We start from the raw sequence: 138,941 nt of genomic DNA, 5'->3' as shown, positions 1-138,941 counted from the left end.
TAAATATAAATATAAATAATAACTAATTGTATAGTTTGTCTGTAATTTGTGAGACGAATCTTTTGAGCCTAGTGAGCCCATAATTAGATAATATTTGCCAAATATAAACGAAAGTGTTACAATGTCCATTTTGTAAAAAAAAATGAAACTAAACAAGGCTTGTGAAAGCTCCCTGCCTCTCTGTCTCCCCCTTTCTTGACACCCTTAGAGCCTAGTTGGCTCAGTTAAAGTTTAACTCCGTCATATAGAATGTTTGGAGACATGTATGAAATATTAAATATAGACTATTTATGAAATTTAAAATACAGTTAGAGAGTAATTTGTGAGATAAATCTTTTAAGCCTAATTAGTTCATAATTAAATAATAAACATTAATTGTTAAATAGAACAAAAATGTTACAATAGCTGTTAAACTTTAATACCCCTAACAAAACACCTCCATAGCATCTCCAACAGTTATGCAATTGGACTTTGCATTCTTGAAATTTGTCAAAAACCTTAAAAATTGCTCTCCAACAGTTTTGCATTTGACTTATGTATTTTGGCAAACTTGGCATTTGATGGACCAAACTTGGCATTTTTGCATAGACACAATGGCTTGGCAATTTTGATATCCCGAGAATCTTGGACTCCTTGTCGTGCCCGTACTCCCCACGTCGTGGTAGATTCCCGCGATACGGGTCCTCGCACACAACTATTCATCGCCGCCTCCTTTTGTTGCAGCGACGCGAGGCTAGGAGATCCATCACCGCCTTCTCTCCTTCCTTCATGCGACGCTACGCCAGCTAGGAGATCCATCACCGCGTCATTTTGTTGCAGCGGCGTGAGGCTAGGAGATCGATCGCAGCGACAAGATCGGATCTCGACGACCTGGACCAAGCGGCGACGTGGACTTGCGGGACGACACGGCCGCGCGACGCGCGAGACAATTGGCGGCGATGGGCGAAGGAATTGCGCGCGACGGGCACCCGCGCGACGGGCGAGAAAATTTTCCGCGAAGATGAAAGATTCCCGAACAAAAATAGTTTGGTCCACTATTTTGGAAAATGCCAAGTTAAAAATGCCAAACACTTGGAGATGAACTTATTTTTTTTTTGGCAAAACGTTTAGGGACTTGGCAAACTCCAACAAATGGCAAATTCCAATTACATAACTGTTGGAGATGTACTATGAAAAGCCAAAGGCAGAGCAGAAGTACCGTTCGGCAGTTTCATCTCAGTACGCATACTCCTGTACCTCTGGCTCGGCGGCTTCTCCTTCGACCATGAAGAAACACTCCGGCTCCTCCAAAGCCGTGTTTAGTTTTTAAATGGAAAATTTCACGACACTATAGCACTTTTATTTGTTTGTGGTAATTATTGTCCAATTATAAACTAACTAGGTTTAAAAGATTCGTCTTGAAAATTTCGACTAAATTGTGCAATTAATTTTTGTTTTTATTTATATTTAATACTTTATTCATGTGTCTAAAGATTAGTGTGATAGAAAATCTTAAAAAATTGTGTTGTTGGGTGGAAGTAAACAAGGTCCAAGCCGACACCAAATATACGTTGTACATCCGGCACGAGAATGTGTTGGAGTGGCACCGGTGACCCGGTGACGACCACACTAATTCACGAACGTTCATTTGGAATGAATCCAGCGAACGATTTCCGATCAATCAAAATATCCTTTTTAGAAAAGCACTCAATCCCGCATAATACCAATTTTGGACGCATCTAGAGACACGCAACTTCTAGGCTCCTTCCAGGCGGACGTTGCGTGCGCTTTTTTTTCTTTTCGTATGCAACCACACGAGCGACGGTAGTTTTACTTTCATATTTTTTTAAAACCACACGCATAACTTAGAAAACTGAGTTACATAGTATAACTTTTAAGATTAACTTAGTATTTCTAAGTTATACAACATTACCTTTTTATTTTTGTGCGAAATTTATATTATTAAAACAGTTGCGAGAATAGCATTCTCTTTACGTTTTATCGGTTTTTTTTTCAAAAATTAATCATTCGGAAACGTAGAAAAAAGTATTTTAAAAAGGGTGGAAGAGTAAAATAAAAATAACTTTTACACCTTATATTACACAACAACTTCTATATAGATAATGCGAAGCTACATAACAAATTACATAATAGATTTGCATAACTTATACAGTTAAGGTACTCAGCATATATGTGTTTTTAATTGGAAGATATGCAAAATATATAATGTGTAAAATAATAAATTCAAATAACAAAGTTGACTAGAGAAACACTTTAGTTAATAGCAAAATACTAACATAGTTATCTAATATAATGTGATAACACATGAAACTAAATGAAGTAAGTTTATCAAATAAGTTAAGATGGCATACACATGAAAATACAAATTTGATATATAACTATGTACAATAAGTTAATGAAATAAGTTATTTAGCATTCTTTTGTGGATGGAGGTAGTAATTTAGAATAGAGGGAGTATATAGGTTACACAATACAACTTATGTACATAAGTTATCGAAATAATATATTAGTGTATATACAAAGTTGTGCTTTTATAAAAGTTATTCTACACAAACATAAGTTACACAGTGCAACTTAGCAGAATAGGTTAGCAAAATAACTTAGCAGAATAAGTTAATAGCATAATTACATGTTATAAGTTAATATACATAAATTGCTACTAAAAAATAAAATTCTTCGAAATATATGGAATTGGGGTCTAGTTTTGTTCATCTTGTCACGTTGAACACACTGATGCAGACGGAATTAAAAATAGACACGCCGTTCACAAATTATAGCAATTTGAAATAAATGTTTTGTTTTTTTGCATAATGACGTAAGGAACAAGGAAAAGAGAAGCGGGGGAGGAGGTGGACGGTCAGCCTGTATTAACTGTTGGATCGTTCGCTATATCTGAAATGAATGAACGTCCGTAGAAATGAATTTGGGACCCGGCGAGGCGGTGAGCAAAATCCTAGCCGTTAATTCGGTTGGCGTCGGCGTCAGCACCCACGAGGGAAGTGGTTGGGTGCAGCAAGTAGCTCTGTAGAGTAGATAGAGAAAAGGATCTCTGCCTGCTGCTTTTGCTCCCCCCATCGTGATGCAAAATTGCATGCCAAGAGAAAAACGTACGGGAGTGGGATGAGGACCTGATTCGGATAAGTCTATCATAATCGCAAATCTCCTCTAGAAGCCGGCCGTGGTGCCTGATCTACTTTACACTCACAATTAACCGTTGCCATCTTCGAAAAGAAGCTTCTTTAACACGGTCGTAAAGGGGAACAGGAGGACGGATAATGGCTAGTGTCAAGCCATAGCTAGTGGAGCTGGCTCAGCAGCTCCGTGAGCTGAGACCGGACTGACTCACTCACTCACCGACTGACCGGGATGGATCATGAATTGTAAAAAGGGCAAGGAGCCGCACCAGCAGATAAAGATGTGACGCGAGGCGCACTCGGGTTTCAGGGTTTGCAAAATTCAGGTGCGCCTGACGTGGCCTACCTTGTCTTATCTCCTCCTCAACAGTCATCACCCTCCGTTTGGCCTCCTGTCAATGGTGAAATATCTAGCGACGTTCGTTATTAATTTTATTCTCTGCTTTTGTTTTCGTTGCTGTGAATATCTTGTAGCAGGCCTGCGTAAGCTGCAACGAACATCGTCGGCACGTGGACTGGCACCGTCCATTTTGTCCGCCGTCGCTGCCGCAGCGTGTGCGGAGCGTGTCCCAACTCCAAATCGATCTGCACCTGCATCAGCAGCCGAAACCCACCACGTTGGGTTCGTCCGAACTCCAAATCGATCTGCACCTTCACCTCACTCAGATTCCATGCCCAATTTCCGAACGCGGAATGGAATCACAAGAACGAGGAAGAAGATAACACGTAATTTCTGGTCTACAGCCTTGTACTCGCAGCGTAGTTTCGAACTCTGGTGTGCGTACAGACTACAGACAGGGCCTTCTTATGTTCCCGAATGTGAATCAGCTCCACACCACCCAATATTCTGAATGGACGACTGGGGGAAAAAATAGGGAAACTGAGCAACAGGGAACTGTATGAATTCACGATTCAGATCACTAGAGCAATCGTCTCATCGATTTTTCCCCCTTTTTTTTAGAAAAAAAACAATAGTCTCATCGATGGAAATTTCCTACGCGGTCGGTCATGAGGGGAAACATCTTGGCTATTCGATCATCAGGAGTTGTGGATAAACAGGAAAGTTCAACTCGATCCACGCAGATGTTTGTCAAACAAGTAACAGATCAGCGTGGCGTCGTCATCAAGATTCTCATGATTCACTTAATAATAATTCAATTAGTTATTGTACCCAGCTGAACTTTATTATAATCCTGCCAATAGACACACACATTCCCCGAGAAATCCATGGTTACGTGCTCATTCACGCATTTCCTTCAGCCCTGAAACGGAGCACTCTTACGATTTCGGCAGAATCGAATGACTCTGACTTTTCAGCAGAAAACATGTACGCGCGTGCGCGTGATAAACTGCTCGTGCAGTCGTGCTCGAGAAGACGACCCAGAGTCCTGAACACCCGTGATTGAACCGTGACGTTTCCGAGCCTTCGCAAGTGCACCTGCCCAGGCCACAAGCCGCCGCCGGCCGCCGGGTCGTCAAGATTCTCGTCAGGGTCCAAGCCAAAGCCAAGGGCGGCTGAACCTGAACCCCGGGCATTTTCGAAAATCGTTGGCGGCCATGGGCGGCTGAGACCAACCAACCAAACGCTCCACGGTGTGAGTGCGATGCGAGCAGGGCAGCCATGGGCGACCGGAGTTCCCTTTCCATTCCCGCCGGTAAAAACTGTCCCAGGCTCCAGCGACGCGTTCCGATGATTCGCAGCCGCAGCCGACCCGCACCACGGGAAAGAAAAAGGGCGCCCCCGGGGCCCGGCCGTTAACGGTTGCCGCGCGCGTGCCGCGGCCGGCGGCTCCACATGGCGGCCTCGCGGGAGACCGCAGATCGCGGCATGTGGGCAGCCCAAGTGGCGCCTGCTCGCCGGCCATGAATGAATCTGGCGACCCAGCTAGCTGCATGCAATGCGTTCTGGCAGTGGTCCGGGGCCTGAGCCGGTGCCGGGGCCGGCCATGTGGTTTGTATCTGGGACCCTACCCTGGGTCTCTGGGAGGATGGGTGGATGTCGCTCGCGCCACATGGCTAACATGTGTTTTTCCCTTGCCAAGGCACGGGTTTCTTTCGTTTTCTGCCGACTACTCTACTCCTACGGTCGTTGAATTGAATCTGATGTGAATCGCCGCAGAGTCAGAGTAGAACGTTCGGAGGCGAAGCGACAGGTGGAAGGAGGAGTAGTACGTCGGACTACTGTGCGGACAAATGAGCTTCTAGAATTAGCAGGTGAGTGCCCATGCGTTGCAACGGGGTACTTATATGATATTTAGATGATGTTGTTACCAATAATCTCAACAAAAACACTTCATTAAATTTTGTGGTGGTCCTTATGGTGGCGTATTCTACTAATGCCCTTCCTTAAAAGTATCTTTTATCTTTACATCAAACAGATTAATTTATTTATTATTTGTATAAAGACAAGAAATGCACTATCCTTATGAATTCACAGCATATTTTGTTATCTGATACAAAGATACCCCAATATGACTGTACATGTATATAGAAAAGTTTTTGTATGTAAATTTGGTCATGATAACCATATACAAAGCTAATATGATGTGATTAAGTAATAAGGTGACAAAATAAATAGCTCTTTGCAATTACTTTCTCATGTTCAGCTTGTTCACATTGGGCAGGTCCGTGAGTTAGCTTGTAGTTGCTGAAGAAAATTGCCTTCAGGTCCGTTCATTCATGACCTTCATTGGTTCAGCATAGCAACGATCTAGCTCTGTATGAGAGAGCAAAAAATCCATATGCAGTGAGCTTCTTATGTAAATGCAAAAATCATTTAATTGAGATATGCAAGAACATATACTGATCCCACTTATATAGAACTTTGAATCCCAGCTTGAATTACATAGAACTTCCAATCCCAGCGTCCTTCATCCAAATTTAGGTTACCTAAAAGAGAGAACCGAGAGAAACTAAGTAGACAAGAGATAAAATGCTTTATCCTTGTAACAAATGAGAAATAACCAACAAATATTAAATTATTATTTAAGTAGGCAAACTATAAAAAATGTCTCTGAATCTGCATCAAAATGCCATACTATGCAGCAAACTTTACATGCAAGGATCACGACCGAAATGTACACCTCACTGAAGGATAAATTAGTAAAATCAATAACTTATATACAGAGCTCACATTATATGCAGTTCCTAAGTGTCCTGTGGCTTGGACATGCTTAGATCATGCATTGTGGCATCAAATTTTTCTGAAGAGGATCCAACTTCTGGCACAGAACATCAGTTTTTTAAACTAACCAATAAAACAAACAAATTCTCTGAAACTAATATCAAAGAGTGTGCAAGTGAAATAACAAGTTTCTAGAGTTCCTGCTCCAGTTGTGCAGGTTTTAGATTACTGCTCTCCGGCTGCTGCACATATGCCTTCACCAAAGATGAGAAGTAAATTGTGATGGCTAATTTGATATATGGAGAACAGACGTGCATCTTGTTGCTTGAAACTAATTTTGACATGGATAGCTCAAGGTTGCAGGTGAGCCTCAACCACGATGCTCTTTTGATTTGAGAACTATAAAGACGAAGCTAAACATTAATCTGTTAGCGTGTAGTTGGAGGAAAGCAAGATCATCTTATCTGAACTAATCATACACAGCAGTAGCAGATATATATTTTTATAAGAACAAAAAATATTGAATGATCAAGATTGGCTAAAAAACACAAAATTCAAGAAGCAGCTGGTGCAACTCAGAGTCACCAGGGAAAAGTGGCTGGTCAGTGACCAAGTCATCTGCAATTTACACCAGGTTAGAATATTTATATGTGTCGGCATGTGTTATGAAGCAGTTCACTTGAAAAGTGATGTCTAAGTTCATCGAAATCTTACCCAAATTAAGCCAATAGACCATATGTCAACCAACCAGCGTGGAGTAGTGTGTGGAACCAAAGAGAATCCCCGAGGGCCTTGTACCACAGGGTAAGGATCTGCAGAAACAAAATCAGATTAATGCTATTGTTAATTAATCAGATCCAATAATAGGGGCCAAGAGGAAACACCATGGGTGTCTTTTTGATTGTCACGGTGATGGCATGGTCTGTACACATAAACATTTCATCTAGTTGATTCTTAGAATCTTTTCTCACAATAGAAATAGATGTGCAAATAATTAACGGTTCCCATCAACCTATAACCTTTTCCCCCCTTCCTTTCTATTTTCTTCCCCCCAACTTTATCTTTTGCTATTTCACTTGTTTGCCTTGCTGACCATAGTGATCCATGAGATATACAACACCCAGCAGCTTCACATAGCAGCAAGGAAAATTGTTTCATCCTCCAACCTACTAACAATATATATGTCGCTTGCTGGCATGGGAAATCGTTTGTCTCTAGAATGTCAGAATTTTCTAAACTCTAAGTTAAACACATTCATAATACAGTAAATAACCATTTGAATTCACACTCCATATGTTGTTCCAATCGGTCCTCATGTCCCCGCCTCTTGTTGCCGCTGGCCATGCCAAGCATGTCAGCAGCCTGCCACTGGCCTTGGCCTCCAGAAGGCCGACACTGGAACCGTGTTCGCCGTGATTCTCCCCATGCGGCTGCTGGTCCATCACCAGCCGCAGCCTCATGCTAACACGCTGACACGCCATCATGGCTTCGCCGGAGTCCGTAGCCCAGCAGTCGCCTAGGCGCCCATCGCTATGGATCAAATTTGCCGATTTGGGGAAAACAGAGATTTAGAGACAAATAGATGAGAATATCTGAGCTAACCATAGGAGATGCAGGTGCAAGTGTAGAATGCAAAGAGAGGAAGTTACATATCTGGTGGTGCTGCTGTTGTCGTCGATGTTGGAGCGCGGAGTTCTTGCCCCTGCCCCGCCCTGCCCGTCCTCCCACCCTTGCCTTCCTCCCCCTATCGACGGGGGCAGTCCTGCCAGGCCCAAGAACACCAGCGCGATGTGAATCGAGGACGGGGAGAGGAACACACGGCGGCGGCGAGCGGGCGGCATCGCAGTCGTGGGCGCAGGGGTCGGCACACGGCGACGGCTTGGTCGATCCCCAGTAGCAACACGCGCAGAGAGCGGTCTGACCTGAGCGCTTGGCGTGCGTCCGACGGCGAGCAGGCGGCAACGAGCGAGCGGCGGTTTGCCTATTCGCGTGGGGGGATACGGTGGAAGGGACCTGCGATGGAAGGGAACGTGCGTGGAGGAGTTGCATGGAACCATGGAAGGGAGCTGCGGCGGTTGTTCGTAGCTAGGCGAGATGGGCGAGAGGAAGGGCGCAACGGGGAGGCAGGCCGATTGGTAGTGTATGACGATACCATTTGACTCTTTTTAGTTGTAGAGATTTGGTTCCCGCGCGCGGCGTTTCTTTTCTTACGCGGAGGTCATCAATCGTGACTCCCACAGTCGTACTCCATTAGCATTCTTGTCTCTAGAGGCCCGGTTGGGGACAACGGCGGTTCTTGTACGAGTTCTCCCTTCTAGGCTTCTAGCGTAAACGTCCCGTGCTGTGCGTCAGTTGGAAGACCATGCTTGTTATTAGTGCAAAAGATTCTGTAACAATGAATGGTTATGGCCTCGACTAAAAATTCTTTCTTCAAAATCACCATGCTCTCTCGCGAGTCGTAAGCGAACGGAAACCGTACCGAACCCGTGACCACTCAAGCCGCGGGTACACGAACGCGAGCCGTCCGCTTGCTTCCCGTCGTGGCGTCCCACGAGTCCACGACCGCCCGCTTCCCCCACCCCCAGCCGCAAGCGCAGCCGGGGGCCCGGACGAGCGGAAGCTTCTCAACCCCCTCCCACGCAGCCGCTGACGCAGCTCCGCAGCGGCGGCGTCGTGGCGCACGGCACGCCCCCGCCACCCCCACCTCGCGGCCCGTTGCGCTGCCGTGGCCGTGGGGCCACCAGACCGGTCAAATTCCTCCCAAACCATCATGTCTGACCTGAGAGAGCGAGACCACCTCAGCGCACAAAAACCTCCCGTTCCATCCCAACTCCCCCCACCTCGCTTAAAAAGCTCGCCTCGCCTCGCCTCCGCCCCTGACCGAATCCACCCTTCCCCCTCCTCCTCCAACCCAACCCGCAGCCGCCGCCAAACCACTCCGCGGTGCTCTGCAGCGCCGGCCGGACTCGCTCGCCCTCACTCTCTCGTCCCGCGACTTGCGGACTCATCTGACGCGAACGCGGCGTTGATCGGCGGTCCTTAGCCCGCGATGGAGAAGACGAAGCTGCAGCTGCCACTGCCGCTGGTGCACAGCGAGCGGCTGTGGGCGCGGCCGTGGCGGTGGGCGAAGACGGCCTTCTTCATCGTGGCGATGCTGGCGTCGCTGCTGCTCGTGTGCGCGCCGCCGCTGCTGGTCGTGCTGCTGGACCTCCTCCTCCCGCCCGCGCTGCTCTCCAACTTCCTTCGCGCCCAGGCGCACGCCCCTCCTGTTTCCTCCGCCTCCGCCGCCGGCGTCTCCTTCGCCGCCGCGCTCTCCGGCCAGGCCAGGGCGTTCCGCTTCGGCTCGTCGCTCGTCGACCTCCCCGCGGTCTCCGCCGCGCGCTCCCTCCTCATCCTCTGCGCCTACACCGCTGGCGGCGGCGGAGGCGCCGCCTACAGGTGGGTCGCCGTCGCATGCAGCGCCGCCTCCCTCGGCTACGTCCTCGCCAAGGCCGTCGCCGTGTTCGGCGTCGCCGGCGCCGGGCTCGAGTGGCAGGGGAAGGGCCAGCTCGTCGCCGTCGAGGCCATGTTCCTCATGTCGCTCGCGCTCGCCGTCGCACACCTCGCCATGGCGTACCGCGCATCCTGCCGCGAGCGCCGACGCATGCTCGTCTACAGAATCGACGTCGAAGCGGTGAGTCCTCTCTATAACACTGCAATTCTTCACTATAACACTGCAATTCTTCTCGCCTTAAAATCCAGAGGAAATCCTTGCAAGATTGCACTGAGAATACATACGCACACGCACCATGGTCGAGCTTTGCAATTCGTGCTTTGGGGAGTTTCAAAAAGGCAAGATTCTGCTGAATAGTCCAGGAAATTTCTGGGGTTGGGTTAACCACCAGCTTTCGGCCAAAAGACGGGGTAAACGCGCAGGACAATCCGAGTTCCGCCATGGAATCTGCTTTTGCCGCCCATGCCCATGCCAGGCCGTTCCAACTGTCAGCACAACACAGCTCCTGCTGTTTCTATCCAGGACGAACTGAACCCATCTGTCTGTAGACTCGTTCGTATTGTTCAGATACCGAAACAGACCATGGTTACATCTGCCCACCTAGAAACCGCAGACAACAGCCCACCTAGAATCCGCAGACGAATTTCATGAAGAAATAGTCCGCTCGCCTGACTTGAACACGCTTTCCACGCCTTGGACGCCTCAGTAGCAGACTAGCAGGTAGCAGCATGCCGATCAGGACAGGTCTCTAGGAGCAAGATCCCCAGGCCTGGCCGCCTTCTAGAAATATCTACTTAGAAAACACTAGCAGCCAGACATCGATTGACATCACAACTCGGTTGCATATATTTTGGCCTATCACTGTCGAGCTAGTGCCTTGATAGTTCGTTTGGCGTGATCGTCGAGGCTGCTAGGGACTTCGTCAGATTCTAGCTGTCATGAAAGTTAACTGAAAACTCGTCAGATTCTAGCTGTCATGAAAGTTAACTGAAAACTCGTCCGTTTTCACAATTTCTAACACATGCTTTTGGACAAAATAACTCAACTTTCGCCATCACCACCAAGAAGAAACTGTCGTTTACTAAACCCTGATTCAAACTTATGCAGGTAAGACTAAAGGGAGGCCAAACGCCCAAATCACTGAAGCAATGCATGGTATGACAGTACGACACTCATCTGCTCCTCGTATCGCCGGCACCACTGGGTGGAAGGATGGAATCTGAAGATGCACGGCGCGGCAGGCTTCAGTGCAGACAGAAAGGCAGGGCTCATCCGCCCGGCCGGTGCCCCCAAATTTTTGGTTCGAGAAGTTGTGCATACCGATCGCTACGTCCGTCTGCTCCCTTACTTTGCATCTGTCTGTGGTTCTGTGGCAAGTGAACGTAGTATGAACTGTAAATATTATGGAACATTTGTGCTTCGGCCTCCTGCAGCCAATGCAATGCAGGACGAGCCGTGTGGCAGATGCTTTTGTTGCCTTGTTGACCCGGAATTGTGGATACCTGTCACGTGCGGGCAGAGGTGACAATGGGCATCTTTAAATTTAGTTTTTATAATATCCAGCTTTCAAGGGGATTTGGAAGCTTTTCATGTTAGCTAAAACATAAGATCGTCCTTTTGGCTTCTGTTAAGAACTTTACAGAACAAAAGCAAAATGTGGAACTGCCATGCTTCACCTGCATACTCTGCCCTGATGGTTGTGAGCAAATTGTTGAGCATCTCCTCCTGCACAAAGAGTGCTGGAGTTCTTTATTTACAGGTTTCAGATAGTAATCTATAGCCTTTTCAACTGCATGAATATTCCCAAATGTAGTTATCAGTGCCTTCGCTTATGGATCGTCGGAGAATTTAGAGCACATGCAATCATTTCATCTTCAAGGACAAAAGGATCTCGACTGAAGACTGCGATTTTGCTTTCTAACACAACCATGCCTATTCATAGAGGGGACAAAAGTACTTCCCTACCATTGTTGAATACCTCCGGTTCTATAAAAAAACATTCATGGTTTTCATGATTGGTCTGCAACATCGAATCTGATTGGAAACACTCCGGCATCCGCATCTGGGTACTTGTCAAACTCAAACTTCGTTTGGGGTTCAAAGGATAAGGCGTTGTCATGTAAGGACAGTTTTAGCGAAGGTTTTGTGTCCCAATTTTTAAGATTTACATGTGTTGCACATATGTTGTAAATAGTGTGGACTAGTTTTATCCCATGAGACTCTGATCATTTCTCTATTCATTAAATCACTAATTCATTAGTATAGTATCATGTCAACATATTTACTAAGTCGATATCTTATTCAATGCATACAAAACTTTTAGGACACTCCTAATACAGAAATCATCATAGTTTCTATAGACATTATTTATACTATCAACTAAGCGTTTTGATGATGTGACAAAGTAGTTATTGAAGTGAGAGCAAAAATCGTAGAAACTGAGTCTAAATTAGAAACCATGTCTACACGAGAACCAAGACTTGAAGTAATGTGATTGATTGAGAATATATATATATAGAGAGAGAATGTGATTAGATAAAATTTTTTACTGTAGAAACGATTCATTGGAACTATAATTTTTATATGTAGTGTCTATGGTAATTAATATGTCTATGTAGTTTTTAGCATTTGGACTATCCCTTATGAACCCCATTAAAAAGGGTCTAACTAGTTTCTGAAATTGAGTACGTTCGGACACTAACACAATACTCTCCTCTTAGAAAAAAAATGCATGCACAGTCTTTCAATCAACCACGAAGCTGGGAGGCGTATGAGTTAGAGAATAATGGGTTGTGTACGACTCCTTGTACAGTATCTCTTCTTAGTCGGATGAGCCTTTTTCTTTTGAGAATTATTTGTACCGCCAATTGGAGTCGTCATACTTCTCTCATACTTTGCAAAAAAAAAAAAAAACTTACGCAACGTAGATTTCCTGCATTTCTATACAGCGATAGCTAGTCATAATGTTGAGGAATCGAGCAAAATCTAACAAAAACAAACAGACACCTAAAGTCTAAAAAAGGGTCTCAACTCTTTATGGACGCCTCCAAAGAGGTTAAGATTAACGAAATCACTATGGATATCAGTGTCAAATTATTAATAGAATGCTTAATAGTTAATGCTAAGAGCAACTCCAACAGATATGCTATTCATGTTGTCTAGGCTATTTTTACATTTTTAAAGCAAAAGTTAAACTCCAACAGATGTGCTATCTGGTTTGCTAAAATAGCAATTTTGCTATTCCTAAACTTTCGCTTGTCATATATAGCATGTCGTCCTCACTAGCTATCTTATACAAAGGCTGTTGTGGAACTCTATGCTTTGAGTGAGTTTTTTATTTTACACAATGGCTAAATCTTGTAATTTAGAATATAATTTTAGCTAGTCTCTTGGAGATGCTCTAAGAGAGTAAGTAGCAGAAAATACAAGCATACATTTTGAGCCGGAAATGGAAAAGCCAAAATCATATTTGACCGAAAATTGAACAGGATGATATTCAGTAGTCGATCAATGCAAAGAATGACTTGTTTGGGTTGTCAAAAAGATTAAGAGGAACACTAATGCAGCCCATAACTCCACATGTCGAAACCTGCCTACTTTCAAGTTCTAAGGCTAGGCACATGTCCTCAATTTTTTCTAGTAAGAAATGACACTATTCATTCAACGATAATCAACATGTCCATCAATAATAAGGAATTTATGGTGACTTTGTTAATCTCAAGAGATGTTAGCACAGTTTCATAGAGGAGCATGACTACGTGCATTGCTAGAAATTGTTTATATGTATGTATGTGTATATATATATATATATATATATATATATATATATATATATATATATATATATATATATATATATATATATATATATATATATATATAACTCACTGATGTGGATAGTGAAAGAGCTCAAAACTGTGGTGGTTAAGTCCTCGCAAACCTTTTTGGTCTTTAAAACAAAACTGGTAGACGTCATGTGTATTCTCCAATTTTCTTATGGAATCAATCAGCAACGGCATTGCCTTGTGAAAGCAAAACATGGGACTTTCAAAGTTGTGCTGCTGTCTAAGATTGTTGCTGAAAACTTGTTCCATGTTTTACACTTTGTTTAAAGGGGTATCGTGGTTTTACCTAACAGCTGTACTACTTTTTGCCTCCTTGGAAATTTCAGTTCATCAGTGGGTCAATGACGCACCTGATGTGATGATTAAAAGGAAAAACAAATAAAACAAGTCTTTCCAATGGGTCAACACTCAACAGGAGGGAACATGTTTTCCGGACGCCTAGTAATCTTGATGATGATCCAGCGTATTGACCAAAGAGAAAAGATGACTTTGACCTGTTCCTTCTAGAAAACTGGAATTTATGGCCTTCTGCATAGTCGAAGTCAGAGGCGCATGCTAGTCACTAGTGACACCGTGTTTCGTCAGCAATTCAGAAAGACCCTTCTCCCGGCCCGGCCCAAGCACTTCAGAATCAGAAGCCTACATTTCAGGGCCAGTTCTTGTTGGGCCTAATTGGCCCAATAAGATTAGTGCGGTACTTATCTATTTTTTTTCTCTTTTTTGGGGACAATTAGTTAATCATCAGTGTCTAAGGAAAAAAAATAGAGTTAGCTGCAAGGGAGTCAGGAGTAAAACTGTATATATATATAAAGAAAAAAGGTACAATTTGATTGGTACAGAAAACTTGACAGTGGAAATGCTGGACGACTGAAGTACTGAAAGCAGCAGCGACTCAACATCAATATGCACATGGATGTTTTCAGTCCACCTTGAAAGATACACACCGGTTGCATTGGCCGTCCAAAAATCCTATCACCTATTTCGTCCAATCGTCCCTTTTTTCCGATCCCTACCCTACGAGCCGTCGTCGATCAGTCATCTCACACACAGACACACGCTCCGTACCGTCGTCGTCGTTATCCTGTCTTATTTAGGCAAGCTAGGACATCGTCGATCAGAATTCACAATGAGCTGACCGATGTGAAACCGATGAAAGCAATGCAAAAAAGGTTCTCTCAAAATAGTGGTTGACTTGCATGCGTGTAATCCGCTCATCGATCAAGTCGCACATGCATGTATGTGTCAATCCGTCAAAAAGCAGCGGCACCAATAATCGAGCGAAATCATATGGTTTGGATGAAGAATTGACGGTACGTGTGTGATGATGAGCTAGCCAGGGCGCCAGGCTACCTTCGAATAATGTCCGTGTCTGATTAGCAGTAGCGCTTGGACAAGATGCTGGACACAGCTAGCTAGCTTCAGCGTCCGTCGGCAGGCCTATAGCACGCACGCAGCCATGCTGCCGAGCGTCGCGCGCACGTCGTCGTAGTAAGCGAATGGCATCACACGGCCGGTCGCGGCGCGCCAACAGCCGCTAGCTAGTAGCTAGTACTGGATTGATATGATGGTGGCTCGTGGCCATGCATGAGGCGTGTCGTCGTCGTCTCGACGTCGATCAATATATGGTTGTTGGAGCTATAGCTGAGGATTAATTTATCGGCAAATGTATGCTGCTGCCATGCATGTCGTCGATCGCGCGCGTCGGCGTCGGCGTCGCCGCGCCCAGCGAGAGCGGGGTGGTGTAGCGCGAAAGGCGCGGTGCCGGCGAGTGTCCCCCCGGGGATCGCACATACATGATGGCCGCGTGAACCGGGGCATGTGAGGCCGCTGTCTGTCGAGCTGGGTGTCGCTGCCGGCACTGTGCGTGCGTCGTCTCCGCGCCCCGCCGATGGCGACGCCGCCCGCGCGCCTGGCCTCTCAGTCTCAGCTTGCATTGCTTGCAGTTGCAGGTTACAACTCACACGCACATTATTCATTCATACTCATACTCTGGTACGGTGGTGCCATCAATGTTCCTTTCTTCGTTTCCTCGCTCGTCGTAGTACTACTAATTTTATCCCTACTCAGTTCGTCTCATCGTAGCGAACTGTATACGTACGTTCGTGTGCTGTCGAGACATCATCTCAGCTGCCTAGGGCGGCAGAGCGAGTGTGCACGGCTGGTAGCCTCTAGTAAAGCCCTGGCCGGGGCTGGATGGGATCAACCTAGCTCGGTGGTCCGTGCTCGATGATCCATCCGGTGCCGTCGGTGCCTGCCCGTGGATCGATATAGTCAATAAGTCACCTACATGTTGGCTTGAGCTTTACAAAAGGAGATGGATGTACATTTGTGGTGCTCCTGCCTCCCGGCGGGGCGGGGCCAACCAGCCGCGCGCTACATGCATGCTGAGGGTGATCGTGATCCCAAGAGACGACGACAGAGAGAAGAGAAGAAATTAAACACTGGAGGATCCGAAGGACAAGGATCTCTGCTGCATACTACCCCTGCTTGCATTGCATATCCGTCCGCCGGTACGTGGCTCTCTGCTCGCCCGGGCGGGCCGGTGGGAATCGCTCGCTCGATCGGCTCGGATCCTGCTGCCGGGCCGGGGAGTCAACAGGCCTGTGCGTATGCGCGCGGCCGGACGCCTGTCGCCGTCGCGCGCGGGTCCTCACCTGGATCGCCCACGTCTGGATCCAGCGCGCGATTAGCTACTGACCGACCCGGCCAGCTGCTCTCGCTCGCTCCCATCTTGTTGGGGACGGGGACGAGGACGGTCGTCGCGTGGAAAAATCTGCGGCGCGGCGGGCGCGACGTATGAGTCCGATCCGTCGTCAGTGATATAATTCTGGGAGGGAGGATAGAGCAATGATCAAAGGGGTGCTAAACAAGCTTTCGTGATTAATTGTGGAAGCAGCTGTGTGTAGATTAGATCAGAGCGACCTGTTCTACGCTCGTTTTCCCCCGTGCTGTTCCATATCATCGATTCACCGTACATCGAAAATTTTATGCTGAGATGCATGGTTACTTGATAATCGTCGTACATACATATATATGGCCCGGCCGGTTTGCGAGGACCCACAAGGGCAGAGAGACGACAGTACATACAGGGACCTATACCATCGACAACGTTCTCTCCTCTCCATATATATGGGAAGTATGAGGCACGTGATGCAAAATACATGCGCTGCCGAACGGATCAGAATGCGACTAGTAATACTGTGAAGCGCCCGTTGCATCAGCGCATACGAGCAAAACATTAGTGACCATCCTCATAGGGTCAGTCTAAGCAGACACGCCGCCGCGATGACAGTTCAAAGCAAACAAGATTCCACAACGGTATGCTAGCTGCCAGTTATCTTTTTTTTTTTTAAAAAAAAGAAAGCATTTTGTTATAGCTCAACATAATTTCATCAGGTCAATACAACCCATCTTAAAACTATTTTCAACATGTGCACAAAGGTAGTATTACCGTGTACATACTACAAATGTCCCTTTTTTCTAACAGTAGGTACAGACACACATTAGTGACCATCCATCCAAAAACTAGTAGACATATATGTATGTATTATGCACATGTATTTTGCGAAAGGATGTATGTACATGTATTGACTTATATATATTTGGCTCACGAATCTCCGTCATCGTAAACTAAAGTCGTCGATCGTGGCGTGACTGTTGTTTCTCCTCCAGGACTTTGTTGCATGTTGCATGTTTGTGTCATGGTCGACTCAAGCATGACGACGTTCATTTCATTTTGATATGATGGAAGAATTAGCTAGCTAGCTGCCTAGCTCACGTGAGTGTAGCGTCTTTTGTTTAATTTTCTCCGATCGGAACGAACTGCGCTGGATCGTTTGGATTATTATGCGGTCACTGATTAGCATTTGATGACACACCAAACGGGCGAAAAGTTTCGGAGAAAGTGACGGGGGAATTGGAACAGCAGGGGGGATTAAACTGGAGATTGAAAAGACTAGCTAGCTTATTAGCAAGAAACTGTACTAAAAAAGCTTGTAATTAATTAATAACACACACTTGTCATTCCTCACCGATAATTTCGACGGTCAATACTACTACTGACTGACATGTATTATCTCACCCATGATAAATTGCATGCGTTGAGACATGTTGTATGTAGTGTTGTCATCGTCACTTCGTCAGATCAGATGAATTCAAGGATACTTCATCGCCATCTTAGCTTTTTTGAGAACTTATCGGTGCTTACAATGTAACAACTCGTAGCTTCACCCACCAGACACCGTCTGGAATCTGTGGTAATATAATCAGGTGAGAACTCATCGTTCCAGTTGTGTCCTTGCTCAAAAAAAAAAAAAAACTCGTAGCTTTCATTGGTATATATATATAGACCCTAAGCTAGTTCAAGTCCTGTGATTGATGTGCATTTTTATATATAGTAAAATACAGAATCAGGCTTGTATTTCTAAATTCTAACTGAACTTACCCATCAGCTCGCATGCATCTTTATTAAATTGCCGTGCAACGTAAAAGCTGACTTCATGCAAACAATTTCAACCTAGTACCTACTGGTAATAATTAAGCGATCCATGTAAAATTTTGGTTTAGTGATAGGTAATGTTGGACACTCGAGGAAATAACCCAGCACAAACGTAGCGGAGGAAGAGTGAAAAAGGAGAAAAAGAAAGAAAAAAATAAAAGGAGATGTTGATGGCCCCCACAAATAGGCGTGGTCCCACCGGTCTTTTTCATATGTTGTTTTAATTGCAATTAGTTGGAAACGGTGGACCACTCTTGCCCAGTTGGTGCCAGGCCCTACTTCCGGAATATTTTGTGTGTGTGTGGGGGGTGGGTGGGGGGGGGGGGGCAAACAAACTATTGGTGCACACATATATGCCTTTTAAAGTTTGTTTTCTTTTTGTACCAAATTCTTCGGTTCCGTGTTTTGGAAAAAAAAAGATGCCCCAAATATATTTCTATACTCCCTCTGTTCTAGAACCACCTCTAATTCAAATACCAAGAACACATTTAATTCTCTATCTCAGCACTAAGTAATACTCTTACATTAATGTTTGTGAGAGAACACGCCTTATATTATAGAACATGAACAAAAAGTGGTTACACCTTAGAACAGAAGGAGTAATAGTTATGCATGTGTTCCAATTTTGCCTTATCTTTATCATCTTTTCAGCTAAAAACTACTCCATTCATCCTAAAATATAAAGTATTTAAGCATCAAAAAATCAAGGTATTCTAAATGAATTAACTTCCCATCACCCATCATATGGTAGATTGGTAGTACTTGTCATTAGTGTCTACCACCAGGTTTAAATATATGATAAGCATGAGATATCTTTATAGTTAAGTAAATAGCATCTGCATCATTTGTGTTATCCTATAATTTGTTCTAAAATTATGATGATAATATTATATTCCAGGATGAGAGGAGTACTGATAACTTAGCTTATGAAACTTCTTTTTTTTTCTAAAAATATCAGACTTTACGCCGAATTCTCTTACTAATGTTATATTCGTGGATTTAATATGATGTAATCCTTGTTTTGAACTAGCTACAGTGTCTTGACATATGTATAGCATAAACTTTACATCCGCATATAAGTATTGGACCAAAATAATAAAAAAAGTCTAGGGGATTTTGAATATTGAACTACCACAAAACATCTACCACGAGGCAATACAATGGAAAAAAATACTAGATATGTGGCAGAAGATGAAACCAAATCCAATTTTTGTACATATGGATTGCACATAGAATAATTCGTATTTATGTGGACCATAAACTACATCTTGAATATTAATAGTGCAAATATTTGATATTGAAGTTGTTAATGCATTTTTTATAAACTTGGTTAAAATTAGAAAATTTTGACTTGGATAATGTCATAATGATCTACATTTTAGAAAGGAGGATTACTTGCACCGCTATATAGAAACAACTTTTAGAGTCAACTAGTTTTTTTCTAGCTATCATAAAATTATTTCTATGGTCCTGACTCCTAAGATGATATGTCCCAAGAAATCGATTTCTAGAGAAATACCGTCCATTTTATGGGACACTTGGAAACACCTACCATACCTATGGTTTTATAGGTCACCTCAAAATAGAGGTATTTCTAGGTGCGGTTAGAAACACCAACCGCACCTAGAAATTGATCTTTTATTGCTGTTGGTAACGTGATGTGCTTCTAGAAATATATGCAAAACAAAAAGATTCATAAATTTATCAAATTAAGTCAAATGAAGATGAGCTTTACATCAAAGTTGTAGTGCTTGATGAGATTTACAAATTTGTAGTTGGTAACCTTTTCACTTAAAAGCATTTTGGGTCACAAAATATATTTTTTAAGTTTCTAGATTTTGAGATTCATTTTTATTGCAAACAACCTCCGAAGATACCAAAGCTGTATCTGCAATGAGATCCAAAATTTTTGAGTTATTTTTTTTGTTGAGATTGTTTAGGTCACAAGTGGATACAATTCTATATTTGGTTACAATTGAGTGTTTGGTGTGGTGGTAAGGATGGATCACATGGGACATGGCGTCATGGGTCCAAATCCTAAGAAGCACTACACAAAGATCGTGTGACTTGCACGCTTGTCTTGATATTAGATACTTCCTCCATCCCAAATTATAAGTCATTTCAAGAATCTTGGTGAGTCAAAGTATCTCAAGTTTGGCTAAAATTATAGAAAAAATTACAAAATTTTATGGCATCAAATAGATATAATATAAAAATATAATTAATGAAGAACCTAATGGTATTTAGTTGATATCATAAAAGTTATTATCCTACCATATAAATTTATTCAAACTTGAGATGTTTTGACTCTCCAAGATTCTTGGAATAACTTATAATTTGGGATGGAGGGAGTATCTTTTAGAATTTTTGAAAATAATCTTTAGAGGCACATCGTGTTGCTATCATCCGCCTCTAGAAATTGATTTTTATAGGCAGTTGCATACCTGGCCCTTACAACTGACTATTTAGGTAATTAAGGAAACAAATGCGATAGAAGTTGTCCAACTAAAGACCCTCATCATTTAGAATTGACTCCTATTTGGGCTCAAATTTCTCGTATTGTGTAGCATTTTATCCTCTTGAAATCTTTTCTTAGTTAAACTATCTAAAGTTATAAAAAAACTATTATTATTTATGACACAAAAAATACATTATGAAAAATACATCACATAATAAATTCAGTAACAGTTTTTTATACAAAAAATAATTAAAATATTGACATTTTTGTAAAAGCTTTGACAAACAAGTCACCTTTGTACAAAATAGAGCGTCTCCAAGCAATCTCGTTATTCGAATGAATGTAGCCATTAAGTTCGATCATGCACCCTCCCTTTCTAGGCTCTTCGCCAAGAAGGTACACATAGCAAACTAAGTACTCCCTTCAATTATAAGTCATTTCAAGAATCTTGGAAAGTCAAAGCATTTTCAAGTTTGACTAAAAATATAGAAAGAAATATAAAGGTTTATGTCATAAAATAGGTACACTATGAAAATATAACTAACAAAGAATCTAATGATACTTGGTTGACACCAAAAATATTATTATTTTGATATATAAATTTGGTCAAACTTAAAAAACTTTGAATCTCTAAGATTCTTGGAATGACTTATAATTTGGGACGGAGGGAGTAGTTTTCTCTATAATAGTGGATACTCCAGCTTCAAAACATAAGGATCATTTCCATTTTCCTCTAACTTCGACTACATTTATCTAACTTTAAGTCTGTTCACTTGGTTAATAAGCCATAACTGAAAGTACTGTTTACTGATTTATTCTGATAGAAAAATTGTTGAGTGATTGACAGATTCGACAGCTCAGACGAACACAATGTTAAGCTTATAGAAAAAAATACAAACATTCGAGAGTTAGAAAATTACGGATAGATGCACTTTATTTGACTTATATTAGGATAACGACTTACCAAGGAAGTATATATATATATATATATAGAGAGAGAGAAAATAAAAAGGAGACTAATAGTAACCATCAGATTAACTAATTAATAATATATTAAATAGCCGGGCCGGGGTGACGCAATTACCCCCTCCAGATACATACAAATACTGGTGCTAGCCAATACCACTCGTGAGTCCGTCCAGCACGCAGATATTTGGACTGGACTCATCTCGCGCGGCGAAGTAGAAGTACTCCTAGTAGCCAAGCAGGAGAAGAAGTAGGAGCGGCACAGGCAGGCCAGGCGCCGCGAGAGCTTGACGCGGCAACCACCGCTGCTGCACTGCAGCTGCAGGGCCTCCCTCCCCCCTCCTCCGAGGTCCAGACCAGGGAGCTGAGAGCTCAGCTCAGCAGCAGCTCATCACCTCGTTCGCCATGTATGCTAGCTTTTGCCGCCATCCGTCGCCCCCACCCTTTTCCCGTTTTCTGCTCTCCCCGCTTGCTTGCTTTTTTTTTCCCCTGCGATGAGATCTTTGGTTTGGTTGGTTTCTTTAAGACCTGAGCGTCCAAATCACCCTGCCTTTTGATCCCAATTTCCTCCTTTTCCCTTGCCCTCCCAACACAAAGCAAGATTCTTGCTTGGCCGAGGTAAAGGGGGCCTAGCTATCATCTGCTACCCTGCTGCTAGTGCTACTATTCTTGCCCGCCCGATTGCTACTTGCAACGCATCTTATTTGACTTAATTAGCTTGCTTCTGTTTTCTTCCTTTCTTTCTCATTATATACAATATATATTTTCTCTGGAATATCAGTGTCTCCGTGTGTATGTGTTCCTCTCGATGATGATGCTTGTCGTCTGGGCTGCTGGTCGATGAGCTAGCTAGTATCAGTAGCTAGCTAGCGCCATGGATCACTGCTGTCCGGCCGGTGGTCTCTGCTGCTGCTGCTGAGCACTAACTACCTCTCCCACTTCTTGTAGCTATGTCAGGAAAGATTTATCTGGTCGGCCGAGCGCTCCTTCTCTGAAACACTGAAGAAGCTCCAGCTAGCTGCCTGACAACAGCCACTTTGCACGACAACACAAAAGTGAGTTCTCCCTTTCCTTGCGTTCCGATCCTATTCCTTCCACTCTCTTTGTTTCCCTGCGCTTTGCTGATTGCTGCTCTCTTTGTGTTGTGTGTGCTTTAAGCCAAGAGAAGCTAGAGGCCGATCGACCGAGACGATGGCGCACGATCCCAGTCTGGGCTTCGCGGACTACTTCTCGGCAGCGGCGGCGGCTGGCGCCACGGCGATGGACGACGACGACGTCGGGGCGCCGGAGCTCTATGGCTTGCACGCCGACATGGAGTTCCTCGGCATGCGTGGCCTGGCCGCCATGCCCGCCGCGGCCCACCACCACCACCACCACGGCCACGGCCACAGCAAGGCCGGTGTGCTCGTCGACGACGACGCGGGGCCAGACGGCAGCGGCTCCAACACGGACGACGCCACCATGCGATTCCTGAGCGAGCAGCAGCATCATCCGAGTCACCAGCAGGCGCCGCTGTCGCTATCGCTGTGCCGGCCGGACGGTGGTGGCGTGGGCGTGACGACGTCGTTGCACGAGCAACAACAACAACTCGGCGGCGGCTCGTCCCGGCACCATCAGCAGCAGCATCCGGCGCCGCCCGCGGCGTGGATGCAGCAGCACGACTACTCGCCGCAGCCGCAGCACGCGTGGCACCTGCGCGGCTCCAGGTTCCTCGTCCCCGCGCAGCAGGTCCTGCAGGAGTTCTGCAGCCTCCCCGTGGACAGCAGCAGCGCCGCCGCTTCCAGCAAGCGCGCCTCCAAGCCGTCCTCGCACCAGCAGCAAGAAGACGGCGGAGAGGGGTCGTCGTCGTCGGCCTCCTGGGCGCCGTCGCTGCAGATCCAGGCCATGGACGCGCTGGAGCTGCAGCGGCTCAAGGACAAGCTCTACATCATGCTGGAAGAGGTGAGCTCTAGCTCGCAGGTCTCAACCGACCGATCGCCCAAGGCACACAGCTCGGGTCTCGCTAGCTAGCACTAGCTAGCTAGCTAATCCATGATTAGGCACTGGTCCAAGACGAATCTGAGGGGGGGACGGAGAACAAAAAAAAAAGCTAACAGGAAAGAAAGTACTAGGAGTTCAATTATGGTTGCCGGAAGGGTGCACCTGCGACTAGGGCAGCGAAGGGGCGCCATTCTGGGGCCTCGCCCTTCGCTTTTGGAAACCTCTATTCTCCCTCGCCCTGACGCCCACCTTAGGTATCTTCCATCGACGATGGGGGCAGCGGGGTCCCCTCCCTAGTAGCCGGCCGGCCGGACGGCCGGTCATACATGCCATGCAGCTGTGCTGTGCAGGCAGCCTGCGGCAGACTCGCGCGCACAGTGTCTGCACAGCGCCATGACTCTGGGAGTGCAAGGACCTGCTGCCTTTCGCTTCTGCATGCTGCTGCCTACACTGCCCTTCTTTGCACGCCCATGCCTTGCCATTCAATGCCTCAGCTCGATCGCACAGTAATCACGCAGACACAGGCAGTTTTTACTGGTACTGTGCTCCTCAGCTGTTGCACCAGGCAGCGGCAGCTCGATCGGCTAGCTCTTGCATGTGAATTGGACCTCGCATCGCATGCAGTCGCAGTTGCAGAGTTCTAGTTCTAGGGGGTGGGTCACCAGAAGGGCAGCAGAGGCAGCAGTGGCCAGTGGCTCTGGTGGACGAGGAGAGGACGACCTCTGCAAGTTTACTGCACCGGCAGTTCGTTGTTACCGTTTCACTGTTACATTGGCCGGCCGGCCATCACCTTGTTACTGTTACTGCGCAAGTCGCGTCGGTCTACGTGTGTCCATCTGTGTCCTGCACCTGTGGTGGTAGTGTACTTGTTGCGTACTAGTAGTAGTACACTACGAATCTAGCTAGTGGTGGAAAAGTATATATGCATGGAATGCGTCTGTAAAAATGTCGATTCGATTGTTTTTTTTTTCTTTTTGTACATGTAGCCATCGATCGTCATGTACTCGTACATACGGTGGTGCTGACAAGGTTTTTGCTGCATTGCATGGTTCGCGTGCACAACAACATTTGCAGGTGGACCGGAGATACCGGCGGTACTGCGAGCAGATGCGTGCGCTGGCGGGCGGGTTCGAGGCGGTGGCCGGGGAGCGCGCGGCGGCGGCGTACACGGCGCTGGCGTCGCGCACCATCTCGCGGCACTTCCGGAGCCTCCGTGACGGCGTGGTGGCGCAGCTGCAGGCGGCGCGGAGGGCGCTCGGGGAGAAGGACGTGGCGGTGCCCGGGATGACGCGCGGGGACACGCCACGGCTGAGGGTGCTGGACCAGTGCATCCGCCAGCAGAAGGCGCTCACCCAGGCCGGCATGGTGGAGGCCCACCCGTGGCGACCCCAGCGCGGACTCCCTGAGCGCGCAGTCACCATCCTCCGGGCATGGCTCTTCGAGCACTTCCTGCACCCGTAAGCATGCACGCATGCATGATCGATCCACTTTTCCCTTCTTCCATGTTAATTTTATTTCTACTCCGACCTGATGAAAATTCTGAATGTTAGTTTGATCTTGTTAGTACTAGCTTGTTAGGGCTTACTATTACAAGGGTAGGTTTTCTCAATTGGTTTTATATATTTTATAAGCTGTTTAATTTATTACAGTTTTTTTATATATGAACAAAAGTGCAAGCAAGGGATAGTGATAAGCAGCTAGCTAGTAGTTAGCAATCGAGCTATACCAAGCAAGTAATCTCACGTCACTAAGCTATTGTCAGTGGTATGGTAGCGTAATTAGTTAGCGCGTGACCATTAGATAGTTGCTTGTGATGCATGGTATCTTCCAGTCGGCTTAGTTTTGTTGGAACGATTTATTCCACAGGCCACAGCATTGTTCTTTCCGGACCACAGTTTTGTCTTTGGCCGGTACTGCGCATCAAATGCTTGCTCAAATGGCCATGAGCCAAATTTGTCCACCAGATGCTACTTAAGCATAGACGTAATGTCATGCGTCCTTACTAATTCAGTGATGCATGCCACCAGCTACTGAGCTAGCTGCTACCTGCCTTCCTCACCTCATGGTTTTCTAGCTTCATGCATGTGTAGTACTACGTACTAGATTTTAATTAATTTGTGTTTGAGCTCCATCACAAGCAGCATATATATAAATCATTCACACAAATTGAATACGTACTGGTACTATTACTTCATAGTAATAGTGCATGCAAGAGTTGTTAGTATTTTTTCAGAAAAAAATAAACAACTGTTCGTATCTCATATCATGTCACAGGTATCCAAGCGACGTGGACAAGCATATCCTGGCTCGCCAGACGGGCCTCTCACGGAGCCAGGTACGTGCCAACACACACTGGCTAGCTACTTCAATTCAGCTGAACGAGAAACTATACATATGTATCATCCACGTCACTATAAATAAAATAAATTTAAACTTAAAGTAAATAAACGCAAGAAGGTAATTTCAACATTATATTTATAATTGCCGTGTTGTTTGCATCGATCGGGCATTATACGTTTATTTGAAGAATATGATGATATGCGTGTGTGCCAAACTTATTACACTACTTATACGCGATTGCGTGTTGCATTCTGCTGATGATTCTTTCGATCCGCGTCGCGTAGATGACACATCAATTCATTGGTTGCCGTGTCATGGTCGTGGCATGTCCTTTTGTGCGTTGCAAATGTCTCGAAAAAAGATTCTTTGTTTAAGCGTCCATGATCCGCGTAGCTCTCACTACAACGACACGTACGTACACGATGACAGCATGTCCCATATCATGCCGCAGGTGTCCAACTGGTTCATCAATGCGCGGGTCAGGCTCTGGAAGCCAATGGTGGAGGAGATGTACGTCGAGGAGATGAAGGCTGAAGGCCAGCTGGAAGACGGCGGCGGCGGGGACCAGCAGCAGGGCCAGGGCGTCAGCAACAACCCTAACCCTAGCAACGCCGCCGCCGAGGCGGCTGATGATGGCTGCGGGGACAACGGCGCCGTCGTCGTCGACCGGAAGCCGACGCGGGCGCAGCTCCTGCACGACGCGGGCTCGCTCGCCTCCGTCGTCAACATCGGCAGCGGCTCACGCGCGGGCGCCGCAGCGCGGCCGCTCGAGAACTTCGGCATCGTGGACCACCTCGACTTCGACGCGTACGGCGGCGGCCACCACGCCGGCGGGGGCTTCGGCGGCGGCGTGTCGCTCACGCTGGGCCTGCAGCAGCACGACTCCCACGACGGCGGCGTCAACATCGCGTTCGGCGCGCCGCCGACGCCCGCACACCACCACGGCGGCGCCGCGGGGTACCTGTTCGCTCCGACGACGACGGCCGGCCATCAGATGGGCGGCGGCCTGCACCCGGGGCAGCAACACCACGTCCAGTTCGGCGGCGCCAGCATCGACGGCGAGGCGGCGCACGGGCAGGAGCATTACCGGGGCCTTCAGGGCGCCGGGTTTCACCTCCTGCGTGACCTGGCCGGGTGATCCGATAGATCCACCACCCGTCGGCCGCGAGCTCTAGCTGCGAGTGAGTTGTGACCGATGGGGACGTCGTGCCGGCGCCTAGCTAGCTACGGGTACCGCTGCTGCCGGATGCATGGCATGCACTTGCGCGCGCGCGCGCCCATCGGCCAGCAAACGCTGTGTACGCACCTGATTTGTTTGGCTTGTTGCTTGCCTGGCTCAGCATGCACGCCGCTCTCGGTCTCGAACGCCACCGCCGCTCGTCGTCGCCGCCGGCGTGCAGTTTGGCCGGCGCTAGCTACCTGCCGGAGTTATATACTATATGTATTATGTAGCGTGTGTACAGATCGATCGGATTTTGGATCGCGAGCAGTTTGGACGCGCGCAGGTGCACCTAGAGTAGTAGCCCGCCGGAACTGCGTAGTTGAAACACGCATGCATGCAGCTTAATTGCATTGTTTGTCAAATTGGTGAAGGATTCAACAGCTCAATTTATGCCAGGCGATATGATGTTCCTGGCTGATTTGTCAGCAGGTCATGGCCATGTTTTCATCCAGGTCGTATGTGATTGGCTGGTGTGATTGGCTGGTGTGGCCTCGTTTGGATAGGTTTAACTTTGGAATTTGCTATTTTTCAGGTGCCTTCGGGCAACTATCTTTTCACCGTTGGCTCATGAGCATGTAAAATGCTAAGATTTAGCTGGATGGAGAAAAAATCAAGGCATGAGTGAATACGGTAGCGCCTGGGAACTCAACATCATCTGACCATTAGGGAAAGTGTTTAACTTTTTATAATTAAGCTGACCTAGTTAATTTTTTTTAATATGCAAAAGATTTACACATCATTGTATTAAGTAGAAAATTTTAATCGAACATACAACACTCTTCTATCGAGCGCCGAAGGAGATCGACCTAACACAATCATAGCTGAACCATCCTAGCAACAGACCTCTTATTTTAATATTATATATAATAAAAGAAAATAACCAATATTGATGCAACGGTACGGTGCGACCTAAGAGGTGGCTTTACATCTTCGTGGCTGCCTGGATGAGCCCTTTCCAATGCCGGTAAGAGCAGTCCAGCACTTCGGCGTTGGATGTAGTCCGATTGCTATCGAAGAGCTTGTCAAAGTTCCTTAGCTCTGACGCAAATGACATTGATGGACCCTTGGTGTAGCTCATATGCTGCATGATCAGCACCTCGCCTCACTTGGAAGCAGATACTTAGGAGAGGCTCTAAGCCACCAAACGCGCGCCTACTCCGCCATGGCAGCACTGGCTTGGCAGGAAGCTGCCTAAGAGGCTCACAAATCAGCGGAGAGTCCCTCTTACGTGTCACTTTGTTGATGAAGTTGTCGAGGCGGTGTTTGGCGCAGTCGTCGTAAGCTAAATTGACAGCTAGAGTTTAGATCAGCTATAGTTACATTTTAAGATCATTTTTTATATGAGTATATAAGCTAGACTGTTTAGATCAGCTAGAGTTTTTTAAACAACTATCAACTTAGTTTAGTTAACTAATCCAAACATGACAATAGTTTTAGCTAGAGCATGGCAGAGAAGAAGAGTCTTCCATGGTTCCCGTTCTCTCCTTCACCCTACATACTCCTGCAGCTTGCGAACATGCAATATGCCCAGGATTGAATCCTAGAAGTAAACTTACGACACTACTGTCAAAGCATAAATGAGTAATTAATTGAACTCATCCATGGATGTAGGAGTGAGAAAACCAGTAATAAATACTTTCTCCAAGTATGTTAATATAAGCTCATTGGTTTATCCTAACTCCTAATAAGTTACTTTTTTAACTTTGACCATAAATTTCTAAATTTTATATAGGTTAACCACGCAAGGTAAAGTAGTATATTATCTGATTTCAGTATTAAGAAATTTTCATAAAACATAATTTACTCTCTTCATTTAAGGTAATATGTTTTTGTTAGATGACGTATATATGCTAGTCAACCAATGCTAAAAAAATTTAACTTCGTACAAATGTAGATGACTTATATATATTTGTGGTTGGATGAAGTTGACATTTGAATTAACATATGCAGCAGCGTGAAGAATCAAATATATACACATAGTTAACACACAAATGAGTAAATACCAACGAGTACTTTTTCTAAAGAGAAAATAAAAAATAAAATAAAAGATCGGCAGGTATGTCAAATTACATAAAAGATGTCGATCGCAATCGTAGTTAATCGTCGGGTTGCTTGCACTGCCCAAACACTGCAACCGGCCAGCAATCATTAGGCATACTTAAGCAAAACTTTAATTATTTTTTGCTGAGACCACAATGACGGATTTGTGTAAAGCTTCCAGGATTTGGTCAGGTGATGTCACTATCGTATCTGAAAGTTCTAACGTCACAACAGGGAGAAGAACAAAAAATGTCCATCAAATCATATCGCAAATGCTGTTATCCCAGGAACACCTTCGTCACTAGCACCGTGCTTTACATATTCAAGATTCGTCCTCGTACAGGCGGAAGTAGGGGAAAACACCTTTTTTTAGATAAGTGCTAGTTAACTGTACCCAACAAACGCCCCATCTGTGGATATAATATATTTAGCAATAGTAAATTCATGCCGTCTTGGATCACCACACACTTAGCTCAAAATTTGAATTGAACCCTAAGGTATCTATTTAGTCCCCTCTGTCCAAACCATGTGAGCTTCATCTCGGTCCTCAGTTTTGATTTGTTACCCTTTGGGTTTGTCGAATCCTTGGCGGTTAGATGTCGCTCGTTTAAACCCATTGTTTGTGGAGTATTTTGAGAAGTTTGTATTACCCAGTTCTTTCTAATGTGGAATCATCAAGTGTGATCATTTTGATCACTTGACAAGATGGGGGAGGGGGGAGGGTGAAAGAGACTCAATACCTTTGTTGTCTCCTCAACAATGAGGATGTAGGCACATCTTTGTGGTGTGCCCGAATGTTTTGGATAAATCGTGTACGTGTTCTTGTGTGCTTGCTACTTTGTACTTCACTTTTCTCTCTTGATGTACTTGTTATGAAGCTACAATTGAATTCTATCTTGTGGAGCACGCTCTACTCACTCCCCTACGAGTGTGGTAATTGTAGATCTAAGCTTAGTTGGCTAAATTTGTACATTGAGTACAACCTTTCTTTGCAGGGCTATAAATTGAGGTCTAGAATTTTTTTATCACGGCATGAATTGAATTTCGAGTTGGATCAAGATTTTCGATGCCTAGAGGCTAATCTGCTATTATTTTTAGGATTAGCCTATTTGACACCCCTAGTGTCGGCGTCTGGACTCGGGGTCCAGACACTAACAAGTGATGAATCTGCGTGCCCCTTAACCCGAATGGTGATGCAAGAGAACACAAAGGGTTTATACTGGTTCGGGCCTAGGATGCCTTACGTCCAGTGTGAGAGTCGGAGCCTGTATTGCCTTGCACCCGAGAGTGCTTGTAGTAGGGGAGTACAAGCTAGTTGCGAGAGAGGGATATGTCCCAGGTCTCGGCTTAGGGAGTGAATGGAGGTGTGCTTAGAGTCCTGAGTCCTCTATCTCTATGTGTGTGGATTGGAGTTTGTTTGTGTGTTGTGAGTTGTGTGTTCGTGTCCCCCTATGGGGTGCCCTGCCTCCCCTTTTATAGTCATAAGGGGTGGCAGGGTTTTTACATGTGTAAGTTTGTTATTTATCCTCAGTGTGCAGTGGAGTCATAGTGCCGACCTTGTGGAGATCGGTCGCCTCGTCCTTATGGTGTGGGCAATGGCGTGGTCGTCCCTGTTGGCGGCGTTGCCGAGCCCTGTTTGGATCGTGATGATCGTCGGATCCGAGGCCCGATAGTCTGTCCTGCAGCAGTAGAATAGTAACAGCCAGGATATGGAAACTGTGGCAGGGTTAACTCCTCCCATTCCTCCTACTGTCGCGCAGCGCTCACAGTGATAGAGGTGAGGCGCTACAGTGATGGGAGTTGGTAAAATAGTAGGCGACGTGCCCTGCTGCGGTGTGGGAGGCATGACACACGTCGCGTCAGAGGTACGGCCGCTGTGTGTTAGAAGCCTGGCGCCGAGGCCGAGGCTCGGGCGAGGCGTTGATTGCGCTCGAGGCCGGGGCTCGGGTGAGGCGGAGATTGCGCTCGAGGCCAGGGCTCGGGCGAGGCGTTGATTGCGCTCGAGGCCAGGGGCTCGGTCGTGGCGTTGATTGCGCTCGAGGCCAGGGGCTCGGTCGAGGTGTTGATTGCACTTTGGCTCGGGGCTTGCCCTTGTTCCTTTTTTGCCGCTTTTTTCCTTTTGTTTCGGGTATCCTGGTTTATGGTACCCAACACCTATCCACCTTTGATCTTTTCACATGGAGATGGGGAGGGCCTCCGCCTCCAACTTTGACGAGCAAGGGGTGGGGGACTTGGTAGAGCAGCTTGCCAACAACATGTAGGCACTGATTAGTAAGGGGTTAAGACTTATCCTTCCTAACAATATGTAGGCACCGATTAGTAAGGGGTTAAGACTTATCATGACATGTCAATAGTTTCCATATGCTTTGTCAATAAATTGTTACTTGTGATAATAACAATGTGTGGAGTTCAAACTTTTTCAAATGAGGTCAAACTTAATGTTTTGCAAGAAAATAATAAATAACTATTAAGTAATAGTTTGTGTAAAAAGAAAGTATGTGATGATAATTTTAATTTGGTAGATGATGTAATTTTGAACACTAATTCGTGGCAAGAAGAAAGCCGAATTAAAAAAAAGTTGAAAAGATTGTTATCACATAAAATGGTTAAGAATGTCATAAGCTTTATTCACTTATTTACGATCTGATGAAAATGTAGATTGTTTTGAGTTTTTTCTTTTATTGCTGTGCTCGACAGACTAGTGGATTTAACCTGGTCTCTATGTACTAGGATTAGGTTAAATTGGACGGTTCTATCGCACATCGTCATTTAGTGATGCTTCGGTGAGGTAGGCTCCTTTCTCTATACATCGTCTTCCTCCTCCCTTCTTCTCATCCACATTTTCATATCTCTCCTTTTCTCTATACCTGTTATGGTTAATCATTTGGTGTTTCGCTACCACAAAACTAAATTTTCTTTGAGGTCGAAACCACCAAGGAACTTCCTCCTCCCTTCTTCCCATCCACCTCTTCGTCTATCTCTCCTTTCTATATACTTGTTATGGTTCATCTTCTGGTGTTTCACTACCACAAAACTGAATTTCCTTAGAGGCCGAAAACCAACAAGGAATATAGAAAAGCACCAAGGAAATATTTGTTGGTGGTCAACCGTCAAGCATGAATCATCAAGGCTGAATCACAAGGAAAATAGAATTTACTTAACGACTAACCCTCAAGGACCCTCAAAACCCTATGCCCACCATGTTTTGAACTCACAACCTCAACCTTTACATAGTTATTTCCTTGGCTAGCCCTCAAGGACCCTCAAAACCCTGTGCTCACCAAGTTTTGAACTCACAACCTCAACCTTTACATTACCACTACACCTCAAGATCATCTATGACTAAATTGTTGATGAATTGCTTTTGTATTTAGTCTAGTAAATTTTTGTAATGCATATTTGACACCCTAAACAAATTCAAATGAAAAGGTCTTGAACGAGAAAGCTTTAGATCCTTTCGAGTACTACAACTTTATTTTAGGTCTTTCTGCATCCGAGATCATTTAGAAAATTCATAAAAATATTGATTGTTTAAAAAATGATCTTCTGGGTGGTTTGTAATAGCACTCAAGGAAATGACGTTTTCCTTGATGATTCATAGTAGAACTCAAGAACGCATGTTTCCTTGGAGGCCAAGTGGAACCGCCAAAGATACAAATTAGCTTGGGGGTTTACTACAACCCCCAATGAAGTGATAAATTTCTTTGTGGTTAGTTTTTAGCACTCAAAGAAAATCTAGACCACCAAAGAATTTCTATTTTGTTGTAGTGTTTGGCAAAGGAAAATGGGAGAGGGTGAGAGCGGGAATGGTTGTGTTAGAGAAGGAGACACTAACAGGTCGGTCCCAAAGAGGAGGTTGGGTACTTGGGTGACACCTAACAAATTGCATGTAACAGGGATCGTCCTACTCTGTTAGGATCGTTTGCCAATGATAGGGTTGCTCATGAATTATGCCAGCATATCGGTAAACATCTTACTTTGATGGTGGTGGCTCAAGCAAGTATCAGACTTGGCTGGTATAAGCCTGTTCATCTCTAATATAAAGTTCAACCTCCTCACAAAAATACTTATACACCATGAACCTGATATTAGCAGTTCAATAGGCGACAATCAGCAAAGTTCAGTACCTGCTAAAGATGGATTGATATATACTATAGATTTCCAAACGGGCCAAATCTGGCGGGCTGGCATGGGCACGGCACGAAAAAGCCCGATCCGAAAACGGCCCGACACGGCCTGCCTCGTGCCCGTGCCAAGCACGGCCCGGCACCGTGCTCGTGCTTGGGCCGCGATGGCAGCACGGTGACACGGCCCGGGCACGGCCCGCTTAAACGGTCGGCACGGGGTCGGCACTATATAAGCCGCGCGCCGCGGCCGCCCCTCCCCAACTGAAACCCTAAATCATTTACCCCCCCCCTCGGCTGGCCTCTCGCCCTCTCCTCTTCCACTCGCTCTCGATGCGGCGTCTCCTCCCCGGCTGAAACCCTAAATCCACCTTCTTCTTCCCTTCGTCCGGTGAGAAGCAGAGGGCCACAGCGGCTGATTGACACACGGATCTACATCCCCCACCCCCCTTCTTCCTTGCTCCAAGTCAATGTGAACGTAACCTCGTCCATCTCCTCTTATCCTCTCTCTCTCTCTCTCGTCTCCGTCGTCGACGCCGCCGTTGCCGGACTCCGGCAGGTTCGGTGCTCCGCTTTGATGCGTTGAGGTACCAGGGTGCCGGATCTTGGCAACGACGTCCTCGCCGTTGTTTCTGGTGCTCCGTCAAGCAAGGTGAGTCATAACCCTAGATCTCGTTAGGGTTTGGATGTTCATTAGGGTTTAGATCTCGTCAAGCAACGGTTTTAATTCTCTCTTTTGTTTTGATGTTCATTAGGGTTTGGCGTTGAGGGACCAGAGACGGACGAGATGACAGAAGAGGATGAGATCGTCGAGATGACTGGAGACGATGAGGATGATCTCTTTGGGGATGACGAGGAGCTCTTGGGCCGTCGTGCTGCCGAGGAGCTCTTCGAGGGTTCTGCTGCCCACCCACATCCCGTCGACGACGATGTGGCCCCAATCGAGGTCCATGCTGCTGACGGTGCTGCTAACGGCAACGCCGGTGCTGCTGATGCCTCCAGCATTAGGGGTAAACACCCTTCTACCTCAAAATGCTGGGAGGATTTTGAGAAGCTCTTCAAGAAGGTAGATGGTAAGGAGGTCAGGTATGGCGCTCGTTGTCTTCATTGTCGTAAAGAATACACTGGGTATTCTAGATTTGGGACTGGCCACCTCCTGCGTCATATGGACGTTTGTGAGAAGAAAAAGGAGAAGTCTCGCCTTACTCAGTCCCACATTACTTTCACTAAAGATGGTGTTGCTCGTAACTGGGAGTATTCTTCTGAGGTAGCTCGTGTTCAGCTTGTTCGTTTGCTTGCTAGACTAGACCTTCCTCTTAGACTTGGGGAAACTGAGGCATGGGAAGAATACATACGCATTGCACATAACCCTAGATTTAAAGCTGTTTCTAAGCAAACTAGTGGTAGAGATTTACTTAAGTATTTCAATGGTAAGCGTGATGCTCTGATAGAAACTATGAATAGTAGTGCTATTTCTTCTGTTGCTATTACTTCTGATATCTGGTCTGGAAATGCTAAACAAGATTACTTGTCTATTGTTGCTCATTATATTAATGTTGATTGGCAACTTGAAAAAAGGGTGCTTGGTTTAAGGCTTATTGATGTGTCACATAATGCTGAGAACATTGCTGATCGTATTAATGTTGTGCTTAATGATTATGGCATACAAAACAAAGTTTTTTCTGTAACTTTAGACAATGCTTCTGCTAACACTAAAGCCATTGATGCACTAAAACCTATACTTAAGGAGTACTTGGGTGCTGATTTGTTTTTGCATCAACGCTGTGCTTGTCATATCATAAACCTGATAGTGAAGGAGGCTCTTGTTCTTGTTACTCCTATGCTTGATGCTTTTAGAACTGCAATATCATGGCTTAATGCTTCTAACCAAAGAATTGTTGCATACAAAAGTTACTGCATGGCTTCTTCTGTTAGACCTAGGACTTTTGGATTGGACATGGATGTCAGGTGGAACTCTACATATCTGATGATGAAACATTTGATGCCTCACAAGGAAATTTTCTATACTTTTATTGAGTCTAATTATCCTAGAGCTAGAAATGCTCCCTTTCTTTTGACTCATGATCATTGGGCTATGGCAACTAAAATATTGGCATTCCTTGAACTGTTTTATGACTCAACAGTTGCTTTGTCTGTACTATCCTACTGCTCCACTTATGGTTCATCATATTGTTAAGATTGCTTTACACCTGCATAAGTATCAAAATGATGAACATATTAGATGTGTTGTGCAACCTATGATTGATAAGTACAATAAATACTGGAGAACCATACCTCATTTGTATTGCATTGCATTTATCTTGGATCCTAGAGCTAAAATTAAAGGTTTCAATGCTGTGCTTAGGAAGTTACATTTGCTTACTGATGCTGATTATGGTAATAAGTTGGCTGAAACTAGAACCCTGCTTTTCAAACTATATCATAAATATGATGATCTGTATGGTTCTGTTAGGGAGAAAACGGCTGCCCCTCCAAGCCTATCTGGTAAGAAAAAAACAGCCTGGGCTGATATATATGATGATGATGATGATGATGTACTTCCTCCTAATCTTGATATGTCCAGGAGTATTCCTGCTACTACCTTGCTTCATGCAGCAACTGCTTCTTCATCTACTGGATCTGAACTCACATCCTATCTGGATTGTGACACTGTCAGTCAGTATGATGATGACTTCAACCTCTTGCATTGGTGGCATCAGCATAAACTAACTTATCCTGTTCTTTCTACCCTAGCTAAAGACATTTTTAGTGTGCCTGTTTCTACAATCTCTTCAGAATCTACTTTTAGCACAAGTGGTAGGATCCTTGAAGAACGGCGGCGAAGGTTGAATCCTGAGACTGTGGAGGCACTGGCATGCATCAAGGATTGGGAAGCTGCTGAATCAAGGCTACAACATATGGTGGAGGACAAGGAACTGGAGGCTGCCTTTGAAGAGCTTTATCTTGATTAGTCATTTCATTTATGTAATGGTTCTGTAATGTTAAAACTCTAGATGTGGATGCTTTGGACCTTGGTTGATGTAATGAACAATTAATCTGGGGCTGGCTGCACTCTTTTTCCCTGTCTAGGGTTTCTCACAAGGGTGAGTTTTACCTAGATAGGTTTTTAATGAGGCAGCCATTACACAGCCCCCTTCTTTTGTTATGTTTGTGTCTTTGTGATCTCTGCATGTTTTTCTATTTTCAAATTCTGAGAAGTTCATTGAATTTGCTATTTTTTATGAGTTTTTTGCATGTTTTTATAGTGTTAGTGCCTGGACACGACACTACACTAATGTTCACTGGCGGGCTGCCGTGCCCTTGGGCACGGCACGACACTAATTCTCGCCCTTAGTGTAGTGCCCGTGTCTGGAGCTTGGCACGGCAGCCCTACTCGGCACGGCACGGCTGGCACGCGTGCCTGATAGGGCCGTGCCTGTTAGTGCCGTGCCAGCACCGTGCTAGTGCTGGGTCTGTCTATTCATCTGGCGACAGATTTTTCAAACAGAAATCTGTCAATTTTTTGACTAATCTAAAGCTAACACGTGTAACAACAAAAAGTGACAGTTCTGCAATAAAAAATCTGTCAGATTTTACAAAACCCGTTAGTACTAGCATAAAACATCAAAAACTCAACAACAGTCAACTACAACTACATCTTCGCATAGGCTCCACCTCCACACCGCGTCGCTTTGCACGCCATACCTCCTCCTGGTGCCGCTGGGCCTTCTCGCTCTACTGTTGGCGCTCCCCAACCTCAGCTCCTCCCATGCCCGTTCCCAGAGCCTCGGCGTGCTCTACAGTCGTGTGGGCACTGACGACGGTGGCTGCTACTCCGTCACGTCGGGCATTGACGAGGAGAAGGTCTCCACCGTCGCCAACGCCGAGATCAATTAGCCTGCTCGTGGGCGTGCTGACCATGCCGAGCCGGTAGGAGCGGCTGGACATCGTACAGATGGCCTACGTGTTGCAGCCGGTGCCTGCGGGCGTGGTGCGCGTGGATGTCCGCTTCAGCATGTGACTGACCCGGTGGACGCCACACTGGTGGCGGTGGAGGCTCGACGCAAAGATTATTGTTTTAACTGCAATAACCGGAGAGTAATGGTTATACACATGAGTCATTGAAAGAAAGAGGATGTGTAGAGAACACCAGAGATGAAGTATCTCACAACTCAAAAAGGTTAGCCATATACCTTTCTCAGTGCCTGCAAAGCACATGCTCACCCCTTGCTTCGTTTTCTTTGAAACTTTGGATGCTAGGCGATTACCACAGCTATCACAACATAGTGCTGATTTGCCAAACAACCTGCAAATCATCAAATTAAATTGCAGCTGTATCAAAAGATGTATCAAAGGAAGTAGCTTCACACTGAACACCGCATTCAATTGCCTAGGACTTATGTAGATTGGTAGTGTTGCTCGTTATTGGAAGCAGCATATTCCTGAAAACCATTGGCGTCAGACTGCTTATTTATAGACTTTCGCGGTGATCATACCCCATCCATTTCGAGATAAAAAATAAGCTTAGCAAGGAAAGCCTCCTCAATTGCTACACAAAACTTGCTTGGTCTGTGCTTATACAGAGGCTATCCTTGAAACTTGTCAGAATAGAAGAGCATCACAAGAATCAACACAAAAGAACTACCTATTTCATTCTAAGGTAAAGTTAGTCTCATTTACACAGAACTTCAGAGGCATAAGGGAAATCTATCCTTGAACCCCAGCATAAGAGCTAAATTGTGGCAAGTCCACAAGTACACAAAATAGAGAGAGAGAGAGAGAGAGAAAGCAAACACATACCCACACTCTGCTTTCTAGTAGCAACAACAGGTACTGGAAAGACCCAAAAACACACACAACCAAACACAAACAAAGAGAGAGAGAGAGAGATAAAATAAAAACACAAAGAGCAAGAAATGCACAAACAAAAACACCAAAAATGGAAAAGCACCCGCAGAGACTAAAAGATATACACTTAAAAAATTAGGTATAACAAAAAACAAAACACACAAAATCTCAAATAGAAACAGACACACCTAGACTTACAAACACACACAAAATCACCAACACACACACATACACACTTACACAGACCCACAAACAAACAAACAAACAAAAACACACACACGCACACGCGCACGCGCACACGCACACGCACACATACCTAAAATAGAGAAAAAAACCAAATACACATAGACACAAAAACACAAAAAAACGCACAAAAACAAAAAAAAAATAAAACTAACCTACATAGTATGATCACATCAAAGAACTTGCAAGCAACTGTCAGATATAAAACAAAAATTAACCGAAACAACTCAAATTTCAAGTCAAAAACAACCTAGAGAAAACTAAATAACACACAGAGAGAGAGAGAGACAGAAACCCACACAAACGGCCACACACAGACCCAAGCAAACACACACAATAAAACAAACACAAATAGAGACACACTCACACTCACACAGAATGGTATGCCACATCCAAAAAAAGAGAAGCCTGAAGAAAGGCCCACAAATAGCCTAAAACAAATCCAAAAAAAAGACAAAACCACTGTGCTAAAAAAAGAAAAAGATAAGCCCTTAAATTCAAGAAAAAAAACAAAAGAAAGACCACAGAACAACAAAAAAAAGGCAGCAACAACTACAAAAACTGAAAAAAAAACAGCAGAAATACAGATATGCTAGAAAAAAATGAAAATAAAAAGGAAAATAATAAAAAAACAAAAACCACACATCACCACAATGCACTTAGGCACAAAAACTTGCATTGTATTATCGACATCTGTTCTAACTTCTGTAGTCTTCTCCGACGATCCTGACCAAACCATATTCAGAGCTTGAGAGCTAGCTCGATCACTTCTCCAGCATGAATGTGTGTCAATTTCCAATTACGTGCATACTCTCTTATGATCAATTAAATACTCCTACTCATGAAGGTGTTGTTAATTAGCACAAGAAAAGGATCTCAAATTAATACTAGCCAGTAACCTGCTTCTGTAAGGCACCCAAACGCATTGGTTATCTCACACTGTTAAAAATATGCAGGAGGAAGCGCTGCATCTGCATGTGGAGGAGATCAATCGAACACAATAATCATAGGTTTTCGTTGGAACATGCACACATTACAGACTGCAGAAAATGCTTGTCAACTTACAGCTCCAACACACAATTTTGGTCAAGAACATTCAATCGTTGCCTCCAAATAGCTAGTTGCAAACAAAGGTTGGATTCCATCACAAAAAAGAGAGTGTGTGATAATAAGATCCGTAGGTTGAGTGTATATATCTTGCTTTTTCAGAAAGAGAATAATATCAAGCAATCTAGCTCCAACCTTTTAGTGAATGACTAATTTAATCTCCAATAAAATGAGCCGGGAAAAATCACAGGAACTTGAATATCACGAAAGCACCCAAAGGGATCTGACTCCACACTCCTTTTTTCACAATTTTGAGTACAACAAAATAGGAGAAAAACACATTAGAATACTACTATTGCCTCTACATGAACACAAATCAAACCCTAACACTCATTTTAGTACAAAACAACCTGCATCTAAGCCTATAACTCACACAAAAAATCAAATCACATAGCAGATCTAACGAGTCAAAAATCACATACCGGTAGATTGAAGCTTCCAACATCAATTGGAATCAGTAAATGTGAGCACACGTGGGGTAGTACTATGCCTGTAAAGGGGCAAATGAAGAACGACCCATTCAAATAACATCAAGACACAAGGAAGTGAAACAACCAAAAAAACTGAGTGCCAATCCGACCTCCGCCGCCGGCGATGGCAGCAGGCCGGAACGTCTGCGCCTGCGCCCTCCGCAGTCCGGCGGGCTGCGGCGTAGCCCCGCAGCAGCACAGCCGCCGCGTCAACCAGCACCACGGCGCAGCCTCTCAGTGCCGCCGCCTAGCCTCCGGCCATCTCCCTCGTGGGGCTTCGCCAGTGAGTGAGGCGGGCGGCCTGTGCCTGCGCCTGTGCTATCGATAGTGAGAAATTTCAATATCTATGACTCAATTCGCATGCCTCTCAAGATTTAAAACTCAATTCGTGTGTCTTTCAAAAAATAGGACTAAACATGCGAATTGCTTCAAAATTTAGAATTTCAGGTATTTTTAGTTATTTCTATTTTTTCTGAAATATTTTCACCTCTCCCTGAAACCTAAAATGACCAAATTACCCCTTGCATCTAAAACATAACGATCTCCTCTCTCCCTGTTCCTTCGTACGTTGCTTCTTCGGTTCGTCGCGGCCGCGACTCGCAGTCGCGTGAGCGCGACGCTCCCGTCCGCCGAATCTTCGCCGGTGCTTCACCGCCGGCCACGGCCTCCAGCCCTCCACCGCCGTCTGTCTCCGCTGCCCTCCCCTTCTTCCCCTGCCCTCCAGTCCGTCGCCCTCCCCATCCGGTGCCCTTCCCTGCGCTCAAGCTGTAGCAGGCTAGGGTTTCGACTGGACCCTAAGAGGAGGCTCGGCGCCGCTCTCCAGTGGAGGAGGCCATGATCCCCTCTGAGATCCTCCAATGTAAGGCACAATCCCCAATCCCTCTTTCAATTTGCACTCTATTTTATAGTTCGTAGATTTTGGGGGCACAAGCTTATCATGTGTCTCTTTTATTTGTTTTGTTGGTACACGTAGAATGAATGTAGAAGCTGCGTTTAGGCTGTGTGTTCACTTTTCTGAGTTTACTGCAAAGCTTGATGATGGTTGCTCTGTTGATGTGCCACAAAATTATGACGAATGGACTGTGGATTGTCGATGTTATACTTTAGACATGCTAGAAAAGGATTTGGCGGCTAGGATAAAATGGGGCAGTGCCCAGCAACTAGTAGTATCTGAGTTTGTCATGAGTGGAGTTGGAGAAAGAAAACTGCAGAATGATACATATCTGTCACTTGCTTTCATTGAAAGAAAGAATGAAAGGAAGATGCTTTTGGTTGTCAGTGTTGTCGACAAACCCATAGAAATCGATTGGGACAGTCTGCAGATTACTCCTCTAACAGTTGATCAGATTGGTGCACCTATGCCTGTGATTGATGAGGATACAATTTATGAGTTTCTTGGTCTTAGAGCAGAGGATGAGAGAGTTGAGCAAGCTAGGGCAGTGGCTGCTGAAAAGGGAAAGCAAACTGCTCTTGAACCAGTTGATGAGTTGGTGGTTGATGATCATGTGCCTGGTGAGAACTCAGTGCTTTATGATAGAGAAAATCCTCCTATGAAAGAGGGAACCATTTATGCTAGTATGTCTGAATTCAGGGCTGCATTGAAGCATCATGCTATTGTGGAGAAGTTTGAAATTGGAACTGAGAAATCTTGTAAAAGTGTGTTTAGAGGATACTGCAAAGCGGATGATTGTCCATGGTCTATTGTAGCAAGGTTGATGCATGACAAACAACTGGGTAAAGGATATTAAGGACCTTCCTCCAGCTAGCCTTGCTGACTCCCTTAGGTCCAAGTTTATGGAACTATATGCAAGGAGGAGAAGAATAGGTGAGAAATTCGAAGGCCATATAATGCTTCCAGTCGTGGTTCGCCAACTATATGCGATGAGTAGGGAGTTGGCCCACCTGAAAGTCAAAGAAGGTGGAAGGAAAGAAGCTGAGGTGACAGAGGTTACTGATTCACACAAGATCATAAGACATGTGGTCAATATTAGAAACCACATATGCACCTGCAGGGAGTGGCAAGTCTCAGGAAAACCATGCCCACACGCTATGGCACTCATCACCACATGTAGAAATCCTAAGATGGAAGAGTACTTGCATCCTTACTTTTCAGTTTACCATTTTAGGCTAGCCTATGGGGATGTGATTAGACCACTACCTGATATGTCCCAATGGGCACGTGTGAATCTTGGATTCAAAGTATTACCGCCTCTCGAAAAGAGGGAGCCTGGTAGACAAAGAAAACTCAGAATTCCTAGCTGCATTGAAAATAAGGGCAATAAACCTAGGGGCAAAGGCAAGTGGCAAGTGACATGCAAAAAATGCGGAGGTCTTGGCCATAGGTCGTCATCTCCAAAGTGCCCGATGAATGGAACAAAGAAAAGGTAAAATTGCCACTTGTTTTGCTTCATTAAAATATTACATTTTATTAACAGCTCCACAATTTTAGGAAAAGCCGAGCTAAAAAGGGGAAGGCTGGAAGGCCTCCAAGGCTCTAGCAAAAGGCAGAAAGTTGTTGAGCAAGGAAGTCCAGAGAACAACAGTCCTGTGACAGCAAGGTAAAGAAAATAACATGATTTGTACACTTCTCCTCTATATAACAACATTAACCATTTTCTTTATTTTTAGTCAATTCTCATCGGCCATAGTAGAGCTAGAAGGCACAAGTCAAATCAACACTTCTCCTGGTCCTGTGACAAGAAGGTACCTCTATGAACTGTATGAAAGACTTGAGCTGTACATTTTTAGTTTTTATGAACACTCAACCAGCTAGAAATTTCCTTTTATTTTTAGGCAATCACTTTTAGCAATGGTGGAGGTAGGAGGGTCAAACCAAATCACTACAAGTTTTGGACCTGTAACAACAAGGTAAAAAAGAACTACTCAATTGAGCATGCATATACTCAACTCTGTTCATGTACTGAAGCATCCCTCTCCTATGTTCCCATGTATTCAGCCAAACCGGAGAAGAGGCACTAAATATTGTTACCACTCCCACCAAGTCTCCAGCAAGGCGTCGGATAGAACTTAAGAAAAAGCTCACTCCAAGGAAGGGAAGAAATAGTGCTACCTGATCAACTGAAGAATAATTATATAGCCTCTTTTGTGTTCTAAGTTCAAAGGAAAACTTTATTCACCTGAAGGTTCTTTTGGCTCTGTTGACTGTATGGTTGTATGGTTGTAAGTTTCCAGAAGACGATGGTTCTTTTGTGTTGCCCAGGAAAACTTGTATGCACCAGGATGCTTCTTTTGGCTTTGTGTGGTTTTTAGTTCCCAGAAAACCTGTGTGCCTTTAGTATGGTTTGCTTATAATGACTGCTTTATTTTTATGAATATATAAGCATATGTACATCTCGTTTATATTATGGTGTGCTGGCTTTGCTTTGTGCCAAAATGTACATTTTTTTCTAACAAGGGTTTAGTATAGTTCCCAGGAAACCAAATCACCTGCCTCTATGTGGCTGGGTTCCTGGTAGGCTTCAGTTTTTTTTAATGCTGCAGCAATCAGGAGCCCATCATCCAGCGCACAGAACTGATCTAAATGAGACAGGGGTACTTTGGTCCATTTAGGAGGACAGAGAGACATGCAAACATTTCATGAAAGGGAAAAGATGGAAAAAAGGCCAAAATCCTAAATCTTGAAGCAATTCGCATGTTTAGTCCTATTTTTTGAAAGACACACGAATTGAATCCTAAATCTTGAGAGGCATGCGAATTGAGTCCTAAATATTGAAATTTCTCATCGATAGTAGAGAGAAACTGGAGAGAGAGGGGGAGAGAGATTTGGCAGGGGATTAGTGGAAGCGGGTCGGTGGGTTCAGACTTGACTACTTGAGACCTAATGAAACTCAGAAAGACAATCATACACCACACAAATCCTAAAGCAGAATCAAGGGTCAATAATTTGACAGATTTTTATAACAAAAAACTGTTGACAGATAAATAGCAAAACTCAACTATAATATATACACCATGAACCTGATAACGAGGCTAACTAAAAGCTCACAGGCCGAAACAGGATGCGTAGGAGATCGATCCTACAAAGACAATTTGCCCATTGACCAGGCTATTTATAGTCCAACAAATTCAGGTTATGGTAACCCGACTGCGATCTACACTCGCATACGCTGCCATCGCCGGTCGCCGCGCACCACCTGTCCTCCTCAGACTTTGCCCGGCACGAACACTTGGACTGCGCCGCGAGCTGCTATATTAAACCCATGCCATCATTGGCGGCGATCGCTGCTCGTTTTTGCCACTTCTCGATCCTGGCCATGCACCATCATCGGCTCATCGCAGGCGCCGTCCCTGATCTGGCATGAAAGGAGGAGGCGCCATTGTCATGCACGCCGCCGCCGGCAAGCAGGTGCCCAAGTCCAAGACCTCCTTCTTCCTCTACATCCTCCTCCTCTACGTACTCCTGCCCGTGCTGGTGCTCTACGTCGTCGCGCTCGCCGTGTCCCCGTTCTACTCCCACCCGTGCCCGCAGGACGGCGGTGCCGGTGCCGATGGCAAGTGGCATAATGGTAGCTCGTCGCGGCTTCCGCCGCCCAAGGCGCGGTCGAAACTGAAGCCGAAGCCTTCCGCGGACGACGACGATGCCGCACCCACCGGGCTGCGTCACATTGTGTTCGGCATCGGCGCATCGTCGTCGCTCTGGAAAAGCCGGAAGGAGTACATCCGGGTGTGGTGGCAGCCGGGGAAGATGCGCGGCTTCGTGTGGCTGGACAAGCCGGTGCCGGATCTGTACACCAGGAACCCCTCCTCGGATCTCCCCGGCATCAAGATCAGCGGCAACACGTCCAGGTTCCCCTACACGCACGGCGCCGGCAGCCGGTCGGCGCTGCGGATCACGCGCATCGTCTCGGAGAGCTTCCGGCTGGGCCTCCCGGGCGCGCGGTGGTTCGTGATGGGCGACGACGACACGGTGTTCTTCCCGGACAACCTGGCGGACGTGCTGTCCCGGTACGACCACACGCAGCCGTACTACATCGGGAACCCGTCGGAGAGCCACATCCAGAACCTCATCTTCTCGTACGGCATGGCGTTCGGCGGCGGCGGGTTCGCCATCAGCCGCGCGCTGGCGGCGCAGCTGGCGCGCATGCAGGACGGCTGCATCGAGCGGTACCCCGCGCTGTACGGCAGCGACGACCGTATCCACGCGTGCATGTCGGAGCTGGGGGTGCCGCTGACGCGCCACCTGGGCTTCCACCAGTGCGACCTGTGGGGCGACGTGCTGGGACTCCTGGGCGCGCACCCGGTGACGCCGCTTGTGTCGCTGCACCACTTCGACTTCCTGCAGCCGGTGTTCCCGACGGTGCGGTCGCGGACGCAAGCGCTGCGGCGGCTGTTCGCGGGGCCCGTGGCGCTGGACCCGGCGGCCGTGGCGCAGCAGTCGGTGTGCTACGACGCCGGCAAGGAGTGGACGGTGTCCGTGTCGTGGGGGTTCGCGGTGATGGTGCTCCGCGGGGTGCTGTCGCCGCGGGAGATGGAGACGCCGATGCGGACGTTCCTCAACTGGTACCGCCGCGCCGACTACACGGCGTACGCGTTCAACACGCGGCCCGTGGCGCGGCACCCGTGCCAGAGGCCGCAGGTGTACTACATGCGGCAGGCGCGGCTGGAACGCCGCCGGCGCAAACGCAACGCCACCACCACGGTGACCGAGTACGAGCGGCACCGGGTGCCGCCCACGCCGTGCCGGTGGCGCATCCCGGACCCCGCCGCGCTGCTGGACCGCGTCGTCGTGCGCAAGAAGCCCGACCCCGATCTCTGGAAACGGGTATGTACGGGCGTCGTGCACGTCTCAGTTCTGGTCCTCATCGATTTTACAGTCTACGTGGCAAATGTGGCATCTTGATCTGACTAGACTAGCTATGCATGAACCTTTGCGTGCAGTCCCCGAGGAGGAATTGCTGCCGGGTGGTGTCGTCGCCGACGGTGGGGAAAGACCGGAGGATGACCATCGACGTCGGCGTCTGCAGAGACGGCGAGTTCGCCAGGGTTTAGGCAGGTCGATCTCTTCTTCGTTTTGTTTTTGAAGGAAATCTCTTCTTCTTTTTGACTGACAGTGGCAAACAAAAATTCTCCTTGAAATCGTACATCCGCTCGCCCTGTCTCCATGCAGTTTGCGCAGGGGAAGTATAGGAGCTAGATCAGTGGACGGCGGAATGGGGAGCGATAGAGAAAATGGCTGCTTCAGATCCACGGATCATGGAGCACATGTTTTAATTCAGTGATCATGGAGCAACAAGGCTCAAGGCAGAAGCAAACCCGTTGCGGAAGGGGCTCAGAGGAACTCATCGGTTGGGCCAGCAACGTGCGATGGAGTGTAGCTGTATACTGTAGAGGCGTATAAAGATGACGAAACGGGGCGAGTGCTTTGGTACGTCAAACACTGAAACTAATGGCATCCTGCGCGCGCAGATGAGGCACTCTTTTGTTTGAAGGCGTGGTCGGCTATGGTCCGTTCGGCACTTGTTTGCAATTCGAAGGTCATCAAAACATGATCCTGCTGAAATCTCCATCTCCCCGGCTAAGCACAACGTGCGTGCCAACCGGCCCGGGACGGATTTAATTAGACCCACGTAGATTTTGGGCCATTAAGAGGTGCCGTGTTAGTCTTATGCTACGAAGTTGGGTTGGACTGGGCTTATCTGGACCGTAAATATGTATACACTATGGGATGTCCACGGCCTGCTAATAAGAGTGTGTATTCTAAATCACATCCATTTTTAAGGTCTATAATACAATCGCGTGTAATACCATATCAAGTTTGACCTAATAATTACTCCCTCCATCCCAAATTGTAAGTCATTCCAAGAATCTTGCAGAGTCAAAGCATTTTCACGTTTGACCAAAATTATAGAGTGAAATACTAAGATTTGTAACGTAAAGTGAGTTTACTATGAAAATATAATTAAAGAAGAATCTAATGATATTTAGTTGGTATCATAATAATTATTATTTTATCATATAAATTTGGTCAAACTTTGAAAAGTTTGACTCTCCAAGATTCTTAGAATGACTTACAATTTAGGATGGAGGGAGTACAAAAAATTATAATATCAAATATACCATCAGAATATAATTAATAAACAAGCTAATGATACTTATTTATATCATAAACTAGCACAAAATTTGAGTATCGTTCTATTACTATGGACCTTTACAACTACGTGCCTACATCAAAGAGGTATGTTTTCTTTGGAAACCAATAACTCGAGCGAGACACATGCCATGCCGGTCACTTGTCCAAGTCCAACCGCGAAGTGAGGATGAGGGCCTTGGCCAACATCCTCTACTTTTTCCTGCTGGCTACCTAGCCGAAAGCAGCAATGACATGGCTCCGTTTGGCCATGGCATGTCCTGACGGAGCTGCCCCCACCGAGGGCTTACTATACCTGGACATGCAGCCCGAGCCTGTTAGCACGATCCGAAGCCCGTCATTTTGGCCCGGCCATAGCCCGGCCCGGCCCGAAGGTTATTGGGCCTGGGCTGGCACGGCACGGGGCTACAGGCCGTGCTTGGGCCGCACTTCAGCCCGGCCCGGCCCGCCAAATAACAACATTGTATAAAATAACTCATTTTGATATCTAAATCTATTCTCTACATCTGTCATATGTATTTGAATGTGTTCTTTATACTGATGAAGTGATGAATTGATGAATGTGTTTTAAATATGCTTTTAAATCTGTGTTTATTGATATGTTATTGTTCAACGGGCTATGGGTTGGTCCGGCCTAAGGGCCCACCCGGTACGCAAAAAGGCCCACGGGCCCGTGTCTGGGCTGGAGGTCAGGCCCGCGGGCCGGTAAGGCACGGCCCGTAGGGCACGACGTGCCCCCTCGGCCCGTTAGGCAACGTGCTGGGCCGGCCCGTTGCCCAAGTATAGGGCTTACTAGGAGATGCTCCTGGTGCTAGCCGCATATTGGCGCCACTGGTGCCACTACTGGTTCCGCTGGTAAAAATGCCAACCCCCCACCACCGGAGACCGAGAAGAAAAGTTGGTGCTCAATCTTCTTCTTGGTGATCCCCGGTGATGAGGGTGACAAGTACACAAGGAGCAGGGGCACATGCTCCTACTTAAATTCTGGGATTTTTAATTCTTTGGTCTAGCAACTAAGGTCCAATTTTTGTTGTTCATCACCGAATATTGTCTAAATATGAGGCTAAAATCTTGTTTGTCGTGCTCAATGCTCGCATGTCTTTAGTAGTGTTACTTGATGTTTGACATCTTCAACAATATTATTAAATAGCACATTAAAAGTTAAAAAATCTTCAATATTCTTGTTACATTTTTCCTTTAGAGCCAATATCGCCAGAATTTGTTCCTTTTGGCATCATATAATTAATATAAAAAATGCAATTGTGTTGCAATCTATAAAAGCTTTAATTAGCAATATGTGTGTTGTCTTCATTTATGTATAGACTGGTTTGCAATAGTTTCTTTAGCTATATTGTATATGAATTGAATTTAGTTATTTATTAATTATATTTGACATAGATACTCTCTTTTTTCTCGGCCGTTAGATTATAAAACACAACAACGGTATTTTTTTCTTCTTCCTGATTAATCTCGTAACTTTTATGCTTTGTATTTGACATGCCTTTTTTATTCTCATATGTTGATCATCATAATGGTGCACATTCCTTTATTTTTAATGATTAACCTCGTAATTTCTTGACCTTGTATTTGGATAATCTATTTATTCTCGGTTGTTAGATTATCACAAAATCTAACGTGCATGTTTCCTTTTTTATTAATATCATAATTTATATACCTTGTATTTTGGATATTCTATTTACTCTCGACTGTTAACCATCATGAAAACCAACGTTGTATGTTTTCTCCAAATTAATCTCACAAGTTATAGGTGTTGTATTCTAGATATTCTTAGTTGTTAGATCGTCATGAAATTTAAAGGTACATATTTTATTTTCCACAGTGCTCTATTTATTCCTTGTCACTAGATCATCATAAACCAACAATGCATATTATTTTGTTTTTTCCGCTACTCTATTTATTTTGGACCATTAGATCATCACAAAATTCAATGGTGGATATTATTCTCTTTTTCTAATTAATCTTGTAGTTCCTAGACTCTCTTGGCGACGTAAGGGCTCCTTTTGATTCCGTTGTTGTAATATAATAGATGTTATTATTTTATTAAAAAAATTGATCATATTTGAGATGCTTTAACTCTCTATAAAATCAGAAGGTCTTATAATTTAAGATGAAGGGACTAGCTCTCAGAATATTTAATTAGGAATTAAAAAAAGAGAGATGTAATTTTCTTGAGTAACACTTTCATAACCATAGGCATTTATTATATTTGTAATTTTGTTAAACAGAAGTACACTATCACTACTCTATTTTTTTTAAAAAAAACACTTATATGTTTTAGGTGCTTGACTTTTTATTGTTCTTCAGTTAATATTTAATTTCATTGTTGTTTGGCTAAAAATCATGAATTATATTTTATGAGCTATTTCTTAATTGTACGATTGTTGTCACATGAAACATAAAACTCCTCAATAATAAAAGAAAACTACTGCTGTTGCGCCAGAAGAAAAAAAAACTATAAGATGGTTGGTGTGTGTCGATTCATTGATTGAGGTTTGAAAAATTTATACCGTAGGAGCCTACCTTCTCCCTCCTCCCAAAGAAGAGAACAAAACTCAAGTAAAGCCGCCTTTCCAGCTCGCTAGTCTTCGTCCACTCCACTCTCCAGTCCAGGGCTCGTGTGTCCACCATCCCCGTGTCCGTGTCCTTCCACCACCACCATCCGAGTCCACGTTCCCCGTGCCCGACTCCACACACCACTGACCACTCACCGATCGGTCGTCCTTGCCGCACTCGCTTATCCCCTCCGTCGCCTGCCACACCCTCAGCCGGCACGCCTCCTCTACCATCACTCACAATGGCTGTCCTCGTCCTCGTCCTCGTCCTCCTCGCCACCTTCCTCCCGTCCACCGCCCTGGCCGCCTTCTCCCCGGCCTTCTCCTTCTTCCTCGCCTGCGGCGCCGGCTCCACAGTCACCTTCCCACGCGACAGCCCAGCGCGCAACTTCACCCCGGACGACGGTTACCTGACCACCAAAAGCGTCCCGGCGGTGACGAACGCCAACCCCAACAGCGTCGCCTCCCCGCTCTACGACGCCGCGCGCGCGTCCAGCTCCGCCTTCTCCTACAGGTTCCCTGTCCCCGACTCCGCCGGGCAGCAGGCCGCGTTCTTCGTCCTCCGCCTCCACTTCTTCCCTTTCTCCCCAGCCTCGCCGTCCACCGTCAGCCTCTCCTCCGCGCGCTTCGCGGTCTCTGTTCAGGACGCGTACACCTTGCTGTCCTCCTTCTCGCCGCCGAACGCCGGCGTCGTCAAGGAGTTCTTCGTCCCGGCAGGCGGCTCCGGCGACTTCAGCGTCACCTTCACGCCGGCCTCCGGCTCGGCCGCGTTCATCAACGCCGTCGAGCTGTTCCCGGCCCCAGCGGAGCTGCTGTGGAACGGCAGCGTGACGCCGGTGGGCGTAGGCGCGGCGGCCCTCAACATAGCCGCGTGGCCCAAGGACGCGCTGGAGACGGTGTACCGCCTCAACGTGGGCGGCCCCGAGGTGACCAAGGAGAACGACACCCTCTGGCGGACGTGGCTCCCCGACGACCCCTTCCTCTTCGGTCCTGCGGGGAGCTCCATGTTGCAGAACACGACCACCCAGATCGTCTACGCCACCTACACCAAGGAGTTGGCGCCCGACGTCGTCTACAAGACGCAGCGCGCCGCGAACGTGTCGGCGGCCGGAGCAGGGGCGGTACCTCCGCGTTTCAACGTCACGTGGACCTTCTCGGCGGAACCGGGGTCCAACTACCTCGTCCGTCTCCACTTCTGCGACTACGAGCTGCTGAGCTCCGTCGTCGCAGTCGTCAGCGTGTTCAACGTCTTCGTCGCGCAATCCATGGGCACCCAGGACTTCACGCCCACACAGTTCGAGACGCAGGCGAACACGGCCTTATACATGGACTACGCGGCCACGGCGCCCATCTCCGGGAACCTCACCGTCAGCATCGGCATGTCCGCCAAGAGCGGCACTGGCGAAGGGGGCTTCCTGAACGGGCTGGAGATCATGAAGGTGCGACCTTCGGATTCGAGCTTGGCGGCGGGCTCACATGGTAGCAGGAATAAGAGAGTTTTGATCACCGCTCTGTCGGCCGTGCTCGGCGCCTCGGTTCTCGCGTCCGCCGCGCTCTGCTTGTTCTTCGTCGTGCGGAGAAAAAGGCGGATGGCGCGGGCGGCGCCGTTGGAGAAGGAGAGCAGCAAGCCGCTGCCGTGGTCGCAGGAAAGCTCCGGGTGGGTGCTGGAGCCGTCGAGCCGGTCGGGCGAGGGCACGACCGGGGCGATGCAGAGGGTGAGCACGCAGCTCCACATCCCGCTGGAGGAGCTGAGGTCGGCCACCGACAACTTCCACGAGCGCAACCTCATCGGCGTGGGCGGCTTCGGCAACGTGTACCGCGGCGCGCTCCGCGACGGCACCCGCGTGGCAGTGAAGCGCGCGACGCGCGCGTCCAAGCAGGGCCTGCCGGAGTTCCAGACGGAGATCGTGGTGCTGTCCCGCATCCGGCACCGGCACCTGGTGTCCCTCATCGGCTACTGCAACGAGCAGGCGGAGATGATCCTGGTGTACGAGTACATGGAGAAAGGCACGCTGCGGAGCCACCTGTACGGCCCGGACTCCGACGGGGCGGCGGCGCCGCTGTCGTGGAAGCAGCGGCTGGAGGTGTGCATCGGCGCCGCGAGGGGGCTGCACTACCTGCACACGGGCTACTCCGAGAACATCATCCACCGCGACGTCAAGTCCACCAACATCCTCCTCGGCGACGGGTTCATCGCCAAGGTGGCCGACTTCGGGCTGTCGCGGATCGGCCCGTCGTTCGGGGAGACGCACGTGAGCACGGCGGTGAAGGGCAGCTTCGGGTACCTGGACCCGGAGTACTTCAAGACGCAGCAGCTGACGGACCGCTCCGACGTCTACTCCTTCGGGGTGGTGCTGTTCGAGGTGCTGTGCGCGCGGCCGGTGATCGACCAGGCGCTGGAGCGCGACCAGATCAACCTCGCCGAGTGGGCCGTCGGGTGGCAGAGGCGCGGGCAGCTGGACCGGATCGCCGACCCGCGGATCCTCGGTGAGGTGAACGAGAACTCGCTGCGCAAGTTCGCGGAGACGGCGGAGCGGTGCCTGGCGGACTACGGGCAGGAGCGGCCGTCCATGGCCGACGTGCTGTGGAACCTCGAGTACTGCCTGCAGCTGCAGGAGACGCACGTCCGCCGGGACGCGTTCGAGGACAGCGGCGCAGTGGGCGCGCAGTTCCCCGAGGACGTCGTCGTCCCGCGCTGGGTGCCCTCGTCGACGAGCTTCATGACGACGGGAGATCCGGACGACACGGCCGTCACGGACGTGGGCGTCGTCAACAGCAAGGTGTTCTCTCAGCTCAGCAGCGGCGAGGGCCGCTGATGAGCTGCTGGTGGTGCCGGCGAACCGGCTCCTGCAAACAATCCGAGCCACAGTCACGTACTGGAGTGTACTAATCATGGTTTTGTTATCGTTGCTTAGTTTGACAGTATTATTATAGAGAGGACATCACGTTATCACAGATTCACAGCAGACAAGAAATTCAGAGCTGCTGGTGAATGTGCTCTGAACTCTACGGCAACCCAGAAACTGTTGCGAATGCCAACCAATCCTTTTTTGCTGTCCCTACACTCTGCAGGTCTGCATCACGGTCACGGATAATCCATGTTCGTTGTAAGCGTGCTGTGCGTATGCATGCGGATGCGGCCAAAGCAAATTGACCAGTGGCTGTCTGATTGATTGAGCTACATAATTTAGGCGCCTGTACGACTGCTCGCATGGCAACAAAACTTTTGCGGATATTCTCTTCTTCTCTGGTGGTCACACTCACCAGACCACGCGTATAGCAGATAGTCTAGAGCAGAGCAAGGTGCCAAGGAAAGCTGGCCAGAAGAATTGGCAGTGGGGATATCTCATTCAGTGGTTGCAACGTGTGTTCAACGTCAGTCTGATGCTAGTGTTCGCCGACGGTCACCAAGATCAATTCGGTTAGATATCGATGTTCCCTTAAAGACTGTGAGGAGAAGGTTTCAGACTTTCAGTTTGTGTTTGGTCATAAGACTACTTAAAGGGAACGCACATACTGTAAATGGCTTGGAGCAATAAGCAATTTCTAAGCTGGATTAATGGTTGCCGTGGAGCCCAGGGCCGGGCAAAGTGTGGAAATCGGAACGCGGTTTGGAGTTGGAAGGGAAGAAAAAAAAATCGTGTGATAGTGACACGCACGCTCCATTTAAACAAAGAACTGTCATCATGCTGCAATTAGTGAAGGCTTATCTTCCGAATCTTGTCTCGCTATGCTATGTTCTGTTATGCTTCTTGGTTAGCATCTAGTCGAACAAAGCGACTGACCGGCCGAGCAGGGAATCTATCTTTCCGTTGCATGTTTTGATCCCACAAAACATATCTTATGTTGACTTATACAACAGGAAGACGAAACATATCTTATGTATTTCTGACTTTCGTCCTAAAATAATGAAATTCTCGTTAACCGAGGAGTTAGACAGTTTTAAGTTTGATTAAACTTGTAAAAGGACACTTTCAATGGCTAGCTATAAGCTAACATTAAATAAGTCACAAAAAAGCTAGCATATATATATAGAAGAGAGAAGCCAAAAATCTTTGAGTTAGCACGAAGATAAGAGCTAAACTTTTTTGTGTATCCCAATACATAAGAGATATACCTATCTCTCTGTCTCTTTTGATAGAGCTAAGTTTTTTGTGTGTCCCAATACATAAGAGAGATATCTGTCTCTCTCTTTTGATAGGAGAGAAAATATATAAATAAAGAACACTTCGAATATTTGGCATACTGACTCTTACTACTAGACGTGCTCTAAGTTTAGATTAATCATAGAGTATCTGTTTATAGTACATCTATTGGAACCATAAATGTTAACAATATTTTATATAAATTTAGTTAAATTTTAAAAAGTTTAACTCAATCTAAATCTGTTGACATTGAATGTGATACAAGCCAACACATCAGCAGGGCCTTGGATGCCCAAATAAATTGCAAACCAACTTGCAGGGAACCAAGCATGTAGCGTAATCGATCAAGCCGATCTAGAGACCGATAAAGCTGATGTAGAGCTCGTTTTTTATCGAAAACGCTTCGAACTTCTCATGGGGAGACACGTCAGGGAGGAGCACATGAAGGTTCTCCTCCGACTAGCAAGGCCGCCTAGGATTGATTTCACCGGAAGACGTGTCGAATAGTAGGAGAGGTTGAGAGAGGAGTAAAAGGGCAAAAAAGAGTTGATAGATTGATTTTTTTATGGTTGGGTAGATAGAAACTTAATTGACTGTGTTCCTCTCATATTTTATTGAGCAGGATGGTCTTATTCGAGTAGAAAATATCTCTAAGACACGTTTTCTAAGTTTTCCACTTTAAAAATATACCCAAAACCAACTTTAGAAAGTTTTCTACTTGGTTTTCAAGCCGAGTCGGCTTAGCCGATAGGAGGAGTCAGCTAAGCCGACTATTACGGGGCTGGGCAGCCTGACCGGCTAGAAGGGGGAGTCAGCTAAGGCGACTGGCTGCGGCTCGCTGTCTTCTCCACTCATTTTGTTCACTATATTGTTACGCCCCGTTCGATCTTTGACATGTCCATAATATTTATAACTCGTTCATGATATCCAAAATCTCTTTGGAACATTCCTATAATTGCATATTTTTGGGAAGAAGGTAGCGGTAATCACCAAATGTTTTATTTCTACGATACATAATGATGCAGGCGGTAACATAGTTGAATGATCGGCCGTACATACAAGCACACATCTTGAGTCGAAGATTTAAACTAAGTACCCTGAGTATCTACCCCTTATCTCGGTTTACTCCACTACGTTTGAGGAAAATTAAGGTTTCAATACAAATAAAAAAGTAAATTAACAGATATATCATTGAAGTGTTTGGGCCGAATCTCGTGTATATAGTACTTTCGGTCCAGCCCATCACAAACCTGGACGCCCACGAGTAAAACCATGGCCTAACAGATAATGCGCCCACACACCACACCACACTGACCGACGCGTCCCAGATTGACCAAGCCAAATCAAACCACCGCACCGGCACGGCCACGACGCGTAGGCCCCGCCACGCCACCCGAGCGATGGCGAGTGAGTCGTCTCCCCCAGCTCGACGCGCTGAAAATTGATTCCTCCACTCCGGCCTTGCCCGCCGATCTCCAGGCTGTCCCCCAATTACCTCCAACGCCATTTCGGCGCTCTCCCCCCTCCCACAGCTCAACAAATCGCAACCCAAATCCACCTCCGACCTCCCCGTCCCCACCGTCATGGCTCCCCCACCAACCTCGCGCCGTCTCACCCTCGGCCTCATCCTCATCGGCGCCCTCTGCTCCGCCTCCGTCGCAGCGCGGTTCGCCCCGGCGGACAACCACCTCCTCGCGTGCGGCGCGGCGGCGCCCGCCGTCCTCCCCGACGGCCGCCGCTTCGTGCCGGACTCCGGCTGCGCGTCCACCCGCCTCCGGTCCTCCTCCCCGTCCCTCTCCTCCGCGGCGCCGCCCGGCTCCCCGCCGCCGCCGTCCCCGCTCCACGCCTCCGCGCGGGTCTTCTCCTGCCGCGCGTCCTACGACCTCTCCGTCCGCCGCCGCGGGCACCACATCCTCCGCCTCCACTTCTACCCCTTCGCCCCCGCCCTCGCCGCGTCCCGCTTCCACGTCGGCGCCGCGGGGCTGCTCCTCCTCCACAACTTCACGGCCTCGTCCCCCGTCGTCAAGGAGTTCATCCTCCCCGTGGACTCCGACGTTCTCGTCCTCACCTTCGTCCCCGACTCCGGCTCCACCGCCTTCGTCAACGCCATCGAGCTCGTCTCTGCGCCTGAGGAGCTAGTCGGCGACATCGGCACCTTCGTCACGTCCGGCGGCGCCGCGCAGATCCACGGGCTGTCGTCTCAGGTGTTTGAGACGCTTTACAGGATCAACGTCGCCGGGCGCAAGGTCACGCCATTTAATGGCACACTGTGGCGGACATGGGTTAACGATGAGAAATTCCTCGTCGACACCGACTCGGCCAACTACAGGGTGTGGTCATTCAGCGGCCGGATTGCTTATCCCAAGGGTAGCAGGCAGATGACCAGGGAGGTGGCTCCCGACAATGTCTACAACACTGCGAGATCGGTGAAGCCAGGGGCCAATGTGACTTGGGGTTTCCCTGTGCCTGCTGGCAGCCGGTACCTTGTGCGTATGCACTTCTGTGACATTGCCAGTAAGGCGCTGTATGAGCTCTACTTCAATATCTACGTCAATGGTGATCTTGCAGTCAAGGATTTTGATCTCTCCAGTGTCACCGGATTCTTGGCCTATCCTTATTACATTGACTTTGTTGTCGATGTGAAGGATGAAGGGATACTGAAATTGGCGATTGGTGGCTTGAAGAAGAGTCTATCTGATGAAGTAAGTGGCATCCTTAATGCACTGGAGATAATGAGGATGAACAAGACCAGTGGAGGTATGGATGGAGACTTCCCAATTGATCTAGACATGGAGTATGTGGTGGGTAAGGGGATTGGAGAATTTGCCCGCTCCTTGCTCTGTGGTTTCATCTTTGCTGGGTTGTTTGTGGCTTTGGTCATGCGGGTGCTGAGATTGAGGACTGAGCTGAGGAATAACGGTGCAGCTTGGTCCTGGAGACCGATGGACTCCAGTGAAGGGAAACTGGCCAGAGCATATCAACTTGTGCCTAGTAAGACAGACTATTGAATAGTGCAAGCTGAACATCTTTGAGGAGTGACAAACTGCGGCTGTTGTATGTACCTAATCACATAATACTTTTATGAAGTTGTAAGTATTGTAGTTTTATCACCTCTCTAAAAGTATTGTAGTTTTGCATCATCACTCCTTTCATGCTTGAACTTTGTGATCTCCGTGCTTTGCTCATTATGCTGTAAAAGTACTCTACCCTAGATGTGGCTGTATTGCTGTTACCTCACTTATTCAGTTTGATTTCTGACATACACTTGAATGGATGCTTGTGATATCTATAGTGTTGATTATGATGTTGTGGATTCACATCTGAATTACATTATAATTAGTTTCCATGGAGACATTTAATTATAAAAATAAGTCAAATAGCTGCAGAAGCCATTGCCCATTGGATTTGTAGCATGATTTTGCTCTTGCTGACTTACTGTTTTCTTCTCTATGTGGATTGTGTATCACTTTGCTCTTGAGCCCCTTAAGGACATTCTCTTTTAGTCTTTTTGTAAGTTTGGTATCCCTTATGAAATATCATGAGCGACTCAAACAAGCACAGTATTTGGAATGCACTTGCATGATCTTCTCATGCAAAATTCATCTGATGAACTGTATATGTGGCTGCTTGCTGGAATCCTACCAACTTTACTATATGTAGTTATGTACTATTGTAGGTGGGATCCTGAGGCTCAGGACTAGGGATGAAAACGGATCGGATACGAACGGATATCACTGATATCATATTTGTTTTTACATTTCTGGTCGTATTCGGATTCGAATACGGATAATGTCAACCATGTCGGATAAGATATGATTGGATGTCGACATCACAAATATACGATTTAAGTATTCGGATACGGATACGGTATCGGATGTTGAATATTCGGACTCGGATACGGACAGATCTGAACCTCTCTAAACGAATTCGGTCTCGAATACGGTCGGAAAATATCCGTACCGTTTTCATCCCTACTCAGGACCCTCCTCAAATAAGGCCTACTACTTGGTTGATACTTGATAGATGCTTCATTTGTCATGTTACTCTCTTGATTCGCGACCTGAGCATGCACTTTCTGTCTGAAGATAATTAATGTATATGACACAACTAGATGGAAAATACTTGATACGATTATATGGTGCACTCAGTGCTGATAGGGTGTACACAGGCAGCCTTAACCTTGCATTTTTTTTGGATGGAGGCAGAACAGACCAAAGTTTTCATGAAAAAATTTCAGATTACTCCCAAGTCCCAAGGCCACTAGCTGGTGGCTCGTCCCTAGCTCCCGCCAAACACCATAGGTGCCCTTCCTCCAAAATCTGTCAGAGGACGAGTTGCATGCTAGGGGCAGTCCCATTAAACACATACAGAGTTGCTCTGATATTTTATTTGGTCACCCAAATAAGAACCAAATAAGAATATAGTTAACCTTTAATGCTTCCATGACTATAAATTACCTCTACTTTGATGATCTAGAACTTTTGTAATTGCGGGCTACTCCCTGTCTTCACCTCCTAACTGCGTCTCGTCATCCTGTGCATCCTCTCTTTTTTTTTTAATTGCTGCACAAGCTTTCCTTTTGTGTGTTACAAACTCGAATGATGCTATTTTCATGAGAATCTTTCCATTATATTTATGTTTTCGATGGGTCATTTCTTGTATCATGGTTCCATTTCTTCCAAATGTTGCAATAGCTGAGGAAATTTTATTCTCTCAGTGATACTACTACATCTGATTTATCATTTACTTTACATGCTTTGTTCTACTTCTATCAAGTTCTGGAATGCCCCCAATGCATTCCTGAAGATGTAATAGCATTTGGGTTGGATAAATGAAATGTTTATCTGGCTAATCAATAAAACTAATCTTTTCAACTTCCATGGATATTTAATTTACTGTTTAAACAGTATTAGTTGAACTTTCTATTTCCATTACCATGTGAGTGCACTTATTTATTTATTTATTTATTTTTCATCAGAATCTGTCTATAGTTCGGTGCTGCTCTTGTTTTTTGCTTTTCCGCACTTTTTTTGTCAATATTCTAGACAGCATGTTCATATGGTTCATCTTTTTGGAACTCTTGGAAGTCCCAATACTCAGAAACCATTAGTCATGGAGTACTCGATCATGCAGTTTCATCTTCCTTAGTTCTTACTGATTCAGATCTGGAATTCTGGATTGAGTAGGAATAGACGAGATAGCAGGAAGGCTAGTTGCTGTATCTCTTGAGGCTGACTTCCTTTTAGGGTTTCTTCTTGCTTTTCGATTACAAGGTACAAGCCATACAGGTTAACCTTTAATGGCCACTAGCATCTAACAGATTACAGATAGGTGTAACGAATGGATCTGCACATGAGTAACTAAAAAGAAGGCTAACAAACTAATTGCATAACTCGTGTGCTGCCATGCTGCTTCTCTTGTGCATGCGCTGCTGCCACATGGCCATTCCCTGCCACACAGGCCCAAGCTCGTAATCGTAACAAACTCTCTTGATTATGAGTTTATATTATTGTCTTGTTCACACAGCTATTAACTTTTTTATAAACTCCAAAAAAACGTATCCGATTGGTTGGAGCATTCTCTTGGCTTAATTGTTCTTTCCTCCATATATTATTTTTTTTTCTTGATCAACTTAGGAGGATTGTGTCTTATTTCATTAAGAATGAGAAAGAGACTGTACAAAATATACCGAAATAATGGGGGAGGCGTCAAGAGGTCTCCCCCTACTAAAACCCAGCACACATTGTGCCTTACTAGCCTTTGAACAAGGGAGATGACTGCGACCTTCAGAACCTACCTAGTAGACCCTAAAGGTCAGGGGAGAGCGACCTTATGAGGAACCCCTGGAAGGCCGTAGCACCAGCCATGCACCACGAACTGCCCTCCTCAGCCACATTGTATAAGAGGGTCTGAACATCTGGACGATCTCCCTAAAAAACACAAGCGTTCCTGTGCTTCCATAGCTCCCAAACAGCAAAGATGACCAGGGAATTAAGTCCTTTGCGCATCACCTTTGGAACACTTCTTAAAGTATGACACCACCAGCCATAGATGCGACTAGTAGATTCTGGAGCCCTTACTGTTAAAATTTTAATTTCTGGAAGATCAAGGTCCAGACCTGCCTTGCAAACTCACATGAGGTGAGGAGGATGTGTTGAATATTTTCTTCAGTCTGGTCGCAGAAGGGGCAAGCTGCCAGGGCGATCCAGTTCAGCATAGGTTGTTGAGAGCAAAAAAAAAGCATTTTAGAGGAGCCCAACAGTTCCGAACTTTTCTCCAAGGAGCAAACTTGATGGTCCCCTGAAATAAAAAAAGTGCGGTTTGTGCCTACTTCGCTGCTATAGGAACCTGAAGTGGTCAATTACCACTGATGTTTAATTACATCTTCGAAATATACGCTGGGCATTCTGTTACCGGTTTTTGTATGTTGTCCTCATCACCCATGCCTCGTCCATCATCCATGTAGTAGCAAGCCCAAATACAAATTGGATCAGCCCAAGTAAACATTACTGGCCTGTTGTGTTAACCTGGTTAGGGAAGGGAGTTTTTGTGGCATATGCTGACAGAACATTTTTTAGAATTTGCTCTCTGTATCACAGCTGAGGTGAGCTCATGTTACATGTTTATTTGGAGGGTTCTTCATACCACAGTTAACCTAATTGGAATGTTAGTTTATTGCATGAACAAAATCCTGCCTCTGTATGGTACCAAGATAACCAGATTTGAACAGTATTCTAATGGGATGAAGGAAAAGACTTTTGTAAGTTTTCCTTTTAAAAAAAAAACTGTTCATCATGTGAGATAGTATTGCATGTTATCCTTAGACATGCAACTTTTAATAGTTTAATTGCTATTGACTGCATTTTACAAGCTACTAGGTCAGCCGGGGTTGGACCGGTGTTCCTTATTCCAAATTGGCACTTATGGCATGCTACACTTGCACGATACATAGGAGCGTAGTTGTACCAGTTAACAACCATTAGTTGACAAAACACGCTGATTAGTAATGTCAACTTCAAGCCTGTGTCTTTTGAAAATAGCTGGAAACGGAGCAGGAACTATGTCTTACCATTTTCAAACACATAATATTTAACTAGAAATCCATCAGACGGTCAATACCTTTCAGTTACCTTCTGGTTGCCAGCTAGAGCCAGTTTTCTATTGATTTATGTTCTGGTTTTGACTTGCCCCTCTGGCTTACACAAGGCCTTTATTGGGTGAAAGGTAAGTGACTTGAATTCGATTTCCTATTCTACTGTCATTTGATTTCCTGACACATGTTAATATTTCAGCTTTGTAACTAAATTTTGCCATAACAATCCAATTCCCACTAACAGCTCAGCCACTACACTAAAGTACTTCTTTTTCTGCCTAGTATAAGGTCATCCTCAATGGGAGTTTCATGACACAGTTTCCAACACATCAATATTTTGGAAACAGTGCATAGGAGTTTCATGGGGATGAAACTCTCTCTACTCCCATGAAACTCTTATCATCTCTCTCTTCATTAATATAGCGCCACATCAGCATATTTAATGTGCATGAAACTCTAATGAAACCCCTATTGAGACTGGCCTAAGAGCAAGTATTATGGTGGGCTGTAAGCTGGCTAAATGCTGATGTGGAGGAGAGAAGGGAGGAGAGAGAGGAGAAGCAGGCTGTAAGGTTACAGCCAGCTTAGACACAAAAACCAAGAAACTTTGTGAGAGAGATAAGTGGGCCATGTATTAATAGTGAATAGCTAACTATTGTATGGGTGGGCTGTAAGGAACCTTACAACCAGCAAGTGGACTGTATTATTAAACTTGCTCTAAGAAGCATAATCAGTTTATTAATTGTGATCATAATATGTCTGTAATGATTTAGCGTTTCAATAAAAAGGGATGCCGGCATCAGTTCAATGTATGTGCATTCTTGGGGCCATAAATACTTGTCGACATATTATGATGCCAAGTGCTTTGAGTAAAGAGACGGCATATCACAATTCCTAGAAAGATATAACCTGGTGGGGCAACCTGTACCCCAGTGTTCCACAAAAGGATTACCAGGATGTGCCATATTCAAAGGTATGGTCGGCTCTTACTTATGTGCAGCTACTGTCAAGTGTTGGGAACAAGATCTGTGGTAAAATCCAGTGTAGGGCAGTGGGCACATTTGCTGGCCTCCTTGCTCCACTTATTTTACCACCTGTGCCCACAATACTGGCAAAGCTCTTCGAACTTTGTTTTTTATTTTCCCTCCAAAATAGTGTGGTGTGAGCCTCTCATTTTTTTCGGGCATTCATGTTTTATACAAAAGGCTCTATCATGCTGGAGCACAAGATGGCATCATTGTTGAATCATTGTACACTTTGGCCTTCCTAGATGCCTTTTGCAACAGAATGTGCTACGAAAATTTCTTTGCAAATCTCTTTATTCTGAATAATATAAAGGGAATAAACCTTTTATTTCTCCTTTTTTTCTATTTGTGATCACTATGCCCGACCATTTGTATAAGAGAGTAAAGAGAAAATAGACACCCAAAATTTTTTGAGCGGTTCTTTTTCATTTGCGCGCCACAGCTGAGGTTCTTTTTTGCTCCCTGGCCCATAGAACTTCTCGCTTTCCCTTTTAACAGCTGAGCTGCCAATTCGTCAGGCGGAATAAAATCAGCATGGCAATGGCAATTTGCTTTCCCAAGCATGAAAAGTCAGGCTTGCACGTCAACAGGTTCAAGAGGTAACGTACATGATCGAACTACATCACGTAGGTATACTTTTATGTCTTTTTTGACATTTGGAATACCTTTCATCTGCTTTATTTTTCCCTTTCTCCTCCCATCTGCTGATGTCTTACTTTTGTGAGCATTATAGTGGCCCTTACATCCTAATCTCAATTCATCCTGTTAATTGGATGGCAGCAGCTCTCGCTCCTACCCTCACTCCCAGGTCCCAGCCGCATCTACAGCCCCTCCCATAGGCCATATGCATCTAAATTGCTGCTAAACCTCGTGCCCATGATCAGTGATAGTGCTGTCTAGCTAGAATTTAATTTGTGCCGTTTTCATCGCCAAACATGAAGCATCCAGTGATGTTCCATCTACGGTTACAGGTCGCAACATGCATCTTCACACTACGACAGGGACCGTTTTTATTGTAGTTTTCATGCATTTAAGCACCTCCCGACTCTTTTCTCTCCTGTCCCTTACCGATTTGGTTGTGACTTCTCCAACATTTTCTGCTTAGCAGGTTAACTTAACCCTGCAGTTATTTTCAGTGTGACAGTATCTATGTCCTTTTCCCCTAATGTAATTTTCAGTATTTATCTTCTCTCACAATTCTATACTTAGGCTAGTCTCAATGCATGTTTCATAAGAGTGTCATGCACATTAAATAGAGTGTCATATAAGCAAAATTGCTGACTTGGCAGGATCAAGATCAATAAATGAAGTAGTTTCATCAGATGAGAGAGGAGTTTCATCAGATGAGAGAGGAGTTTCATCACCATGAAACTCATATGGCTCGGTTACCTAGTTTATAGTCTTGGTAACTGTATCATGAAACTATACATTGAGACTGGCCTTACGTTCCTACTCCCACATGCATCTAAAGCTGTAAACTAAGGCCCTGTTTAGGAGCAGCCAAACTGCCAAAACTTTTGGAGAAATGAGCACTTTATGGAAGAATGGATCTAAACAGGGGCTTGTAAAACTTGGCTGTAAAGATTTGGAATTTGGGACCTTGGAGGCCCAAAACTGTGTAAACTTACTTAGGGACCCGTGTCTTGTGTGTTGCAGACAAAAAAATTTGGGAAGCATCTAAAGACCTATTTGAATGTAAAATTTACAGCCAAAAGTTTTAAGATGTAAAGATTTGGGATCTAAACAAGGCCTAAGCCGCATCACTTCACCATGGTCAATACTAAGAGCAAGTATAATAAGGTCCAGTCAGCAGGCTGAATGGTTCTCCACGTCAACAAAGTCTGAGCTGGAGGAAAGAGAAGGAAGCGGGCTGCTGGTGAAGCGCCGGGCTGAACATAGGAACCGAGGAAGAAATCACCGGCTTACAGCCCACAGCGAGCGCAACAATCGGCGTTTTACGTGGGCCTCATTGCTTCTCCTGATCTTTTGCGCCAACTATTCTGCACGCCTCTTCATATCACTGTTGTTTCATTGATGGCCACAAAGATATTACTCACAGCTGATGGAATCAAACATGCAGATATTAAATACTTACAACTTTGTTACAGTCAGCCTCTTAGCCAACTATTATATGTGCGGACTGTTTTTGTTGGCGGTAAATGACATGGCAACTGTATTCAGTCAGCAGCCGGCTAAATTACTAGCCATGCTCTAATGCTATCTAAGTCTAGTCTAGGATTATGTACCATGATTGAATACCAGTAGCAGCCAGCATCGATGCTGACTAAACCTGTCGCCGCGGCTGCAAACCCCAAGCCGAGACAGAACAACCGCACGAGTGGAACCTGAGCCTAGGACGGCGAACCGCTATGTCCGGGTGTCGTCGTTGCTGCGAGATGATGGCTACACACTACACGGACAGACAGTCTCCTTTGTTCAAGGGTCTCTCTAGCTTTTGTGCCCCTGGAGTCCTGGACCATGCGTGCTAGCTCTTGATCCCTGAACCGGATTCTATCACCTTTGCCGCTAATCATGCATAACCCAAGCCTGCCACACACGTCCCATGCTCCATGATCTGAACGCTCCAACCTGATGCCCAAATGCTCTGGCCCCAATCCGAGATTTGACAACGTGACACGATAAGAAAAGCATATATAGTTCTCTCCATAGATTCCTCTCAAAAAATTCCAGCAACTTGTTATTAGGAGATGACCACACACCTGCTGCTGTGCTGCCCATGCGTAGCAGCTGTTCTCTCTCCAAATGTTACAATGATTGGGAAAAAAAGTGTGAACCATGCATCCTCTGCACTAATAGAGATCTGACGGCCGTACCGTATGCTCATGCGTTGCTAAACTTGCTATTCCTGGCGCGTCCGCAGTTATTAGCAGCTGTGAATTTGGACGCAAATCGGTCCCGTCTCGGCATCAGGTCCGAGGGGGACATGACGTCGCCGTGCCGAGGCAACGTTTGTCGCCCGTTTTTGTTAGGATTACCTCAACCACCCGACTGACTGACCCGGCCCCTGGCCTCACGAGCTTTTCTTTTTCTTTTTTTGGATTTTGTTTATAGTCTTCTTCTCGTTGCAACATAAGTTTGTCTTTGATCTTAGGGTGTCGGATTGGATTGGATGGGATGGGATTAGATGCTGCGATGCTTGTCATTTTGCCTAATCCGCTGCGAAATGACTTGCCAACGCTGCCTTGTACTTTTGGCTTGCACGTTGTGCCGTCACACCTGCACATATCTGAGCCTTCTGCAATTTATTATACTGCGTTCACCTTTCGTTTAGACTTAGTATGTATATGTACCAATTTACTGCATTCACCTTTCGCTTGGACCATGTATCTATCTGTTGAGTGCCGACAGGGTTTCCAATCACAAAATCTCTCAGGCTTGTAGACAGGTCTTCATTCATAAAATTTATCAGGCTTGTAGCTATTGGATTGAAACCGGATATTTTGGTTTCTTTGATCTATGATTGTTTTCATCGTGGAGGAGAAATCGTGATAAAATGCATGTGGTTTTTCGAAACATTTTGTTTCGTCGGTCTCTGGTTGTTTGGATCTGTAATGTAGCATAGGGCTAGTTCACGTATGGGGATGTATATATTTTAGGAGTTTAGCGACTTTAGATGATACATTCTGCCAAATTTTAAGGGACAGTTTGGTATCGCTAGTGCCAGCTCGAATTGCCATGTTATAAACTTATGTAGCATGTGCCTAGTTCATATAGATGGATGTGTATTCTGGGAGATTAGCAACCTAAATAATACTCCCTCCGTGCTAAAAAACAAAGTCGTTTTGGATAAAGTTTCGGTCAAACATTAGGAATATAAATCATGGATAACTTTCAAGATGTTGAGTTTGGAAATGTGAAAACCATATGGATAAATTCGTCTGAAAAATACTTCCATAAAAATATACATATATCACTTTTTAATAAATATAAAAATAAGAAGTCAAAGTTGTACTTTGAAGACCGTATCGCTGTCCTAAGTTACTTCCTTTTCTAGTACAGAGGGAATACTCAGTTTAGGAGGCAGGTGCATTTTACTCTTCATTTTTAGCTACAACACTTTTTTTGACTCTATATGCAAACATTTTCTTTGTCTAAATATAACATTTAAGTCATATGCCCTAACTCTTTCACGTACCAGAACATTGCAAATATGACAAATGTTTGCAAAAAATGAAAAACACATGATGTTTTATTTTATGGACGCATGTGTGTGTCAATGTATTACATGAGTATAATATACTACTAGAATCAACTAGTTTCCCTAGAGTGTTCTGTGTTCCCTAGAAAGTTTAGATACGTCCTAAGAGAAGTATCTTTCTCTACAAAATAGTGGGGAACTTTAGCTTTCCCTACGATTTAGTAGTTTTTCAGTATGAAAGTGCCACATAAGCAGCAAGGTGGACGATGTCTCTAGAAAAACTTCAGACCCTAGGAGCATATCTCCTTTGGCGTGAGTCTAAATAATTTGAACTCTCTTTTTTCACTTGCCCATCAAAACCTTATCCCTTCAGCAATATTATTTCCCTAGAGTTTCCTTCCAAAACCTTAGGGCATATTGTCCTTCCCGTCGAAGCAGTCCCTAGATGGCTTTTCTTACGAAAATTCCTAGAGAAACTATTTTCCTATCGTATTTTGAGTCTTTCTCTAGGTTTTCAACCCTAAGAAAACTAGTTAATTCTAGTATGATATGGTGTTTAGTTTTAGAAATAAAGCAGTACATCATCATTTTATTTCTTCGTTTGGTTTGCAAAATGCAATGAGTTAATCCACCAACATTCTATTCCTCATGAACTAACAACTACTATGTATCACTAATACGAAGAATATAGTGTTTTCACTAGATTGAAGGAATTAACTTTTGATGCCAAGAGCAGAGCTAGGGGGCATTGCCCCCATTGCACCCCGACCGCACCACCAATAACAACATTTTATACAATAATATATATATTTATATTAAGAAAATATATGGCTCAAAACTTGTCATATATGATTGGTATAGGTGGATTGCTATAGTGTTATATGTGTGGTTATGTGTCTGGTGGCGGCAGCCGTAGCAACTGCAAATCAGTGAAAGCGAACAGTCTCTAAACCGCCAAATACTAAAATATTCAGAAAATAGGAACAACTACGTCGATTCGGTTAGGTCATAAAAAATCTAAATAGATAAGCTAACCTTTGTTTGCATATGTCAAATTTCTTTGACCAGCTTCTGTATATATATATTTTTCGCGAACGGGTTTTACGGTCCGTGTTTCCCAGCTTCTATATATATTTTTTGTGGTTATGTTCTTCAGAGGCGAATCTACAGGTAACTTTCTAAAACAAATCACTAAAAGTTTTTTTATCCACCTACAAATTACTCTTTTAAATAGAATCAACATATCTTTGATTCTGGTGTTTGTACTGTGTTTGACACCAGTGACATGATATCTTGGATTCCCCTTTGCTGCTCTGGTCTAGCGTGATGCACCACCTCAATCTAAAATGAGACGCTTCTTCAAGCTAGACACCTACGGAGTTCAATCTATCCTTATATATATCCTCCAAAGAGGCGAAGTCGAACGGATAACACCACAACCTGAATAGTGAATACAAATCATCGTGCACTTTGTATGTTTGTATTTGTCGAAAATCCATCCGCGTACAGCGATCTGAACACCGAAACCCGATACTTTTTCTCACGGGACAAGACTTTTAATCCATCTTGCCATGACAGCGATAAGCGTAATATATAAGCGGGAGAGAGGAAAAATGTAAATGAAAATAAAATAAAATCGCAGGGAAAGAAAATAGAAGGGCGGCACCGGGACGGGGGACAGGGGCAACATGGACATTGCGCCAGACGCCACAGGGACGGACGCACGGGACGACGACCCGCGCGGCGCCTATATCTGCGCGTGCCCATGCCGTGCCCGCCCTCCTCAGCACTGGCACAGGCACAGGCACCGGCACCGGCACCGCGCCCCGCCGCGTCGTCTCCTGTCCCGCGCGCGCACGCACGCACGCCGGCCAGGCCGAGGCCCTCAACACTCATGGAGGTCTCCCCGCCCCCGATGCAGCAGCTCCTCAGCGACAGCTTCTCCCGCGGGTGGCTGACGAAGCGCGGCGCGCGGGCGCCGTCGCTCGAGCGCCTCGTCGCCGACGCCATCGACCTCGGCCATTCCTTCGGCAGCTCCAGGTCGTTCATCGACATGGACCCCGCCGAGCTCTTCTCCATGCGGTGGACGGGGACGGCCACGGCCACGGCGCCGCCGGAGAGCGACTTCGACTTCGGCCTTATTCCCGGCGGCGGGGCCGGTGGCAGTGACCCTCCGTCCCCGGTGCTGTTCAGCGCGAGCCGGGTCATCCGCGACGGCCGCCTCATCCCCAGCGACCCCGGCCTCCTCCAGGAACGCGGCGCCGACCCGCCCAGCGCGCCGCTGTTCCGCTCGGCCCACAGCACGCCGGCGTCTCCGTCCCCGTCCCCGAGCTCGTGCTCCAGCGGGCGGACCGCCGGGCGGCGCGGCGCGTCGTCGTGGAAGATACTGCTGCAGTACCTCCGGTTCCTGGTGCCGCTATACCGGAAGGTGAGGGCCCTGCGTCGGTTCCCGGCGCCTCGGCGGCGGCCCCGCGTGGCGCCGGCCAGCCCGGCGCGCGCGTCCACGTCCAGCCTCGAGTGGTGCCACGGCAATGCCGACACCGCCGTCCGCGACGCCATCCTCTACTGCAAGAAGTCCAGCGTACGTCCACCGATCACCACAAATCCAGCACCCGCACTGCACGGACACTGACGACCGAGACCGATCACTGTGCTTCGTCCTCTCCTCTCCGACTGACACCCACCATCTCTGCACAAATTTTTCAGGGACAGGACGCATACACGACCTTGACGTGAATTCCTCCGAGACGACATGTCGCTCTGTGCCGTCTCGTCTCAGGCTCAGCTGCTCGATCATCGAGTTCCTTGCATGTCTGTGTACCTCCGGAACGCGGGAACGGCCGACGTGATGCTCTTGCTCCATCTCTATACCAAGATTAATTACACTCTGTGTGTATTTAACTGCTGTGTGAATGACTCGTGTACAGTTTAAATCTAAACTTTAAACATTAATCAAAAGACGGTGTCGTCTGTCGTCCATGGAGATGGAATTGCTTGGGCAATTGGGCTTTTCCGCCTCGTACGGGTGGGGCCAACTCGTCCATTTGAGAATTGGGGAAAGGAATAGTAACAGATTACGGCAGCGACTGAAAGCATCTCGTTTGCTGCCTTAAACTATGCATTTGTTTGTTTTCGCATCCTGTTCCTTTGTGTGTCCGTGGAAGCATATATTATTTTTCCAGCAGCTTCCGGCTGAAGAAATCATCGGTTTTTTATACTGTTGACCTAGCACTCGTTTAGCACGCTGTGCTTGGCGCTTCTGAATTCTGATCAGGACAGAAAATTAGTAGTAATACGGACTGATTGATATATAATGGACCGTTAAGTGATTCGTTTGGTCGGTCCAACAAAATTCTTGTTGAACAGAGCCACACGGGATCAGTCTGGACGAGGTTCAGAAGCAGGTACATGTTTGTACAGTAAACTAGTGCTGAATGTGTCTTCATCTCGGTGATATTAATTATATAATCAGAAGAAGGACGATTAGTCTTGCTCGTTTACACAAGCTCAAATCTGACCAGGAACAGGAACAGCAAATAATCTCGCGTCATATCTGCACTTAGAAAATCGCTAACAGAGAGACTTGGTCTGAAACAAGGAAAATTTCAGATTTCAAATAAATATTCAGCTTCCCCCGTGCACACAGGCTATTAGAATTAACCAGCAGGCAGAGGCCGTCTGAGGACACCATTTGGATGGGCGATTTGGCTCTAGCTAAGAAATGCTCAAAGCCGGTGTACGTTGGGGGTCGCTCGTTTTCCCACCAACCAAAGAGAAAAATGGAAGATATCAAATATTATTGTTATATTATTTCATCTAATCTATGCATTACATATTTGTTACGTGTTGTCGTCCTTGTCGAACTACACGAGAATGTCTCAAAGACAGAGAGATAGACAGAGTTAGACTACGTTCAACGCTGGGCGTCGTCAGCAGCATGAGCTGTGCACGGAAGCAACTCCGCGGATGCCATTGCCATGGCCATGTCACAATAATATATGTACATGAAGAGAGAGAGAGAGAGAGAGAGAGAGAGAGAGAGAGAGAGAGAGAGAGAGAGAGAGAGAGAGAGAGAGAGGCCGTGTCGTGAAGAATCCGATGATGATGATGATGATGATGATGACCCTGCGTGCAAACGAACGAAAGGGACAGCAAAACCAGCCGGAACCACGAACACCACAAATCTGGCGCATGATACTAGTATATGTACGAGATCTAGGGAAACAAGCATGACCACTCGATTGCAATTACAGTACATGCTAAATCGGCGTTTGCATTGCAACAAAGATGTGGCCATAGCTAGGGTCGTCTCCGCGCTCCTCGTCGTTTCGAAATTCGAACTAACCGGTCCATGCATGTCGTCCAGGCATTGGATTCATTCGATGCATGGATGGATCGACCGGACCAGGACCAGCCAAATACTAATATTCATTGATTGATGAATTCGTTCGTGCAGGGCGACGCTAGAGACACGAGCTAATGATCTTCGGAATCTGGCCGCCGTCCTGCCCGGCTAGCTGAATGAACGGCAGCGCCGGCCACGGCTGATGGGCGCGAGGAAATCCGGATGGTTTGGCACGTACCGTCCGGGGGATCAGAGGGAGGAGGAAGGAGATCGATCAGATGCGGGGTGGACACTGGGCAGGGCCTACGTGTGCGGGCGTTGGGGCGTCGCGGGGGACCAGGCGGTGTCGTCGCGGGCGCGGACATGTACGTGGACGCGCGTGGACGGACGCGCACGCTGGGGGACGGGGAAGATGAGCCACCTGCGCGGCCCCGCTCGTCGTGTGTCGTGCCTTGCTCGTGTCGCAGGCCAACGATGGTGCGCCTGCCGCCCTGAACCGCCGGCCCTGATGCGCTGGGCGGTTTCCGAGAAACTCCCGTTCCAGAACCTCGCATCACATACGTAGGAGCCCACGCACCTACTGCATGTACCTCTCGCACTGGTAGATGCATGGCCCTGCCCATTGCCCAGTTTAGCTAGCATGGCTCCAAAACGGTTTCAAGTCACTTTAGAGTGCTCACGGTACTCTATACTACACAGGAGTCAGAGCTAGAGCTCCATGCCCAAAATGTCGAGCTGTTACGTGTTAGTACTACTGTTCGTCCAGCGCAATGCCCATATGCAACTCAACATTGCATCCGTACGTTTTCTCCTGCAGGCTGCAGCGCGCAGTTGCGTTCGTTCAGTCGTCGCTGACGAAGTGACAGACACCAGTCCGCGTGGTCCTGCATGTTCAGTTTCATCCATGGATATATGCTGACAAAGATTTGCTGATATGGCAGCGCGTGCCGTGCCCTGTGGACGGCAACGTCTAGCACTCTCACGTTCGCAATCGCAGCCGCAGCTAGCTGTGTCGCCGAAACTCAAAACAACTCCTACTACTCGACTACTCGCCAAGGTTGGTTCGATCGTTCATCATGGCCTCGCGCGCGGCTCGCTTCGCCCCGGCCCGGGACACGGCGGCGGTCGCCGTCAGTCCCACGTGAAGGCCACGTTGGGCGGGGCGGGAGACGACCCGCGGCGGACGGGGACACCGGCCGGGCACAGCAGGCCGGTCGATTCGTGCGGCGGAGCGGCCTGCCGATCCGATCCGCGTGCCGGGCGGCTGCTGCTCGGTGCTCGCGGACAACCCGGGCCTTATGGCCCTTGGCGCCGCGCGCCCATGTCCATCTCGCGCTCTGGCCCCGCGGATCCGGTCCGGCCATCGAGGGAAACAGCGACGGGCCGCCGGCGCCACGGCTTCGACTCCACTGGTGCCGCACTTTGTTCGTCAGGTTTGGCACGTACTAGCACTCCAGAACATGCAATCTAACTTTCCGAGTATAGCGTCAAGACACGGATGAAGTCTATTTCCATTTGAACAGTTCTATTTTTAATCCTAATAAACTACAAAATCGACCTTACAACACGCCTGATTGTCATTGCTCTCACAATAGCTTTCTCTGGAGGAGTCAAAGAAACCCTAGCAAACACTTCAAAAGGAAGAGCCGTTTTATGATCGGTACTGCTAGCGCCCGGACGTCCGGCGCCAGTAGCAGATCCGGACGCCGAATCCCCACCCGCACCACACGGAGAAAATAAAAAAAGGACACAGGCAACATCCAAACGCACGTCCTAGGTAGCGCTTTCTCACTGCATCCTGATCCTTCACCTTACCGTGTTTGTTCCTCCACCTGCGCTTTTGACTTTGTTCCCCACCGCATCCTTATTCTTGTTCCCCACCACGCCTCCGTCCCCTATACCCCCTGCACCTAGTTCCCCCACGGTGCCCCGTCCTCCACCGCGCCCTGTTCCGCCACTGTGTCCATTTCCCCATCGCGCCCCTGTCCTCCTCCCCAACGTAAACCGTTCACAAGTGCAACATCAAAATATAAAAACTGCAACATCGCAAAAATATATAGTGCAACATCGAAAAATATGTACAGCAACATCGAAAAAATATGTATTGCAACATCAAAAAATATATGCTGCAACATCGAAAAAATATATACTGCAACATCAAATAAACATGTATTGCAACATAAAAATTATGTGTTGCATCATCCAAAATTATGTGTTGCATCATCTAAATGGTAGTATTGCAACATCGCAACAGTTAACCATGAAACATGGAAAGGAAATATTCAAAAGTCATATGTTGCAACAACCCAATAATCTCATTGCAACATTTGAAAATCATCTATTGCAACATCTAAAAAATCATTGCAACACGGAGAAACAACGAAAAAGAACGTGCAAAAACAGCAAGGGGATGGGCTCTGCTCAAACCCTGACCCATCACCTTTGACCTCACCGAAGGAAACGAGTTTACCAGACCCCTAGCCACCACTGTGTCCCTCAGATATAGAGGAAGAGGAGGAGAAGGAGGAGGACAGGGGCTCAGATCTATAGGAGAAGGAGGAAGATGAGAGGAGGAGGAAGAGGAGGGGAGCTCAGATCCAAAGAATAACCTACCTGCCTCGCCAGAGCTGCCACCGTCGCCCTTTGTCTTCGGTGGGGTCACATGGAGGTCGTGGATGGAGAGAGGGAGCGGCGGCAGCGACCTGCGCAAGTGCGGCGCTGTCCTGAGGCGGCTTCGAAGAACAACGTGTATCACGGAGGTCGGGGAGGGAGAGATTGAGCGGCGGCAGCGACCTGTGTGGCGCGGCAACGACTAGATGCGGAAGGAGTACGAGGACGAGCGAACAAGCGGAGAGAGCAAGTGGGGAGAAGAGATGTGCGTACGTGTGTGGGTGGGAAACAGAGATGAATAAACGAATCTAAAGAGCGACTTGGTTGAGTCCGTGCAGGCCCGTCCGTTCCGTCCGGACACGCGTCGTATATCATTACCGTTTTACGATATAAACAGTAGAGGAGTAGAGGTCAGAAAATAGGCTCCTCCAAAAAGGTATTTAAAGAGGAGCTCTATCGAACAAGTCATAATTCTCAAAACTTGTGACAAAACAACAAGGTGCAAAGTTATTTTCTTGGCAGTTTTATATTTTTCATAAAATAATAAAAGCTAGTTCGAATTCTAAAAAATCGTAAATAATTTATTTTAAAATAGAAAATATGAAACTTATACCGCTTTTTTAAAAAAATATTATATACACACATACACTTTGCTTTTGATTTCTCTATATTTGAATGTGTTCTTCCCTATTTTATCTGTCTAGTGTTTGAGCTGAAAATCTTATACCGTGTGTTTGGTTGTGGGATGAGTCGGTTGGAAAGGCTCCAACCCACGTTTTGGGGACGGCTCCAACCCTTGCTTTGTTTGGTTGCGAGAGTGGGTTCGCTACTAGGTTCGCTCCGCTGTCTGTTTGGTTCGAGGATTCAGTTGGGGTCGGAGGTAATCGCATCACACGTGACTTTCCCAATCCGAGCGGAGCGGCTCCGTCCGCCATTTTTTGGCGGTCCAAACCAACCCGCATATTGGAGGAATATTCCCCTAGAGGCTAACCTAACTCATTCCAAATCTCCATACAAACAGCCAGAAAGTGGGTCGAACCCATCCGGGTTGGCTCTGGTACTTCAACCAAACACACAGGTAAGGATTAACTATATTAGGATGCAGAGGCCGGTTATTTTCTATTTCATAGAAGAAAACAATCAAGCCATCGCAAAAGTACAGCTGAGCAGGCCCATAGTTCAAAAGGTAAACTAGACGAAATTGAATGTTTGAAAGAGTTCTTTAGACGTGTACCTAATAAGAAAACCGTCATGTTTTTAATTGTGCTAAAATCTGTGTGGCTGTGTCTCTCCAAACGCTCATCTTTTTTTTTTAACTTGGCAACACGGCACACCGCCACAGGCTGCTGGTTGATCTACAAAAAAGGCTGAAGTAGATTGCGCCAAAAGGCCCTAGTGGGCCAGAATCGAAAGCCGTTGGAGTTGGGCTGGGATAAATGACCCCGTTTCGTACGTCCTGATCTCGAATTCTCACTCATCATCCCAGCGTGAGCCCAGCGCCCCAGCCTGGCTGTCGTGTACTCCTCTGACTGAGGCTGCCGAATTAACATGGGCCACCAGCCAGATTAGCCCAGCAATGACAGCGAGCCCCACACTGTCACGACTAGTTAAAAAGTTCAACATACGAGAATTTAGTATAGCTTATTGATTAGATTTTTTTTTCTCTGAGGTTAAACTCTATTTTTTCCAAATTTATTTTAGTATTTGATGATGTAGAATGCTAGCCATTTTTCCCGTGGTAGATGACCATGACCATATTTATTGATATTGGGATGCATATGGTGACTAATGAGTATTAAACTCTAGTGTTTGGTATTTCAAGATTGCTCATACTCGTGGTAGGTGACTGTTCTGTTGAGAACACATTGTACGTGTTGACTTGTGTTAAAGGGCCTCTAGTCTAGTTGATTAGTGGAATCCGGTGGCACTCCTTAGGTCTTGGGTTTGATTCTCCATGGTCCCAGTCGTTGGTCGTTCTCACATGGGCTATGATGCCGCTGTGTATGGGTGGGGCAGGGGTTCGGAGATTTTCTCGACCTACGCGAGAAGGTCTTTTACTTAATGCAATATCCAGGGGCTGTGTTACCTCCTGTGGGTCGAGTTTTTTTTATGTGTTGACTCGTGAATAATAAAATATGTCGTCTTAGTATTTCGAAAGTGCTCATAGTAGAGTAGGATGTGTGTTTACTTGTAGAAGTGAGTGCGAGTGCATATATGTGAGCGTCTACATTTATAATGTGTTTCACAATAAAAAAGAGATGATCACCAAATTATGAGCTCTAGTCAAGTATGCATTCAGTAAAATATCAGTAAGTATTTCTTTTAAAAAAATATCAGTAAGTATGTAAGCATCTACATCTATAATAAAACATAAATATTCTAGTAGAACTAACAATTTCAATAGATATATACATCCATTTGTGGTAGATAAATAAATTTATACAAATCAAATATTTACTATAATTATATTATATTCAATTTTGCTATCTAGAAGATATTAATAGACATATATAACAAGATTTTATTTATTATATCTTTTAATATAAACATAGATTGTTAAACATTATATATTATAAAAAAGTTTGCATTATTAGGGGGGCTATGGCCCCTATTAGCCCTTGTTGGCTCCGCAAGTATGTTCAACCTCGATGACGACACATCTCCGCCCATGTGCAGTAGCACTATGAGCACATTTCGTTGATTTTCTTTTCTCTTATTTTTTTCACTTTTTGTCGTCCTTCGTGTTGGCGGGTGTCCCAATACGCCCGTTGTGTCACCTTATAATGATAGTTACAAAGGCCGTGGGAGAGGATCAATAAGAATGTGGATACAGACGGCCAAGTTATAATGACATGACGTCTCTCAAAACCTTTTTGGCCTTCTCCTTGGTAGTCGCATGGCTGGCATGGGAAACCCATGTAGAAAACTAGTGTTGCTCCAGGGTAGGCGTAGGTGAACAACGACAGTAGCATCGCCGTTGTTGCCAAGAGCACCATCGTGGCACAGATAAGTTCGATGAGGACAATAAGTGAAATCTAATATGGGAAGTTATCGACGCACGATGGGTCAGCCTGCGAGAGGGTTCACACACTCTTGCCTGCTGCGCCACCTCTTCTTTTTAATTTAATATAAATATAGTCTATTAAACACTATATATTATAAAAAGTTTGTATTGTTAGGGGGCATAGCCCCCCTTGACTCCACTGGTGTATCTTTTAATTTAATATAAATACTGTTAAACGTTATATATTATAAAAAAAGTTTATATCGAGAGGACCATGGTCTTTGCTAGCCCTTTGGCTCCGCCAGTGCACCAATCAAAGTCAAAGCAAACAAACAGGCATCGCACGCTGACTAGGCGCGGCCGCTGGCAGCTAGCTCCCCAAGAAGAAACCGAGGCTGGGAGACGCAAACCGGACACGCAAGGCGACGTCTCGTCTGGCCCGGGCATCGTCTAGAACCTGAGACGACGACCAAAGCGGAGCGAGCCCCGCAGTTCTCCAACACAGCATGCAGCACAGCTCAAGAACAGCCTATTCTGATGAGCAAAATGCTGCACGTAAAGTAAACAACCACGGTCATGCATCCAAGCCAGGACCACCGTCCGTCTAAATCCCTGATGATGATTGGACGATTGGTGAACAAACCTCTAGGCCGGCCGGAGCAGAGCATGTGATGGCCACTGCCATTTTTAAAAAACAGCGTGCTGCTGCTAGCAAGTTGCAGCAGAAACTACGGCACGGCACCACGAAGCGTTCCCCGGGAACGAAGCTGCCGGGAATGGATGAGAACAGACCTCCATGTATGGAGTGGATCCTCACAGCTCAGCCTTGTCCTCTGTGTGAACATAATCTGACACTAATTCTAGCTGCATAAAAGCAGTGTGAGTGTGACCACTCATCATACCCCTACCACACCAACACACACAGACGCACGAGCTCAATAGATGTTTTTTTTATTTTCTTCCGAATGCAGTGCAACTAATAATTGGGCAGAGTTTAGGAACGAATTAAGGAAGCCTAATCAAACACTCCAACTAAACTATGTATGAGCAACTAACACCGTTTGCAATGAAACCACGTACACCGCTATATAAGCAGGCCTAGTCAGCGTGCTTCCACACGCCACAGGCACACACCAAGCTAGGCTTCCAAGATCATCACAGAGGTTCAGCTTCAGTAGAGCTGTACTGCCTTCTCCTCCGAAGATGACCAACCATGCTGCTGCTGGCGCCACCACATCTGCTGTTCCGTGGAGAAGCGGCGGCGATTCACGGGGAGCAGGAAGCGCAAGGCACATGCCGAGGCGTGGGCAGATCAAAGCCAGGATAGCGTCGGCTGCTCTGCATTCCGTTGCATCGGCGCTTCTGAAAGCCATCCACAGCAGCCACATCCTGGTCAGGAACCCTTTCTGATGGCGGCTATGGCCTTTGTCCTACAGGCGCCTGTAGGGAAGCAGCAATGCAACAGTGTCAGGCAAGAGCTAGTGTGAGCGTCATAGTTGTAATGAGTAGTGACTCCAGTTGGAACAAATGCACATTTCTCGTTTTCTCTGTACGAAGAAAACTCAGGCATATCTTTGTTTGTGTGTGTGTGTGTGAGCGCGCGCGCAAAACATATATCGTCTACAGTTCTCCCCATTTTGGGCGACCACGGCAAGCACCGGTGCTGCCCAACTCGAGACACCTCAGACCTCACCAGAGCGGGACCGTGGCGAGATAGGCTGGAGAGCCATGTGCCCGACCGTCATGATCTTAACAAAATAATAAGAATTGTGCACATATAATATTAACAGTCATGATCGTAAGTTCATAACCTACTAGAGAGCCTGCTGATACATAAAGTTCATCACAGGCCGAGCATGGCTTACACCACAATCAATTAAAGGAGACCTACCAAAATAAAGAGCTTAGCATTTCAATACGTGAGGACTCAGAAAAGGCAGCTTGATGGATTTGTAAATTAGCTTAGTACTACCAGCCTTTGGGTCAATGGGTACAGTAGCGATTAATTCATCTCCAACGGCAATGACGATTCACCCGTAGCACAAACTGAAAAGTACCAGGCATAAAAGTTAGAATTGTTTACATACTGCGTAACATTTACAAAAGAGGACCACCAATTTGCAGTAAAAAAATCAACTACTTCATAGATGCATCTCGCTGATATAGAGAATTTTCCAAACATGACCAAAGAAACTAGATTAAATGTGATAATGCATAGTCAGATATTCAGTTTTCAAAGCAAAAGTTCCCATATCAAAACGACTAATTTTTCTCTAAAAAATAGTGTCTCTCTGCTCGCAATGGAAATTTGCTGCTGGTACAATATGAAAGCTACCATAGCATGCATAAAGGTCTAAAATGATACATACAATTCTTTTAGGATGAAATAGTATGGAGTGTTTTTTTTTAAGAAAACTGGAAGGGTTTGTACCCCTACAACATATTTATTGAAAAAAAAATCAAGATACAAAACAAAAGAAAACTGAGAGCAAGGGAGGAGGGAGAGTTAAGACAGAAAAAAGAAATGAGAAAAAGCAAAGCTACCACCCAAAGGAACCAGGCTAAGTTAATAGTTCAAAACTATTTCTGTTTCTAAAAGGATAGTAGAATAACGCACAACCAAAAGTCCATTAAAAAAATGGGCTAATGGCTTATCACTGCATTAAAAAAATTCACAAGATTGGGTTTTACAAGGTGAGAAAATATAGCCAATATAAATATGTTCCCTATGAACAGGTTAATACTAGTAACAAGCAATTCGTGTGACATTGCGTTGTCATGTATTCAGTTTTCTCAAGCACGTGTACCTTTTTTTCATTAAATTAACTGAAGTATACAAATCAGCAATTCAGCGTCAGAAGTTGACAACAATACATAGAGGCCATAGAGTGCAGGATCATAAACAAGTACTGGGATATAACCATACCTGGAGTGTAGTAGCTCATCAAGGGTATGACGGGACGTTTGATGCAATGCTCGCTTACTTTCCTTGAGCGCTCTAACTTGAGATCGATGATAAAGGCGCTGTTAGAGTGCACGGTTAGTTCCAGACCCAAACGGATCTATTAACCGATAAACGCGGAAGTATAATCAATATAGAAGAAAATACGCAAACGAGAACGACACCGAGGCACGATGTTTTTTTTAACGAGGTTCGGCGATATGCTTAATCCTCGAGGCAATGACTACGGGCGCTCATCCCCATAAACAGCAGCTACACCGGCATCCGGGCGATCCCGCGGCCTCGCCGCCACCCAAACCAGTCACCAAGTCATCTTATGGTTACAATAGGGGTGGCCTCATATTTATGGCCCCCTAGGACACAGAGTTCGACTACAACTCTATCCTAGCCCCTAATACAACTCAAGTCCAACGTAACCAATTGTACACATATTCGACATATATTTAACAAACTCCACCTTGGCGAATATGCACGCCATCTTGAAGTCGTCCATGCACGAACCTCCGTGTACCCGGACTTGAGCTGTTTCTTCCGCCGCTTACTTAGGACGGTCTGATGAGGCTGATCCCACAGCCGCATCACCACCTGGATAGAACCGTCACATTGTATTGCCATCCATGACTCCACCTTCAACAACGCTTCCTTTCAGCTTGTATTGGTGTGCACTTGACTTCTCACCAATCATGATCGTCTTGCCTCCATGCATGACTCTCAAGGTCTTCTTATCAGGAACCGTCTGATACAACCAGCCTTCTTCATGCAGTAAACCAAGTGAAATCAGATTTCTTGTTAGCCCCGGCACATGCTTCACACCCTTAAGCAGTATCTCTTCATCATCATACAACTTGAACTTGATGTCACCCACTCCAATAGCAAGATAGCTTGAACCATCTCCCAAGTAAGCAAAACCATTTTCTTTCTCAGTGTATGATGAGAATAACTCCTTGTTTGATGTTGCATGGAACGAGCTAGCTGAATCCAATAACCATGCTTCACAAGACTCTTCACTTGACACCGTGAGAATATCACCATCGCTATCCGAATCATATTTCTTCTTGTTGGCAATCACAACACTTATGGATCCTCCATCCTTCTTTAGTTCTGGACAATCTCTCTTTATATGTCCCCAACCCTTGCACTTATAACATCGTGGCCCCTTCTTCTTGTTGCCCCTCTTATCTTCTACACTACGATCACCCTTGACTAGGTAAGCATCACCAAAAGACTCTTCCGTTGCATTATTCTTCCTCCTTTGATCATGAGCAAGCAACGCAGCAACAATGTCCTCCACCTTGATGTCTTCCTTCCCATACGTCAGTGTAGTAACCAAGTGCTCATAAGACCTCGGCAACGAACACAAAAGAATAATAGCCTTGTCTTCATCATTAATCTTCACATCGACCTTCATAAGATCAGCAACCAATTGATTAAAGACATTGATGTGCTCTGCAAGATCTGACCCCTCCTGCATCTTCAAGCCAAATAACTTCTGCTTCAGATACAGCTTCTGAGTCACCGTCTTGGACATGAACTGACTGGCCAACTTATCCTAAATTTTCTTCGGCGAAGTTTCTTCCATGACATGGTACATGATCTGATCAGAGAGACACAACCTGATGGTCGCACATGCCTGCGCCTGCATCTCCTCCCACTTGTCATCATCTACCTTCTCCGGCTTAATCCCGCTGAGCACCTTCGAGATACTCTGTTGAGCCAACAGATCCTTCACTCTTGTCTGCCACAGCCCGAAGTTCCCGGTGCCATCAAACCTCGTCACCTCAAATTTAGATGCCATCGACGCCATCTGCTTGTTGCCACAAATTGCCGAAAAATCACGTACCTTATGTACGCCCGCGTGCTCGCTCCACACGCCCCAAGCACGTCACCCACGCGCTTGTTCCTTGCTGCAGCACACACGTCAACGCAGCACACGCCCCTTGCACGTGCTGTGAAAATCTGTCGTGTGTCGCCGCCGCCGTACACAGCCTGTGCACAACCACGTCGCTTGCAAGCCTTGTCGACTGCCCCGTCGCTCGCACACGACGAAGTCAACCCGCTTGAGCGTCGCCCGTCGTTCGTCTTCAACCGTCACAAGCACCGATCACGAACAACTCTTCTGCTTTTGGATGCAATCTGCATGGACTACTCCCTTAGTTTTATGGAGGTGGGAACAGAGGCACCTATCTGAATCGACTCCGACTCCAGATGCATGTTGCTATTTTCCTGTTCTGCACGCAGGCTGCAGATATATCCACCAAGCTGGAAACCAAATATGTTACGTCTCTGTCTTGTATCCACCTGCAGCACTGCATACTCTTTTTTCCATGACATGCGCAATATCCCGTGAGTCTTTGTCCACCTGGATTAATCTCCGTTTGGAACACAACAAACCAAAACGTCTCCGACATGGAAACCAGCCTCTTGATCACGAAGACAAAACCGGATCCAACAAGGCAAGCACATATCCCAAGGCTAAACACGTCACGTACAGCTCTAGGCTTGCATGCACATGGTATGTGTTCATTATTTCCTTTTTTATTTTTCTTGACCGAACATCCATGTAGATAAATCTTCATGCAATCCTCTGCTGCCCGTCTTTACTTGGCCATACTGAACCCCCACAATATTGCCGATGCATGACACCTCCATCAAAACACGATGAGTCCACTATGGCTTTTTGCCGTCATCATTACTACTCCAGCAACGATCACCCCGATCAAGATCAATCACCTGTCGATCTGATCGCGAGTCGAAGCCGCCGTCTTCAACCACGACGTCTTCCAGCCGCACCGTCGAACCTAGCCGTCACGTCTGACCGACCCCTATCGAACAGCAGCCACCAGCCGCCATCAACCCGATCTCCACGTCTGGAACGATCCCTATTGATTGCGGCCCATTGGACGGTCCGAGCCACCCGCTTGAAGTTTCCAACTCCACCGATCGAGTCGTCGATCGCCGCTATGCTCCACCTTGCGCCATGTCCTTCTCCGGACACACCCATGCGAGCTTTGCGCGGTGTGGAACATATCCATCATACCTTCCACGATCTTCTTCTATAAATTTGGCTATAGATACCACTTGTTAGAGTGCACGGTTAGTTCCAGACCTAAACGGATCTATTAACCGATAAACGCGGAAGTATAATCAACATAGAAGAAAATACGCAAACGAGAACGACACCGAGGCACGATGTTTTTTTTAACGAGGTTCGGCAATATGTTTAATCCTCGGGGCAATGACTACGGGCGCTCCTCCCCATAAACAGCAGCTACACCGGCATCCGGGCGATCCCGCGGCCTCGCCGCCACCCAAACCAGCCACCAAGTCGTCTTATGGTTACAATAGGGGTGGCCTCATATTTATGGCCCCCTAGGACACAGAGTTCGACTACAACTCTATCCTAGCCCCTAATACAACTCAAGTCCAACGTAACCAATTGTACACATATTCGACACATATTTAACAGGTGCCAACATCTGTGGCCAGAAAGATAACATTGGCACCCTCAGCAAAACCAATTACTTTGGCTTGGTTAATAGGGACGGTGACGGGTAACACTGTCTGTAGGTCGATCACCCTGTATGTCACCCACCGCGGAGCTGCATCTCCATTCACGATAAGCGACCGCAAGCAAAGTCTGGAATTCTCTATGCTGGCGAGCCCAAGCAAACTGTCCTCGGTTGGCATGATGAGGAGATTGCCTATGCGGCTCGGAGGCAGCAGCGCAAAGATAGACAAGTAATGCCTGCCTTAAGTCATACTTCAGGATTGCAATACGAGCATTCCACTCGAGTGCAAGGTAAATTCCATCCCCGACAATGACAGGACGGCTCAGTTCCAGATGGCCACGGCAATAATCTTGGACACCCACGTCTAGGTGAACAGAAGGGAGCCACCCCCCAGCTTGAGACGAGTACACGGACGCATAGGCGTGCCAGTCCCCCTTGAAGCAGTGGCGGAGGGAAGGGGGGGGGGGGCTGAGGGGGCCTGGCACCCCCCCAACCTTTCCATAACTCCCTTAATACACCTCATAGATTAGATGTTTAATTATCTAATTAGCTAGTTAATGATATTATCTGTACTAAGATTTTTATTCTTATTTCATATTAATCTCTAATAGTTTCTTATACAAATATAATCTAGATCTTTCTAATATTTTCTTCATATCTTTTATTTTTATTATTGCCTATCAAACATCAGTTTGTCCCCTACCACACACTCTAATTAGCTAGTTAATTGAAAATCTTCTGAATTGATCTCCAACAATGGGATCTATATTATTTAGCATTAGTCTTCCTATTATCTTTCTTATCTCCTATGCTTCTATCAATATTCGTCTAAACTCTAAACGGTCATTTAGCCCGTTGTACTCAACTTTTAAACACTAACAGTGGTATAGTGTTTCTGTTTAACCTTCTATTTAAATGATCATTTTACCTGTTTAAGTGATCTTTTTGTCTAAGACTAAATGATATGTAACTGATTGTTTGTCATTTGATGTTAGGATCTAGTACTAATTAATTTTGCCCCCGTTTAACTACTTGTTTTTATTGTGATTCTTTTCCTGGACAAAGAAATAGAATGATCATGCGAAGGTTAGAGGCTTAAGGCTAGTTAAATTTCTCTTTTATTTTTTTTTAGTTTTTCTGCTTTTTTTACATCGCAACGTAAACGTTTATTTTGGTGCTATGTACACCTTTATCATGTAATATTTTAACACATATGATTGTTTTTGGTTTGCACGGCCTATGTTGGCTCCGCCCCTGCGTGGCGGCAGTCCAATGCCGCCGAAGAGGAGAAGGGGGAGGCGGTTGCAGTGGTGGGGACGAAGCGAGGGACGTCTGCGGCGCTGAGGATGTTGTTGAAGAAGCCTAGCAGCGGAGGAGCTCCGTGGAAGCGGCGGTAGCAGCGGAGGAAGGCGGGGTCGGTGAGGATGCGGCGCCACGGCTTGCAGACGAGGGAGGCCCGGATGAGGTGCGCTGGCTATTTCGGCGGGATGCGGAGGAGGATCTCCGCGATGGCGTCGCCGGCGACGAGGGTTTGGGTGGCGACGGGATTGGGGGGTTTAGGGTCGGGGTGAGCGAGGACCGAGGAGAGGCGGCGACCTGCGGCTGCCGAACCATCAGGCCGCGTTGCGTCGGGCCTCCATGGTCCTACGTCGGATTAGTTTGGACTTTGGACTGGCCCAGAAAGATCTGGGCAAGGCCCAGATTGCGGTCCGCATTTCGTCGATATTGAAAATTTGAAATTGAATTGCATTTCGTCGATAGTGAATTATTTTTATTTAAATCTTGCCATGTCAGATGCACCGGTGCGGCAGGACTGTCACCGTGTCATTCCCGTGGCCCGGCGGCCAGTGTGGCGTGCGTGGGCCTAGCTTGTGGCGCCGATCCGCCGTCGGGTCCATGTGCCCGGCGCTACAAATGTTGTCGAACACCTTCTACATCCATTTTCCTAAAGTGAATTTTGAAAAAACAAATTACAAGAAAACTCATATGTCTCTTTTGAAAATGTCTCCTTCACAAAGATTCCATATTTGGTTACAACATAGAAAGAAAATATAAACTTCATACGTAATTTTGAAAATTTCTCCTTCACGCAAGTTTCCTACAAGTTATATTATTAAATTATTAGCTGCTCTTGTCGACGAAGGCCTTGTTTAGTTCATCCCAAAAATAAAAAAAATATTAAAATCCTTCGTCACACTGAATCTTACGGCACATGCATAGAGCATTAAATATAGATGAAAAAAACTAATTACACAGTTTGCCTATAAATCGCGAGATGAATCTTTTAAGTCCTAATTACTCCATAATTAGATAATGTTTGTCAAATAAAAACGAAAGTGATACCGTGTCGAAATCCAAAAACTTTTGGATCTAAACAAAGCCGAAGTAAAAGGAAATAGGGAAAACAAAATAGTTTTGTATTTCCAATGTTAATTTATATTATATCTCCTAATAACAAGTGAAAATAATGACACAAATTTATGACGTACGTATGTTTGAACATTAGATATTGGTGGTAGTTATCCCCTCACAAAATTTGAAATTAAAAATCAACTTCAATGTGTAGAAAAAAGATAAATCTTGTTGAGTGATAAATTAGATCAACTTAAATAGTTATTAAGGGGAGTAAACTAAATTAAATGACGGTTTAGTGTGTTACTAGGCATAGACTACATTCGAGGGCACTATTTTGGAGTTTTAAACTTAACTATATACAATATTCACTCACAGAGATCACGGCGCATGCACGAATTATTTTCATCGGAAACTGTTTAAATTCTTTTTCACTCAATTGCGCAAGTTAGGCCTTGTTTAGATGCCAAAAGTTTTTAAAGATTGACGCTGTAGCACTTATACTAATTAGATTTAATAGATTCGTCTCGTAAATTAGAGGCAAATAGTGTAATTAGTTATTTTTTTTATCTATATTTAATGGTCCATGCATAAGATTCTATATGATACAAAATATTATAAACTTTTAGAATTTCAGATGTATCTAAACAAGGCCTAAGTTCATCGAATTGAAAGGCAACTAAAAAATCCCAAAACATCTCACACAAGATGGCTTGCACGCCTCACCTTCCTCATGCGCGCTCAGGCCTTCAGTCGCTCACTTCCCCTTGCAAGGCAACTCATCACGAGGCCGCGATCCGCCGCGACATCAATCCGTCCCGTATGAGCCTCCATGCAACAGGTCCATAGGCCTGTGAGCCAGCCGCCGGTAGGCGTCCACGGTGAGCTCGCTCTCTGTGGACCGGGCTCACGCGTGGTGCCGTTTCATCAGCACTTGCCAGTTGCCACGTTTGTGGCCGTGGGATTTATGGCAGCAGGGACAAATCCGTAATTCTCTGCCGCCTGTTTCGGCATCCTCCTCTCCTCGGGCTCGCTATAACCAGGCTCCACCGCTTCCGCAATGGCCACCTAATTCGCTCGGCGTCGCCGGAGAAGAGAAGCGCGCGCGATGACACCGGGAAGATCTCTTCGCCCTGTATGTAATGATTCCCTCCCCCGCGCCGTTTCTTCGATGATGATGGATCGGCAGCCGTGATGTTTTATTTGGGGGTTAATTAGTTTGGTCACTCACTGATCAAGCGGCATTCGTACGTGTTGGTTCTCTTTGCAGGCGGTGGCGGCGGTTCTGTGGGCGGCGTCGCTGGTGCTGCTGCTGGCGGCGGCGTGCGCGGGCGGCGGCGGCGCGTCCGGGGGCCCAGGGTGCCGGAAGCACGTGGCGAAGGTCACGGAGTACGGCGCGGTGGGGGACGGGAGGACGCTCAACACGGGGGCGTTCGCCAAGGCGGTGGCGGACCTGTCGCATCGCGCGCGCGACGGCGGCGCGGCGCTGGTGGTGCCGCCGGGGAAGTGGCTCACGGGGCCCTTCAATCTCACCAGCTGCTTCACGCTCTACCTCGACGAGGGCGCCGAGATCCTAGCGTCCCAGGTGAGTGAGAAGGCCCCCACAATCCAGCACCATCCTCCCGCCATTTCGCTCGCCGCGCCGGCGTTCCGCTGCAGCGGTTACGCCGCCGCGCTTAGCCGATGAACTGCCCGCGTAATGGCGTATTAGGGCCCGTGAACATGCGGTAGTTTAGTATGACATGTGGGGCCCTTGAGCACCGCACGCAAACATGGCGTCAATTCATCACGGGACACCTCCCGTTTTCGTAGGCCGGTCTCTTTTTCGCTAGGGACAGTGGCTTTTGCCCTGGGGGACCCTGAACCCGTCTTTTCTAAGCAAACCACTGCCAATCAGCCATACACCTATGCGGCTATGCACATGACATGCACCCCAGAGTGTCCTTGTGTTCTTGATTTTCCGTGATGAATTGCCTTGGTTCCATTCCGTGATTCCTCTCTGGGTCTTTTGCATGGTTTTGGTGACCGGTGAACATCGCTGCATTGGTATGCATTGGCAGAGTGCATAGCCTGCAGATCTGCATAGAAGGCATGGAAAAGGAAAAGTTTGTTTGTAGTGTAGGAGTATCATTTATTGAGAATCCAAAACGTTTCATCAAGACCTGAATATAGTATTTTCAGGAAAAACGAATGGGAAATTTTGTTCTGTCTTTACTGAAGTTAATGTAGTCTGAGTAACGTAAGAAGGGCAATAGAAACTTTACTGATGCTGGTGCAGCATTGATCAATAATCCAAAATACTCCAACTTTGGAGTTTGGTACGCAAAAACTAATTACTACCTCTTTGAGGAGACAAGTTACAGCAATTACTTTTGGTCTACTAAAGGTGGCGCTTAAATATGTACTCCAAGGACTCGGCTGGATTTGATTGACACCTGCCTTCTGTACTTGGCAGTGGTTGCAACACCGAAGGAAAAGCTGGTGGCTAACTGGCTATTGAATGCTTGTAGTACAGCTTTTGGTCAACCGGATTCTATCATTTCTCAAAAAATCGAGTAGTTTTGATATGATCTGTTTTGAGGTATTGGCAAGTATGACTGGTGATGCTGAAAGAAAGAAACAAAACTGTCTATTTTCCTTTGTTTTTTTGGAAACAAAATGTTAGTTTGTTATAGTGCTCACATGCTGGTTAAATTTGTTCTGCTACTGTCGCCTATATCTTGTTTGCACTATTTTGCATCCGTCCACTGATCCTTATGCTGTTCATCTATCTTATTCAGGACATGAACCATTGGCCCCTCATAGCTCCCTTGCCATCTTACGGGAGAGGAAGGGACGAGCCTGGCCCAAGGTACATCAATTTCATTGGAGGATCCAATCTCACTGACGTCATCATCACAGGTACACTACATATGCCTACCTTCTATATCCAAGACAAGATCAGGTGGTAGCTGCAGAAATTTGATGATCTCGACAAATTTCAGGTAAAAATGGAACAATCAACGGGCAGGGGCAAGTCTGGTGGGACAAGTTCCATGCCAAGGAGCTCAAGTCCACCCGTGGCCACCTCCTAGAGCTCCTCCACTCTGATAACATCATCATCTCCAATGTCACCTTCGTTGACGCGCCATACTGGAATCTCCACCCTACCTATTGCACGTATGGCTCTCAACTCTGAAAGTCTCAAGTCATTGTTCGTTTGTTCCAGTGGTGGTTTCTGAAAAATGTTTCAGTGGTGAATCTCACATGCCATGCCACTGTTTTGTGCAGCAATGTGACCATCAGCGGCGTCACCATTCTTGCACCGTTGAATTCGCCTAACACCGATGGAATTGACCCAGGTAGCTAGATCAGTTAGCTTTCAGTCATGTTCCTTTGATGACACTGAGAAGTGAGAAGCGTCTGTTTCTGGGTCTGAACGGCTGCTGTTTCATCGCCTGTGTGTGCAGACTCTTCCACGCATGTGAAGATCGAGGACTGCTACATCGTCTCCGGCGACGACTGCGTCGCCGTGAAGAGCGGGTGGGACGAATACGGCATCAAGTTCAACATGCCGAGCCAGCACATCGTCATCCGGAGGCTCACCTGCATCTCCCCCACGAGCGCCATGATCGCGCTGGGCAGCGAGATGTCCGGCGGCATCCGTGACGTGCGCGCCGAGGACAACATCGCCATCAACACGGAGTCGGCCGTCAGGATCAAGTCCGGCGCGGGGAGGGGCGGCTTCGTCAAGGACATCTTCGTGCGCGGCCTCAGCCTCCACACCATGAAGTGGGTGTTCTGGATGACCGGCAACTACGGGCAGCACCCCGACAACACGTCCAACCCCAACGCCATGCCCGAGGTCACCGGCATCAACTACAGCGATGTGTTCGCCGAGAACGTGACCACGGCCGGCAGGATGGAGGGCATCCCCAACGACCCATACACCGGCATCTGCATATCCAACGTGACCGCCAGCCTCGCGCCGAACGCCACGGAGCTGCAGTGGAACTGTACCAACGTCAAGGGGGTCACCTCCAACGTCTCGCCCAAGCCATGCCCGGAGCTCGGCGCGGAGGGCAAGCCGTGCGCCTTCCCAGTGGAAGAGCTCGTCATCGGCCCACCGGCGCTGCCAAAGTGTAGCTACTGAGGCCGGGATGCCGAAAGAGATCATATATATAGTTCAGTGATAGTCTAGACAAGCAGTTTGAGAAATGCAGCTGAAATACGTCTGCCAAATCTATTTCATATTCCTGCTTCTTCCAATTACTTACAACGTTTAGCAGTGGTGTACCCGCGACTACAAATTATGCATCAAGAAGAAAAATCAGCAAAACGCACATTACCAAAGCAAAACCTTTTCCATCTTCTGTCCTTTTAAGTACACAAGTTACATAATTGACAGACAACAACAACAACACCGAATTTGTAAGCCAAATTCCGCAAAAAAGATCGCAATTAACAAGCTGAGCAGAGTGTGTGCAACCATGGGTTGTTGGTTAGTTCCTCTCCTCACCGTCTTCCTCCCTTGCCCTTGCCCTTGCTCAAGAAGTGGTGGCGCTTCAACCTCTTCTTCCGGATCACCACGTCCGACTTGATGTTCTCCGAGAAAGGCATGCCGAGGAGGGTGAGCAGCCTTAAGGCCTCGTTGTCCGTCTTGGCGCTGGTGACAATGGACACGTCCATGCCATTCTTCTTCCCGCCCACCTCGTATGGGATCTCCGGGAACACACCCTGATCACGGAGGCCCATGCTGTAGTTGCCATGCCCGTCGAAGCTGTTGGGGTTGACACCCAGGAAGTCCATGGTCCTAGGGAGCCCAAGGTTGATGAGCCTATCCAGGAAGTTGTACATTATCTACAGCCAAGGACAAAAAATTAAGCCTACACCAATCAAACGAGCTCACAATTTCCACTTGCATGGCATATTATATACTAGAATGCATCATTCCAAACTGCCACCAAATTCTAGTTTGATACACCAAGGCACCAAGCTGTCTGTCAACTGAGAATGTATATGAACTTTGAGGAGGTCTAATGAACAATGGAATGGGGCTCACCCTGCCACGGAGGGTGACTGCGATACCGATGGTGTTTCCCTCACGGATCTTGAAGCTGGCCACGGATTTCCTGGCCTTGGTCTTGACGGGCCACTGCCCGGTGATCATGGCGAGGTCCTTCATGGCGGCCTCCAGCCCCTTGGAGTTCCCTGCATCCGCACCCAGCCCGCAGTTCACCACAATCTTCTCGATCTTGGGAACCTAGTCGTTCGAACCAACCGCACACCTCAAAAGTCAAAATCTAACCACGCCAACGAATTATCCTAGCTACGAGGAGAAATGGCAAGCCTTTCTGCGGCGAGGAGCAGGGTCGAGCACCTGGTGGACATTGGTGTAGCCGAACTCCTCGGTGATGAGCGGGACGACCTTCTGGTCGTAGACGGCCTTGAGCCTGTGCACCCTCTGGGCCTCGGATGGGTCTACGAGCACGATGCCGGAGGGCGAGGTCGGCGGCGGCGTGGCCTTGGGTGGCGCCTCGGTCGCGGCGGAGGCGACGACGCGGAGAGCTCGGCGAGGAGGCGAGGAGGGCAGGAGCAAGCAGCGCCGGGCGGAGGAAGAAGAAGCGGTTGTGGCGACAGCGAAGGGCGTGCCCGAGGAGGGCAGGGTCACAGCCGTACCTGCCATTGGAGCGGGGTGCGAGGAGGCGGACGGAGCCGAGCGACGCGGGCGCCGGGCGCGGCTTTATGCCATGGATGAGGAAGACGGTTGCTGGATAAGGCGTCGGATGTGGACTGTGGTGCTAGCCAATCCAGTGGTTCTGGGCTGGGCCTTCGTTAGCCGTGTACTCTGGATTTAGGCCCATTGAACAGACAGATAAGGCCAAGACCCATCAAGGCCAGGCCAAGATTGCTTAACGGATCATTAAGCCTAACATCATAATAATATACGGCCTTGTTTTGCTAATGACGAACCTCAGATTGAGATTAACATCAGCTATTGAGCTAAGGAATTGTACCACACCGCGGGGTGACAGGTATAGAGCTGATGAGGCGTGTACAAAAGAAGGCACATAGCAACAAAGTAACTCATACCTTTCTCGGCCTTTTGGCTAAGATCAAGTGTAGTATCTGTTCTTATCAGTTTAATATCTGATATGTGGGACACGTGCCCACAATGATATTAAATTTATTTTTTGTGGGGGAGAATCTAATATGATAGCTTGCTATCAAAGTTCTCATTGTGTCGCCCTAGTGTTGCACTATTGCTTGGGCTTGGCGCACCCCAAACAAATAAAAATTAAAAATTGAAAAGAACACATGAACAAAGAAATATTCAGTTAATTAATTATACAATTTTCAAATTTAGTAAACTATAAATGACATTATTTTATATAATAATATGTAATATTTGAAGTTTGTCTTAAGAAAATATAGTTTATTATTTGTCATTATGTAGTATTTGAAGCTTGTATTCAGAGAATATATTTTTTATACTATATATGTCTAAAAGCAATAAATGATAGGGATAAGAAGTCCATATTTCTGGTATGACCGATCTGGCCTCTACTTCCCTAACTCTCTCAATCCCACATCCTTGACTTCTGAACGGGACCTCTTTATAGTTCAGTTTAGTTAAATATCATCTGGAGAATGCATGCACAACATCGCTGCAGTAGTCAAAACCAGTTCAATTCAGGCCTTGTTTAGTTCCCAAATTTTTTGCAAATTTTTTTTTTTCAAATTTATGGTCCCATTGAATTTTGCGGCACATGCATAAAACATTAAATATAGATAAAACAAATAACTAATTGCACAATGTAATTTGCAAGACGAATCTTTTGAGCCTAGTTAATTCATGATCGGACAATATTTGTCAAATACAAACGAAAGTGCTACAGTATTCATTTTGCAAAAAAAAAAAAACTAAACAAGGCCTCAGATGCAAACGTTCCAACTCAGATAAAATGAAGATAAACTCATATATTTCTCGATCTTTTGGCTAAGAAAGATGAGAAGAAAACATCAAGTGTAGTATATGTTCTTATTAATTTAATATCTGATGATACACGGACCATGTGTCCACTTCGATATTAAATTTATTTTTCACAGGGTAGAGTCCACAACAATGGCTTGTCATTGGAGTCCTTTAGTGTCACCCAGCGACGCAGTTTTTTTACCCTTAAGAGTATATGCCCTCACTCTCTCACCCATTGAATTCTCTTTGAGAAATATGTAAACACACATCTCAAAGCAGTTTTGCATTGAGATGTGTGTTTGCACACTTCTCAAAGCGAATCCAATGGGTAGGAGAGTGAGGGCATATGCCTCAAGAGCAAAGAAAACTTTACCTGTCACCCAGTCGTTGCACTCTTGGCAGGACTTGGCACACCCCAACCAAATCAAAATTGAAAGCTTATTGGAGACTTTTTGGATTTATTCTAGTGCCATCTAGTTGTTGCACTGGCAGGGCTTGTCACACCCGAACCAAATCAAAATTGAAAGTTTATTGGAGACCTTTTGGATTTATAATTGGAGACTTGGTTTGAGATTTTAGACTGTATCTTTAGTTTTTCTATATATAATACTAAACAAGTTATACTTTGCATTACTAATTACTCTGTAAAGAAGACCTCAACGCAACTCTGAAGTCTCTGCGCCGAGCACGCCAGGTGGACCGACAATCCGCCGCCGCAGACTCTGACAGCGCCTGCAAATAGATGGACGAGAGATCTCGTCCCATGTTCATCGGCATCGAAAAGGCAAAACAGTATCACGAGGAGGATCCTCGTCACATGCACTGCACATGCATGTCGCGTCCGGCGTCCAGTTGGTTTGTTAAACGAACCTGATTCGGAAGGTCCCCAGCCGGCCAACTCCCAACGGCCAACCGTGTCTGGCTTCACGCTTCAGTTGTCAGTTCAGGCAGACGTGAGCACCCACATGTCCTGTTCGAGCGGTCACCGGCAGCAGCACGGCCACTGTTCCGGTGACGACAAACAGCGCCACGACGACGCTGGTCTGGCCTGGTCGCCTGTGGAGACTGGAGACCCTCAGTTCACCGTACAACTGTACAAGGTCCGGCACAAGTGCACAACCTGGGCGTTGAGCCATTGACAGTGTTAATGCTAGCAAGCTGTCATATCCCAATGGAACCCTCTCTTGTTAGGCCTTGTTCAGTTCCTAAAATTTTCGGTTTTTGGCCTTGTTCAGTTCCTAAAATATAGACTAACTAAATTTAAAAGATTCATCTCGTAATTTACAGACAAACTGTACAATTAGTTTTTGTTTTTATTTATATTTAATACTCTATGCATGTGCCGCAAGATTCGATATGATTGGAAATCTTGATATTTTTTAGAAACTAAACAAAGCCTTAGATTAACACACGAGATGCTCACGGTGCAGGGACCGCAGCCGTCGATTCGTGTAAACCGTAGTCGTATAGTATCAGAAACGTTGCAGTCACGAGGAATAATTTTTCAGTGCCACTGTTCTTCAAACGACAAAAACAAAGAGGGAATGGCCACTGTCAGCAGCATGAATGCACGATGCTACTGTACAATCGATACGTACAGTACAGGGACCACTACAGTATGAGCACCAGCAGTGTGCTCCACCGTCTCGTCCCAAATCACGACTCATGCAAGAGCTTAGCTGCCGCTACCTGTTTACCTAACTTGAAATTATTCATCGATCTGCTCCTCTACTGACAGGAAAGAAGACACATAACACACGCTAGCACTTGTATATACATCAAGGCTACAACAAAATGCTAGAGGATCTAATTAATGTGAGAGAGCCTGAGAGGCAAAAAACAGTGGGGATGCAGTAGCCAAAGCATTGTGTAGCAAGCAGGTCTTATTGGATGGCGTCTAGGGCCTCCCTCCTCCTGATCCTCTTCTTGATCTCCTTCTCCAGCTCCTCAGTCCCTCCCACCTCCTTCAGCTCCTGCAAATTAAACCATTACCAAATGGTTTGTTTATTATGAAATGAATCTGCATAATCGAGCTGATGCTATAGTTAGCTCAGCTCAGTTCAGTTCAGTTGAGACTAACCTTGGGTCCCAGGAACAGGCCGTAGGGCACGCCCTGGAACTTGTCCATGTGATGTATCTGCAGGCAGTAGCAGCAACACAGCAGTTACAACACAGTCACACAGGCAGGCAGAAGCAGAAGAAAAGGCAACCGGACCGGACCTGATGGGCGGCGGCGACACGCCGGAAGTACGGCACGTTCTCGATGGGCCCGACGGGGAAGCGGCGGTGGACGAGGCCGTCGTGCACGAACATGTAGGCCATCCCGAACAGCGTGATCCCCAGACCCTGCGAGCGACGCCAGAGACACGTCAGGGCAGAGCAGAGCCGGCCGAATGTGCACGTGCCTTGGTTGCCATCGCACAAGACAGCAGAAACAAACGCCACGAGGGGTTGCGTACTCGAGACCTCCTACGTGAAGAGACTCCTCTAATCCTCTCTCGTTTTTTATAATTGTTTATCTATCTCGTGCCCGTGTGTACTAGCTAGTGTTCTTTTTGACCGGTGCGTCAATGTCGCTAGAGGGCCACCACTAGGCGGCCGCCGGCCGTGGACGTGGACGCCGATGTGTGGATGCGCCGGCGACGCTGGTGCGAGAATGATTTGCCTTTCTGATGTGTATTACCACGCCACGTTCCACACGCCTGCAGCCTGCTGGGTCAAATTCTAATACTTTTTTTTCGGGACCGACCCAGACTACGAGTGGACTAGAGGTGGAGACGGCAGGCGGCCGGACGAGGCGAGAAAGCAACGGCAAGAAAGCAATCGTCGGCACTCGGCAGAGAGACCACCGGGAACGGGAAGGGACTCAGACTCACCGCGCCGAAGCAGAGGCCCGGGACGAGGCCCCGGTTGAAGAAGCCGTAGGCGAGGAGGGACATGGCCGGGACGGCGTTGACGATGGCGAAGACGTCGTTGAGCTCGAAGGGCCCGTCGCGGGGCCGGTGGTGGGACTCGTGCATGTGCCACAGCGACGCGTGCCACAGCGCCCGGTGCGCCCACCGCGCCCAGAACTCCATCCCCACCTGCAAACCACCACCAAGGAAGACGCGATCTTTTTTGGTTAGCCGCTTCCTTTTCGGTTTGGCTCCCTACGTGCGTCCGCACCGGACGCCGCGCCATCGATCGATCGATCGATCGATTCGACAGCCCACACGGCGCGGTACGCGGCGGGCGTGCCGCGTGGCCGAGGACGAGTCGGGGAACTCACCGCAGCGCCCACCGAGAGCGCGAAGGTGCCGACCATCTCCGTCACCGGGATCTCGCCGCCTCCCTGACCAACCAAAGCATAGCATCCATGAGTGCGAATCGACACGGCAGATGGAATGGATAGACACATGACCGGCGCCGGCGGGCGCGGCTCGTCACGCCCGTACCTCCATTTGCCAGGCGAAGCGGTAGTAGACGGCGGCGGCGGCCATGGACGTGATCCCGAGGCTGGACATGACCGCGGCCACCAGGTACGTCCGCCGCTCCGACTGCTTCCGCGCCGCGCGCTCCGCCACCGCCACCCGCGCGGCCTCCGCCTCCGTGTCCCCTCTGTCGCTGTCGGCGGCGACCACGGCCTCGTCCTCCGGCGCCGCGCGCGCGGGCACGGCGCCCCGGGCCGCGCCGGCATCGGGAGGCGCGAACACGAGGACAAGCGACCGTGGCCGCGGCCCCGCATGCGCGGGGGGCAAGGCCTGGCGGGGCCTCCGGACGCGGCACGGGGCGAGAGGGAATGGGGCAGCCAGCAGCCTCGCGACGGCCATGGCTGCGCGGTCACCAGTGGGAGGGGAGGGGAGGGGAGGGATCGGAGGGACAGTGGTTGGGCAGGTGTGGCGCCGGCCGGCCCGATTAGTTTTGGGCGTGGGTGTACGAGTGGTGGGCCTCGGCCTCGGCGCACGGGAGGCGCGGGGTGGGGGGGACTGGACGAGGACGAGGACGAACAAGTGGGCCAGAGTCGTCGTCGGTGGACGGTGGCAGTGGAGGGAGTCAACTTATTGCGGGCATGGAGATCGATCCGCGGGACGTGCGCCGGCCGGAGCGGGAGCGCGGCACTGCCTTTTATACTGTGGGAATCGCGAGCAAGGAGACGGAGCCGGAGACGGTCCAGTCCACGCGGATGTTGTATGCTGCCATTGCTGTGCGTGCTGACTCACCTCGCTCCTGCCTTTTACGGCCACCACCTGACCTGACCTCGTATATCTTCCCAACAAATTTTGCAAAATTTTTTAATTCATCATCACATCGAACTTTAGACGTATGCATTGAGTATTAAATATAGACGAAAATAAAAATCAATTGCACAGTTTAGTCAGAATTGACGAGACGAATCTTTTAAGCCTAGTTAGTTCATGATTAGACAATATTTACCATAAATAAATGAAAGTGCTACGGTGTCGATTTTCCAAAATTTTTTAGAACGAGGGAATTGGAATGGAATGGAAGCAAGCCGTCGCTCTCTCCTGGCGTTCTCACTGCAGCTGCCCTGTAGGCCTGTACTGCTTGACTCCTCAGGTCAGGCTAGTGTCGCCGTCCGGATGTCCGCCGCGGCCGCATCGCTTCGATCGGCCGCCCGGCGAGTGCAATTGGAGAGCGGCGTGTCCCGGAGGCGAGGGCCATCCCAATCCCATCCCGGATAGGAGTAGGTGCGGCGGGCAGTGGAAAAGGACAGCGCGGGCACATGGCCATGGCTGGCCGGGCGGGCGCGATTCACCACGTGGCGGGAACGGGTAACCTGCCTGTCCCCGCGCGCACCACTGCATGTCGACCTGCGGCCACCATGCGCGGCTGGGCTTCCCGCCGTTCCTTGCCTTCTTTGTCCTGTCGATCCATGCATCCCTGTCTTGTTCCATTGCTGCCTCTACGTAACGCAAACGAAGCACTTGGCCGTAGAAAAGGCGAAAAGCTCTCCTGGGACTGCACTGAGCGTATACAAGATTGAATCCAAGATGGCAGAGACGGGTGAAAATGTCAAGTTAGGCCGTGAAATCTCAGCGGATCTGTCTGTCCTTTCCAGCATTGCGTCTTGAAATAACCCATTCTAGTCTCTATTCATGGCTCGTGACCAGCGCGAGACATTCCTACTGTATAAGTCCTAATAGAAGGCTCGTCGTCTAGATTCTACCAATTTTTATATAACGGAAAAGCTTACTTTTTTTTTCACGCGGGCGTGCGATGTGCCCCATCATCACCTTCTTCCTCATTCCTCTCTCCGATCCTGCGTGTCGTGTCTCTATCATTCGTTGATGACCCCGGGTTCATGGCATCAGGGTGTAGTTGTGGTTCTGTAATGGTACTCATTTCTAGGTCTTATCACAGGAGAACAAAACTGGAACACGTACTCTGCCCCAGTTTCCACTAGCACGATATGAAAAAACGACATGCCATTTCTCAATCTCAGACAATGCACCGGACGTTAGCCTGCGTCTGTGTTTCTTTTTTCTCCCCGTTGCATTGCAGAGTCCCAGACGGCTGAGGCGAGGTACGTGTCAACACAGGGCTCCTGTGGTGCTCCCTGGTGCTCTGCATGCCGCCCCACTACCGATCCCACTTGCCGACGCCCACACTCCCCTCATGGCGAATATACTAGTACGAGCTAAGGCTAGGACGCCGACGACGACGCGGCTGATCACGAAGCCCACCGCACCGTCTTTGCTCTGGCTCGGGCTCCCTCGTCCGGACACCTGGTGAGATGGATGGATGGATGGATATGCTAGTGGCGGCGAAGCGACCGGGACGAGACAGAAAGCGAGTGCCTAGTGCTTCTTCAGGCATGGTGGCGACTGGCGACGGCGACGCGAGGTTTGGCGACTCGGCGACCCCAACTCGATCGACCGGCCGCCGTAGTGGCGCTGCCTGCCCCCGCCGCGTTTGCTCGGGCTCGCCGACACGTAGCTCGCCTGCCGTGCAGGATAACTAACTCCATTGGCACACGTGTGTAGCGCCTCATCCTATATATAGATAGATCCATCATCATCCATGGTCAAAACGACTAAAATATCGGGGACGGGGGAACTTTTCCTTGATTTGGATGTGATGCACGGTACATTCCTTCAATCCTTCCCTTTCATGCTACTGTACATGACACGCCACTACTACTACTAGTACTCGGCTAGCTGGCCACTCCTACGAACTCGCCATCCCGTTTTTTTCCGACTCCAATGGGTGGGGTGGGGTGCTTTGTTTTGAATGGTGGTTGGAACACGGACACACCCACAAGAGTGGCCGAGTGCGAGTGGAGGTCGCAGCTGAAGGCTTTGCAGTTTGCAAGGGAAAGTGCTCTGTGTCTGTGCTGCAATCATCGGTGCCCACTGCTAGGGAAAGTGCTAGTAATGAACTCACGATGCCGCCGGTCAACCGTGAGCCCGTCCACACCATAGACCAAACCAGTACTAGTGACTCACAGAACCCTTTTTATATATACATAAATAAAAAACAATATATTTTTAATCATACGGGAAGAAACATAAGAAAGCAGAGTTATCCCTCTGATCGTTTGTGTGTGAAACTAAAAGTGACAAATACATAAGACTCGAATCGACGTGTATCGCTACTTCCAAAATTCTTCTCGTAAAAAGAACTATATAGCTGATATCTTTCCACACTCGGATGCATCAATTCGGTAATCAGTATTCAACTTTCAACACCCACCTTTTTCTTCAGAAGGGTATCAATCAACTATTAAAACCCATCTTTGAGGAACAGCCCATATAGTCCTAGCTTCAATTAAGCACAACAAGGTTCCAATCGTTTCTGCATCAACATCCAATGTATTTTCCCTCTATACGTTCGTCGCATGAGAGGCGCTTGCGGGTAATTCCGTAATTGTATCTACATTGTGAAAGACAACACGTTTCGCTTTCTTCTATGACCAAGTTAGTGTGTTCTTGGCCTCCTGCAGGGGTCCTCACTTGGAATTTTGCTCAGCCTGGCTGCCATCACTAGCACTTCCTTGCTGCAAAGGATTTCTCAGATACGGCGAGTCTTTGTACCTGGCATATATTGGCAAGTCCAGTGCCTTCTCTGCTATTTTTCCATCCTCGTGAATCCTCTCTATCAAACTCTCGAGCGAAGGAAAGTTGGCCTAAGAATTTCAAAGGGATGCCACAAGTCAGGTACATGCCTTCCAACTCATGGAACAGTTGTCCCTGCTAACCTGCTAGTGTAAAATCTGTTTGGCCCTCAATTACCTCGGGTCTGATGTAGCCAACAATGGCAAGGCGCAACTCCTCACCATAGAAATCCTCACCAAAATTATGAAGCAACCAAGGTTCCTGCAAGGGAAGCCTTTTAGAACAAAGCATAGAATAAACATATGAAAAATGACTGTAAAGAACACTCACCACTGTCTTTTCTGTGTTGTCGAAATATGGGTTCCAGCCAATGCTCATAACCATCTTATATATACCACGTGTTGAAAGTCCAGCCCAGCCAAAGTATACCCCAGACGTATGCTCTGACACTACATCAGCAAAATTCTCTGCGGGTAAATTGGCTACAGTATAAAAACAAAAACATCAGTGCTCCATATAAAAACTTGAGTCCAGTAGTATCAAATAAACAAATATGAACTCCTACAGAATAGTAGAAGACTACGCAAAATGACCTAGGTTAGGAAACAGACAGCAGCATCGCCAAGCGTGCGGTGGCAAGATCATGTGACCTCGACTACGTCGACCCGCGCTCGCTGTGACGCGACAACAGAGCCCTGTGCCCAGATGACACCAGAGCTCTGTGTCTTTGGGCATGGACCTACAATCCGTCCGACATTCCAAAGGTAACATGGCTGACGTTAACTGGCGATGCAGTGATGGCACATGACGGACCGTCTCCACCAAGGGGGCGGCGTGGACTCACCTTCCGAGTCCTGGTCCACCTCGACCTCATCGAGTCCCCGGACGGCCACGGCACAACCTCGACTCGGGAGCTCACGTGGCACTACGGGGTCGTCGACGGCGAACGACGCCCTCGGGAGCGGCAGGCCTCACCACCACCACCCGACGCCAGGCCTAGGCGCCATAGGGATGATGAGGACGACGACGACCACCGTGGACGACGCCGCGACAGCAGCCGTAACTGGGGGTCCCGACTCCTTCGCAGCCTATCCCGCGCCCCTGCAAGAGAGCGGGAGCGCTCCGAATCAAGACATGGACGGCGTCATGACGACCGGTCCCATGGGGGCCACCGGAGGCACGACCTACTGGAGGTGGCGAATGGGGTCGCCGCAGCACATCTACACCGACCTCAGGACACGAACGACTACGCTGCTTCCCCGACGACGCGCGGCCGCAGCCGTGAACGCAGCAACCGTCGACGCAAGGAAGGACAGCGCCGCTCCCCGGCACGCCTAGAGCCTAGAGAGCCATCGCCGCAGAACCGCCGCCAGACCTGCAACCCAAGGTGCTCTCCTGGAAGCATGAACAGGAACAACGATGGCTCACCGAGCCCGCCAACCATGACAGAGTCTCCGCCACGTGCGATTCCACCATCACCTGACAATTCTCCGATGCGCAGGGACGTGTTGCTGACTCCTGACGGGACCCTGACGCAGCCGGCGCATCCGCCTCCTCTCGTGCAGCCGGCTTTGCCTCAAAGGCCTGCTGTCGTCGGATGCTCCCCTGCACGGCGGTTCAGGCCCGACGTCGTTTACGTCAGACGCCGGCCCAACCAGACTGCGTCGCGCCAGCCGCGTGACACGCAGTCTTCTCCACCAACCGAGCTGGACAGATCGCGCCTGGAAGAGGGGAGCAGCATGGACCCTGCAACACTGACCTTTGTCCGTGCTGTCTCACGCCCTCTCCCTCCGGCGCTGCTGCAAGCGCCCCCACGCACAGCTGCCCAAGCAAGGCGCTTCCCAAGGAGGACAGTACCAGCGACTCGCAAGAGCATACGCATTGCAGCCAAGAACTGGCCCAGGGGAGATGCCCATGCCAAGGCTCGACAGGTCCTGATGAAGAAACTGGGTGTCCCGGAAGACAAGGCGCTGTCCCCAGATGATCGCTTCCTGCAGTACCTGGGCCTCTTCCAGGGTCCCCTGACCAATGAGGCCATCAAAGCGATGACGGCGCTATGCGGTCTCGACGGCGACGACGGCATAGTCACGGCGTCCCAAGCCTAATCAGCTTAAGGTCTCCAAGGGCTCCTCTCCCTACAATTATGTTATGCTGCATGTTGCCCCTGTCTGCCCGTAAAAGCTGCAGTGTTCGTTTGTCTCCCTGCTCATCGTTTGTAAGGTCCGTCGGGGTGAAGGCCAGGGGCCCAAAGTCACCACCGCAACCTCCCCATGACCTGGAGCGTCTAGATGTGAGTCATCCGTCGTCGGGAAGCTTATCTTCCTCGTGTCAACACCTCCTGCTGGCAGCCTTCGGCATTCAGTCATGCTGGCTAGGAGTCCAACTTTGTATGGGTTTTGCTGCAGCTCAATCTCTTTTGCTATCATCTTTACAATATGGGCCTTTAGTCGTTTATTTATGGCACAAATTAATTGTCAGCTTCTGAATTGGAATGTGCGAGGGTTAAACGACGATGCTAGAAAGGATGCTGTGAATGAACTTGTGAGAGACACTCGCGCCACCATAGTCTGCCTCCAAGAAACAAAACTGCAGCTTGTGGACCAGCATACTGTGACCCGCACGATTGGTGCTAAATTCGCCAACTCCTTTACAGTTCTGCCGGCTCAACAGACTAGAGGTGGCATCTTGCTTGCAGTGAACGAGGACTTCTTTGACCTCTCAAATATCCTGCTATCCACACATGCTGTTACGGCAACAATCACCATGAGAGCTGACGGCTTTCAATGGCAAATTACAGTGGTGTATGGCCCCCAAGGAGATGCCCAGAAACTGCAGTTTTTGCAGGATCTCCAAAACATTCCACGCCCAGATCACGACAGATGGCTCATCCTCAGTGATTTCAATCTAATTTACCAATCGGAAGATAAAAATAACTCAAATCTTAATCGTCAGCTGATGGGCTCCTTCAAGACAACGTTAGATGTCCTTGGCCTCAAAGAAATTAGATTAAATGGTCGGCGTTTTCACCTGGAGTAACGAGCAGGATGCTCCCACCATGACCCGAATCGACCGAATCTTCTGTACCCCAGATTGGGAGCTGCTGTTTCCCACCTGTTACCTCCACTCCCTTCCTTCCCTAATGTCAGATCACACCCCACTACTTCTCCAAGGCGAGCTTGATTATCGACACGCCCCGTCCTTCAAATTTGAAAATTTCTGGACAGCAATGCAGGGCTTCCAAGAAACAGTCCAGGAAGCCTGGAACAAGGAGGTCTTTTCAGCACTGCCTCTGAAGCGCTTGCACATCAAATTGTCTAGAACAGCAAAAGCTATCAATCGATGGCGCAAGGATAAAGTGGGGGACACCAAATTGCAGCTAGCCATAGTTAAAGAAATCTTGTTACAGCTTGAGGCTGCTCAGGAGTTCAGAGCACTCTCGGATCAGGAACTCCAACTTCGGCGTCAACTAAAAACGCGAAGTATCGGACTGGCTGCCATAGAGAAAGCAAGAATCAGACAAAAATCGAGACTCACCTACATCCGTTGTGGGGACGCAAACACAAAATACTTCCACATACGCGCAAGCTCTCGGCGCAGGAAAAACTATATTCATTGTCTGCACACGGATGAAGGAATGGTCTTCGCTCATGAAGACAAGGAAAAGGTGATCCAAGACTACTTCTCTAGCCATATTGGTTTGTCCATGCCAAGACAGTCAAGCCTGGATTGGCACTCCCTTGGATACACGCCGAGAGACCTCTCGGACCTGGAGCTTCCCTTCACAATGGAGGAGGTCAAGAGCATTATAGACTCTATGCCACCTGATAAGGCGCCAGGACCTGATGGCTTCACTGGTGCATTCTTCAAAGCCTCCTGGGAGATCATAAAATTCGACATCATGGCCGCCTTAAACAGCCTATATGCAATGAACTCCCAAAGCTTCCAATTACTAAACTCGACAAACATTGTCCTCCTGCCCAAGAAAAGTGATGCACGCAAGGTCACAGACTACAGACCCATTAGCCTCATCCACAGCATTGCTAAGATCTTCTCCAAACTCCTAGCCAATAGATTGGCAAACAAGCTGGACTCCATGGTCTCTAATTGCCAAAGTGCGTTCATCAGAAAAAGGAGCATTCATGATAATTTCCTATATGTGCAAAACACTGTCAGGAAAATGCACAAGCTCAAAATGCCGGCCCTCTTTCTCAAACTAGACATACACAAGGCCTTTGACACGGTGAATTGGAGCTACCTCTTGGAGGTCATGCAGGCATTGGGCTTTGGACAAAGGTGGCGGGAATGGATGTCTATCCTTTTTAGCACAGCCAAATCAGCAGCCTTGCTCAATGGACATCGTGGCCCAACCTTCTGCCATGGCAGAGGGGTTCGCCAAGGTGACCCGCTATCCCCCATGCTCTTCATCCTCGCCATGGACCCCTTGCAACGGCTGCTTGACCTCGCCACCGAGCATGGAGTCCTCTCCCCGCTTCCACCAGCGGCTGCGAGATGGAGAATCTCCATGTATGCGGACGACGCAGCCATTTTCACCAATCCGTCCAGAGATGATATTCAAGCACTCAAAGTGATTCTCCAAATCTTCGGTTCATCCTCAGGATTACACATAAACCTGCAGAAAAGCTCAGTGCACCCGATTAGGTGCAATGAGGTTGACTTGGAGCAAGTACTCTCCTGCTTCCCTGGGGTCAGAGGCTCCTTCCCCTGCCCTTACCTAGGCTTGCAACTCCACACTAGGAAGCTCCAAAAAGTCCATGTCCAACCGCTCATCGAGCGTATTGGCAAAAGACTCCCCGGTTGGAAGGGAAAGTGGCTTAACAGAGCGGGCCGGCTAACGTTGGTTTCCTCCGTCCTATCATCCATGCCAACCAATCACCTCACAGTTTTCCCGCTGGCCGCATGGGCCAAGAAGAAAATGGATAAAATAAGGAGATCTTTTCTTTGGAAAGGGGAGGAAAATGCAAATGGCGGGCACTGCCTAGTCAATTGGCCAACAGTGGCTAGGCCAAAAGACTTAGGTGGCCTAGGAATCCTTGACCTTCAGAAATTTGGGAGGGCTCTCCGTCTGCGGTGGCTTTGGCAGGATTGGACCAATGAATCCAAACCATGGGTTGGCTCAGAAATCCCCTGTAACGAAGAAGACCGCCTCCTCTTTAAAGCCTCAACCTCGATAACAATTGGGGACGGGGCCAAGGCCCGCTTCTGGCATGATAACTGGATTGATGGTGAGGCACCCAAAAACCTTGCCCCACACTTGTTTCAGCTGGCTGCAAGAAAAAACAGATCAGTGCAACAGGAGCTGGACAATGACAGATGGATACACTTCCTAAGTAACCGTATCAACACCACGGAACACTTGGAAGAATTTGTTTCACTATGGATAAGAATCCAAGCCATACACCTGCAGCCGGGCGTAAAGGACTCCATCACTTGGAGATGGACCGCAGATGGATGCTACTCCACCCGCTCTGCGTACAGGATTCAATTCAGAGGGTCTTATGCCACTTTCAAAAGTGACCTCATTTGGAAAGCCCGAGCAGAAAATAAGTGCAAAGTATACACTTGGATTCTAGTGCAAGGCAACATACTAACGGCGGATAACCTTCAGAGAAGAGGCTGGCCTCATCAGGATCGCTGCGTTCTGTGCAACGGCCCCTTAGAAACATGCTTACACCTTTCCCTTCTATGCCCGTACGCCAAGGCGGTGTGGAATCATATCCTAAACTGGGAGCACTTCGACACCCAGTTAACCCAATTCCACCAAGACCCTTCTAGCATCAAGTCATGGTGGGAGGAGGCTGTAACGAAAATCCCAAGGGAAGAAAGAAGGCGCTTCAACGGCTTGGTCATCTATACTTGCTGGAATCTTTGGAAGGAGAGAAATCGTAGAATTTTCAACAATGCATATGAGGCGGCGCTGCAGGTTGCTTCAAAGATTAAAGAGGACATAGCGCAAAGAGAAAGGGCTATTCAGAGAGCAGGCTAGCTTTTTTCTAGACTTTGTTTCTTCTTCTCTGAGTGCTCTGCTATTAAGCAGCTGTTTACTCAACCTGTACATAAAACTTCCTCTTTTCTAACTTAATAGAGAGGCAGAGCTCCTGCCATTCCTTTAAAAAAAAAAAAAGGAAACAGACAGCATAACATATAAGAGTACAATTCTTGAAGAATAAAGTTCAAAGCAAGAACCATTAGGAAACAGAACGATGTCACATCGTCCAACCTGGTACACGAGAGCAGCAAATATGTATCATTTTGGTGAACGCTCCCTTCGTTCCAACATGTAAGTCTTTTTTTTGTTTTGTCCTAAGTTAATCTTCTCTAGTTTTAACCAAGTTTGTTAAAAAACATATTTAAATGCGCTATGCATACATTTCATGATGGATTTGATTAAACTCATTTGGTGTTGTAGATATCTTGACCACGTTTGTTAAAACCATATTAACATCTAAATACCTAATAAATGCACCATGTGCATATTTCATGGTGGATTTGATTAAACTAGCTTGTTGGTGGTGATTTTTCTACAAACATAGTCAAAGTCAGAAGTTTGACTCAGCACAAAACTCAAATGACCTACATTATCGATCGTACAGAGCATAACATAAAAAGGGGCAGCTATCTATATATTCAAGAAGTACGACCAAATAATGTGCATTACAGATTGGGGCGTGCAAACCAGCATGAAACCGTTGGTCATCATAGTGTCAGCACATTTCTTACTGGTGTCTTGTTGTCTAGCAACTTTCCTAGTTAGGCAAAATGCTGAACTGATTCAAAAGTAAACAAGCTAGTTATGGAAGCAACTGAAATGGCCCATTCAATGAAACAAAAAATGAGATTCTAAACAGCTGCTATATGTAACCTTTATGTTTCTACTCCAGCATACCTGTTGGTATTCCTAGTACTTTAGAACCACGGCCAAATCCTTTGATCACAGGTCCACCGATAAACCATGGTTCTATTGGTAATGTACCTTCAATCCCTGCATAGAAAATTTATTCACATATAAGCTAAAAGAATACATATGTTCTCTGAATGAACAGAAGTAGTAGACAAGCTCAAGAGTTCGAACATACAATCATTAAATGGTGGCAAACCCCACTTCTCAGGCCTTAATTCAAGGAGGGAATCGATCACCTCATCAGCTGAACTAAACTCAACAGTCTTTTTGGGTACTGAAGGTACAGCTATGACATGCATTCCTGCAGCTTTTCCAGCCGCAACACCTGGCCTAGCACAACCATTATTTACAGTGTTAGAGGTAATTTCTTCACAAAAGTACTTCATCCTACATTATATTTTGAACCAGTAAAAGGAACGGCTGGGAAAAAATACAGATGCTACATGTGATGTCAGCTCAGAACTATACATGTATAGGGAAGAGAAAATAAACAGTTACTTCTTCTGGTGACATGCATGACTGTGTATTTTTCTTCTTGAAGACGCAAAATATTTGTGTATCATTTCATTAATAACTATAAGAGAGGAGAAAATACTAGGGTGAAAGGAGAAAATCCAAAGACACCCAAAACACGAAACTCTAAAAATCTAGAAGAGAGGCAGCCACAGGAAAAAAGATCACCAGCTACCCCAGAACGAAAATCACACACCTCACGTAAATGCCCTGACCAGGTGGTCTTGGAGATCTTTAGCTCCAGCCGAGCACCAGAGGACATACTCATCTGCCACTACCTGTAGGATTGTCATAAAATTTGACCTCACTATTAAAAACAGTCATTCCGGTCCTTCCATATTTCGCATGCCACTAGGATTTTTTTTGCTCTTGAAGTTTCATTGATAGATTGAAAAAATTGATCTGACTTAAAAAGCACTTAGTAGGATCATGAGTGAATTGAGACCTTTCCTAATTTCCTTTGGCAATTTTTTCAGTGCTTGACACCAACAACTTGAAAATCTACTTGTGTTGGCCTGAAGCGTCCAGAAGATCAATTGCAACTTCTGAAAAACCTCAGTCCAGACCTGGCAGGCACAAACACAGGAGACAAGGAAGTGTTGAACGGTTTCTTCAGCTTGATTGCAAAGAGGGCAGACAGCCGGATGAGGAACACCATGCTTGGCAAGGCAACCATCAGTCCAGCATCAAGTTTTCAAAATTTGCACTGTAGGGGGGGGGGGGGGGGAGTTTTCCAAATCCTTCTCCAAGGCAGGAAGCAGACCCTTCCCATGAAGAAGGCATTATATGCAGATTTGCTGTTGCATTCCCCAGATGTTATGAGCTTCCAGCGGTACTGATCCACCACTCCCCGCTGCAAGATCGAACCATAGGCCAACTCCCAGATGTAAAGATACAGATACTCCCGTAGGACTGAAACTGCCAACAAGGTGCATTCTGTAACCCTAAAATGCACCATGGTAAACTTTTTTTTGTCACTTGTTAAAATCACGCGTTTTTGCACAAGTACGTCCGAAACATGGTTTTAAAGCATCTCCAAGAGCTTGGCTAAACTTAGTAGTCAAATTCTAATGTTTAGCCATTTTGTAAAATAGATAACTTCTTAAAAAAGAAGAGGTTCACAACAGCCTTGCTATCGGATAGCTAGTGCCAGTGGTTGGCTATATATGGCCAGCGAAAATTAAGGGATAGCAAACTTTCTATTTTACAAAACCAAATAGCACATCTGTTGGAGCCTATTTTTCTACTATAGAAGTTCTAAAAGGCCTCCATAACAAGAATAGCAAAGCTGTTGGAGTTGCTCTTAGTAGCCTTCCTATGTTTCAGGTGGGAAGAGGGCACATAATATTTTTCTGAAGAGTATATCATATATAGCATAAAGTTAGTCAGTTACAGAAGGAAAAACTTACAAGGAATCCTCGATTACTAGGCAATTTGAAGGAGTGGCGTTCATTCTTTTTGCAGCTTCCAAAAATCTGGAAGACCATCACAACAGCAGATTGGAAATAAGAAATTGAGATGAATTAAGCAAATCTGGAGTATCAGAGATGATGACATATCTTACATATCTGGGGACGGCTTCCCCTTCTCTACTTCGTCTCCACCAACAATTGCAGAGAAAGACTCCTTCCATCCTATACAAGGTAGGAACAAATTCAATAATAAATAACTTCACACCGCATAGATGTGCCCAATCATATTTTCCAGATATACCTTGATGTGAAATTTTGGCAAAAATGTCAGATCTTGGTGAGTTTGAAGCTAAAGCAGTAGGCACCCCATTACTCCTTAAATGTTTTATCAGCCGATTAGCTCCTGGAAGAGGTTTTATGTTGCACCACCTGCATTATGAGGTGTAGTAAATCAAGGATATCCAGCAGCTCAAAAAAGAAAAAGGAGAGAACTAACTGTCAAGGAAACAGACATCCACATCTAGAAATGATGAAAGAATCATAAATGGATCTTATCAAGAAGATGCAGCAATACAGTCAAATACATCTAAAATCCCCCTCCCCTAAAATAGAATTCAGTACAACTTTTGTAGACAACAAGAAAATATACAAGCACATAGAAGATCCAATGGCATTACTGTTCACTGAGCATTGGAGTAATCAATGAGAGGAACTCTTCTGAAGAGTAAGGGAGTCCATAGTCTTCTAAAACAACAGCTGCAGCTTCATAAGGTGTCTTCCCAACTAGCTTGTGAGCTTTCTTGCTATCCCACGTTTTCCCATTTTTGGCAAGAAATGTTTTTACCACCTTATTTACAATGGAACCTGCCAATTAGTACAACCAAGAAAATCAAAGTTGGCTCGGGCAAGTGAATTTAGTACACACTCTAAGCTTCAAAAAACATCAACTATAAGTGTTTCAGCCACCTGTGTTTAAAAGGGTGCCATCCAGATCAAGAATGACATGGGAAATAAGCTGATAAATGGGCTTGGGTGCTGACATTCCAAGCACAAAACAGTTCAATGAGCAAGAGATAAGTTATCTGGGAGGCACAACCTGAGAAATGACCAAACATATTAGGCATACATCACAATTGATGGCAGAACTAGAAGACACATGACCTTGATAACTTTATGACGCGGGGGGAGGGGGTTGCTCATCTCAAAATGTTCCTATATCTGTGGCCTAATCGCACTGCGTGCGCTGAATGGAGCAAATTAGGAAAGAGAAAACAAGGTTGCAACTGCTAGGGTTTCCTTACCTTGGCAAGGGAGGGCGAGCCCCTCCGTTGTAGGAGTACGCCGACGGGGAGGGAGATCGGCGCGGGTGAGGGAGGTCACCGGGGTAGGACGTCGACGTTCAGCAAATCAGCACCGGCAACCAGAAGTCGCAGATGCACGGACAGGAGGAAGGAGGCGCCGGGGTCAAAATAAATGGGAAGGGGCCGAGGCGACCATGAAAGCCGAGCGTTAGAAAAAGCCCACCAATAGGCATCTCCAGGCCCAGAAGGCCTAACCCGTTGGGCTATCACCGGTCAAGCCTCACCAACCCACCAAGCCCGAATCTCGACGCAAAAACCACGGCCTCAAAACGCCCTTCCCCGCAGAGCTAGGGTTTCCCTCTCCACCCCTCCTCCTCCGGCAACTAAGGAGAGAGCGCGCGGCTGCTGCTACCCGGCGGCCCGGCGGCGGTGAAAGCCGCGACGACCCAACGCAGAACAGGCGCCATGGCTGCTCCCGAGGCGCCCTCATGCTACGTCGGGATCGCGCGGCAGTCCGCCGCCTTCCGCCTTATGAAGCAAATGGTACGTGATCCGACCAGTAGTGTCTTCGCGTTTTTTTTTTTGTTGGTTGAAAAAACTGAGTGTTCTGTGGAAAATTTGACACGCGGATTAAGGCAATCATATTCACCAGCTTTAGCCGTCAAGTTAATGCGACTTAATTAGAAACAATAACATTTTAGCCACATGATGACAATTAATGTGAATCAAAATAATGGAGAGGCGGAAACTATGCTGTAGTTGGTGTCCTCTTGCGAATGAACTTTGTTCTGATTTTGGAACTGCTGAGACAACAACATACATGAACGAATGAACTGCAGTTTCTGTAAATTGCTTGCTTCTCTGAGTTTTGCTGACTTTATGTGCAATTATATCTAGTATACTTACTCATTCTACAATGATCAACACACTCACTGATCCTATACTATGATAAATATTGTTTTAGGGATGGGAAGAAGGTGAAGGCCTTGGCAAAGACAAGCAAGGCATAAAGGGTCATGTTAGAGTGAAAAACAAGCAGGACACACTAGGTCCACTCTCTCTTCTAGAATTCCTGGGTTTCGACACTTTCTGATTAGAGAACTTAAATGGTCACAGCTGAGTTTGCTGATGCATGACTATGATTTTGTATGCAGGTGTTGGTGTAGATAGCCCTCATAACAAATGGGTATATGATACCACCCAATTTGACAACATACTGAAGAAACTTAAAGTGGTACGACAAGTAAAAGATTACCTTTCAGTTCCACCAATGAAGTTCCGATTTACAATGTCTAATAATTGTTCTCATCTTTTTCTTGTGATTTTGGTCATTGTTTTTCTCTGCAAAAGCAGCAATCAGCTAATCCTATTCAAGAAGGTATACCTTGCACATTGGTTTTGTACTCTTCTTTTGTAATTGTTCTTAATAATTATACCCATCTGTTTCCTTTTTTCAGAGGTTGCAGCTGTAAAAAGTGATTCGCCTGACGTCACTCCAAAGGAGGACAAATCAGCAAAAGCTGAAGTTACTAAAGTTACTCGACCTCAAGGAAGGTTGGTTTGGACCTAATTTTATTTGGATTCATCAACTTCTTTTATCCATTTCCTGTAAATGATAACTTCCTGTTCTCAGATACAAGAAAAGAGAGAGGGGGAAAAGTGTGAGCTCTTATTCAGCAACGGATCTTCAAGGCATACTCGTAAGGGATTTTCTTTTATCTGTGTTTGTTTCTTTTAAATAAACTGGGTATCATCAATGAGCAATTGTTTCTTGCACAGTGTATACAATGTATATGTGTGTGTTACGAACTCTATTTTGTTAAGAGCATCTCCAAGAGCTCCTTTAAACACCTTCCTAATTGTTTTCTTTTTGGCAAAAAGAAAAAAAGCGGGTCCCCAACAGTTTGTATCTGAAATCTGTAAAGATAAGCACATCTTAAATGACCTATCCGATCCCCAGAAATGTGCATGCATTCCCCCCATTTTTCCTCTGGCTGCCATTGTCGGCGGTTGGCACCTTACCGGTTGTTGGACTGCCTGTAGCCTCCTGGGGGGAGCGGGCCTTCTGCGGCTGGCTGGGTGGCAGCGGCGGTAGGCTGTGGATGGCTGGGGGGCTTCTGTGGCTGGCGGGGCAGTGGCAGCGGGTGTTTTTTTTGCAGCCAAATTGCAAACTATTGGAGAAAGGCAGATGCTCTACTAGTGTTAAGTACTAATCTGCTGGAAAACACTGCATGCATTTGAATTATCTAAGCTACAGTTGTGTCAATTGGCCTTGTTCAGACATCTAAGCAACCTGTCCTGGCACAGGTACGCAAAAACGAAGATAATTCTCAAGTGGATCAGAAACTTGAACCGACATGCTTGGATGAACCTGATCCCATCATCTGTCCGGATGCAGGTCAGCAGTTTGCTGTGTGTTCGTTACTGTCTGTTCTTTGTCCTGCCTTCAGTATTGCCTGAGCTTTTGGCCCTTTAATTCTCTATATTGATCTGAGTTACCTTTTGTTACCAGAATAGGATGATTTTGGACTACTTGTAAGATTTTTTTAAAAATAATGCTCTAAACTTGCCAGGGTCCGCTCATTAGCTATTGAAATCAGAGTGCTTGAAATGAAATCAGGTTGGTTATTTGATCATTTTTAACCAGAAATTCAAGTACGACTATCAGGTTAAAACAAATCTTTTTTCCCGCTACAAAAAAATGGATCATCTGCTTAGCATAGTTATTAAAGTTTTATTACTATTTACTGTACTCTCATCCTTGTTAGAAAGAGTCTGTGCCTGCATCTGGGCTGTGTTATTGCGCTGATGAACAATAAACTGAATGCATTCATTTGTTTCTTTGCTAATGTGTCTACAATTCTGCATCTGAGGTTTTAGTAACTTGCGTTGTTAACTCTCTGCTTTCAGTATCCCAAGCTGATGATGTGAACTGGTGGGGGCACAAATTTGGATTCGTTACAGGAGGGTTTCTAGGAGCAAAATCTCGTAAAAATAAATCTTCACAAAAAGATCCTGCTAATGTCCGCCAGACATTTGCGGAGGAAGATCAAGAAAATTTATACAATCTTGTTCAGGTTGGTATGATGAAATGTACACTGATTTCCCAAGATTAACAGTGAACATGCTATTTCTACTTTTCGTTCTGAAGATATGATGTTGACAATGCTCAATGTACTCTAGATGTAGTTTTAGTCTTTCAACTACATCAATTAATTTCAGTGATAATTCTGTGCATTATTACAGAACATACCTGTTCTTAGAAACAAGTAAATATATACATATTACAAAACATACATCTACATGTTCTTATGAACAAATAAATCTATCTAAATTCTTAATGTATCCATGGTCTGTAATTTGCTTCAGGATAAAGCTACTTCTGGAAAGCAGGGTCTTGGCATCAAAGGCCTGCCAATGAAAGTTGCTGGCCAACGTTGGAAGGGAAACAAAACTTCGTTTGTTGATAGCGATGACGATAATTCAACCCAATCCGATGAATATTCAGAAATTGAAGAGAGTGACGATAAGGAAGAACCTATCAGTGCTTCTGAATCAATAGACACAGACAAGAATACAGAAAAGGAATTGCTTGTGGATGCTAGACCGAAAACCAAGGTCAAGAAACTTTGCAAAAGAATACTTCGTCAGGTATAGTCTTTATATACTATATGCTGAGTGTTTCATTTGCTGTTCTCTGGTATATGATGGTTACTTACTCTTATTCTTTTCAGGCCCCATCTCAGTCAATGAAATTGAAGGATCTTAAGGTAGCCGTTGAGGAACACTCAAATGTTGTATTCTCCAGCTTCTCATGTAGACGCGAAGCTCTGTTGTTTCTGAAGAAAAAGGTATTCATCATCACATCAGTAACTTTGAATGCATATGTTTTTTTATTCGTTTGAGGAATAGTCATTTGCCGATTGTATTTCACGGATGAGGCGTTGCATCCAGCTAGCATGTCTGTGCTGATTTCGGTTATCTTCTGTTCTGCAGCTTCAAGGAAGCAGGAAATTCAATGTGGACGGCAAGAAAGTTCATCTCGTGTCATGAATTGCAAAGCTAATATGAATTCTTTGGGTAGTGGTGAGCATTACGTTGTTGGTATCCAGCCCTCAGATTTGTTGTTGCTCGAGGTTCCCAACAGACGTAGGACACATTGAGCTCTGTAGTACTAGTATAGATAAGGAGTCAAACCCTTTCGCAGATGCGGAGGAAAAATTTTGCAAAATTTCGTGAGGGGCAGAGTTGCTAATCTGTGTGCAGTACATTTGATGTATCTGTGGCTTGTCTGTTTTGCATGAGATGTACAAACTGCAAAATTATAAATTGGACTTGATTGTACTATGTTATGTCTCTTGTAAAGCTAATTCCCGCTGCAAGTTCTATATCCACATGTAAGCTGGCCATATTATTGTCCACTAAACTATGCATCTTATCTCCCATTAATAGTCATGTCATTCCACTAACTTTCAACTACTTAATGCAATCTATCCAAACAGCCATATATTGCTGTTTTGATCTAATTCGATCTAATTCTGTTAGCATTTTATTAGATTTTTTCACTGCTTTATTGCCTTGCACGACTTTAGTAAGAATAGATTGAAGAACATGTTGGTTGAACTCATACGTGCAATATTTTTATTTTTAAGAAAATCGTGCAGCGACGTGTCAAGTATCCGCCAGTCATCTCCCATGTCTTTTCCAGTTATTAATATTAATATTAATCAGTTCTTTTATATTTGTGTGCCTCATTTTTTATGATTGTTGGACTATATCGTGAAAAAAAAAAATAAGAAATGTATCTTGAGTTGTCTTTTGATTTGTACTTGTGACTAAAATTCATAATTGAAAATTTAAAATATAGCAACTCTTAATATTAGTTTCTCTAATTTTAAATGTATTAAAGAAGGCAAATCTTCATCTCTCAGTTCTGAAAGTTAGTATCAACATGGTTATAGGCGTGCCGGATTAAATTCATGTGTAAACATACTGGTTGCTGCACATGAATCAGGCAATCAGCACAGCCCGACAAAATCTGCTTGGTGGCGCATTTTCACGCCTTCTCGGCTTCTCCATCCAGAGTCAAGTCTGGAATCGGGATAATTAAGCGGCAAGAGACGCCATGGCTGCGTCGGCGACGCCGAGGCCGTCGCTGATCCTCCCGCGTGCCGCCTCGCACTCGCACTCCCAGCCCAGCGCCGTCGGCCTCACCTCCGACCGCGTCGCCGCCTCCCGCCGCCGGCGCGGCGACTTTGTTTTCGTCGTCAATCCCTCCGGTAAGCTCCCGCATCCCTACCCCTTCTTAGCCTCCGCTCCCGCTAGTACCCTTGCGAATCTGCGCGCTAAACGCCGTTCTCTTCGCGGCTACTCTGCGGCGCAGGCGCCAATGGACGCACGGGAAAGCAGTGGAAGCAGCTGCTGCCGCTCCTCCGCACCCGCCTCGCCGATCAGTGCAACGTAAGCCGTCGTTGTGCATAGCTTTCAGATCGCTAGCTGATAAATTGCCATGTGAAACCCGCGCTTGGTCTCGGATCCGGCGGTAGTTAGACGGTCTCACTCTATCTCACAGAATGTTTCCATTTGCTGGTGTGGGCTGATCAGATTTGCGAGTGCATCACTTCGGGCCCGTCCCATGCCATAGATGTCACAAGGGAGGTGCGTGCGTGTTCCCTTGTCAAATATTGGGTTCCACTTGGTGACTGTTTACTTTAAGCGCTGATGATGGTGTACTTACTGTAGGCTATAAAGGATGGGGCTGATGCTGTGATCGCTGTTGGAGGTGATGGTACGCTTCATGAGGTACTTTGTTTGTACATTTGTACATTATTTGCACAACCATGCTACAAACAGTTTAAATTTTCAGTGGTTGATATTGGGATACGGTTATATAGAGTTAGGATGTTGTTTTGAATATGTAGGTGGTGAATGGTTTCTTTTGTAAAGGAAGTCCAGTGCGTGCTCTCGATCGAGGGCCTGACCATTCAACGGCGCTCGGTGTGAGTACCCATACACCCTTTTAGCTTTTAGATTAGATACTTAAACTATAAGAATGTTCTGAAATGTTTCTTCTATACACTGAAGTACCTTGTTGTCCTCTGAGTGAAGTACCTTGTTGTCCTCTGACAGCTCATTCCACTTGGAACCGGCTCAGATTTTGCTCGGACATTTGGCTGGTATTTTTGTTTCCTTTCCCGCATGATCTACATATGACTTGGTTATTTGTTAACCTTTATTTTCTGTAAATTACTGTTGTTGTTTCTTTTTACTAGGACAAATGATCCTTGTGACGCGATTGATCGAATTGTGAGAGGTTTATTTCTTGATACTTTCTTCTTTTAATGTGTTCAAAGTGCTAAATGTTTTTTTTTCTCGAACATGCATGCCTTTTTTCCTATCAAAGTACTCAGTAGTACATACTATGCTTTGAACAGAACCAAGCAGTTCAATATTGTGTATCTTGTATTACTGATGTTGTATTCTTAGTTTAAGAGAAATGATAAAGGAACAGATCAAAGGCATTCATCCAGCTTTATTAGAAAGCTTAACAAAGAGTAAAGACCAATGATCCAGTGCTGGGGAGTCCAACTTACAAATTTCAAGCACGATCTGAGCAAGCTTGTATAGTACACCTACTCCTTCAACTACCCAGTAAACAAAACGAACAGAGTTCAGCAAAGCCACTCAAAACATCCGAGCGCTATCTTGAGCTAGCTATTGGAGATTTTATTGAGCATATGTTCCGCTACGTCCATCGGTTTAGGCTCGAGAAGAGGGCGCCAGGTCTTTAGCAGCGTCATTGTCTTGTAGAAATTATATGACTTCTCTAATCCACTGTATATCTTTTATGTCATTTGTTGTATGACACTTGTTTACTTGATGTACATCTGAGATCACAAGTGAATCTTTTTTGCAGGAGTAAAATCAAAACTAGACATAGGCGTGATGGAGGGTCCAAACAGGGAACCACACTTTTTTGTTAATGTGGCTGATATCCATTTGTAAGTTAAATATAGCAATATGAAATATTTACTTCAGTGGACGATTTGAAGAGAAGAAAAATGACGCCTGCAGGAGTGCTAAGGCAGGCTATTTTGCTTCTATGTACAAGAGATTTGGCAACTTATGCTATGTATTTGGAGCTTTAAGAGGCTTTTGGGGACATAGTAATCAAGATATGAGAATAAAGGTGAGGCTTGACCTAGGTTTGTTTTGGAAGAGGAGTTGCATGCTTTCATGTGTTCTTTTGCTCATTCTAATTCTGCAACTGCACATGATAGGTAAATGGGGGAGAATGGGGAACTGTCCATAAAGTCACTGCCCTGTGCATAGGAAATGCCAAGTACTTTGGTGGTGGTATGAAGATAACTCCAACAGCTGATCCATTTAGTGGCAACCTTGAGGTAACTACATGATCAGCATTTATTTAAAAAGTTCTAGTTAGTGTATGTTAGAACATTGTCATCTTTTTTGATCCATGTGGTTCTTTATAGGTTGTTATTCTTCAAGATTTCAAATGGTACGACTTTCTTCTGAAGCTACACAGGCTCTATGGAGGCACACATCTATCAGTGAATGGTGTTTCGTCAATGAGGTAAACAACTGCATAAACCTTGAATATCATCATGAATGTTCTTTCCTTTGAAAGGAGGCACAGCGAACTAAATGATCCAGTGTCTTCTTTAAGAAGCAATATGCTATCTGCAGTGCCACTTTATATGTCTTTAATTAGGTAAATAAATTAGAAGCACACAAAATGGTACTGCAGGTAGCATATTGCTTTTTATGCTGCGAAGGAAGCTAGTGGAATAGTTTTCTTAAAGAGGTCCCAGCTACATGTAAAGTTGAAAGTTCTGATTGTTGTGTTCTTGAAATGCTAAGAATCAAGAGTACAATGCCTTCTGGTTTCATGCACTAAGGCCTTGTTTAGTTCCGAAAAGTGAAAAGTTTTCGGTACTGTAGCACTTTCGTTTGTTTGTGACAAATATTATCCAATCATGGTCTAACTAGGATCAAAAGATTCGTCTCGTAATTTACAGCTAAACTGTGTAATTAGTTTTTGTTTTCGTCTATATTTAATGTTTCATGCATGTGCCACAAGATTCGATGTGAGGGAATCTTGAAAACTTTTTGGTTTTCAGGGTGAACTAACAAGGCCTAATTGTCCTCGAGTGGTCTGAAACTTAATACCTAAGTTTATGCAACATATGCTGCGACCAATAGGTCAGATCATCTGACAAAGTTCACGGCACAATGAAAATACAATCTGTTTACAGTAAAAGCTAGAAAAATATGCTGGAGGTATAAATTGTTGAGGGAATTGCAAGCTCAATTGCTTACGTTTGAAATTGGGTTCTTAGTGGCTTGAACTTTGAAGCTTTTTAAAATAAAGGCCACCACAAATGGGCTGTTCTATTTATCCTTTAGTAGCAACCAATCCATCTTCATCTAAGCGACAACATTGCTTTTGCAGGGTTCAATCAATTGAAGTAGAAGAGGTGACGGGTAGTGGTGGCATTTTTGTGCAATCTGATGGGGAGCATTTCGGCTTTCTGCCAACCAAATTTTCAGTTCTTCCTGGTGCAGTTGATTTCTTCTGCTAGATCACCATGCTCTCCCTTCCTATTGGACTGGCAGAACGATGCACGATTCTGTGTCAGATCAGTGCTTTGAAATGATATGGCAATCGAGTAGCTGCATTCATCGCCACTGTACATGAGCAATGTGACGGTCTTGTTTAGTTCACTCAAAAAATCAAAAACTTTTCAAGATTTTCCGTCACATCAAATCTTGCGACACTGGAGCATTAAATATAGACGAAAATAAAAATTAATTGCATAGTTTGTCTGACGAGATGAATTTTTTTGAACCAGTTAGTTTATGATTAAATAATATTTGTCAAATAAAAAAAAATACTACAGTATCCAAAACCAAAAAATTTTCTGGACTAGCCGTGCTGTAGCACTCCACCATGTAAGTACTGTACTAATGCCGTAGGCTAGCCGTAATCAGTGTTCGTAGGCTAGCCGTAAAATTTGGTGAGGACAGGTGTGCGAATGTATTTATTTAACCGTTGGATTATTCTGGCTGGCTGCAGGCGTGTACCATGTCCATGTGGCACTAATTTGGTGAGGACAGGTGTACTTGTTTGCCAGTGGACCAACAACAAAAGTACATGACCATAATTAGCTGTCTGTAGTTTAAGCATAAGTTAATGCATTCCCATCTTGCAGGACGGATCAAGGTGGCACAGATCGATATATCGGTCAATTCTCTTTACTCTTTTTGTGAAGATGGACTAGCTTGACTATACATTTTAAACTAGTGTTAGTTTTTTGGAAAGGAAAAGTTATAAAGAGAAATAAGTTACTCCACAATAAATTGACGAGATATACAAACACGAAATGGACGAGTAGTAGTAAACGGACTATAATTTGGGAGGACCCAGCAGGAACGAAGCTTTTGGCCCATTTGGTCACAATGGCCAAATAAGGCCCGGGAAATTGGGAGGGTTTCACACTTTGACCATTCATTTATTATTCTATAATATGTTCATCAAAAAAATATTATTCTATATTAGAATATTCATGATTGCAAAATTTATGATTATTGTATAGTATATTCGACTACAAATACAGTAAATTTATGAACAGTTAAAAGTGGTCGGACAAAATTATTAGTTGAAGATTATAAAGTTGACTCTTGATGTAGACGAAATGGTTTATAAAACCAGACCGGAGGAAGTAGATAGTACTGTATTGAATAGCACCTACTAATCTATATGGATCACGGAATAGTGCTGACCTCCGTTTCCCGTCATTTCCGCAGCTAAAGGCGCGACATCGTCGTCTCTGACAAAATTGGCCAAAAACTCTTTTGTTTGCCGTGAACTGTTGAAGTGGTTCGTTCACAAGCAGAATCTTTGCCGACCGGTTGGTTATTCCAACCATACCTACACGCAAGGGATTATGATTTTAGGAGTATCTCCGTTGCTTGAGAAACGAAACGAAATGATAAGATCACAGTTGATGTCCTCCACGGGCAGAGAAAAGCAACCTGCCCCCTGATGCCATGGCATTCATCAGCTTTGAGCACCCTGCTTTATTCCCAAGTTCTCACCTCGCGACCTCATCGCTTGACCTTGACTTTGACCGCTGCGTATACCGGCAGTTTTTGAATGGCGAGGACGAGGGGGAGAGGAGGGACCGTCAGCCACGGTAGAAGCTGGGAAAGGGCTGTGGCCGAGGACCGTCAACCAGACCAAACATGGCATGCTGTGTGTGCAGACCGGGGCATTCCTCATGAGACTTGTCTGTCTGTCTTTGTCGCACTCAGCAGTGAGCACTCGCCTTTTCCATGTGATTTTTGCAGCAGCCAAACTGCTAGTATCCGTGTGGTCGTGCCTGGCCAGGCCAGGCCTACTGCGGAACGAACGACGCAGCGCTGCGACCGCGTCCGGCTGGAGCTGCGCGCCAGGCGATGCCGCGATGGGAATGGGGATTAATTAGACTTAACCGACGGCATTAGTAATTGCTGGCAGGCAGGCAGGCGTGGATCGGGATTCACCTGGTTGCTTCTGGCTCACGCGATTCGCTTCGCTGCTTGGCGCTTGCGACGCCAAAACGCCAATTGCCGCGATGGAGACCGAGGTCGGTCGTCTCCAAGGTCCAAGCACACGCGCCCGACTCCATGTCCATGAGAGGGAGGGCCCCTGGCATTCGGAGGGAGGTTCGGACGCCCGGCGCGCGCGGTCTCATCAGCTGCCAGCCCGGGCTGTCTGTGACTGTTGTGTCTACGGTCGTCTGTTTCCGTCCTGTGCCCCGTGCCGCCGAGCTGTCACGGCGCCATCGGGACAGCCCATGCAAATCTTGGCGTCATCACACACAGACACACAGGCACAACAACACAGCAGGGGTTCCCCCGAATCCAAAATCTCCAGGCCAAGAACCTGAACCTCCGGGCTGTCATCCGGCTCCGGCTCCGGCTCCATTAAGGCTCTGGGGTCTGCATGCTTTGGCACTCTGTCACTGAATGGATAACATAACACCTGTGAGGTTGGCAACGGGTGATGAATCTATCTAAAGTAAACTCGACTGTAGCTAGGTCCCGCCTCCCGCGTGTAGTGGTGGCAAGCGAGACACACTCGATTTGGCATCGATGACGAATCCTAATCTGACTCTACTACTGATGAACGCTAGTGTAGTGGTGGTAAGCAGCTGTAATCTTGCTTATGATGTACAGTTGACCGGCTTTAATCCTTTATGTAAGAGACATCCGTATGGCACAGCAGCTTAGATAGCTACGTACCAGAATAAGTCTCCATCTCATATTTCATATATTCATATTTGGAGAAGCCAACCAAATCTTAACTTTCATTAAAAATAGTATTAATACTTATATCTTTAAATAGATTTACTTTATGATCTGATTAATCTAATGATATTTATCCGACATCACAAATATTAGCATTCTTTTGTATATATTTTATCAAAGTCAAGATTGTTTGACTTCTTAAAATGCAAAGTAAAAAACTTACAGCCGTGACAGTGACACTAAAAACTGAACGGGTGAGAGCTTTCATGAGCTCATCACCATATCCCCAAGACGTGATAACAAAGTGCTCATAAGATAATAATCAGTTGTCAGTGCCAGGGCCTTTGCTAAAGCACCAAAGCACGCTCCTCATTTGCAGCGCCATTATTATTTTGCAAAGAGAGAAAGTTCGCTACCTCAAACTCTCCACCAGCGCAGAGCTTTCACAAAATTTTGTTTTCTCAAAAAAAAAAAAGATCAAATTTCAGTGGCGCACGCACTGAAGGATGGACCAGTCTGCGCAAGCACAAGCACAAAACCATATCCGCTCAGCTGCGCGGTCACGCCACACTGACACTGGGCCAGCACGGAAACCGGTCCTACCTGTCAGAGGAAGCGCACCGAGAAAAGCAACCCAAAGCTAACGGCCACCGCAGCACGCGACCCCACACCCCCGCCCCACCGAAAATGCTACGCGCACCCATCAAAGCCTCCCCCAACACGCTCCTCTCCCTTCTCCAGTTCGCCTTCATCACATCTGCACCTCCCTGTCTGCCCCAGTCGCATGCATATGTAAGCAGCAGCAGGCAAGAATCCAAAGCGGAAGGGCCTCTCTCTTTCTCTCCCATCTCTGTTTCATCAGCTGCGGCGTGCGGCGATGGGGGCGCGGAGGAGGCTGCTGGCGGATGCGCCGCCGGAGCACCACCACAGGCAGGGCGCGCCGCCGTCGGACTGGAGCGCGGGGTACCTCAACGGGTGGCTGTCGCAGCCGACGCCCATCTTCGGGCTCCGCCTCTGGGTGCTCATCGGCATCGCCGTCGGCGCCGCCATCGTGCTCGTGCTCCTCCTCATCCTCGTCTGCCTCTCCCGCCGCCGCCGCCGCCGCGGCGACCTGCTCGCCGCCAACCTCTACCCCGCCGCCGACACCAAGCTGCTCAAGCAGCACCTGCATCAGCAGGCCACGTCCACGCCCACCAAGGACATCCAGGAGATCGTCCGCCGCCAGCAGGCGCAGACGCCGCCGCCTCCGCCGGCGGCGCCGCAGCCCGCGGTGCAGCTCGCCAAGGCCGTGGCGGAGCCACAGACTCCGCCGCCGCCGCCGCAACAGCAGCACAGGCCACCCGCGCGGAAGACGCCGGGCAGCGGCATGTCGGCCACAACTAGCGGCGGGAGCGAACGGGACGGTGCCACGCCTAGGAGCACCGGCAGCGCGGGGATGCCGGAGGTTTCGCACCTCGGGTGGGGCCACTGGTTCACGCTCCGTGAGCTGGAGGAGGCCACCGACGGGCTCGCCGAGGAGAATGTGATCGGGGAGGGTGGCTACGGGATCGTGTACAAGGGCACGTTGCACGACTCCACTTTGATCGCCGTCAAAAATCTGCTCAATAATAGGTACAGTACTTAATTGGTGTCTCCTTTCGTGGAAAGTTCTTTGCCTATTTTGCTCATTTTGACTCATTATCTAAAATTTTTTGCTCATTTTGACTATGACTTCAATGAGGTCACCAATCTGTTGTCTTTCGATTCATGCTGGCTTGGATAATGATTTTGACACCGAAGATTGTGATTGGGCTGAACTAGGATCTAGGAACGTCATTCACTTCTTGCATGTTTGCATTTCAGATGTTGAAAATGAAAGGGGAAGCAAGTCTTCCCTGTTGCTTCATCTTGTTGGTTCATTCCTTGAGTGGCATATGGCTGAGTGAAATTAGAACGGATGGTACTGTCGGTCGACTATTCTGCAGATTGTGGATTGGAACGTGAAATGACTATAATTATGTTCTACTAGTAGTAATACCAATTGAGGAAATATATTCATTCACCCTGTTTTTGTTCAGATTTTGTGTCTTGCAAGTTTGCTGCTCTTGAGATGTTTTGCTGACGAAAGGTTTGTGGGGCTCAAGGACTTTCAAATTGCTGTAATTATTATGGCCTCTCTTTCTGTGTGCCCACACCCTATTCGATTCTTCTCGATATCTGTGACACAGATCTGAATACCGCACTGTTTTCTAGGATTGGGTTGCCGTTTCATATCCTTCATTCTTCACCTTTAATTTCATCCTTTTCTGATAACATTCTCTATTTTTTAATTTCTGCTTCACCAGGGGCCAGGCCGAGAAGGAGTTCAAGGTGGAAGTCGAAGCAATTGGTCGTGTTCGGCACAAAAATCTCGTCAGGTTGCTTGGCTACTGCGTAGAGGGTGCTTACAGGTATGTTGGCATATTGCAATCTCTTCCTCATTCGGTCGGTGACACCTACCTCTCTCAGTCTGGATTCTCAATAATGGAAGCTTGATTCATATCACTGTCGTCTATGCTTGAACAGGATGCTTGTGTATGAGTATGTGGACAATGGTAATCTTGATCAGTGGCTTCACGGTGATGTTGGGGAAGTGAGCCCACTAACATGGGACATCAGGATGAACATTATGCTTGCAACCGCTAAAGGGTAATTATTCTATTCCTCAAATTTATTCCTTAGTTTAGCTTGAAAGAAATTAATTGTCAGCAATTATAAGGCCATAACCGTTTAGATTTTAGAAGAAGTCAAGCACTAGCTGAGCTGGCATGATTAGCTATATTCTTTTTTTTTCCGAACTGATTAGCTATGTTCAGTTACGGGTCACGCGTCTTGGTTGGGGTAATGGAGCCTAGTTAAGGTGAGAGTTCGTTGTCGACAGAACTCTGGATTCACTATACAAATCTGTTAGGTCCTATTACTTGGCATGCACATATTCCCTTTTAAGAAGTTATAGAAAGAGACAGCGCATTGCAACCTTTGTATGGCAGATATGCAAAAAAAGGTTTTCCTATTATGCACAGTACTCTTTTGGTTATGTAAACAATTCCTATACCCGGCCATTTAAATAGAAAGAAATAAGATGTAATAACACAGGCAATGCATGTGCTTATCTTTAGTGGTTCTTTCTTTTTCGCTTCCTGTTGCCAGCTTGCTTTATTTTATTCAGCGCACCAGGGTTGTTGCGATTCATCCATAGGCAGTGTAACAGTGACATTCTGCTTATATCAGTCAAATTCAAACTCAAGCATCATGTGCATTAGCAAGCATCTCGCCTGGAAGCAATATTGGCTTTGCTTAAAGGATCACAACCTTAAAAAAAGATGTAAATGATAGTGAAATATCCAAAAACTGACATTCAACTTCTACATACCAGGCTGGCCTATCTTCACGAGGGGCTGGAACCGAAGGTTGTTCACCGTGACATCAAAGCTAGCAATATTCTTCTTGACCAGCAGTGGAACGCTAAAGTATCAGATTTTGGGCTTGCAAAGCTATTGTGCTCAGAGAAAAGCTATGTTACAACCCGTGTTATGGGAACCTTTGGGTTAGTAGTGAGAACTCCTTCCATCCATATTGCTACTCAATCTACTGCAAATGGAGCTTAGATCTTGTCATTACTGAACTCTTGGTGCGGTTGCAGTTATGTGGCACCTGAATATGCCAGCACCGGAATGTTGAACGAGAGGAGTGATGTATATAGCTTTGGTGTACTCATAATGGAGATCATCACTGGTAGATCTCCTGTAGATTATACAAGAGCAGCTGGAGAGGTTATTGTAGTTCCCATCTTTATAAATTTCTTTATCCAGAATATCGAGGTCCGGCAAAGCTGAATTCTACCATGTGTGTGCAGGTGAACTTGGTTGAGTGGCTCAAGACCATGGTTGCAGAGAGGAAAGCGGAGGAAGTAGTGGACCCTAAGATGACTGAAAAGCCTTCTCCCAAAACACTGAAGCGAGCGCTTCTGGTTGCGCTTCGCTGCGTCGACCCTGATGCGAACAAGAGGCCTAAAATGGGGCATGTTATTCACATGCTCGAGATGGATGATCTTCTATTCCGAGATGTATGTCTGATCCATTGACCATTTTGTCTCCTCTCATCTACTGAACCGTTGTAATCACATTGCCAATTACGTTGATATGTACAGGATAAGAAGCCCGGGAGAGATGTCCATCCTCAGGGTTCAGACAGATACAGTTCCAAGGAGGAAGGGAGCTTCAGCAAGCGTGAGCACCACCATCATCGGTACAGATGATGGACCGACCGACATATGAGGTTGTATGGATTGCCATTAGAGAGTAGCAATATTAACCATGTTCCCATCACTACATTCTTTCCCCTCTCTTTCAATCTCACTGGGTCTTTGATTGTATTATATGTGAGCATCCATCATTCTGTGACGATACTTGATACTTCAATCACACACACAATGACACAAGTGTAGCAGCATGGTGTTGTGAGTTTGTGACTGACTAACATGCCCAGGGCAAAAACCTGCAAATTTTCTATGCAAGGAATCCAGCAAATGCAAGTACGGTTTTTGTCTACTCCACTGCATCCTGTTCAGTCGTCCATTCTTCTTGATTCCCGTCTGCTTTTAACTGCACTGGAAGAACAGCTGATCCCTTCTCCTTTGTAGCTTTGCTGGTTGGTCAGTGCTTTGCTGCCTGCACATGAGGTCACATGCCACTGCAGCACACTTTCATCCATCCCTGCACTGCATCTGTTTGATTAGGGTCACCATGAGCCGTCTTTGTGCAGATGCTCAGAGCTTTTTTTATCATATTTTTCTGGCAAAATGCCTTTCTTTGTCCAGCATACTCGCATCTGGCAATAGCATTTGGGTCAGTTCTTGTCGCTTCGGTTTGTCTCGGTCTGTGATTTGTTTACATAGACGAGAGAGATGAGACTTTGAGCAACTGATTCCAAATAGTTTTTACCGCGGTGGATCTGGAAGCGCTTATTATAGCTAAAAACCTGATCACTGACAGAGGTGGTTAACTAGGAAATGGATAGATAGATCATACTGTCACGTGACCAACCGCAGAGACTGGAGATCCCCCTGTGGCCCTGTGCTGTGCGATCCGATGGACGATGCTGGCTTGTGAAGTCTGAAGTGAACATGCCAATGCCAATGCTATGCTGCAGGTCTGCATGGCGTCTCGGCGTCTGCTATTGAATTGGCAGCAGAGAAGAGTCGCTTTCATTTTCAACGGCTAGCTTGGCGTCGCTGTACCAGTACAGTTCATAAATGTTGAGAGTTGAGAGGTGCACGTAGTATTACAAAAATTCAGACGAGTCGTGGATGAGTCCAAAAACAACGGCCTGGAAGAAGATTGACTGTTTCGAGAGCAGAAAACGACAAGGGCACGCAAGCTGGCCTGGCCGCCAGCGAGTTCTTTCACCCATTTAAATCCAGAGAGATAAAGACAGGTAGCGTATGCTAAGCAAGCTTGGCAATTCACATTAGAGTGTATGTGAAAGATAAAGACTGGCAGCCTACGCTAAACAAGCTTGGCAATTCACATTACACTGTCTGTGAAAGATAAAGACGGGTAGCCTATGCTAAACAAGCTTGGCAATTCACAATTTCACATCGGACGTCCTTGAAAGTCGCAGATGTAACGACGTGGTTGCCACTGCACCGGTCACACAAGCTAATGAAAACATGAGCCGACAGCATCGTACACGCAATCGACGCTCCCTATCCATGGCGGGCTAGTAGCTAGCGACCTGTGACTGTGACTATAACTGTGAGTGCCCCCGTGACCGTTGAGCTGTTCAGAAATGGATGGGCCGACGTGCCGTGCCACTGGCGCCGCATCCAAAATTCCAGGTGGCACGCGCTGTGACTGTGAGTGTGAGCCGGGTGGTTGTCTTCTGGACCGGCTGCTGCCGACGGCGGCAGCGCCACATGGAGCCTGCCCTGCCCTGTTCTGGCCTGGTTCCAGTTGGTTCAGGCTCTTCGAACGCCCGCGGCTGTCTCCTGGCACTCGGTGTCTGCTACGTTGCGGCCGCTGTGCCCATGCTGTGCCGTTCCGCGGCCATCTGCGGCGGCAGGGGCCGGCGCCTGCTGCCTCGGCCAGTCTCGGGGGTTTTGTTCACGTCTTCCGGTGCTGGCATTTGGCGGCGCACCACGTGCATGTGGTCCGTGAAGGAATCGAACGTTCGGCCCGGGCCTTTTTGGCGCCTTGCCGCGTTCGAGTCCAACTCCAACGGCGACCGAAACAGACGCCGCCCTCGCCATCGCGTCGCATGCAACGGAAACGCCATACGCGAGCTTAGCTGGAGAGCAACCAAGGACTGCATGCCTGATGCCTGCCGTGCACGCCCGGCTGTCCCGACAGCGACGCCCACGCCGCGCCGCGCCGGCCTCGGCGAGCAGACAAACAAAACACGCAAGCGGAATCGCATGGAAACCCCGTGGCCTCACGAGGCAATGACGGCAGCACGGGCCGGACGGCGGCGGCGGCTCGTCCCTCCGGCGAACGAATAGGAGGAAGAGACGGATAAGAAAGGGAAACAAAAGGCGACGCGCGTGACCACGGTCCATGCCATGGCTGCCCCTGGCTGGCGCAGCAGCAGCTGCACGGCAGCAGCGTATAGTATAATCTGACAGCAGAAGACGGGGATTTTCAGAGTGCAATCATCACCACCAGCCTTTCAAAAAGCTGCTGACGCGGTGCACGATCCAAAGCACAGGGGGAGTAGGGCTAGCTAGCATAGCAGCATGGGCACATCCATATTTTTGCATTGTAGAGGATGAAAAGGAGAGGCTGCAGCACACCTAGTGCCATGTGAAATGGCACGCACCGAGCTTTGTCTCGTCTCAGGTGGTTATGTACATCCATCCAACCATCCAGGTATGTATACCTCAGCTCTTTGGGTCATACGTACATACGTGAGAGGCGAAGAGGACGCACAGGGGAGAAACAACCACCAGCTGTGACATGTGAGCGAGAGATGCAGGCTGCATCTGCATGACACCGAGAGATGAGAGGCAGGGGAGGACGGGCACCAGCACCAGCTGTGTGGCTTCAGCCTCTTGCGCTTGACTGGCCCCCGACGTCGCCCACAGGTCCCCTGGGCTGCTTGTTGTTGTTCTCCGGAGCGAGGTTGTCCGGAGCAGCTCTCTTTGGCCTCAGCTACAGTTCAGGATAGGATTTCAAGCTTAGATTCTATAGTGATGTGGTTTTATGTAGCCTTGATGGTGAAGTCTTACTAGCAGTAGCAGCTCACCTTCTCCTCAGATTTCTGGTAGAAGTGCCTCAGCAGGATGTTCCTGGCCTCCGTTGTTATCACTGCAATTCCAGGGTGCGATTCAGTCCGCAGTAAGAGGTAAAAATATAACAAGGTTGGTTTTCATGCAGCAAAGTTGAGAAAGGAATTGGGGGGTTTGTGACAATTTTAGCGGGAACATATCAGTGTCCCCACAAGAATTGAAAGTAAATACACTGATATGGTAGGAAGCAGTTATTGAGCCTAAATTAGTGTGAACTATGGACATATATATAAAATAATGCAGCAGTATGATAAGTAAAAGGAAACTAAAAGGAGAGAATTGTCAGGCATGTAGTTAAAGAATGCCCATGATTTGTTAGTAATTTATCTGCCACAAATTGGGATATCTCTGCTGTTAGCCTGTTATCACTGCAATTCACCAGAAGTCTGTGGTTGAAGTGCTGGCAATAGTTCAGGATTAAGTATCCTTTAAAATGTTATGGATTGTTCGATTGTTCACAAATAACATCTCCGAAAAATATGTCATTAGCCCCCAGATGAAGGCACAATCATAGCTTGTTCCTTTTGGGACCTTTTATGCAGCTGGTAGACAGCACATAATTATATTTTCACCGACAGGATGTGGAATCAGCTGTGCCAAAAAGGCACGAATTCAATAAGGACCTCTTGTGGATTCGCCTAACCTGGTAAATTGTTCAGGACCAGAGAATGACCACAACAAAGAGCGACATATTGTTATACAAATTGACAACCAGAGTGTTCAAGCCAAATTCCTAGTCAATGTGACCATTAGGCTACCATTTAGTAGTAAATTAACCTAACTTCTCTCAAGGTCATCCCAGTTCTAGAACTCTGTGGATTGCATTTTCAAATGGAAGGCTCCAACTTTACTGAAGTCTTAGAGACTCCACTCTTAAGGTATATTATGATGGATGCATTTAACTAGTCTATGGGTTCATTTTGAACACCAACATCCCTGATCCATAAAGCACCAATTAACTCAAACTTTTCTTCCGCTTTCTCATGCTCTAAGAAAATATTTGAAGGAAAAACAGTGTAAATCTCCCAAGCAACCTACACGATGGAACAAAGGCAAACCAACTCAGGCATAGAATAGTATAAGCCACAGAAGGCCATTAGCATGCCAAATGTTGAGATATCTAGAGCGATGATCAGCTATGGTATAAATCTCAACTCTGCTGGACTACTGTATTCGAGGTGAACACTAACTATGCAGTAGTCTGAATTACCGTCAAAAACAAATTTACCATTTGCTGTGACTAGATGAATCAATATTAATTTGTTGATAGTTGTCAGTGTGTTTCAGACTTTCAGTAAAATAAGAAAGCTAGCCTTAAGAATCTAAAATTTCCAAAATACAACAGGCAATGTTTCCCAGTTGTGTTTTTTTAAGGCTTAACGCTAGAATTGCTATAAGATTTTGCAACAGAGAAAGAAAATTATATGAAATCGCATAATCAAAGCTGGTAGCCTGGTACTGTTAGTACTTGCAACTGGTAAATTAGCCAGCAAGGAAGGTAATGTATTGTATTGTATTGGAGTATATGGCTAAGACAGCGACTGCTAATTATCTACCATATCTACTATTCTGAGTTCAGATTACCAGCAACAAGATCGAGGTTCAGAGCACCTGGGTTCAGGTAAACACAGCAAAGCTACAGAGGGCGTCGTTTGTGTAGGATAAGGATTAAGGCGTTCAGAGCTTCTGTTCACTGTGGCTGATACCACCATCTGTGACTTGCAGACACATTCTACACATGCACAGGAGCTTATGGCTAATCATGCTCCATTGAAGCAAAGAGAGTCATCTACCTGAAGAATGTCAGTTCAGACGAAACAGCTCATGAAACCTATTTTGCAATTAACATACAAAGCACTACAATAAACAAAAAAAAGGGGCTTGTTGGCTTATTGCGAATAAGCAATTGTACGGCATCAATTACATGCAGCAGAATACCATTGGCTTAAGGACATGGAAAGGGGTTACCTTGATTGGGTGGCGGGTCTGTCCTGTGGGTCGCAACATAAGTGGCTGGTGTGACATTCTGATGACAAACACGCATGGAAAGAAAAAAGAACTAACATTAGCACCAGGTGAAATGGACATATATAATTCATAATATAAGTTGACAGCACGAATTTCTGACGTTGTAGAAAATCAACCGGTAGCATTAGCAACCATGAACTGAACTACCATTAGCCCATCAGTACCACATCAACTGAATCTACCCAGGGTAGACATGACCATGAGAAAACCAGACCAGATGTTCAGAAATTGGCCAGACAGTCCCCTCAAATTGAACAGGTCTTTGGCAGCTGAACTAAAATCAAACAGTGAGACCCCATTTCTCCAGCCATCCATACCAAAATTTCAGCCAAAACTAACAATACCGGCACCGATTACTGTCTCCTGCCCGAAAGTGATACTACGGGATTAAAAAAAAGAGAGATTTTTTTTTCTCGACGGCACCTGAAACCAGAGAAAAGAAACAGGCCAAGCGCAGATGAACCCGGTCAATTAAACATATTCGAGCTTATCTAAGCTCGTCAGGAAGTACGGAGCCTAGCATTACAGCATGATACTAGAGGCCAGATCGCCAGGAAGGGCAAGTTGCTGACCGACCGAGGGCTGCGCGGAGGGGTCGGCAGGGACGAGCTGGCTGAAGTTGTGCGGGTTGTACGACGGCCACCCGCCCAGGGGGCTCCCCATCTCCGCCCCGCCGCCGTCTTCTTTTGTTCCTTCTCGGCGCACCGTCCCCGACTCCGGCGATGCTCTCTTCATGGGACCACGGGTGGTTGGCAGCAGCCAGCAGCACTTTCTTTTTTTTTTCGTTTTGGTTTCGGGGAAAAAGAGTGATGGTTACAAATTTCGAGCCACAAAAAAGTGGGCTCCTACGACGTGGTTGTTGGGCCGCGAATGCAGCCCTCCTGTCTCCAGGAGAGAGTTGGGTCTCGATTTGGCCCAGTGTTTCCCGGGCCTGGGTCGTGGTGTCTGGGCCGAAACTAGATTCATCAAGGACATGATAATTCCACGTCACCTCTCTTAACTTTTAAGAAAGTCTATTTTTCCACTCTAAATTCTAAAATCGGATAAATTACCTCTCTAAACCTTTAAAACCATTTATTTTACCTCACTGTTTGGTTATAAGCGGTTTTCAAAGTCAGTTTTGTCTTTTTCTTTTTATTTATTTTGGCTGAATCTTTGAAAAATCATAATTTATTTAGGTGTATGCTTGTTAAAAATATTTATAAATCTATAACTAAGTTATACATAATCCAATGAGTATAAAATTTTTACTACATTCAAACATGCAATAATTAGCTCATCATAAAAATTTCACTATAATTTGAGAAAATCATAGTTTTAAAACTACAACAACAAAAAGTTGAATTAAAACAATATCATATTATATATTCATTGTGTAGATCTACTCATGTAGATTCCAACAAAATTAAATTTTCCATGTATTTTGCACACAAATTTTTCTAAACTACCCACGTCCACGGGGAGCAAAACAAGCAGGACTGCAGGAAAACAATAATCTTATGGCATAGACTGAAAGTTGAATTATTGAACTAGCTGTTGAGTATAAGCAGGACTGACGATGACCTGTGAAAAATAATTATGAGGGTGCCAAAAGAGTGAAGCATATGCATTCTTCTAAGACAAAGGAGCTCACAATCAACATGGAAAACCAAATTAAAGAACCTGTTACATTGTTTACTATTAGGCACTAAAACATTTATACATTTCTAAAATGCGACCATGGTTTTAATAAATAGACTTGGGTATGGTTATACTAAACTGATAAGCAAAACAATTGGTGAAAATCATTAAAGTAGCACTCTCTAAATAAAACTGTGGTATTTACTAAAGCTCAAATATCCATTAATGGTAACTAAAGATTATATGTTTGATAATAATGTTTTCTCTTTCTAATTTCTAAATATATCTTCTCAGGAAAAGATGGGTAAATTGTAGGACCCAACCAAGGCTTTATGTCCCAAGGCAGCAATAATAGTTGCTCTTTAGTTGTTCAACAAAAATATTTGCTTTCAAGATTGGTTGCATTATATCTCAAAGGACTTATATTTTATTACCGTTTTTTAAACTAATTTCATCATTATTTTGAAATCGCCTATTCTATAAATGACTTTGATTTATTGTTTTCATCAAAAAAATCTCTTCGATTTTGGCAATGGGACAGGAAGAACAAAATAAAATGTTTTGACATTTTGTGAGATGTAAAATTGAAAACAAAAAAGTCATGTTTCTTGTTCCAATAGGACCTACTGATACACATCTAAATAATAGTTGCAGCTACAAATTACTATGCTCGTCAGTTCCTTTTCTAGTATGAGCTACTAACAAACGATATGTAACTTTTCTAGTATATGTAAGCTACTGCAAATGATGTGTAACTGTAAAACAGGCTGGCAAAGAGAATCTTCGGCAAACAACAAAAACTAACATCTGGTTCAAATAAAAGAAACATAAAACTTATGACAATGACCAATGACTACAAATAAAAGAAAGATGAAACTTATGACAATGACCAATGACTAACTAACTAGATTACTTCCAGCTTCCAACATCACATGACTAAGACTCCTCCTTCCAAATTATAAGTCGTTTTGATTTTTCTTAAGTAGGTAACCTTTGCTATGCATCTAGTTTTGCGCTGTGTCTAGATACATATAAAAAACAACCTATAAATTAGAATGGAGTGAGCATTTACAAATCTTATGCCACCAGTTTCCAAGATCTAATGTTAACTAAAATTTTTCTACTTTAAATTAAACCATTGGTTGAAGTCGTCGTTGATCGATCATGAGGGCATGATACAATAGAAGATGTCCGCGAGAAAGCCTTGCATAGATGCACACACTTCTTGACGATCCTATGCATGGCCGGGCCGCGGCGGGTCCCCAGTGGGCCCGGTGATTGTTGCTGGCGGTGGTAGTGTGACTTGCTATCATCCTCATTGTAAGTGCATTCGCCCCCGGTGTGGGTTTTGATAATTAATGACAAACAAATTAGGAACTAATCTGTCTATCAAGTGTAATCTACAGGTGCTAGTTCTTTGATGGAATTAAACAAACACATTTGGTGAATCACAGCACCCCCAAATTTTCTTCCTTTGAACTCAAGAAGCTACCCAGTTTTATTTCTTGTTTGAGTTATAGGAAACGCCGCACTATCAAGAGGGATGCAAATTAAGTTGGTAAGATGAGGATAAAGGTGCTCAGATCATCTTAGGTTTTGCGCTTGAGAGTCACACTTGCACGCACGAACTTCTGGGAAGTTTCTTCTCTGCCAGGGTGAGCCGGTAGTACCGGCCCTCAGGGCCGGTGGTACCGGCAGTACTAGTTCTTCTCCTGAGTTTTGCGAGAAAATGAACTACCGGTAGTACCGGGCTTTGACCGGTGGTACCAGCAGGCCAAAATCTCGTAGAACTGGTGTTTGCGAGATTTTGCACTACCGGGTGGTACCGGTCTTCCACCGGTGGTACCGGCGCTGGCCGGTGGTACCGGCTCAAGGCCGGTAGTACCGGTATGCCTTTTTCTCGCATCTTCCTCAGCCTTCTCACGTTTAGATCTGAGGACGCCGGTGGTACCGGTGGTTGCACCGGTAGTACCGGCAAGTGTTCTGTACTCTAGTATAAATAGCTCTCTCCTCTTTTCTAACCGTGGGCTTGCTTTTTCTAGCTACTCCACATCTAAGAAAACAGTCTCCAAGCTTTGTCTCACCCACTCTCTCTTCCTCTTGCTCCTAGACTTCATTTCTTGAGAGATTCGAGCTAGAGAAGTGAGATTAGAGAGTTGGGAGCTTCGATCTGTGACTTGAGCACACCGTTCCTTGTCTTGCCGGTTTGGTTTGTATTTGTTACTCTTGGGTTCTTGGAACCCTAGCCGGCTAGGCGTTCTTCGTGGTTGCCCGTGTTGATTCATTTGTGAGGGCACCCCGAAGTGTTTGTATTACCCCTTGATTCTTAGTGAAAACATCAAGCTAACCTTTGTGGTTGCTTGAGGAGGAGACCTAAGTGGTCAGACCTTCGTGGTCACCTCAACAACGGGGGCGTAGGAACTCCTAAGTGGAGATTGCCGAACCTCGGGAAAAATACCTTGTCTTGTTGTGGAGGTAGCTTCGACTACCCTTGTTTGTGTTCTTTATGTTCCTCTCTCTCTTCCACTTTACAACAGGTAAACAAATGTCGATCTACGTTGTGGAGAAGGACTAAGCTAAGGAGACTCCAACAACATCCTCTCCTACACTTAGGAAAGTGGGGTAAAACTCAGATCTGAAATCTAAGCCCTTTTCACTCTGATTTTGTAGCTGTCTTAGGAAGTCGGTAGTACCAGCAGTTTGCGTCGGTAGTACTGGCTGTGTGACACCAGTAGTACCGGCCTAAACTGTCGGTGGTACCGACAGGCATTTGACTTCCGCAACTTGAGTTTTGAGTTTCAGGTTTTTAGATACGCCTATTCACCCCCCCCCCCCCTCTAGGCCAATTAGATCCTTTCACTCACGCACATATAGCCACAATGCCATCCTCAAGAGCGGGTCGCTGATGGCCGCCTCCAGCGGCCGGCCGCTTCCGTCTCGGTACAAGGCGGCACCGCCGATCACGTCCTTGAAGCTCACATACACGGGTGCGTCACAGACATGGAAGTAAGCATCGGCGGCATGCTCGTCGGTCGTCCAGACATGACTGGAAGTTGGCGGCGTCGATGGCGTGCTCGTCGTTCGTCCCGCCTCTTCCGTTCCCATGCCATGGAGGCAGCTTCCTGCTGCACGGGAGTGGGGCACCACCAGCGGGAGGATTGCAACGTCCCTGTAAGAGCATCGTCACAGCAACGACGATGACCAGCCGCCCGAACTGGCAGTGCCACCATCACCGCGCAACAGCAGCTCCCCACTAGAGGAGGACCTATCGTCGTCCTCCAGATCATTGTAGCTCTGTCAGCTTAGACGCGGCTGCGAGTGGATCATCGGCATCACCATGGTCACCTCCATCGCTGTAGGGTGGAGCTTTTAGGCTGTTAACACTTAGCAGAGAGAGAGGATGCACATGCACGCGCCGCCACACCACTTGGGTGGCTTGGATGCAAGAAGTTAGGATTGGAATGTGGAAAGTTGTTATAGTCAGGGCCCGCTATGGGGTGGGTAGGGTGTGTGCGACCACTATATATGTCCAATAGGCTATGTCGGGTCCACACGGCCCGACGTTGTGCCGTGTTGTAGGTCGTCAGACCGTTACAGGCCGTTGTGCCTAGTGGGTCGTGTCTCTACAGGTTTCGTGCCTGGTCTTCAGTCCAAAGCACGGTCCATGGGCCAGTTTTCGTGCCATGCAGACTCGTCAAGCACGCCGTGCCTTGCCGGTCCATGGCCCATCAAGCCGACAACAACTTATTTTCATCAATATTTTCACCAAATGCTGAAACATTTCATCATTTTCACGAATTGTTCATCATTTTCATTAGTATACCAATTAACAACATATATACAAGTCACAACTACACCAACAATTCATTTTTACTAGGCCGCTACCGGGTCAACCGTTGGAACGGGTGTGCCCGTGCCATGCCACATGCCTAGGTGGCGGCCCAAACACAGTCTGGTCCCTCAGGCCGAGCCAAATCGTCGGGCCATGGGTCGAGCTACCGGGCCACGGGCTGCATGTCCAACACATCAACTGCAGTTCCGCTCAGAAGAGATGGACGCCAGATGCAACGCACAGGTCGTGGCTAAAGAGATCAATTGTTAACGGATCTAAGGCCTTGTTCACCTAAAAAACCAAAAAGTTTTCAAGATTTTTCGTCACATTGAATCTTGCGACACATGCATGAAGCATTAAATATAGATGAAAACAAAAAACTAATTGTATAGTTTACCTGTAAATCGCAAGACGAATCTTTTGATCCTAGTTAGTTTATGATTAGACAATATTTGCCACAAACAAACGAAAGTACTACAGTAGCGAAATCCAAAAAATTTTCCCATCTAAACAAGGCCTAAGAAAAAAGATTAGCATGACCCCAACTATTTTTTTGTGACTGCTATATTAGGAATATAGGATTAGGCAGTCCAAGGACACCTGCTAATTTTATAGACAACCGTTCGTCTCTCCAATAAATATGGAGTTTGTAACTTTGGATGTTAGAGAGCTTTCTACTGTTTCTAAAAAAATTCAATCCAAGGGGGGGGGCGACGTCACACCAGATATTTTATCAAGAAGAAGATTTTCTCACATGGATCGAGAGATCAGTACTCATATACAGCGACACCGCCCTCGTGAGACGGAACGAGTACAGACTAGTACTTTGACGTTTGTCCACCAGATATTTTATTAAAAATAAGATTTTCTCGCATAAAACGAGAAATTCTTTGAATCCTAGCCCACCCATATACAACGGCACCTTATCCCCGTGAGACCGAACAACCACAGACCAGTACTTTAACATAGGACAAGCGAGGAATTTTTTTTTTACCCTCACACTTAAACTTCGGACCTAAGAGGTGCAGCAGGAAGCGTCAACCAACCGGTTTAGCTTCCGTTGGCTTCTACCCTTTCTCCTAGCATCTTTTTAAACCTTAACCTTACTAAAGGGACCGGCCCCTATACACGACACCCATAAATAATTAGGAGTAGAAGAAGCTCTACCAAATATGTCCGTGAAATCTCTCTGCAGTAGCAATGGCTAATAGATCTATTATGTCATAAAGGTTGGTGACTTCTATATATCAGCATGTGTCCACACAACTTTGTTCTTAAGATAAAGATCGTGCCAAAGAAGCACATACTTATTTCATTAAGATGAGGTAGGCGCATCTTGTTAACAGGATAATATACACAGCACCTACGTACGGAGGCATGCCTCTAAACAATTCCATCGGCTTTTGACTCCACGGAATCCGTATTTGAAATGCCTTCGATCTCTTTTTGCAACTACTACTCGAGCGTAGGTAGCTAGGGTTTCGTGACCTAATAATATATAATAGAGCCTTTAAGTTGAGCACGATAATGTACATGCAGCAAACACATACCACGCATCGAAAAGTTAGTCGGTATGCGCATTTGCATAGTATTAGTGGATCATGATATGCCTACATATGCAATACGTGTGTTTTAACCTACGCCACGTCCATTTGCATTTTCTTTCTTTCTTTATTTATTTACGGGCGTGGAGCTGCGCATGCGTTTTGTTTTAATAATCTCTTGGCCTAATATTTCCTCATGTACTAGATAAGAAGCTATATATTATCGTCAATGGATCTTGACTGCACAATGAATAATATTATATTTCACTGCCTTTTTCTTTTCTGATGAGACATCAAGAGATTTTTTGTTTTTTTTTTTCAAAAACACGACTTCATCAAGCTAGGTGAGAACTTAAACCTGAGTAGACAACAAAGAATCTAACTGGTTCAGATACATTCTGTTCACGATTTATCATAGATTTTACTAGACAAGAAAAAGAAAAAAATACAAAAACAAAATGTTCAGCCAGGCCAAAGAAATCATGCAAAACAAAACTCACGGAGAGCAGAGCTGCGGGAGCACTACCGAAGAGGCCCTTAATTAGTTGTGTCTACCAAGGCTCTTTGATCTTGGTATTATATTAAGTTGCACTAAAAGTTTAACATTATATATAAAGATATGCAATTCACTTTATATACTTTAACATTCTCAATCTCAATTCACTTTATAGGAGGATGATGACGCATCACATTATTCGTTTTGTTGTTTGGACCTGTGGAGCTGTGCATGCACGTTGCTTTCTTGACCTAATAACCTTTCCTCGTATTCTGTATGTCGACGCCCGGTCGATAAGCTGCATAATCGCTACACGATCGAATGAGTTGAGCAGATTCAAGAACAACGAATTTGTGGGCTCGCCCGCGGACAATCCTTTACAAGCTTACACCTCTAATTGCGACTGATCTTGACCAGGTTCGGTAAAGCAAGTTCATCAAATGCTAAACAAGAACAGATCAGCTTGTCATTTATATATTTCCTTCAGTCCCTTGAGATCACGTATAACTGTTACTAATGGATTTGTCGTCACCCACAACTAACGACAATGTCACCAACATGGTCCCTCCTATAGCTCTTATTACGTAGAGGCAAGGGTTTCCAAGTGACAACTGACAAGAAATAATAATGGATCAGAATAATCCTATATGGTTCAAAAGTAGCACACGCTTTAGGTTCTTTTGGAAGAACTCTTCCTGCTCGAACTTCTCTTGTCACAAAACTGCAGTAGCCCGGCCGCACTGTATGAGAAGTCGTTTGGTATATATAGCTTCATCAAGAGGCGGTTAAGGAGCAGGTTGCTGAGCCCTCCCAAGAGAGCTAGCTAGCATCCATTAGCTAGCATGAGAAGACGGTGAGGCGAAAAAGGGTGTCTTTTTCCCTTGCAATTGGCAGCACCTACCGGCCATATATTCCAAGCTCGTCGTCGTCAGTGCTCGTGCATCACCACTCGGCAACAATGTGGCCACCGTACCGGATGGTCCGCCCCCAAATCCATGCGCCCCGGCAGAATATGCCGCCACCGGTTGCATCTGTCCTCGCGGCCCATTTTGAAAGGCAAGCTAGCGCCACCAACATGGGAGGGATGATTATCAGAGAATCATCCATCAGATCAGAGATCACAACAACTGTACTCCCGGCTCCCGCTTGTGTGTGTGTTAAAAAAATGTTAGCACTAGCGATCTGTGTGTGTTCACGTGTGCAGCGTGTGCTGGCTGACTGGCTCCTAGCTTGTTACTATAAGGACAGTGCTGTTGATCACTCAATCATGCCAGCAAATTAAAATACTGTATGGCCATCAGTTGCTAAGGAGGATGTGCTATAAATTATAAATGAACATTCTTTTTTTTGATAAAGGAAGGTTTCTATTAGTTCACCACCATTACATCGAGTTAACTTGTTCGCTGGTCTGAAAAGTCATGACTGAAAACATTGTTCGTTGATTTATTATGAGAGAAAAATACTGCTGGCTGGCAGAAAAAGTACGACTTATAAGACAAGCAAACGCTAGCACTCTAATGACTGTCAATATTAAGACTAGTTTGTTACCCACGGGAGAAAAACACCATAACCACTTGCGCTAATTGTTGCGATGCCACCACAACCCCCGCAAAGTAACATTTTAGATGACAAGCCAAGTGTGGAGCTAATGGATAACCTAATGTACCATCTAAAGGGAGAATAAGATTGTTTCTTTTCAAACACAATCATTTCTGCATAGCCAAAACGACCAACAAATAGTTATTGCCCCTAACAGGACTAAAGGTTTAAACTCCCTCCCAAATCCCTGAAGCCAACTCCCAAACATATGAGAAATACGACAAAGCTAAAGATCGAAGGCTTAAAGCACAATATATGTAGCTCCAAACCGCAC

At 46.3% G+C, this 138,941-nt stretch overlaps 14 protein-coding genes and 2 long non-coding RNA genes across 21 annotated transcripts; 11 read left to right on the top strand and 5 right to left on the bottom strand.

The window, feature by feature from the left end:
* Positions 9,051–11,432, top strand: LOC8061645. Its single transcript, XM_002468565.2, has 2 exons — positions 9,051–9,931; positions 10,859–11,432. The coding sequence occupies exons 1-2, from the start codon at positions 9,308–9,310 to the stop codon at positions 10,910–10,912; spliced, it is 678 nt and encodes a 225-aa protein (XP_002468610.1). The 5' UTR covers positions 9,051–9,307; the 3' UTR covers positions 10,913–11,432.
* Positions 21,673–27,511, top strand: LOC110430492 (homeobox protein BEL1 homolog). 3 transcript variants are annotated; one of them, XM_021448211.1, is made up of 6 exons: positions 21,673–21,925; positions 22,467–22,573; positions 22,677–23,459; positions 24,573–24,955; positions 25,773–25,833; positions 26,290–27,511. In XM_021448211.1, exons 3-6 carry the CDS (start codon positions 22,710–22,712, stop codon positions 26,974–26,976), a joined length of 1,881 nt encoding a protein of 626 aa, XP_021303886.1. In that variant the 5' UTR covers positions 21,673–21,925; positions 22,467–22,573; positions 22,677–22,709; the 3' UTR covers positions 26,977–27,511. The 3 variants fall into 3 exon arrangements, with proteins under 3 accessions (XP_021303886.1, XP_021303891.1, XP_021303890.1); XM_021448216.1 differs by lacking the exon at positions 21,673–21,925 and adding an exon at positions 21,942–22,136; XM_021448215.1 differs by lacking the exon at positions 21,673–21,925 and having other exon boundaries at positions 22,143–22,573.
* Positions 42,409–42,916, top strand: LOC110434457. The gene is made up of 4 exons (XR_002451966.1): positions 42,409–42,450; positions 42,521–42,595; positions 42,686–42,760; positions 42,849–42,916. It is a non-coding gene; the product is annotated as an uncharacterized LOC110434457 (long non-coding RNA).
* On the top strand, positions 43,653–46,654 carry LOC8061459. The gene is made up of 3 exons (XM_002468560.2): positions 43,653–45,674; positions 45,791–45,905; positions 46,020–46,654. Exons 1-2 carry the CDS (start codon positions 44,211–44,213, stop codon positions 45,899–45,901), a joined length of 1,575 nt encoding a protein of 524 aa, XP_002468605.1. The 5' UTR covers positions 43,653–44,210; the 3' UTR covers positions 45,902–45,905; positions 46,020–46,654.
* LOC8061458 (probable receptor-like protein kinase At5g24010) lies at positions 49,434–53,291 on the top strand. Its single transcript, XM_002468559.2, has one exon. The coding sequence runs from the start codon at positions 49,816–49,818 to the stop codon at positions 52,387–52,389; it is 2,574 nt and encodes an 857-aa protein (XP_002468604.1). The 5' UTR covers positions 49,434–49,815; the 3' UTR covers positions 52,390–53,291.
* On the top strand, positions 55,078–57,005 carry LOC8061457 (probable receptor-like protein kinase At5g24010). The gene has a single exon (XM_002468558.2). The coding sequence runs from the start codon at positions 55,302–55,304 to the stop codon at positions 56,724–56,726; it is 1,425 nt and encodes a 474-aa protein (XP_002468603.1). The 5' UTR covers positions 55,078–55,301; the 3' UTR covers positions 56,727–57,005.
* LOC8085718 (pre-mRNA-splicing ATP-dependent RNA helicase prp28) lies at positions 67,746–69,176 on the top strand. Its single transcript, XM_002468557.2, has 2 exons — positions 67,746–68,576; positions 68,702–69,176. The coding sequence occupies exons 1-2, from the start codon at positions 67,761–67,763 to the stop codon at positions 68,729–68,731; spliced, it is 846 nt and encodes a 281-aa protein (XP_002468602.2). The 5' UTR covers positions 67,746–67,760; the 3' UTR covers positions 68,732–69,176.
* LOC110432045 lies at positions 77,754–78,968 on the bottom strand. Its single transcript, XR_002449519.1, has 2 exons — positions 78,881–78,968; positions 77,754–78,000 (listed from the first exon to the last, which is right to left on the bottom strand). It is a non-coding gene; the product is annotated as an uncharacterized LOC110432045 (long non-coding RNA).
* Positions 85,755–89,062, top strand: LOC8085717 (probable polygalacturonase). Its single transcript, XM_002468556.2, has 6 exons — positions 85,755–85,912; positions 86,048–86,362; positions 87,558–87,678; positions 87,762–87,936; positions 88,048–88,118; positions 88,227–89,062. Exons 1-6 carry the CDS (start codon positions 85,886–85,888, stop codon positions 88,907–88,909), a joined length of 1,392 nt encoding a protein of 463 aa, XP_002468601.1. The 5' UTR covers positions 85,755–85,885; the 3' UTR covers positions 88,910–89,062.
* On the bottom strand, positions 88,986–90,527 carry LOC110431438 (50S ribosomal protein L5, chloroplastic). The gene is made up of 3 exons (XM_021450581.1): positions 90,137–90,527; positions 89,819–90,019; positions 88,986–89,616 (listed from the first exon to the last, which is right to left on the bottom strand). Exons 1-3 carry the CDS (start codon positions 90,440–90,442, stop codon positions 89,272–89,274), a joined length of 852 nt encoding a protein of 283 aa, XP_021306256.1. The 5' UTR covers positions 90,443–90,527; the 3' UTR covers positions 88,986–89,271.
* On the bottom strand, positions 93,220–95,904 carry LOC8085716 (beta-carotene 3-hydroxylase, chloroplastic). Its single transcript, XM_021451286.1, has 6 exons — positions 95,167–95,904; positions 95,001–95,063; positions 94,609–94,815; positions 93,953–94,078; positions 93,813–93,869; positions 93,220–93,705 (listed from the first exon to the last, which is right to left on the bottom strand). The coding sequence occupies exons 1-6, from the start codon at positions 95,539–95,541 to the stop codon at positions 93,616–93,618; spliced, it is 918 nt and encodes a 305-aa protein (XP_021306961.1). The 5' UTR covers positions 95,542–95,904; the 3' UTR covers positions 93,220–93,615.
* LOC8061455 (bifunctional riboflavin kinase/FMN phosphatase) lies at positions 98,171–109,117 on the bottom strand. 3 transcript variants are annotated; one of them, XM_002465912.2, is made up of 11 exons: positions 108,933–109,117; positions 108,598–108,727; positions 108,309–108,495; positions 107,933–108,060; positions 107,784–107,853; positions 107,629–107,694; positions 105,882–106,036; positions 105,692–105,787; positions 99,118–99,269; positions 98,965–99,048; positions 98,171–98,858 (listed from the first exon to the last, which is right to left on the bottom strand). In XM_002465912.2, the coding sequence occupies exons 2-11, from the start codon at positions 108,671–108,673 to the stop codon at positions 98,682–98,684; spliced, it is 1,191 nt and encodes a 396-aa protein (XP_002465957.1). In that variant the 5' UTR covers positions 108,674–108,727; positions 108,933–109,117; the 3' UTR covers positions 98,171–98,681. The 3 variants fall into 3 exon arrangements, with proteins under 3 accessions (XP_002465957.1, XP_021309207.1, XP_021309175.1); XM_021453532.1 differs by lacking the exon at positions 108,598–108,727 and having other exon boundaries at positions 108,281–108,495; XM_021453500.1 differs by lacking the exon at positions 108,598–108,727 and having other exon boundaries at positions 108,933–109,116.
* Positions 109,252–113,322, top strand: LOC8061454 (PIN2/TERF1-interacting telomerase inhibitor 1). Of its 2 annotated transcripts, none has more exons than XM_002468555.2 (11): positions 109,252–109,475; positions 109,897–109,981; positions 110,087–110,166; positions 110,286–110,310; positions 110,390–110,486; positions 110,566–110,632; positions 111,240–111,330; positions 111,843–112,009; positions 112,302–112,583; positions 112,667–112,783; positions 112,929–113,322. In XM_002468555.2, exons 1-11 carry the CDS (start codon positions 109,398–109,400, stop codon positions 112,983–112,985), a joined length of 1,146 nt encoding a protein of 381 aa, XP_002468600.1. In that variant the 5' UTR covers positions 109,252–109,397; the 3' UTR covers positions 112,986–113,322. The 2 variants fall into 2 exon arrangements, with proteins under 2 accessions (XP_002468600.1, XP_021309256.1); XM_021453581.1 differs by having other exon boundaries at positions 109,280–109,475; positions 110,283–110,310.
* Positions 113,837–117,713, top strand: LOC8061453 (sphingoid long-chain bases kinase 2, mitochondrial). Its single transcript, XM_002468554.2, has 12 exons — positions 113,837–114,211; positions 114,316–114,392; positions 114,537–114,590; positions 114,675–114,734; positions 114,854–114,931; positions 115,062–115,108; positions 115,205–115,245; positions 115,849–115,933; positions 116,007–116,121; positions 116,213–116,335; positions 116,426–116,526; positions 117,406–117,713. Exons 1-12 carry the CDS (start codon positions 114,058–114,060, stop codon positions 117,533–117,535), a joined length of 1,065 nt encoding a protein of 354 aa, XP_002468599.1. The 5' UTR covers positions 113,837–114,057; the 3' UTR covers positions 117,536–117,713.
* LOC8085715 (probable serine/threonine-protein kinase At1g01540) lies at positions 120,986–124,813 on the top strand. Its single transcript, XM_002468553.2, has 7 exons — positions 120,986–121,856; positions 122,570–122,674; positions 122,790–122,912; positions 123,640–123,810; positions 123,907–124,036; positions 124,120–124,329; positions 124,414–124,813. The coding sequence occupies exons 1-7, from the start codon at positions 121,123–121,125 to the stop codon at positions 124,519–124,521; spliced, it is 1,581 nt and encodes a 526-aa protein (XP_002468598.1). The 5' UTR covers positions 120,986–121,122; the 3' UTR covers positions 124,522–124,813.
* LOC8085714 lies at positions 126,978–130,370 on the bottom strand. Its single transcript, XM_002465911.2, has 4 exons — positions 130,153–130,370; positions 129,517–129,574; positions 127,506–127,567; positions 126,978–127,411 (listed from the first exon to the last, which is right to left on the bottom strand). The coding sequence occupies exons 1-4, from the start codon at positions 130,309–130,311 to the stop codon at positions 127,304–127,306; spliced, it is 387 nt and encodes a 128-aa protein (XP_002465956.1). The 5' UTR covers positions 130,312–130,370; the 3' UTR covers positions 126,978–127,303.

The sequence above is a fragment of the Sorghum bicolor genome, chromosome 1 (genome assembly GCF_000003195.3).
Source record: "Sorghum bicolor cultivar BTx623 chromosome 1, Sorghum_bicolor_NCBIv3, whole genome shotgun sequence".
Classification (NCBI taxonomy): domain Eukaryota; kingdom Viridiplantae; phylum Streptophyta; class Magnoliopsida; order Poales; family Poaceae; genus Sorghum; species Sorghum bicolor.
The sequence above is the reverse complement of the archived record's forward strand: the minus strand, read 5'-3'. Positions and strand labels throughout refer to the sequence as shown.

Bases quoted from the DNA above. Each gene is read 5' to 3' on its own strand.
- LOC8061645 (XM_002468565.2), top strand. From the start codon at position 9,308: ATGGAGAAGACGAAGCTGCAGCTGCCACTGCCGCTGGTGCACAGCGAG. The intron at 9,932-10,858 runs GTGAGTCCTCTC...AAACTTATGCAG, and splicing joins ACAGAATCGACGTCGAAGCG to GTAAGACTAAAGGGAGGCCA.
- LOC110430492 (XM_021448211.1), top strand. From the start codon at position 22,710: ATGGCGCACGATCCCAGTCTGGGCTTCGCGGACTACTTCTCGGCAGCG. The intron at 23,460-24,572 runs GTGAGCTCTAGC...CAACATTTGCAG, and splicing joins TCTACATCATGCTGGAAGAG to GTGGACCGGAGATACCGGCG. The intron at 24,956-25,772 runs GTAAGCATGCAC...ATCATGTCACAG, and splicing joins TTCGAGCACTTCCTGCACCC to GTATCCAAGCGACGTGGACA.
- LOC8061459 (XM_002468560.2), top strand. From the start codon at position 44,211: ATGAAAGGAGGAGGCGCCATTGTCATGCACGCCGCCGCCGGCAAGCAG. The intron at 45,675-45,790 runs GTATGTACGGGC...CTTTGCGTGCAG, and splicing joins ACCCCGATCTCTGGAAACGG to TCCCCGAGGAGGAATTGCTG.
- LOC8061458 (XM_002468559.2), top strand. From the start codon at position 49,816: ATGGCTGTCCTCGTCCTCGTCCTCGTCCTCCTCGCCACCTTCCTCCCG.
- LOC8061457 (XM_002468558.2), top strand. From the start codon at position 55,302: ATGGCTCCCCCACCAACCTCGCGCCGTCTCACCCTCGGCCTCATCCTC.
- LOC8085718 (XM_002468557.2), top strand. From the start codon at position 67,761: ATGCCGTGCCCGCCCTCCTCAGCACTGGCACAGGCACAGGCACCGGCA. The intron at 68,577-68,701 runs GTACGTCCACCG...CAAATTTTTCAG, and splicing joins TCTACTGCAAGAAGTCCAGC to GGACAGGACGCATACACGAC.
- LOC8085717 (XM_002468556.2), top strand. From the start codon at position 85,886: ATGACACCGGGAAGATCTCTTCGCCCT. The intron at 86,363-87,557 runs GTGAGTGAGAAG...TATCTTATTCAG, and splicing joins CCGAGATCCTAGCGTCCCAG to GACATGAACCATTGGCCCCT. The intron at 87,937-88,047 runs GTATGGCTCTCA...TGTTTTGTGCAG, and splicing joins CTCCACCCTACCTATTGCAC to CAATGTGACCATCAGCGGCG.
- LOC110431438 (XM_021450581.1), bottom strand. From the start codon at position 90,442: ATGGCAGGTACGGCTGTGACCCTGCCCTCCTCGGGCACGCCCTTCGCT. The intron at 90,020-90,136 runs GTGCTCGACCCT...TCGAACGACTAG, and splicing joins GCTACACCAATGTCCACCAG to GTTCCCAAGATCGAGAAGAT. The intron at 89,617-89,818 runs GTGAGCCCCATT...CCTTGGCTGTAG, and splicing joins CAGTCACCCTCCGTGGCAGG to ATAATGTACAACTTCCTGGA.
- LOC8085716 (XM_021451286.1), bottom strand. From the start codon at position 95,541: ATGGCCGTCGCGAGGCTGCTGGCTGCCCCATTCCCTCTCGCCCCGTGC. The intron at 94,816-95,000 runs GTGAGTTCCCCG...GGTGGTTTGCAG, and splicing joins CGCTCTCGGTGGGCGCTGCG to GTGGGGATGGAGTTCTGGGC. The intron at 93,870-93,952 runs GTCCGGTCCGGT...TACTGCCTGCAG, and splicing joins GTGTCGCCGCCGCCCATCAG to ATACATCACATGGACAAGTT.
- LOC8061455 (XM_002465912.2), bottom strand. From the start codon at position 108,673: ATGTCAGCACCCAAGCCCATTTATCAGCTTATTTCCCATGTCATTCTT. The intron at 105,788-105,881 runs GTATGTTCGAAC...TTTTCTATGCAG, and splicing joins TTTGCCACCATTTAATGATT to GGATTGAAGGTACATTACCA. The intron at 98,859-98,964 runs GTAATTGAGGGC...TGAAATTCTTAG, and splicing joins TTGGCTACATCAGACCCGAG to GCCAACTTTCCTTCGCTCGA.
- LOC8061454 (XM_021453581.1), top strand. From the start codon at position 109,398: ATGGCTGCTCCCGAGGCGCCCTCATGCTACGTCGGGATCGCGCGGCAG. The intron at 109,476-109,896 runs GTACGTGATCCG...ATATTGTTTTAG, and splicing joins TCCGCCTTATGAAGCAAATG to GGATGGGAAGAAGGTGAAGG. The intron at 112,584-112,666 runs GTATAGTCTTTA...TATTCTTTTCAG, and splicing joins GCAAAAGAATACTTCGTCAG to GCCCCATCTCAGTCAATGAA.
- LOC8061453 (XM_002468554.2), top strand. From the start codon at position 114,058: ATGGCTGCGTCGGCGACGCCGAGGCCGTCGCTGATCCTCCCGCGTGCC. The intron at 116,122-116,212 runs GTGAGGCTTGAC...TGCACATGATAG, and splicing joins ATCAAGATATGAGAATAAAG to GTAAATGGGGGAGAATGGGG. The intron at 116,527-117,405 runs GTAAACAACTGC...TTGCTTTTGCAG, and splicing joins AATGGTGTTTCGTCAATGAG to GGTTCAATCAATTGAAGTAG.
- LOC8085715 (XM_002468553.2), top strand. From the start codon at position 121,123: ATGGGGGCGCGGAGGAGGCTGCTGGCGGATGCGCCGCCGGAGCACCAC. The intron at 122,913-123,639 runs GTAATTATTCTA...TCTACATACCAG, and splicing joins ATGCTTGCAACCGCTAAAGG to GCTGGCCTATCTTCACGAGG. The intron at 123,811-123,906 runs GTTAGTAGTGAG...GTGCGGTTGCAG, and splicing joins CGTGTTATGGGAACCTTTGG to TTATGTGGCACCTGAATATG.
- LOC8085714 (XM_002465911.2), bottom strand. From the start codon at position 130,311: ATGAAGAGAGCATCGCCGGAGTCGGGGACGGTGCGCCGAGAAGGAACA. The intron at 129,575-130,152 runs GTCGGTCAGCAA...GTTTGTCATCAG, and splicing joins ACCCCTCCGCGCAGCCCTCG to AATGTCACACCAGCCACTTA. The intron at 127,412-127,505 runs GTGAGCTGCTAC...CCTGAACTGTAG, and splicing joins ACCAGAAATCTGAGGAGAAG to CTGAGGCCAAAGAGAGCTGC.